The sequence below is a fragment of the Helianthus annuus genome, chromosome 5 (genome assembly GCF_002127325.2).
Source record: "Helianthus annuus cultivar XRQ/B chromosome 5, HanXRQr2.0-SUNRISE, whole genome shotgun sequence".
Taxonomy (NCBI): Eukaryota; Viridiplantae; Streptophyta; class Magnoliopsida; order Asterales; family Asteraceae; genus Helianthus; species Helianthus annuus.
Genome location: NC_035437.2, coordinates 118,831,889 through 118,976,067, shown reverse-complemented (window position 1 = coordinate 118,976,067; position 144,179 = coordinate 118,831,889). Strand labels below are relative to the sequence as shown.

General features: G+C 38.2%; 5 protein-coding genes and 3 long non-coding RNA genes across 15 annotated transcripts in view; 4 read left to right on the top strand and 4 right to left on the bottom strand.

Moving 5' to 3' along the window:
- Window positions 1-54,591: 54,591 nt before the first annotated feature.
- Window positions 54,592-56,218, bottom strand: LOC110943539 (serpin-ZX). Its single transcript, XM_022185281.1, has 2 exons — window positions 55,832-56,218; window positions 54,592-55,438 (listed from the first exon to the last, which is right to left on the bottom strand). The coding sequence occupies exons 1-2, from the start codon at window positions 56,216-56,218 to the stop codon at window positions 54,650-54,652; spliced, it is 1,176 nt and encodes a 391-aa protein (XP_022040973.1). The 3' UTR covers window positions 54,592-54,649.
- A 2,147-nt stretch (window positions 56,219-58,365) lies between these two features.
- LOC110939102 lies at window positions 58,366-78,491 on the top strand. 3 transcript variants are annotated; one of them, XR_002591968.2, is made up of 4 exons: window positions 58,366-58,454; window positions 58,998-59,051; window positions 78,019-78,072; window positions 78,380-78,491. It is a non-coding gene; the product is annotated as an uncharacterized LOC110939102 (long non-coding RNA). The 3 variants fall into 3 exon arrangements; XR_002591967.2 differs by lacking the exons at window positions 78,019-78,072; window positions 78,380-78,491 and adding an exon at window positions 59,358-59,507; XR_002591969.2 differs by lacking the exons at window positions 58,366-58,454; window positions 58,998-59,051 and adding an exon at window positions 77,350-77,475.
- A 2,107-nt stretch (window positions 78,492-80,598) lies between these two features.
- LOC110941157 lies at window positions 80,599-85,625 on the top strand. Of its 2 annotated transcripts, none has more exons than XR_002593874.2 (6): window positions 80,599-80,829; window positions 81,281-81,362; window positions 81,737-81,859; window positions 81,952-82,468; window positions 82,562-82,764; window positions 85,332-85,625. It is a non-coding gene; the product is annotated as an uncharacterized LOC110941157 (long non-coding RNA). The 2 variants fall into 2 exon arrangements; XR_002593873.2 differs by having other exon boundaries at window positions 80,600-80,829; window positions 81,733-81,859.
- A 7,036-nt stretch (window positions 85,626-92,661) lies between these two features.
- Window positions 92,662-98,062, top strand: LOC110941156 (dihydrolipoyl dehydrogenase 1, chloroplastic). 2 transcript variants are annotated; one of them, XM_022182775.2, is made up of 14 exons: window positions 92,662-93,058; window positions 94,612-94,758; window positions 94,877-95,011; window positions 95,076-95,181; window positions 95,261-95,385; window positions 95,523-95,648; window positions 95,728-95,808; window positions 95,973-96,035; window positions 96,136-96,210; window positions 96,299-96,377; window positions 97,050-97,150; window positions 97,287-97,400; window positions 97,535-97,648; window positions 97,775-98,062. In XM_022182775.2, the coding sequence occupies exons 1-14, from the start codon at window positions 92,762-92,764 to the stop codon at window positions 97,880-97,882; spliced, it is 1,671 nt and encodes a 556-aa protein (XP_022038467.1). In that variant the 5' UTR covers window positions 92,662-92,761; the 3' UTR covers window positions 97,883-98,062. The 2 variants fall into 2 exon arrangements, with proteins under 2 accessions (XP_022038467.1, XP_022038468.1); XM_022182776.2 differs by having other exon boundaries at window positions 92,785-93,058; window positions 94,869-95,011.
- A 2,443-nt stretch (window positions 98,063-100,505) lies between these two features.
- LOC110941155 (60S ribosomal protein L29-1) lies at window positions 100,506-102,215 on the bottom strand. The gene is made up of 3 exons (XM_022182774.2): window positions 102,082-102,215; window positions 101,869-101,989; window positions 100,506-100,761 (listed from the first exon to the last, which is right to left on the bottom strand). The coding sequence occupies exons 2-3, from the start codon at window positions 101,968-101,970 to the stop codon at window positions 100,681-100,683; spliced, it is 183 nt and encodes a 60-aa protein (XP_022038466.1). The 5' UTR covers window positions 101,971-101,989; window positions 102,082-102,215; the 3' UTR covers window positions 100,506-100,680.
- A 3,410-nt stretch (window positions 102,216-105,625) lies between these two features.
- On the bottom strand, window positions 105,626-114,426 carry LOC110941154 (calmodulin-binding transcription activator 5). 2 transcript variants are annotated; one of them, XM_035990149.1, is made up of 15 exons: window positions 114,365-114,426; window positions 114,101-114,273; window positions 111,939-112,064; window positions 111,611-111,726; window positions 111,235-111,323; window positions 111,037-111,082; window positions 110,837-110,942; window positions 110,062-110,175; window positions 109,935-109,984; window positions 109,610-109,849; window positions 108,836-109,533; window positions 108,168-108,732; window positions 107,375-107,680; window positions 106,547-106,672; window positions 105,626-106,060 (listed from the first exon to the last, which is right to left on the bottom strand). In XM_035990149.1, exons 2-14 carry the CDS (start codon window positions 114,162-114,164, stop codon window positions 106,625-106,627), a joined length of 2,568 nt encoding a protein of 855 aa, XP_035846042.1. In that variant the 5' UTR covers window positions 114,165-114,273; window positions 114,365-114,426; the 3' UTR covers window positions 105,626-106,060; window positions 106,547-106,624. The 2 variants fall into 2 exon arrangements, with proteins under 2 accessions (XP_035846042.1, XP_035846041.1); XM_035990148.1 differs by having other exon boundaries at window positions 114,368-114,426.
- Window positions 114,427-130,368: 15,942 nt separating this feature from the next.
- Window positions 130,369-133,233, bottom strand: LOC110939101. 3 transcript variants are annotated; one of them, XR_004892801.1, is made up of 4 exons: window positions 133,098-133,233; window positions 132,221-132,305; window positions 130,863-130,919; window positions 130,369-130,540 (listed from the first exon to the last, which is right to left on the bottom strand). It is a non-coding gene; the product is annotated as an uncharacterized LOC110939101 (long non-coding RNA). The 3 variants fall into 3 exon arrangements; XR_004892802.1 differs by having other exon boundaries at window positions 130,863-130,905; XR_002591966.2 differs by lacking the exon at window positions 130,863-130,919.
- A 10,701-nt stretch (window positions 133,234-143,934) lies between these two features.
- Window positions 143,935-144,179, top strand: part of LOC110943538 — a 5,901-nt gene continuing 5,656 nt past the window's right edge. Inside the window, exon 1 of the mRNA XM_022185280.2 lies at window positions 143,935-144,019. Within this exon, the coding sequence (XP_022040972.2) occupies window positions 143,935-144,019 (85 nt within the window). The remainder of the gene's footprint in view (window positions 144,020-144,179) is intronic.

The window sequence follows — 144,179 nt, the reverse complement described above, 5'->3', positions numbered from 1 at the left end:
CCGGCTCAGCAGCAGATGCACCACCAACCAGCTCTAGTGACCAATGCACCGCCAGCAAAGCGTGCATACACAGGTCCCACCCGCTCTACCCGACATGCTCGTATCATCATCCGGTGGGACTCCCCTGCAGTTTATGCGCTCACTGCAACCTCTACGGTCATTTCACTGCGAACTGTCGCTATGGTCTACGTCAAGCCCCAGTTCAAGCCACTGCTCATCAAGCTCTACTTCCATCCCCTCAAGGCCAACCCGCAGCTCAAGCACCCGTGGTCAATGCTCGAGTCTGCTTTGCGTGTGGTGATCCTAATCATTTTGCAAACATGTGCCTGAACAGGGTGGTGAAGCAAGAGCCCCAGGAGCAGCAGCAGCAGCCTCAGCAGCAGCAACAAGCAGCCCGTGCCAGAACCTTCAACATCAATGCTCGTCAGGCCCAGCTTGATAACAACGTGGTTAATGGTACATTCCTTGTGAATGGTATTTATGCCGTGTTTGTTTGATACTGGAGCCGATAACTGCTTTGTGTCGTTTGAATTCAAGAAGCTCCTTAGTCGTAAGCGCTCTTATCTCCCCTCGTCATTCGAAGTCGAAGTCGCTACTGGAAGAACTGTCGCTGTTAACTCTGTTCTCCATGATTGTACCCTCGAGCTCAACAATCACATCTTTCCAATCGACCTTATTCCGATGTAGCTCGGAAGTTTCATCGTCATAGTAGGCATGGACTTTCTTCGTGAAAACCATGCCGAAGTTGTGTGCTTTGATAAAATGATTCGATTCTCGCTCGCGAACGGTGATCTATTATGTGTGTACGGTGAAACAGCTTCGATAAGTCTCAAGCTCATGTCATGTGTTCAAGCTAGCAAGTACCACCGCAAGGAATACAGGGCTTTCTTGGCCAACATTGTAGTAGCGGAGAAGGAAAAGAAAAAGAAAGCCGAAGTTAAAGACGTTCCAGTGGTCCGTGAGTTTCCTCAGGTGTTCCCTAACGATCTTCCTGGACTACCGCCAAGTCGTGATATCGACTTTCGTATTGACCTCATTCCGGGAGCTAACCCTGTTGCCAAAGCTCCTTATCTACTCGCTCCATCCGAAATGCGGGAACTCTCAAACCAACTCCAGGAATTGCTTGAAAAAGGCTTTATTCGCCCGAGCAGCTCTCCTTGGGGCGCGCCAGTCCTCTTCGTTAAAAATAAGGATGGGTCGTTCAGGATGTGCATCGATTACCGGGAGTTGAATAAGCTAACCATCAAGAACCGATACCCTCTGCCCCGAATCGATGATTTATTTGATCAGCTGCAAGGTGCTACGTGTTTTTCAAAGATTGATCTACGTTCAGGTTATCATCAGTTGCGCATTCAAGAAGACGACATCCCCAAAACCGCTTTTCGAACCCGTTATGGCCATTATGAATTCGTTGTTATGCCTTTTGGTTTAACCAACGCACCCGCGGTTTTCATGGATCTGATGAATCGCATGTGTAAGCCATTTCTAGACCATTTCGTCATTGTGTTCATCGACGATGTCTTGATCTATTCCAAGTCGAAAGCCGAACACGCGCAACATCTATGTTTGGTTCTCGAGCTACTCCAGGGGAACCAACTCTATGCCAAGTTCTCCAAGTGCGAATTCTGTTTGGAGGAGGTTCAGTTTCTGGGTCACATCGTTAATAGTCAAGGTATTCATGTCGATCCCGCAAAGATTGAAGCAGTTAAGAGTTGGATTACGCCTAAGAACCCATCTGAAATTCGTTCTTTTCTCGGATTAGCGGGCTATTATCGACGATTTATCGAAGGATTCTCTAAGATCGCTGTGCCGCTTACCGCTCTTACCCATAAAGATAAGCCTTTTGTTTGGGGAACTGAACAAGAGTCAGCCTTTCAAACCCTCAAGCATATGCTTTGCAATGCTCCAGTTCTCACACTGCCCGACGGAAACAACGACTTCATTGTCTATTGTGATGCTTCCAACCTTGGTCTTGGTTGCATCCTCATGCAACGAGATAAAGTTATAGCTTACGCATCTCGTCAGCTCAAAATCCACGAGAAGAACTATACAACCCATGACCTCGAGCTAGGCACGGTTGTCTTTGCATTGAAGATTTGGCGACACTACCTGTATGGTACCAAGTGTACGATCTCCACCGATCACAGTATCTATAACACATCTTTAATCAGAGGGAACTTAACATGCGTCAACGCCGATGGGTAGAACTTCTTAACGATTACGACTGCAAGATCCGTTATCACCCAGGCAAAGCAAATGTTGTTGCCGACCCACTCAGCAGACGAGTTATATGCTCAGTATTCGCAATACCCAAGCCCAGCATGACCTCGAAACCCTTATTCGCGAAGCCCAGCATGCTTGTTTTAATGAACGCACTCTAAGAAAGAGAGAATCTATCACGATGGAACCCAGCTTGTGAGCAAATCAAATGGGATCTTCTATTATCTAGACCGAATTTGGATCCCTAAGCGGACCGATTTGCGAAAGATTCTAATGGATGAAGCCCACAAATCCCAATATTCTATTCACCCCGGTGCCGATAAAATGTACCAAGATCTTCGCTACAAGTACTGGTGGCCAGGCATGAAAAGGGATATCGCCCTTTATGTTGGAAGTTGCTTGACTTGTGCAAGAGTTAAGGCTGAACACCAAAGCCCTTCTGGCTTACTCGAACAACCGCCGATTCCTATATGGAAGTGGGCGAGTATAGCTATGGATTTCATAACCAAACTTCTGCCTACGCCATCAGGTCACGACAGTATTTGGGTTATAGTCAATCGTCTGACCAAATCAGCCCATTTCTTGCCAATACGGGAAGACTACAAGGTAGAACGATTAGCCCGAATCTACACCGACGAGATCATCTGTAATCATGGTACGCCTCACGACATCATCTCTGACCGTGATGCTCGGTTTACTTCACGATTGTGGGAAACGTTTCAAGCGGCTCTTGGTACGTCACTAAACTTAAGTACCGCATTCCATCCACAAACCGACGGACAGACTTAGAGAACGATCCGTACTCATGAAGACATGCTCCGTGCGTGTGTCATAGACTTCGGTGGAAATTGGAATAAATACCTGTCACTAGTTGAATTCTCGTACAACAACAGTTATCATGCCAGCATCCAAATGGCACCATTCGAGGCCCTATATGGAAGAAGATGTCGTTCGCCTATTGTGTGGCACGAGATTGGTCACACGCAACTAACCGGTCCCGAGTTACTACAAGAAACGACTGACAAAATCCTCCAGATTCGTGACAACTTGTCGAAAGCCCGGGATAGACAGAAAAGTTACGCCGATAGAAGACGCAAGCCCCTTGAATTTGACGTTGGCGACTACGTACTCCTAAAGGTATCACCTTGGAAGGGTGTGGTCAGATTCGGTAAGAAAGGGAAGCTAGCGCCTCGATATGTTGGACCTTTTAAGATTCTGGAAAGGATCGGAAAAGTCGCCTACAGACTCGAACTAACAGAGGAGCTTAGTAACGTCCACCTGCCTTTCCACGTGTCAAACCTCCGAAAATGCCTAGCTTATCATGATCTGATTGTGCCGCTCGACGATCTTCAAATAAACAAAACGCTACACTTCGTGGAAAAGCCTATCGAAATCATGGATCGCCAAACCAAGCAACTCAGACGCTCACGCATCCCTATCGTGAAATTCCGATGGGAAGGCAAATGAGGCGCGGAGTTCACTTGGGAACTCGAGAGCGACATGAAGGCCAAATACCCACAGCTGTTTAAATAAAGATCTGAAGCGTCGAATTGGTAAAATAATTCACGGTGCTATGCAGCTTTCAGCCTAATTTCGGGACGAAATTCCCTAAACAAGGGGAGGCTGTAACACCCCGTGTTTTCAAATGTCAAAGTCAAAGTCCAAGTTAAGATTGACTTCTTTGACTAGATTTAGATATTTTGTGTTTATTTTAGTTGTATTATGTGGAGTAAGTGCTGTGAATCAGAAATCGAAGTAATCGAATGTTTAATCAATGCGAACCGCTTAACGACCTTGAATAGTAGGAAGTAACAATGCGTTAAAGTCAATTAATCAGTAATCAAGCTAATCAAATCATCATCGAACTCGAAACTCTAATTATGCGAACTTTGGTGTTGTTATCCGTGTGTGTGTGCCTTATGTGTTACCTGTGCGTGTTTACTTTAGGTTATGTGTGTGGTGATCAATCGAATCAAATCAGAACTCGAAAAACAATCGAACTCAATCACGTCAAATCAAACTCAAAGTCGGACACGAAGTGTAGATGCTTATATATTAGATATAGTGGTTGGGACTAAAAATAATTTGAATAGGAAACTCTATCGTATTCGTATCATCCTCAATCGAAATCGAAATCGAAATATCAGAAATCGTCATGCCGAACACTCGAAACAGGTTGTGGATCGATCAGGCTTCGGCCGATCGAACACCCCAGCCGATCGGACAGACCGTCCGATCGAGTAGGTTGTCCGATCGGGATGCCTGGCCGATCTGCCAGCCATTTCCTCTTTCGGAAGCCTATAAATAGGCCGGTCATTATCATTCTTTCCACTTTTGGAAACTCTATGACCAACCAGCTCGTGTTCTTCACCTTTTCTCAGATTTCTCTTAAACCCGGTAAGATTTCGTCCTAAATCTTGTACGTTTTTTATCTATGCACACTCCTACACCTTTCTATCTTTCAAATCTTGAGTTTTAACCGTGAAATCATCAAGATCTAAGTGTTCTAGGATGATGTCATCATGATGTTCTTGAGGAACTTCATGTTTTGGCTTCAATCCACCAAGAATCACTTGGATCTAGCCGATTTCCATATAAACAAACAAAGATCTATTACAGATCTAAACATATTCACGGTGGAAAAGATTGAAAGATGGTTTTCCAACTTTCTTTCAACTCTTTTACACTCAATGCCTTCAAAACTGGTAGAAATGGAGCTTGTACCAACTCACTAATCATACTAGTAGTTGTGTGGTTCAAGATTCGAGTTCTATCTACGAAGTTCACTGATTTCGGGTTAAACATTAAACTATCGTTCCGAACAGTTCATAGACCGGGTTGGGTGATTCCTATCCGAGCAGGTGAAGCCAGTAAGAATGAAGATTCTGTGGTTCAACTCGTTATCAAAATACTTCGATATAATGTCAAAACATCAGAACAGCCAAGTTTTAGACGAACAGGCCAACCAGGTCAGGATGCTGACCGATCAGACAGGATGCTCGAACGAACAGCCTGACCGATCGGACATGCCAGCCACTCGACCAGGCCAGCCGATCGGCTAGCATATGGCCCACACTTTAATATGATTCATGAATTCTAGTATTGAACGAAGTGTTATTCGATCGAACTACAGTTTGCTCTGAATTACTCTTCGGATCATGAGATACTATGCTTCAACACTTAATCAATTTTCAACTCGTCAAAGCATTAGAGTGCCACCCGATCGAACATTGACCAGGCGACACCCTGCTAAGAAGCCATTGCCGAAGTACTTAACCGATCGGTTGAGCTAGCCGATCGAACGACTCGTTCAATCGATCGACCTGAAAGGTAAGGATACTTCAATGTTTTCAAATACTGCAACAAAAACTTCAAAAGTTCAAACCATCATACACAAACACATCCTACACAAGGGAACAAACAATCCACTCGAACAGTCCAACCGATCGAGCCTGCCGGCCGACCGAATAGACTGTCCGAACAGACTGTCAAACCGAACGAACAACCCGTCCGATCGAGCCTACCGTTCGATCGACCAGGCAGTTCGACCCATCAATCCTTGTTTCCATTTTACGCATTACTCATCGTTACACTATCGAACTATTCAGGCTAACCCTACTCTCAAGCGCTCCCTTCAAATCCATCCATCGCTGCGAGTATACTCGAACCCTTTTTGCTTTAGCACTTTTGGGTGTTACATACATTACTTATCTAAACCACGATCGAACACACTACTCTATTATTTAAACGCTAACCGTTCTGCATGTATTACGTGACTAAATGAATGCTTGTTGTTATGTTTACACGTGGAATGTTGTCTACCTGCCTTAACGACGTAGTACTATAGTTTGGACTCAGCACCCGTTCACACGGGGGTTGTTAAGGACAATTACTTGCATGGATTACGTTGGTAATCATGTATTGCAAACTGTCTCGGACAGTCAACCCGCAGTCATTGGTATCGATAGATCCATGTCGATAATTAACGTGCTTCGTTTTCCTCTGTGTACGTGCTGGTTATGCGTAAACTATTTCGAACTCTATATGTTGTTATCAAACATGTATGCTCACCTTTACATTATGTGTATTGACTTTATTTTAACGTATGTGACAGGTGTTTAAGATGCATTCTTGCTAGGGAAGCGAGGCTAGAATAAAGCGTCTAGAGCCCCCAACAAATAGTTGTCTGTAGCAGTCACACTAGGGGTCTTTAGAAGCAGAAACAATATTTATTTTATCATGTTTAAATCTGAGTTGTCGGAAGAGTGTACTTGACTAGTTGCTATCTGTAATAATTTGTTTTATTATTTGGGATACGGTATGGGACGTATCATTTAAACTAAATAGTAATGATAGTTGTTGTGGATACTTCTGGACAATCTGTTTCGCTCAGTGCCATGGCCCGATGATTCCGCCATCGGTTGGGGTGTGACACAGGTCTTGGCTGATTTTATTGTAGAAGTCCCAAAGCAAAAAATCACTGAAGTGAACACAGCTGCCACTGAACCCTCAGACTTTGAAGCCTGGAAGCTTTTTACCGATGGGGCTTCAAGCGTTGAAGGGTCAGGGACTGGGCTCATTCTGATCAACCTAGAGGGGTTAGAATTCACATATGCTCTTCGCTTTGATTTTCAGACCACCAACAACAAAGCTAAATACGAAGCAATGATAGCCGGCTTAAGACTGGCTAAAGAAATGAATGTCCAGAAGCTTGAAGTACTCACAGACTCGTTGTTGGTATCAAGCCAAGTGAATGATAGCTACATTGCAAAGCAGCCCAACATGAAGAGGTACAAAGAAAAATCCAAAGAATTGATGAACACCTTCCAAACATGTACCATCAAGCAAATTCCCAGGTCTCAAAACAAGAAAGCAGATGCCTTGAGTAAACTCGCATCTCTCACTTTTGCCCACCTTACCAAGAAGGTATTGGTAGAAGTGTTAAAAGCTCCGTCAATCGATGAGTTGGAAGTTCAAGACGTAATCACCGAAGAAGACCCAAATTGGATGACTCCAATCAAGAAATTCCTTAAAAATGGTGAATTGCCTGCTGATCAAACAGAGGCTGAAAGGGTTAAGATCAAGGCAAGGCAGTACATACTGCAAGGTGAAATCCTCTACAAGAAGGGTTACCTTGCACCCTTGCTAAGATGTGTTGGTCCCGAGCAAAGCTAGTATTTGGTCAAAGAGGTTCATGAAGGTATATGCGGAGCTCATTTTGGAGCTAGATCGGTGCTTGCTAAACTAGCTCATTTTGGAGCTAGATCGGTGCTTGCTAAACTAATGGACCTTGGGTATTTTTGGCCCTCCATGCACCGAGATACCACTGAGCAATTAAGGAAGTGTGATGCCTACCAAATTCATGCACCAGTCCCGAAGAATCCCAAGCATGACCTTGTCCCAATAACCTCAGCATGGCCATTTTATAAATGGGGAATGGATATCGTTGGTCCCATTCCCACCGGCCAAAGGTTGAGTAAAATTCTTTTTGGTGGCAATATAATATTTCACCAAGTGGCATGAGGTTAAACCACTTGCAAAAACCATGGGCAAACAGGTCATTGAATTCATTTGGGAAAACATTATTTGCCGTTATGGATTACCCGGAGTACTTGTCACCGACAATGGAAAGCAATTTTCCGAGAAGCCTTTCACCGTTTGGTCAAAGAATTCAGAATCACTCAGGTTTTCAGCTCAGTGGCATATCCACAATCAAACGGTCAAGTTGAGAGGATGAATCGAAGCATAGTTGAAGGAATCAAAGCCAGATTGGGAAGGTATGAAAACAATTGGCTTGAAGAATTGCCAAGTGTTCTATGGGCCATAAGAACAACCGAAAAAACAAGCCACAAAAGAACACCCTATAGCTTGGTATTTGGGTCTGAAGCCGTGATTCCAGCTGAAGTAGGAGTTGTAACACAACGAACTGTCAACATGGATCCCGAAACAAACCAAAAAGAGACCATGTTGAACTTACAACTCCTAGAGGAAGCACGAGACCAAGCTGCAATTCAAGAGGCCAAGTACAAACAACGAATGAAAGCCTATTATAACAAAAGAGTCAAGAATGAACGTTTCAAGCCAGGAGACCTGGTGCTTAGAAACAATGAAGCTAGTAAAAAAGAGAGCCAAGGAAAGCTCAGCCCAAAATGGGAGGGGCCGTATACCATCCTTGAAGCACATAAAGGTGGATCTTACAAGCTAGCAGACACAGAGGGTAAAAATCTTCCAAGACACTAGAATGGAAAAAACTTGAAAAGGTTCCATGTCTAATCAAGAAAGATTGGTTTATATATCATAAAGTTGTATTTCAAGAGTTGACCACTATTTTGGTCAAAAATTACCTAAGCAATTTAATGATCGAATTAGTTAAGTGAGGTAGTGTGCTAGAAAGTGTTGTTGAAAATGTGCTTGTTAAGTTGTTTATAAAAACAGTATTCGGGATACGGCTCAGGATATCGAGCTGTATTATTGATCAAACAATGAGCAAAAAGTAAAGTAAATGACACGAGATGTACAAGGAAAGCCCTTGATCAATCTAGATCGCTGGCATAAAACCTCGGGAGCTGACAATCGCAGCTGCCTTGTTCTTCTATTGCTTCAAATATCAGGATACAGTGCAGGATGTGGTGCGGATCAACTAAGTGTTACAATGAGATCTGAATACAAGTGTTTGTGTGTAGTGGTTGCTAGAGCAAAAGTGTACGGAAGTGTTGGTGAAAGAGTGTGTGCCTTAAACTGATCCGCCACATCTATTTATAGTAAAGATAAACCAATAAACTATCCTAAACTTGCGGGATCTACCGGATATTCCCTCATTGAACGTTGTAGACCTGGTCTTTCGGGCTCAACGTCTCTTCTTCAACAAATTCGTCCGAGTCTTGAGGAGAAGAAGTCCTCTCGACCGTTGGAAAGTCTTAGTCTTCAACCTGCACGTGGTTAATTAACAAATCTCAGGATATTACCCAAGATGTCAGTAATATCCTCTTCCAGCATCCTGGTCATAAGCGAACAAACAAAGGCAGGATATTGGTCAGGATATGTATGCTTAGAAAATGACCCATAACAATTGTCCCCAAATATATCTGTTGGTGTACCAATCCAACGGATATATTTCGAAAATCTTATCCCATAACTCATGGCATTTAAAATAAAGCGACGGTCAAGATCACATCGTAACTTCCAACGCGTTTTTTACTCAATGAAGGTTTACGATGCCCCTATATCTTCTCTCTTCTTGTTTGAAAAACAGATATCTCCAACAGAACCTTCAGGTAATTTCTTCACTTCAAATTTTCTTCCTGTCAATTTACTTCATTTCGCTTGCAATGGACACCATGATCTTCACTCAGCAGAATCTCCTTAAAAATCCCGAAAAGGAGGTCTGCGCTTTTGACAATGCCGACATCGCAGCTTTAAGAGCTTCCGGCGCTTTTTCCGGCGGCACAAACTTCAGACCATTCGATCGGTCAGTCCGATCGGATGTTTCTTCTACCGAATGGATTTGTTTTCCGGCATATCCCTTTTCACTAGATCTTCGGTACCCTTTTCCTGAATTCATGATGCAATTCTTTCGAACCACCGGCATCTCCTTTGCCCACACCATGCCCATGGTTTGGAGAGTACTGATTGTACTCAATCAAATAAAAAATCTCCACTGTTCCGACCTTCGCATCGAGGACTTGCCTATCGCTTATCGTCTCCGATCCCACGGCTCTAGCCGATTCTTTCTTTTCTCGACATCCAGCAAACCCTTGATTCTCAAAGCCACCAAAGACGAAGACGGATGGCAACGCAAATTTTTCTTTGTCAAACGAGATTCCATTGCCGAGGGTGCCAACCTTCCGATGGAGTGGTTAACCACCGGTAGGATCATAAATATCCTCATAGACCATTTAACTGCTGTCCTCTACTAATACCCTTCTTTTTGATCTTTATGCAGTGAACTTTAAGGAAGTGGCTCCCCCTGGCGCTGATTCAGAAGAGAGAATTAATACCATTTACCGGTTACCTGCAATAGATAGAACTTTCACCACACATGTCCCGAGTTCCAGCCAATACTCATCATCCGAGATGTCTGGTAAGAATTTCTTTCAGAATAATTAGTCACAATAGTATAATGATAAAAATAAAGATTAAAACTTTTCCCTTTTCTGCAGCACCAGCTAAGATCCCTGAAGTCTTTGACCTTGACGAACTGGACAGCTATTCTGATCAGATCCAGGTCAAGAAAGAGCCTAACCCCAAAACTACAGCTACATCCAAACCCAGCAGCTCCAAAGCCATCGTCATACCTAAACCTTCACCGGCCACCAAACCCCGGAGTTCAAGCTCCCGCAAAAGGAAAGAACCTGATTCCCCTGTCATTTCTGACACATTTCCTTACGAGAAGCACGGGTTCATTGAAGCTAGCGGGTTTATGACTTCTTTTCTTAATCAAGTCAGTATCCTCATACCGTATCCTGCGATTTACACTATCATCCAAGGTTTATCAGTATTAATACCTATCTTTTTATCTTTGCAGGGTCTCGAGCGTTTGGTTAACCTATATCAAGAATCCTGCAAGCTTAACAAGACACTCGAATCTAAATTAAAGGAAGCAAAAGCCACGATCTCCGACCAAGGTATGATTGCGGCCGCCAAATCTCGTCATTACGAGGAGAAATACAAAGCTATGACCCAAGAACACCAAGCTGCTCTCAACCAAGCCACTCTTCAAGCCCAGGCCGATCTAGAAGCCGCCCATGCGCAGTACGAGAGGGATATGGTTAGCTACCGGGAGAGCCTCAAAAGTTCCGTTGTCATTTCTCTCCTTCAAGCCAGGTTGAAGATGGCTCACGAAGCCGAAACATTAGGCTTCGACTGTCCTTCCTGGGATGTTGGTGCTTGGGAGACCAAGCTAAAGAACCTCGGCGGTACCTTTTCCAAATCAAACGTCGACGAGTCTTCCAAAGCGTCCGAAAAAGCAACCGATGTTGAGAAGGATGCTGAGGCGGATCCCAAGATGGATGCTGCTGAAACCACAATGGACCAAGAAGCCGCTACCCCCTAGAACTTATTTCTTTTGAATTTTTCGAACAATTTTATGTTTCTAAGAACAATTTGCATTTCCGTATTTAAACAATTCGATAGCCGAAGGTGGATGGGTCCTGGGTTTCAGGATGAAACCTTCGGTTATGAAAGAATAATTTTATCTCTTTATATTTCCAAGTATAAATTTTAGCTTTTCAAAAATTCCATACTGTTATCTCATAAAATATCCTGATTAGCATCCTCAGCAATATACTGTAAACTTTTTATTAGATAGAACTTACAAACACCACTTCAGCTTCGTAGAAAGTTTTTGATTAATAACCACTTTTAAATGATCAAAATCCCAAACTATTACTAGTTTCAAATATTCTAATCAAATATTCTGAAAAAGACTTTGAGAATATATCAGGATATTTGTCCTTTTTATAAAACATAATGTCATTAAAACTTAAACGATGTTTACAAAGGAAAGATCATACCAGAAATAGGATATAAACCTATTATCAAACTTCAATCCCTTTACAATTCTTCCCATAAAGATGTCCCCTGTGCAAGATACTTAGTGCATTAGTTCCAAATCCTATCTTTTCAGCTTTTGCACCACCACCTTAATGGGAATGTCCCCTGTATACAATGCCTTCAAATACTTTAGAAATCTTCTGAATGTCAGTTTCCATTGTTTAGGCATTTTTTTATGTCCAAGGGCAAAACCCAAGGACGTACTGGAGATAAATCCCTTGTATCCTGGGGAAAATCCCAAATTTTCATGCGCTACAGGCGGGAGTGTATAAACTCCAAGACTTAGAAAGGTGAAAACCTTTAAACCTTAGAGAGTATGAAAATACCCTTTCGTGAGAGAGGGTGATCAATCCTCATATACCTTTAGGATTCAGGATATAGCCAACAGTAACGAAATTGTCAGCCACTTTTACATGGACTGGTCCCGCTACCTTGAACTATCCCTGAATAACTTGCGCTCCAGGCGGGGTGTTTAAATCCAATTCGGAAGAAAGGTGAATACCTTTAAACCTGTGAAGGGATCAGTATCCCTTAAACGTGAGAGAGGGGGCCAATCCTCTAATCTTTCGAGTTATCCTGAGCACATATCCTGGAGCTACATCCTGAAACATATCCTGCAAAACAATTGTAAACTAAGGTGGGTGTTAGCTTGGCTAACACCCCTCCGATGCTTAAGTCAGTATTGGGTTATAATAAATTAAACCAAACATATTTAAAAAAGGTAGAATTCATACCATCCTGAGTTAGAAATTAAATTCTAAACTCACTTGAAATAGAGCTTGAGGTGTATAGCATTCCAGGACCTTGGTATCATATCCCCCTCCATATTCTTGAGTCTGTATGCTCCTTTTCCTGCTTCTGATTCAACCTCGTATGGTCCTTCCCATTTTGGGGCTAGCTTGCCATCGGCAGGATTAATAGTATTTTGAAAAGCCTTTCTTAGCACCCAATCTCCAACCTTAAACCTTCTGGTCCTAATGTTCTTGTTATATGCCCTGGATATTCTCTGTTGATATGCTGCCATCCTTAGCCTTGCCGCATCTCTTTTTTCATCTATTGTGTCTAAATCTTGACACAAGGCTTCAGGATTCTGCTCAGGATCACTTAGGGTAGATCTTACAGTGGGCATTGTTATTTCTGTCGGGATTACTGCCTCTGCTCCAAATACTAAGGAAAATGGAGTTTGCCCAGTAGCATTCTTCACAGTTGTCCTGTCAGCCCATAGGACAAATGGTAATTCTTCTGCCCATCTTCCCTTCTTAGCCCCAAGTCTCTTTTTCAAATTGTTGACAATTATCTTGTTTGGGGATTCTGCCTGCCCATTCGCTTGAGGGTGTACTGGAGTGGACGTTATCATTTTGATCCCCCAACTCTTGCAGAAATCAGTGGTCCTCTTGCTTATAAACTGGGACCCATTATCACAGATGATTTCAGCTGGTACCCCAAACCTGGTCAGGATATTCCTTTTTATGAAGGATACTACTTCTTGGTCTCTAACTTGGACAAAGGCTTCAGCTTCAACCCACTTAGAGAAATAATCCGTCATTGCTAGCATAAAGACTTTTCCTCCCGGGGCCTTTGGTAATTTTCCTACTATATCCATCCCCCACTTCATAAATGGCCAAGGGGAAACAATAGGATATAACGGTTCAGCGGGCTGATACAATATGTTACTATGTCTTTGGCACGCATCACATCTTCGAGCATACTCTGCGGCATCTTTTCTCATTGTTGGCCAATAATATCCTGTCCTTAATACTTTCGAATATAATGACCTGCCCCCAGTATGGTTACCACAATCCCCTTCATGTATATCCCGAAGTACTTCTTTGGCTTCAGTATCCTCCAAGCATCTCAAGTATGGTCCTGCAAGAGATTTCTTATATAAAATATTATTTATAATAGTGAATCGTGATACCTTCATCCTAAATGCCTTAGGATTTTCATCTTCGGGGATATGTCCTTCCTTGAGATATCTCATAATTGGAGTTGTCCAGGATCTAGGATCCTCTTCAGGATACACCACTCCAGGATTTTGAATACTTGCTACTTCCTTATGCTGAGGATCCGTTGCAGGATACATGATATGTAATATCGGTATCGGGGTCCCTTCTTGTGACACCCCAGGATAACCGGGAAAGCCATACAACTTAACTAGCTTCCTCAGTGAGTGCCATCAAATTTCGGGACGAAATTTCTTTCAACTTGGGGATGATGTGACAACTCGAAATTTAGAACCTTTCATTTCGTTTGATGTAACATGCTTGTACGTTATGTGACTAGTTAACTGATTAAACTTAATGATAAACGTGAACCTTTATGTGATATGTACCTTGTTATGTGTGCACTTGTATGTATATATGTATGTGTTATACGTGAGCCGAGAACCCGACTCGAGACCATGAGGTCTCGAGTGAACAGTAACCGGTTTGGGCCTTTGGCCGGTTGGGCCATTTGGGCCGTAAACCCCTTAACCGATTTATAAACCCATTAGGGTGCACCTTGGGGGAACTAGTATTTATACCACACCTCTAGCCAACCTTGTCACTCTTTGGGCAACCACACTCACACTCCTACACACACACTCTCACTAAAACCCAAAGAACACAAACACACATCATTTTCGGATCCAATCGGTTGGCACTAGGACTTTCGGTTCAAGCTTGGAATCGACACTTGGAGTTCACCTTTCCCATCCCTTAACCGGTTAGTGATTCTCATTATGTTTAGTGTTTGAGTTTGATTGTTAAGTTATTTATACATGAGATGATTGTTTATCAAGATGTTTGTTGATAAAAGAGCTATTTGTTGTCAAAAGATGAAACTATATGCATGATTGTGACAAATCGGTTGATATGTCTTGATTTCGGATACATTGCATGATGGGTTATGATATCTTGTGTTAAATGGAGTTCAAAACTACTAGTTGTTGATGTTCATGAAACCGGTTTACATGTGTCATAGAATCGGCTTAGTATAGAACCGAGTTTGTAGTGTTTGGTTAAATATGTTGATTTGTTATTCATGACTATGTTGGTGATTGATGCAAAATGTGTTAGAATAAGGGTTGTTTGTGATTTGAATATTTGAAGAACTTGTTGAATGTTTGAAGAACATGAAGAACTACTTGAATATGCTTTGGATGTGGTTTGAATATTTGAAACCTGCATTGTTTGATCCATTTTGGGTAAATTTTAGACAACAAAACATGTTTAGTGGCTGGTACATATTTCTGCATGAATTCTATTGGATAGTACGATCTGCGCAGAATCAGCAACTGTTGGGGAGTCGGAATCCCTGGTTACGACTCGGAACCTCCACGTTGCGACACCAGTTGCGAGTCGAGAACACCTGGTTACGACTCGCAACCATAACATGACAAGCCGAGACCACAGGTTACGAGTCCCGTTGCGACTCGAGACCTCAGCATGACGAGCCGAAACCATGGTTGCGACACAGGTTGCGACTCGCAACCACCTATGATCAACACAAACAGCATGACTCGAGACCATGCTTGCGAGTCCGGTTGCGACTCGAGACCACACTTATGGGCCTAAGTTAGTGGGCCGGACTCATGGACTTCTGTGTTACTGTTGACGTGTTGTTTGGGCCTGTTATCACGAGCCCAACTGTTTGGGCCTCATACTTGGACTTTGGGTTGTGTTTGACTGTTAACTGTGAACTGCTAATGTTAAACGTGTTGCCATGATTATTACCTGTGTACAATACGTGATGAACATACGTGCACTACTTGGCTTGAATCTGATGCGAATAATATCTGTGATAGGACCTAATTGATTACCTGCAATTTGATTGACTTTTCTGTGTTACTACCGAGCAAACCAAGGTGAGTTCACACCCTCTACAAAGCATGGGATTCCCTGGGTTGGGAACGGGGTTAAGGAACATGGGTTCCTCGTCCTCCTTGGGTAGGACGGTAATGGTTCAGGAATGTAATTCCTCGTCCTGATGGACGGATAACACGTACTAGACTAAAACTCTATCACGAAGTCCCTCCTTCTTGTATCGACTTAATCGTCGGGCCAATGGCGAGCGGGTCATTAGTTAGATAGCGCTATTTAGGTCTGACAAACCTTACACCGTGCCGCAGAGGGCGGGCGTGAACTAATGGATCTGGGGCACGTCAATGATGATAGACATTGATGGTTTTCAGGGCACATAAACATGACTTCAGTCAGCAGTCGATACGGTAATGAGTCTAGTGTACGCATGGGGTAGCCCCCACGGCCGAAATGCCTGATAACTACATGGGGTAGCCCCCACGGCTGGAGTGCCGGAGTAACTGGGAATGAACAAGTCACGTTTTTAAACTATGGGGTAACCCCCACGGCAGGATGCCAGATAAAGGAAACTGTTTTCGAAACAACTAAAACGAACACCCAACTGTGAACTCACTCAACTAGTTGTTGACTCGTTACTACATGCTTTGCAGGACCATAGGTACTCAGCCGGAGCTTGCATGGAGGAGAGTCGTTGTGGGACACGGATTGCTGCGTACTATGTTAAACTTGAAATCATTGAACTTATGTTTTAACTTTAAGACTTATGCTTCCGCTTGCAACTTAAACTGTTTTGTTTGAACACCAATCGTGATGGTTAGACTTTTATAACTACTTATATGCTTGTTCAGTATGATTGGTGGCTGGATCCTGGTCAGTCACGCCTCCAAAGCGGTAGTACTCCGCAGGTGGATTTTGGGGGTGTGACACTTCTGGTATCCTGATTGATGATCCCAAGTTTGCCAATGCGTCTGCTTCGGCGTTATCCTCTCTTGGTACCAGTTCAAGTGTAAAAATATCGAAATATCCTGCTAATTTTTTAAGAATACCGAGGTATTCAATTAGTTTCTCACCCTTGACTGCATAGGATCCATTAAAATGATTAGTAATTAACAAGGAATCAACATATACTTGCAAATTCTTGATATTCATCTTCTGTCACACCCCGACCACGTAAAACATCAAATCGTGGCGGAAACGTCGGGGAGTGTTGTAACAGAATTATTGTTTCACAACCATGGCATTTAAAGTTATATTTTATTTATCAATAAAAGAGGTACATTGTCTTGAAACAACTGAAACATAGAGTACATAACATGTTTTAATTAGACTAGCTTCATTTTAAAGTCACTAAGGCCCAAGTCCACCCTAGCGTATCACGATCAAGCTATGCATTAGCTCCTGAAACACATGTGAAAATAAAGTACGTTAGCATAAAAATGCCAGTGAGTAACATAGGTTTTGTGAAAATAGGATTCATGACTTAGGTTTTAGAAAAGGGTTGTTTAACAAAGTCAGTCATGATCCTTGTAACATGTTTTGTTTTATAAATCATTTGAAAAACGATGATAAAGTAGATGATATGTGAAAAAGTAATGTAAGGTTAAATGAATAACTAAGTAAAATGAGTTTGTATATATATATCGAACAGTGTTGTAAAACAATGTCTTGTGAAAAATATGTTATATGTAAGAAAAATGAATAAGTCCAAGTTGAGTGACTTAAATAAACCACCCAATGAAAGTTGCCCATGTCTAAACCATTTGCCCAATGTTATTGTGAAAACCATGTCAAAATGTATATATCAATATCAACATTGTCTATGTCAAATATCAATCATGTAATGTGTAATCAAAATGTCAATGTATGGTTAGTGAAATATGTATCAACTAAACCATAGGGAAAATGCACAAAACAGTGTATTGAAGTAAAACATGGTTTAAATCAACGCTATGTTTTGTGGAAAATGCATGCTATAATGAATACAGACATTTATGCGGTATTGTGAAAATGCATACATCCAAGCCTTGCAACTGTGGTGATAAACCTTTAAACAAATTAAAGGTCTATCTGTCTAAATGTTTTAATCGAATTCGGTCATTCCTTCCAATCCAAACATACCCAGGATTTCAGGAACGGGAGTTGTCAATTCCTATGGTACCATTACCTACTAACGAGCGGCGTGATCAATGTTAATGAATGTATATTGTCCCATTAAACAAACCAAATGTCATACCCAAAATGTAAGCATGAAAATGTCAAGTAAAACAAATGCACTAAGTATGATGAACATACATAGCGTGAAAATGTCATGTAAAACAAATGCACTAAGTATGATGAACATACATAATGTGAAAATGTCAGGTAAAATAAATGTACTAAGTATGTGCTAAAAGAACATACGTAGCATAAAATGTCATGTAAATCGATGTATTTAATGAACATAGCAAGTGTATGACGAGAAAACATGAAAGCACGAAAGTAACAAGTAGGCACATGTGTTTCACCCCAAAATGTTTAGAAAACAGTAAAAGAGGGGACTATGTACTCACTTGAGATTGCTTAGAAGTCGTAGGATAACCACCAAGCAATGCTAGAAGATCACGGAATCAAACGGCACCTATAAAGGCATCTACATTAATAACCGGACCTAACGGAGGATCGGGTAGTACGAGGGTTCGTAAACCAAATAAGTGTGGGAACTTATGTAATATGGTTTAACAAAGCCTACATACTAAAACGAAACCTATCCTAAGTGCTTTTGACCCGTTACGACCCGCTTAGGTAGCTTATGCTACTTTAACGCATCGTTTGCGTAAAACGCGTTTGAAACGCCTAACTAGCCCTATGACAAGCAAGATATGCCTTAACATACTTAATATTGTTGCTAAATCAGTTTAGGTGTCAAAAATTATGTTACATAAGTTTAAAATGAATTTTAGTGTAAAAAGGGTATTTTGGTAATTTACCTAAGGCACATACATTACCTATCATACAACTATTTAAACGGCGTGACCATAAGGTATAACCTTGAAAGGTTATTCCCTATACACTATGGTCACCTAATGTGTTTGGTCGGATCCCAAAGATCGACCAAATGGGTCGGGTTCGTAAGCATAAGCGATTGATTAGATCGCCTACCTTTACGACCCTAAACAAGCACAAATCTAAAAGCGACGAGCTAAACATGCTAGAACATGTTTAGTAATGTTAGAAAACAGGTTTGGTATTAAAACAAACGGTTTTAATACCCTAGAGTAGTTTGGTTACAAAATACGCGAGAAAGCGCATTTTGGCCGAAACTACGACTCGTCACTGAGCCTAGATAACGTGGTAATCAGTAGGTATAGTCGCTAGGGACTATAACCATCGTGATTACGATCACGTTATGAAGTTCAAACGAACTTCGCATTGACCATAAACTGGTCAATGCAGAAAGTCAAACAAAGTTTGACTTTCGGACTCGAAAAGCAATAAAAGAACGAAAGAATACTTACAACGGGTCCCCGCAAGATTGAATTTCGAGTACTCTCAGGTATGAAGTGTCAAAGCACCCCAACTTAGAGAGCAACCTCAGAATTCAAGTGTGAGGGAGATGGGCAAGGCATGGAGGGGTATTTATAGATTCGGTAGAGCCGTTAAGATCGTTCCTCGTTATCCGAGATTCAATCCTAGCCGTACACATCAAGCCCATAGTTTTAGAAAACCATGGGGGCCCCTAAACCAGCCCACAAGAACCTTAAAACCATTTGCAAAACCAAGGAGCAACTGGTTTTTATTAAAAATGATTTCTGCTGAACTGGGACCTGCTTACGGACCGTATGGAGTAGGTCTTACGGTCCGTAAGGAGCTTGCAGGTCTGATATTTCCAGAAATTGCAAAATGGTCCCTGCACTTGAGAAACATGCATTTCGGCCTATTTTTCACATGTTTAAGCCGCGTTAACCCCATTTCAAAGCTCTAAAATGAAGTTAAAGTATAGGGAACTCAAAACATGCTCAAAAATATGCCGGATGTCGGTTCGTTTGGTCGTACGATCGCGTTGTTCGGTTAATTACGACGGAATGCGCATAAGCGCGAAAAATGATCCAAATTGCGCGACGAAAGGATTTTTCTCATGCCAAACATTAAAACATAATATTTTAATGCTTACATAAATTTTCGGATGTCCGGAAGTATTCAGAACGTAAGATATGCGCGAAAGTGCAAACTTATGCACTTTTTGACACTTTTAGTCCCTGAATGAGCATAAAGTTTATTTTAGCACACCAAACCCCTCAAAGCCTATTTCTAAGCTATGTAAAGGATATTTAAGGTGTTTTTAACTTATGATCAAGTTCCAGAATGTTCGTTACAGTTCCGATTGGCATACTTTCGCAGTTTGTCAATTTTAGTCCTTGTAAGCGAATAAACTAGATTTTGCCATACCAAAGCCTTCAAAACTTATTTCTAAGTTATGTAAAGGTTATTTAAGGTATGTTAAGCATAAATTGATGTTCCATAGTATTTGTTGCATATAACTGATTACGTTTTCGTACCAGTTTGCGTAAAATTCTCCAGAAAGCGATATAGAGTTTGAAATCGAATAAAAGCCAAAACATGAAAAACATCAAACATGAATAAACAAACATTGGGATCAAATAACTTTATTTCATTGATAACCGAACTGTTCACAATGATTACAAGCACAAATGTCACAGTCTCCCCTACTTGTGGGAATTTCGTCCCGAAATTCGTTTAGAGGAAACTCGTGGGAATAGATGTGGATACTTCGCCTTCATTTGATCTTCACGTTCCCAAGTAAACCCAGGTCCGCGTTTAGATTCCCAACGAACTCTAACCAACGGAATGCGCTTGCGTTTAAGCCATTTGACTTCACGATCCATAATTTCCATAGGTTTCTCAACAAAATGGAGTGTTTTATCAACACTAATCTCGTCGAGAGGTATGTGGAGGTTCTCATCAGCTAAGCACTTCTTGAGATTGGATACGTGGAAAGTTGGATGAACATTTCCAAGTTCAGGAGGCAATTGAAGTCTGTAGGCTACCTTACCGATTCTTTCGACGATCTTGAATGGTCCAACGTATCTAGGTGCAAGTTTTCCTTTCTTTCCAAATCTGATCACACCTTTCCAAGGTGAGACTTTAAGTAATACACGATCACCGATTTGGAATTCCATGGGCTTGCGTCCTTGGTCCGCGTAACTCTTTTGACGGCTTCGAGCTGTCTGTAAGTTATCACGAACTTTCTTTACCTTTTCAGTTGTCTCCAGAATGAGGTCAGGTCCAGTAAGCTGAGCCTCACCTATCTCATTCCAGCAGACTGGTGAACGACATTTTCGACCATAGAGAGCCTCGAAAGGAGCCATGTTGATGCTGGAGTGATAACTGTTGTTGTAGGAGAATTCAATCAAAGGAAGATGTGAATCCCAACTACCACCAAAGTCTATCACACAAGCTCTCAGCATATCCTCCAAAGTCTGGATTGTTCTTTCAGTTTGGCCATCAGTTTGTGGATGATAAGCTGTGCTCAGATTGAGTTGGGTCCCCATAGCAGATTGCAGGGTTCTCCAAAAGCGAGAAGAGAAACGAGCATCTCTATCAGAAATAATGTTCAAGGGAACACCATGCCGAGATACGATTTCATCCACATAGATTTTAGCCAACTTCTCAGCAGAAAAATCCTCACGGATTGGCAAGAAATGCGCCGATTTAGTAAGATGGTCCACAATTACCCAGATGGCATTATGACCTTTCTTAGTGCGCGAAAGTTTAGTAATGAGATCCATAGCAATGTTTTCCCATTTCCAAACTGGGATCTCAGGTTGCTCCAAAAGACCATAAGGATGCTGGTGCTCAGCCTTAACCTTAAGACAAGTAAGGCATTTTGAAACGTATAAGGCAATGTCTTTCTTCATACCAGGCCACCAATACCGAGTACGAAGATCCTTATACATCTTGTCTGAGCCAGGATGAATAGAATAACGAGACTTATGGGCCTCATCCATAAGCAAGGCGCGAAGATCATCTTGGCTTGGGACCCACAAACGGTCCATGAAATAATACGATCCATCTTCCTTCAGAACAAGATCAGGCTTAATGTGATAGGGTAATTCCTTACCCATCAAGTCTTGTGAAACACAAGCATGCTGAGCCTGAGAAATGCGGGCTTGAATATCGGATCGAGCTTGGATAGCAGATTGATCACGAATACAATGAAGCATAGTACGTTCCTTACGACTTAATGCGTCAGCCACGACATTCGCTTTACCAGGATGGTAGCGAATTTCGCAATCATAGTCGTTTAGGAGTTCGACCCAACGTCTTTGCCTCATGTTGAGATCCTTCTGGTTGAAGATATGCTGGAGACTTTTGTGGTCAGTGAAAACCACGCATTTTGTACCGTACAAATAGTGTCTCCATATTTTGAGAGCAAAGACAACTGCACCCAACTCAAGATCATGAGTGGTGTAGTTTCTCTCATGTACCTTCAATTGTCTAGATGCGTAGGCTATGACTTTGTTCCTTTGCATCAGAACACAGCCAAGACCCAATTTCGATGCATCACAGTAGACAACAAAATCATCGTTGCCTTCAGGCAAAGTTAGAATAGGTGTATTACAAAGCTTCTGCTTCAAGGTCTGAAACGCTTCTACTTGCTTAGAACCCCATTCAAAGGGTTTGTTCTTCTGAGTTAGAGCAGTTAGGGGAACTGCAATCTTCGAGAAGTTTTTAATGAAGCGGCGGTAATAACCCGCAAGACCAAGAAAAGAACGAACCTCAGTAGGAGTAGTTGGCGTATCCCATTCCTTAATCGTGCTGATCTTGGAGGGATCTACATGAATACCTTGTTTGTTGACAATATGCCCCAAAAATTGAACTTCCTTTAGCCAAAATTCGCACTTGGAGAACTTGGCAAAAAGTTGCTCTTTCTTTAGGAGTTCCAGAGTAAGACGAAGATGTTGCTCGTGATCAGCTTGCGTCTTAGAGTAAATCAAGATATCATCAATAAAAACGATGATGAACTTATCCAAATAAGGCTTGCAGACCCTATTCATCAAGTCCATGAAAACAGCAGGAGCATTGGTCAAACCGAAGGGCATGACTGTGAACTCATAATGCCCATATCGAGTGCGAAATGCTGTTTTGGGAATATCCTCTTCATGCACACGAAGTTGATGATACCCAGAACGAAGATCAATCTTCGAAAAGCAAGTAGCACCCTGTAACTGGTCAAAGAGATCATCAATGCGAGGTAGGGGATATCGATTCTTGATGGTAAGCTTATTCAGCTCACGATAATCGATACACATTCTGAAGGATCCATCCTTCTTCTTGACAAAAAGAACGGGAGCACCCCAAGGAGAAAAGCTAGGACGGATAAAACCTTTGTCAGAAAGCTCTTGAAGCTGCTTAGATAGCTCTTGCATCTCAGATGGTGCAAGGCGATACGGAGCTCTGGCAATAGGATTTGCACCAGGTACGAGATCGATATGGAACTCGACTTGGCGTGCTGGGGGTAGACCAGGTAATTCTTCAGGAAACAGCTCCGGATAATCCCGAACAACAGGGATATCTTGAATAGACTTACCTTGGTCTTTATCTGCCGTAACATGTGCCAAGAAGGCCACATAGTTCTTTCGCAGATACTTTCGAGCTTGAGAACAAGACATAAGCTTGAGGCTACTAACAGGTTTCTCACCACGAACCTGTAGGATCTCACCTGACGGGAGCGGCACACGAACGATCTTCTCGAAACAAACTACCTCTGCGCGATGCTTGGCTAACCAATCCATACCCACAATAATGTCGAAACTTCCAAGACGCATAGGCGTGAGGTCGATAGGAAAAAGATGGTTGCTAAGGTTTAATTGACAGTTGCGAAGAATGGAATTAAGAACAATGGGTTCACCATTCGCAACTTCAACAGTCAAAGGTTTACCTAGTTTTGTTCTAGACACGCGAAGCAATGGTTCGAAAGATAAAGACACAAAACTTTTATCGGTCCCTGAATCAAAAAGAACAGACGCAGGTTGATTATTAACTAAGAACGTACCGTTCACCACCTCGTTGTCTGCCTGCGCCTCAACAGCATTCATATTGGAAGCTCGTCCACGAGCCTGAGCCTGAACTGGATTTGCATTAACCAGCCTTGGACACTGGTTTCGATAATGAGTCAGGTCTCCGCAATTAAAGCATGAGCCAGGAGGGTAGTGAGGTCGTGCAGCTTGCGGTTGAACAGGTGGTTGAGCTACCTGATTTCGAGCAGAACGACAAACTTCTGCAAGATGACCCGACTTCCCATAGTTAGTACAGAAATGACATGGGAGTTGTTGCTGATGATGACTATTGCACCTATTGCACAAAGGTGCATTCCCTTCATACCGCTTCTTCGCGGGAGGCTGCGCTGGCTGATTGGGAGCTGCCTGGTTCTGTTGGGCAGTGATGGCAAAATTTTGGGAAGCCTTTCGCTTCCTAGAGCCCCTTGATGAGCCAGAATCCTTCCCCTTCTTACCTTTCTTGCTATCCCCTTTGTCAGAATCCTGCTTCTTACCCTTGTCACCCTTCCTATGCAATTTACCCTTTCTGACCTGCGATTCTGTCAATGTCGCAGCTAACTCAATTGCCTGACGGACAGTGGTAGGTTTACTACCAGTAACGATGTCTTGCACAGAATCAGGTAGACCATCGATGTATCTTTCGATAGCCTTGTCAAGTGGGGTGACCATTGTTGGGCATAGCAAACTCAACTCTTCATATCTATCAGTATACGCCCGGTGCTCACCACTAATCTGTTTCAGATCGCCAAACTCCCTTTCCAACTTTCGTAGCTCATGACGAGGACAGAACTCACTCATCATGAGAGTCCTTAGCTCAGCCCATGATTGTGCTAAAGCGACTTCAGCACCTCGATCTCTCATAACCCCGTTCCACCATGTCAACGCCCTCTTTTGAAAGACACTTGAAGCAAACTCGACCTTGCGATTATCAGGACACTGAACATGACGAAAAGTATTCTCAATGCTCTCAAACCATTGAAGAAGCCCAGTTGCTCCTTCGGTACCACTGAACTTGAGTGGTTTAGCCGAATTGAAACTCTTAAAGTTACAAGGAGCGTTCTGATTGACGTTTGCTTGGTTAAACTGAGCAATAAGATTCGGGAACGCCGCAGCCATATGCTGTGCCATGATTTCCGCCAGTTCGGCATTGGGTAGCTGATTTTCGCGTCGAGGAGGCATGCTAAAAAGAGGAAAAACACGAGGGAATGAGTGAGAAGATTAGATGAAAAGAACGAGATGAAACAAAATCAACAAAGCAAGGATGGTGGTCATTTGTCTGTATCACAAAGCAAACAAATGACGCACAGTGACTAATCAAAGTAAATGGGTCCATAAACAATGCTTAACGAAGACATGCTCGCCTATAAGTGAACACTCACCCCAAGAGTTCCCAGGTAAGAGTGACTGGTCCGATTATGTGGATTTGTACGAACACTCTAGCCTTAGACAGAAAACTCAGGGTACAGGCATTCACTCTTCCAGTTTGCACGTGTTCACATCATTTAGACCCAGATTTGACGGGATTTTGAAAACTCGAAAGGCACTAAGCCAAATATGAGTTAAACTGGAAGGGTTCAAAATAATAAAATAAATCATTTGAAAAATAGAGGATTGTTTTTCAAAAATCGTTTTAGAAATCAGGGTTCTTGTTTTGATGATCACCTAAGGATAGGTGAAGTGCATGTTTTAAAATCTAAACACAAGACAACTTGTGTTGGGGTCCTAGAAAGGTTATAGTCTAGGTCAAAGCATTACTAATAACCTAATTCCCTATAACCATTGGCTCTGATACCAACTCTTCTGTCACACCCCGACCACGTAAAACATCAAATCGTGGCGGAAACGTCGGGGAGTGTTGTAACAGAATTATTGTTTCACAACCATGGCATTTAAAGTTATATTTATTTATCAATAAAAGAGGTACACTGTCTTGAAACAACTGAAACATAGAGTACATAACATGTTTTAATTAGACTAGCTTCATTTTAAAGTCACTAAGGCCCAAGTCCACCCTAGCGTATCACGATCAAGCTATGCATTAGCTCCTGAAACACATGTGAAAATAAAGTACGTTAGCATAAAAATGCCAGTGAGTAACATAGGTTTTGTGAAAATAGGATTCATGACTTAGGTTTTAGAAAAGGGTTGTTTAACAAAGTCAGTCATGATCCTTGTAACATGTTTTGTTTTATAAATCATTTGAAAAACGATGATAAAGTAGATGATATGTGAAAAAGTAATGTAAGGTTAAATGAATAACTAAGTAAAATGAGTTTGTATATATATATCGAACAGTGTTGTAAAACAATGTCTTGTGAAAAATATGTTATATGTAAGAAAAATGAATAAGTCCAAGTTGAGTGACTTAAATAAACCACCCAATGAAAGTTGCCCATGTCTAAACCATTTGCCCAATGTTATTGTGAAAACCATGTCAAAATGTATATATCAATATCAACATTGTCTATGTCAAATATCAATCATGTAATGTGTAATCAAAATGTCAATGTATGGTTAGTGAAATATGTATCAACTAAACCATAGGGAAAATGCACAAAACAGTGTATTGAAGTAAAACATGGTTTAAATCAACGCTATGTTTTGTGGAAAATGCATGCTATAATGAATACAGACATTTATGCGGTATTGTGAAAATGCATACATCCAAGCCTTGCAACTGTGGTGATAAACCTTTAAACAAATTAAAGGTCTATCTGTCTAAATGTTTTAATCGAATTCGGTCATTCCTTCCAATCCAAACATACCCAGGATTTCAGGAACGGGAGTTGTCAATTCCTATGGTACCATTACCTACTAACGAGCGGCGTGATCAATGTTAATGAATGTATATTGTCCCACTTAAACAAACCAAATGTCATACCCAAAATGTAAGCATGAAAATGTCAAGTAAAACAAATGCACTAAGTATGATGAACATACATAGCGTGAAAATGTCATGTAAAACAAATGCACTAAGTATGATGAACATACATAATGTGAAAATGTCAGGTAAAATAAATGTACTAAGTATGTGCTAAAAGAACATACGTAGCATAAAATGTCATGTAAATCGATGTATTTAATGAACATAGCAAGTGTATGACGAGAAAACATGAAAGCACGAAAGTAACAAGTAGGCACATGTGTTTCACCCCAAAATGTTTAGAAAACAGTAAAAGAGGGGACTATGTACTCACTTGAGATTGCTTAGAAGTCGTAGGATAACCACCAAGCAATGCTAGAAGATCACGGAATCAAACGGCACCTATAAAGGCATCTACATTAATAACCGGACCTAACGGAGGATCGGGTAATACGAGGGTTCGTAAACCAAATAAGTGTGGGAACTTATGTAATATGGTTTAACAAAGCCTACATACTAAAACGAAACCTATCCTAAGTGCTTTTGACCCGTTACGACCCGCTTAGGTAGCTTATGCTACTTTAACGCATCGTTTGCGTAAAACGCGTTTGAAACGCCTAACTAGCCCTACGACAAGCAAGATATGCCTTAACATACTTAATATTGTTGCTAAATCAGTTTAGGTGTCAAAAATTATGTTACATAAGTTTAAAATGAATTTTAGTATAAAAAGGGTATTTTGGTAATTTACCTAAGGCACATACATTACCTATCATACAACTATTTAAACGGCGTGACCATAAGGTATAACCTTGAAAGGTTATTCCCTATACACTATGGTCACCTAATGTGTTTGGTCGGATCCCAAAGATCGACCAAATGGGTCGGGTTCGTAAGCATAAGCGATTGATTAGATCGCCTACCTTTACGACCCTAAACAAGCACAAATCTAAAAGCGACGAGCTAAACATGCTAGAACATGTTTAGTAATGTTAGAAAACAGGTTTGGTATTAAAACAAACGGTTTTAATACCCTAGAGTAGTTTGGTTACAAAATACGCGAGAAAGCACATTTTGGCCGAAACTACGACTCGTCACTGAGCCTAGATAACGTGGTAATCAGTAGGTATAGTCGCTAGGGACTATAACCATCGTGATTACGCTCACGTTATGAAGTTCAAACGAACTTCGCATTGACCATAAACTGGTCAATGTAGAAAGTCAAACAAAGTTTGACTTTCGGACTCGAAAAGCAATAAAAGAACGAAAGAATACTTACAACGGGTCCCCGCAAGATTGAATTCCGAGTACTCTCAGGTATGAAGTGTCAAAGCACCCCAACTTAGAGAGCAACCTCAGAATTCAAGTGTGAGGGAGATGGGCAAGGCATGGAGGGGTATTTATAGATTCGGTAGAGCCGTTAAGATCGTTCCTCGTTATCCAAGATTCAATCCTAGGCGTACACATCAAGCCCATAGTTTTAGAAAACCATGGGGGCCCCTAAACCAGCCCACAAGAACCATAAAACCATTTGCAAAACCAAGGAGCAGCTGGTTTTTATTAAAAATGATTTCTGCTGAACTGGGACCTGCTTACGGACTGTATGGAGTAGGTCTTACGGTCCGTAAGGAGCTTGCAGGTCTGATATTTCCAGAAATTGCAAAATGGTCCCTGCACTTGAGAAACATGCATTTCGGCCTATTTTTCACATGTTTAAGCCCCGTTAACCCCATTTCAAAGCTCTAAAATGAAGTTAAAGTATAGGGAACTCAAAACATGCTCAAAAATATGCCGGATGTCGGTTCGTTTGGTCGTACGATCGCGTTGTTCGGTTAATTACGACGGAATGCGCATAAGCGCGAAAAATGATCCAAATTGCGCGACGAAAGGATTTTTCTCATGCCAAACATTAAAACATAATATTTTAATGCTTACATAAATTTTTGGATGTCTGGAAGTATTCAGAACGTAAGATATGCGCGAAAGTGCAAACTTATGCACTTTTTGACACTTTTAGTCCCTGAATGAGCATAAAGTTTATTTTAGCACACCAAACCCCTCAAAGCCTATTTCTAAGCTATGTAAAGGATATTTAAGGTGTGTTTAACTTATGATCAAGTTCCGGAATGTTCGTTACAGTTCCGATTGGCATACTTTCGCAGTTTGTCAATTTTAGTCCCTGTAAGCGAATAAACTAGATTTTGCCATACCAAAGCCTTCAAAACTTATTTCTAAGTTATGTAAAGGTTATTTAAGGTATGTTAAGCATAAATTGATGTTCCATAGTATTTGTTGCATATAACTGATTACGTTTTCGTACCAGTTTGCGTAAAATTCTCCAGAAAGCGATATAGAGTTTGAAATCGAATAAAAGCCAAAACATGAAAAAAATCAAACATGAATAAACAAACATTGGGATCAAATAACTTTATTTCATTGATAACCGAACTGTTTACAATGATTACAAGCACAAATGTCACATATTCTTAGCCAATTCTAATCCTGCAATTAAAGCTTCATATTCTGCCTCATTGTTAGTAGCAGGGAATTCACATCTAACAGCCTGGGGTATTATGTCCCCCTGTGGCGATTTTAGTAGTATTCCTAAACCTACACCCCTTACATTAGATGCACCATCAGTATATAATGTCCAAGATTCTAAGTTCTCTCCTAATTGTTGCACTTCTAGGTCTACTTCATTTTGAATATCACTACTGAAATTAGCCACAAAGTCTGCTAGAGCCTGAGACTTTATTGCATTTCTAGGTTCATATATTAAATCATAGGCACTTAATTTTACCGACCACTTAGCCATTCTACCCGACATCTCCGGTTTCCTAAGCATATTCTTAACAGGATAATTAGTTTTAACATGAATCATATGTGTTTCAAAATAATGTCTAAGCTTTGTTGATGCCATTACTAGAGCCAATATTAGTTTTTCTAGGTGAGAATATCTAGTTTCAGCATTTAACAAACTTTTGCTAACATAATAAACAGGATACTGCTGACCTTCATGATCCTTTACGAGTACTGCACTTACTGCATTCCCTGATACTGCAAGATAAAGGGATAATGGTTCGCCATCTTCCGGCTTCATCAATAGAGGCGCGGTTGAGAGATACTGCTTCAAATCCTGTAGGGCCGCTTCATGCTTCTCGCCCCATTCAAATTTCTTATTCTTTTTCAGGATATCATAGAATTCTTTACACTTTTCCGAGGATCTTGAAATAAACCTATTCAAGGCTGCCACTCGTCCCGTTAGCCGCTGAACATCCTTCATATTCGAGGGTGACTTTATATTTAAGATAGCTTTAATCTGCTCCGGGCTCGCCTCTATCCCTCTTTTTGTCACCATGTATCCAAGAAACTTTCCTGCCCCCACTCCGAAATGGCATTTAGCAGGATTCAGCTTCATGTTGTATTGATCCAGGATATCAAATGCTCCCTTGATATCCTGGAGGTGATCCTCGGCCTTTTAAGATTTCACCACCATATCATCGATATACACTTCCATGGTGTCCCCGAGTTTGTCTTTGAACATCATGTTCACCAATCTCTGGTACGTGGCACCTGCATTTTTTAAACCAAAGGGCATAGCAGTATAACAGTAAATACCTGTTGGTGTCATGAAAGCAGTATCCTCCTGGTCTGAAGGTTCCATTTGAATCTGCTGGAATCCTGAGGATGCATCCATGAAGGTTAACATTTCATGGCCGGCAGTGGCATCCACCATCGAGTCTATATGAGGCAAAGGGAATGGATCTTTTGGACAAGCTTTGTTCAGGTCTGTGTAGTCTACACAAACTCTCCACTTCCCATTCTTCTTTTGAACCACTACCACATTTGCTAGCCATCTAGGGAATTTGACTTCTCTAATCATTCTAGACTTCAATAATCTTTCAACTTCCTCTTGGATAATTGCATTCCGTTCAGGGGCGAATTTCCTTCTCTTTTGTTGTATAGGCTTGTATGACCTGTCAATTCCAAGCTTGTGAGTAATAATGTCTTTTGATATACCTGTCATATCCTCATGCTTCCATGCGAATGTAGACATCCTGCATTTCAGAAAGTTAATTAATTGTTCTTCAATATCCTGAGGGATATTGGTTCCTACGAGCACCGAGATATCAGGATTATCCTGGTCCAGGATAACTTTTTTCACATCCTGCTCCGAAGTCTCCACGATATCCTGGGCCCGCACCTTTAATTGCTATGCTGGACTTGGTTTCGCCGAGGATTTCATTGAGGATGAGTAACATTCTTTCGCTTCTTGTTGATCACTATCGATTTTGACAACTCCCCAAGGGGTAGGAATCTTAATGCATTGGTGGTATGTTGATGGAACGGCCTTCATATCATGAATCCACGGTCTTCCGAGGATGATGTTATAGCAGGATAGAGAATCCATCACACAGAAACGTTGCATCTTGTTGACTCCTTCGACATATACGGGCAGCTTTATCTCTCCCACTGTGTTCCTAGCTTCTCCACTGAAACCAACGAGCACAGTAGACTTCGAAGTGATATCCATCGGGGACACATTCATTCTCTTCAGAATCTCCAGTTGGATTATGTTGACGGAACTGCCATTGTCAACCAGTATCCTGCGTACAAAATGGTTAGCCACATATAACGTTATTACGAGAGCATCATGGTGACAATCCTGGACAGTATCCCTGTCATCAGCGTCAAACGTGATCATTTTGTCGGTTGTGAGGGTAGTCATCTTGACAGGTTTGTCTCCCCTCTCAGCCTTAGCTTCTTTTGCATGTCTCTTCGCCGCCGAATATGAAGTCCCACAAATATCTGATCCTCCCGAAATAAAGTTGATTATTTTGGCATCCGGGGGAGGTGAGGCTGGTCGTTCAGGATCCTTTTCGGTATCCTGTCCTTTATTCTTTTTTCTTCCCAAGAGATCTTTTAGATATCCTTTGCTCAGAAGATAACTTATTTCCTTCCTCAAAGCAATGCAATCCTCCGTAATATGTCCGAAATCCTCATGGAAGGCACACCATTTGGATTTATCCTTCCAATCAGCTTTTTGTTGATTCTTCCGAGGCCACCTGGCTTTATCTCCCAGACCCTGCATAGCATAAATTAGTTCAGGTATATTAACAGAAAAACAATATTCAGATAATTCAGGATATTCTTCAGGATCCTCGTCTTCAACAGCATTCACTCTCTTGTTATCATTTCTGTCATATAGCTTGGAGCGATATGGCTTATATGAGGATTCTGATTTCCTGTTAGTCGATTCGTATGTTGAGGATGCATTCATCTTTTCTTGCATTTTCTTGTCATCCTCCAATCGAATATATCTCAGAGCCGTGTTACGAGCTTCATCAAGATTCCTGCAGGGATTCATTACAAGATCCTGATAAAACTGAGAGTCCTTTTGCAACCCCATCTTAAAGGCATGCACAGCTGTTGCAACATCAAGATGTGGGATATCTAAGGATTCTCGACTGAATTTGTTCACATAATCCCTCAAGGATTCCTGAGGTCCTTGAGTTATCCTATAAAGATCACTGGTTAGTTTTTCAAAACTCCGACTGCAAGAAAATTGACTATTAAATAAATTGACTAAGTGGGCAAATGATGTAATCGAATGCGGAGGAACATTTAACAGCCATTTTAAGGCTGATCCTGTCAGAGTAGAACCGAAACCCTTGCACAGGCAAGCTTCCTTGAGATCTGGAGGGATAGGGTTGATCTCCATCCTTTCCCTATACTGGGCAATATGCTCTTCAGGATCCGTGGTTCCGTCGTAAAGCTTCATGTTCGGAGTCTGAAATCTTTTTGGGATTTCAGCATCACATATAGGATGCACGAACTGAGATATCCTGTGGCTATCCTGGGATACTTTAGGAATTGGCTGCACCACCCCAGGTACACTGGATATCATATCCTTTAATTTCTGAAGCTCCCTGGATAATTCTGACGTTACAGTTGTATCCTGCAAAGATCCAACACTGTTAGTGGTAATAGCATTATTATTATTAGATACGTTACCAGTCGGAGGATTCTGCCCATATCCCGAAACATATCCTGAGCTCCTCACGGTAGACATCCTAACCGAGGAGGGTATCTCAGGAGTAGGATTCTGAGGGAGGCTGGGCACAATATTCCCCCTATTATCCTCAGTATACACGGCTGAACTAAAGTTCAAAGCTCTAGGTGGTAATGGAGTGACGATATCCTCAGCAGGTCTGCTCGAGCCGGACTTCAGGAGTTGTATCTCCCTCAACAGCATCTGGTTTGTTTCTTGTTGCTGCCTCATTTGTTCCTGCACACTCCCAAATAAGGTTAGGATTTCATCATTAGAAGCCAGAATCGGAGCAGATCCCTGAACAGTTCGGGTAGGGATAACGTCCTGAGGTTGCGAAGAAGATTGCATCCTTGGAGGAGGTGGTGGAAGCACTGGACCAGTAGTAGCAGAAGTCATAGCAGACACAGTAGAGGAACTCATGTTTGATCTTGAGGCCATTATGGACAATGTGGCAAAAAGTTTTGAAAACAGAAAACTGATTAGCGATTTGATAAAGATTTTTAGTAAAGAGAGCACCACTTGCCCCACGGTGGGCGCCAAATTGTTTTGGTCAAAAATTACCTAAGCAATTTAATGATCAAATTAGTTAAGTGAGGTAGTGTTCTAGAAAGTGTTGTTGAAAATGTGCTTGTTAAGTTGTTTATAAAAACAGTATTCGGGATACGGCTCAGGATATCGAGCTGTATTATTGATCAAACAATGAGCAGAAAGTAAAGTAAATGACACGAGATGTACGAGGAAAGCCCTTGATCAATCTAGATCGCCGGCATAAAACCTCGGGAGCTGACAATCACAACTGCCTTGTTCTTCTATTGCTTCAAATATCAGGATACAGTGCAGGATGTGGTGCGGATCAACTAAGTGTTACAATGAGATCTGAATACAAGTGTTTGTGTGTAGTGGTTGCTAGAGCAAAAGTGTACGGAAGTGTTGGTGAAAGAGTGTGTGCCTTAAACTGATCCGCCACATCTATTTATAGTAAAGATAAACCAACAAACTATCCTAAACTTGCGGGATCCACCGGATATTCCCTCATTGAACGTTGTAGACCTGGTCTTTCGGGCTCAACGTCTCTTCTTCAACAAATTCGTCCGAGTCTTGAGGAGAAGAAGTCCTCTCGACCGTTGGAAAGTCTTAGTCTTCAACCTGCACGTGGTTAATTAACAAATCTCAGGATATTACCCAAGATGTCAGTAATATCCTCTTCCAGCATCCTGGTCATAAGCGAACAAACAAAGGCAGGATATTGGTCAGGATATGTATGCTTAGAAAATGACCCATAACAACCACCTTTTGTAACACAATGTCTCTTGAATGAATGAAGTTGTTTATCAAATGTTCCTTTCTATCCTAAAACCAGGTTGAGAACCTAACAAAAAACTCCATGGCTGGGGCCATGTAAGAGGATGAGCCCTCAGGCCACATCGCTCAATAGGTTCAAGGGTTGAATGGACCTATATAAGGGGTGAGTTCCTAAATCAATACAACTCCATGAGACTTATTATTGAAAATAAAGTTGTCTCATAGACGGGTTTGAACAGCCTACACCAAATGTTCCTTAAGCCTTAGAAAAAATAATCAACAAACAGACTTACGAAATCAAAGGAAAACAACAAAAATAATGAATAGGATAGGTGCTATGTCTTCTTGTTAAAAATACCAAGGCTAGGTGACTGCAGCACTGAACCCTTTAAGGTATGAAAAACATAAAGACAACACCAACCCAACAAAGACAAAGCTACAAGAAAAGAAATAACCTAAGGAACAATACAACAACTTGAACAAAAAGTTACAAAACTCAAAGATACAAACCAAGTCATGAAACTAAAGACAAGTCACGAAACTAAGAAGCCTTGAAGGCTTTAAGCTACATACGTGACAACCAAAAGCCTCAAAGGCTTCAACCTACATACAGGATAGCTAGAAGGCTTAAAGGCTTGATGCCAACCAAACTGCCTTAACAAAATAGACACAAGCATAAAAAACACAACACAAGGCAAATAGTTAAACATAATAGCATAACAAAGAAAGTCTTAATAGACTTCCAAATATCCAAACAGAGTTAAAGGAAGCCTTAGTAGCTTGCAAGCCTAAGAAATTGTTCAAAAGGCCATCCAGGCCTAATCATAGCCACATAACAGGAACCTTAAGGGTTCCTGCAAAACCTAAAATTGTTTAAGTCAACATTATAAACCAGGAATTGTTTTAAAGAGTGCTAAGAAAGCTACGAATATCATGCATCGGTGGAAGGCTTAGAAGCCCCAGAACTGTTACCTTTGGCCTTTTTGGTCTTCTTGATCTTCTTAGCCTTCAAGCCACCATCACCACCGACTGCTGAACCCTCCAAGCTTGCATCTTTGGCAGCATCAAGTTCTCCCGAGAAGGTATCCTCGCTATCTCATGAATAGGAACGTTTCCTTGAAAGAGAACCAAGCACTTCGGTACATACCTTCTCATTAAGACCATCTGATTTTAGTTCCTGCAAGACGGAGAGGGGCTTACCAAAACAAGAAGCAACCTGGTTCACATACGGGTACATTAGCCTCTCCATCTGAGCAACGGAACCCTTGAAGACCTCAGAAGCTTCAGGATGGTACAAAGGAGATTTTTCCATAGAATGGCCAGACTCATGAAGCTTGTAACCTGTAATAAGACCTTGATGTTTCCCCAAGTTGAGCAGTTTAGTGTAAACTTCACCAAGACCAGAATTGAACTCTTTAGAGTGAAGGTAGGTAACAACTTGATGGAAACCTTGCTCAATATGCCACTGGTTATATTCAGTGGCTTGGGTAACCAAAGCCTTTAAGCTACCTTTTTCTTCATCAAAGGCCTTCTGTTGAACAACCAGGGCCTCCCTATCAGATTTTAGCTTCAACCGGTCAGCTTCGAAACCCTTTTTTCAGATCATTCATCTCAATTTCGTGTCTTCTCATCAACTCACCCACTTTCTTGACCCAAGCTAGCTCCTTCTCAGAAAAACTATCAATCTCTTTCTTCATAGCGGCCATTGAAGCTTTCATTCTCTATTTCTTCTTGGAGGCTTCCTCATATTCCTACATGCCCTTGGCAAAACGGGTAACATCTTCAGGCAACAAGGTTGAAAGGTTGCAGGAACTCAGCATCATCCTAGAAATAAGATGATCAGCCTCTATCTCAGACATAGCGCTTCGAAGGCCGGGAGGAGCAAAATGAGCCAGGGCATCAGCACAAACAACCGGATCTTTGAAGTTATCTCCAACTTTAACCCCCCCCCCCCAGTTGGGCACATAAACCTCTTCACCCTCTGAACCTTCGAAGCTCTCAACACTTTTGACAGATGAACCCTGAATGGCAGGAGTGCTACCTTTCTTAACCAACTTCTTCTTTTTACCAGAAACTGTCAACTCTTTCTCCTTACCCTTGCTGACATCAATAGCTTGATCTGCTGATACTTCAATATCATCACTAACATCGATGGGCTTCGAACCAGATGGTTGATCAGCACCTTTCAGATAACGTTTTGAACGACGAACGGAAGCCTTGGAACCTGTAGCCTTGGTAAAACCCTTGACATTGGGGACGCTTACATATCTAGAACCCTTGAACCAATAATCGGAACCCCTAACAACCGCATCCTCGCCCGGAGTAGCAGCAGCATCATCAAAGGCAACGTCAGAAGTGTCATCACTTTTGATAAAATCAAGTGCAGACATGACTGCAAAACAAACAAAAAAACATATCAGAAAGCAGGAAATGGGAACATAACAGCACAAAAAGAGTAAATGCATACCCTTCCCATCTCTCAAAAGCACCGGGTCTCAATCACGTTTTTCCCACAACTTACTGAGACCCAATAACACCAACAAATGCTCGGGAAAGGGACGAAGAAGCAGAAGGCTCAGGCTCATTCAAAACGGCATCCGGGTACCTCCAAACAAGTTTAAATGGAACAATTTCCTCGGACACCCAGAAAAACCGGTCTTTCCAAACACCAAGGGTAGAAACCATAGACGAAATCAAGTAAGTGTTAAGTTGAGTGGTCTCGAAGGTAAACCAGTCTCCATTCTTAGCCAATCGGAAAAAACGGCGGAACGATAAAAGAGTTGGGTCATACCCGGAAGCCCTACACAAAATTTCAAAGTGTAAAACCCTAGCCATGCCAAGAGGGTGAATCTGACCAAAAGATATGCGGTAATACTCCAAGATATTCAAAACAAAGATGGAAAATGGGCGACGAAGGTTAGAAAACTCGAAATGGTGACAGTATAGAGCAACGGAACCAGGGGGACATCTATCGATTGAAACGTCACAAGCCGGTGCCACCGGTTTAAACTTCGTCCCTATTCCCCACTCCATACAAAACAAATCGACTTCCTCTTGAGTCATTCGAGAAAACGATTTTGCTAAATCCTTACGGGCACCCATGATAATAGAAAATGAGAAGAAAATAAGCAATCGGAACTAACCTGATCTGAAAAAGGGAAAACTTGAAAGAGAGCAAATGATGTTCTTCTGTAAAAAGTATGTAAATTAATGTCACACCCCAACCGATGGCGGAATCATCGGGGCATGGCACTGAGCGAAACAGATTGTCCAGAAGTTTCCACAACAATTATCACTACAATTCAATTTATATAATACGTCCCATACCGTACCTCAAATAGCAAACAAATTATTACAGATAACAACTAGTCAAATATTCTATTCCGACAACTCAGATTTAAATAAAAATAGAAATATTGTTCTTGCTTCTAAAGACCCCTAGTTTGACTGCTACAGACAACTATTTGTTGGGGTCTCTAGACGCTTTATTCTAGCCTCGCTTCCCTAGAAAGAATGCATCTTAAACACCTGTCACATACGTTAAAATAAAGTCAATACATATAATGTAAAGGTGAGCATACAAGTTTGATATAGCATATAGAGTTCAAAATAGTTTACCCATAACCAGCACGTACACAGAGGAAAACGAAGCATGTTAATTATCGACATGGATCTATCGATACCAATGACTGCGGGTTGACTGTCCGAGACAGTTCTCAATACAGGACTACCACAATAATCCATGCAAGTAATTGTCCTTAACAACCCCTGTGTGAACGGATGCTGAGTCCAAACTATAGTACTACGTCGTTAAGGCAGGTAGACAGCATTCCACGTGTAAGCATAACAACAAGCATTCATTTAGTCACGTAATACATGCAGAACGGTTAGCGCATAAAGTAATTGAGTAGTGTGTTCAATTGTGATTTAGATAAGTAACGTATGTAACAGCCAAAAGTGCTAAAGCAAAAAGGGTTCGAGTATACTCATAGCGATTGATTGATGGATTGAAGGGAGCACTTGAGAGTAGGGTTAGCTTGAATAGTTCGATAGCATAACGACGAGTAATGCGAAAATGGAAACAAGTGTCAATGGGTCGAACAGCCTGGTCGATCGAACGGTAGGTTTGATCGGACGGCTGGTTCGTTCGGTTGGACAAACCGTTCGGGCAGCCTGTTCGATCGGCTGGTAGGCTCGATCGGTTAGACTGTTCAAGTGGATTGTTTCTTCCTTTGTGTAGGATGTGTTTGTGTACGATGGTTTGAACTTTTGAAGTTTTTGTTGCAGTATTTGAAAATATTGAAGTATTCCTACCTTTCAGGTCGAGCGATCGAGCGGTTCGTTCGATCAGCCAGCTCAACCGATCGGTCAGGTACTTCAGTGATAATCCTTACTTAGGTTGTCACCTGATCGGACAGCATGTTCGGTCGGGTGGCACCCAAGGTTTTGGATGAGCTGAAAATCGATTAAGTATTGAAGCATAGCATCTCATGATCCGAATAGTAATGTTATTAAACAATAGGTCGATCTAACATTACTTTGTTCAATACTAGACTTCATTAATTTGTAAAGTGTGAGGCCATGTGCTAGCCGATCGGCTGGCCTGGTCGATCGGCTGGCATGTCCGATCGGCTGGCCTGTCCGTTCGGACAGCCTGTCCAATCGGTCAGCTTTCTGCCTGGTTGGCCTGTTCGTCTAACACTTGGCTGTTTCGTTTGTATGTCGTTATATCGAGGTATTTTCACACCGTTTTGAACAATAGAACCCTCATTCTTACTTGTCCCTCCTGCTCGGATAAGAATCACCCAAATCCGGCCGGTGAACGGTTCGGAACGGAGTTACAGTTTAACCCGGAATCAATGAACCTCGTAGATAGAATCCGAATCTTGAACTACACAACTATTCGAATGATCAGTGAGTCGGTTCAAGCTTCGTTTCTCTTGGTTTGAGGGCATTGAGTGAAAAAGAGTTGAAAGAAAAGTTGGAAAATCCTTCTTTCAATCTGTTACACCGTGAAATGTTCAGATCTATATCAGATCTGTGTTTGTTTATGTGAAAATCAGCTAGATCCAAGTGATTCTTGGTGGATTGAAGCCAAAATATGAAGTTCTTCAGGAACACCATGATGACATCATCCTAGAACCCTTAGATCTTGATGATTTCACGGTTGGAAATCAAGACTCGAAAGATAGAAATGTGTAGGAGTGTGCATAGATCAAAATCGTACAAGATTTAGGACGAAATCTTACCGGGATTGAGAGAAATCTGAGAAAAGATGAAGAACACGAGCTGGTCGGTCAGAGAGTTTCCAAAAGTGGAAAGAATGATGTTGACAGGGCTATTTATAGGCTTCCCAAAGAGGAAAGGGCTGGCCGATCGGCCAGGCATCCCGATCGGACAGCCTATTCGATCGGACGATCTCTCTGATCGGTTGGGTTGTTCGGTCGGCTGAAAGCCTGATCGATCAACAGCCTTTTTCGAGCGTTTAGGTGACGATTTCTGATATTTCGATTTCGATACCGATATGATAGAGTTTCCTATTCAAATTACTTTCAGTCCCAACCACTATATCTACATATAAGCATCTATACTTCACACTTCGATTTCGAATGAGTTCGAAAGAGTTTCGGTTTCGATTCGATTCGATTGATCACCACACGCATAACATAAAGTAAACATGCACAAATAACACAACACACACGTATAATAACTCCTAAGTTCGCATAATTCGAGTTTCGAGTTCGATGATGATTTGATTAGCTTGATTATTGATTGTCAAACTTTATCGCATTGTTACTTCCTGCTATTCAAGGTCGTTAAACGGTTGCATTAATTAAACATTCGATCTTTGATTAGACAACACTTACTCCACATAATACAACCAAAATAAAAACAAGAAAATAGACTATATATAGTCAAAGAAATTCAACCTTTGACTTTGACTTTAACATTCGGAAAAACGAGGTGTTACAGCCTCCCCTGGTTTAGGGAATTTCGTCCCGAAATTAGGCTGAAAGCTGCACAACACCTTGTATTATTTTAGCAATTTGACACTTCAGATCTTCATTTAAACTACTGCGGGTACTTGGCCTTCATGTCTCTTTCGAGTTCCCAAGTGAACTCTACGCCCCGTTTGCCTTCCCATCGGACTTTCACGATAGGGATGCGCGAGCGTCTGAGTTTCTTGGTTTGGCGATCCATGATTTCGACAGGCTTTTCCACAAAGTGTAGCATTTCATTTACTTGAAGATCGTCGAGCGGTACGATTAAATCATGGTCAGCTAGGCATTTTCGGAGGTTAGACACGTGGAAGGTCGGGTAAACGTTACTAAGTTCCTCCGGCAGTTCGAGTTTGTAGGCGACTTTTCCGATCCTTTCCAGAATCTTAAAAGGTCCAACATGTCGAGGCGCTAGTTTCCCTTTCTTGCCGAATCTGACCACACCCTTCCAAGGTGATACCTTTAGGAGTATGTAGTCGCCAACGTCAAATTCAAGAGCCTTCGACAAGTTGTCTCGAATCTAGAGGATTTTGTTAGTCGTTTCTTGTAGTAGTTCGGGACCGGTAAGTTGCGAGTGACCGATCTCGTGCCACACAATTGGCGAACGACATCTTCTTCCATATAGGGCTTCGAATGGTGCCATTTGGATGCTGGCATGATAACTGTTGTTGTACGAGAATTCGACTAATGGCAGGTATTTGTTCCAACTACCACCGAAGTCTATAACACATGCATGGAGCATGTCTTCAAGAGTACGGATCGTTCTTTCAGTCTGTCCGTCGGTTTGAGGATGGAATGCGGTACTTAGATTAAGCGACGTACCAAGAGCTGCTTGAAATGTTTCCCACAATCACGAGGTAAACCGAGCATCACGGTCAGAGAGGATGTCGCGAGGCGTACCATGATTACAAATGATCTCGTCGGTGTAGATTCAGGCTAATCGTTCTACCTTGTAGTCTTCTCGTATTAGCAGGAAGTGGGCTGATTTGGTCAGACGGTCGACTATAACCCAAATACTGTCGTGACCTGATGGCGTGGGCGGAAGTTTGGTTATGAAATCCATAGGTATACTCTCCCACTTCCATATCAGAATCGGCGGTTGATCGAGTAAGCCAGAAGGTCTTTGGTGTTCAGCCTTAACTCTTGCACAAGTTAAACAACTTCCAACATAGAGCGCGATATCCCTTTTCATGCCCGGCCACCAGTACTTGTAGCGAAGGTCCTGGTACATTTTATCGGCACCGGGATGAATAGAATATCGAAATTTGTGGGCTTCATCCATTAGAATCTTTCGCAAATCAGTCCGCTTAGTGATCCAAATTCGGTCTAGATAATAGAAGATCCCATTTGATTTGCTCACTAGCTGAGCTCCATCATGATAGATCCTCTCTTTCTTCAATGTGCGCTCGTTAAAGCAATCATGCTGGGCTTCGCGGATGAGGGTTTCGAGGTCATGCTGGGCTTGGGTATTGCGAATGCTGAGCATATAACTCCGTCTGCTGAGCGCGTCGGCAACAACATTTGCTTTGCCTGGGTGATAACGAATCTCACAGTCGTAATCGCTAAGAAGTTCCACCCATCGGCGTTGGCGCATATTAAGTTCCTTCTGATTAAAGATGTGTTGTAAACTCTTGTGATCGGTAAAGATCGTACACTTGGTACCATACAGATAGTGTCGCCAAATCTTCAATACAAAAACAACTGCGCCTAGCTCGAGATCATGGGTTGTGGAGTTCTTCTCGTGGATTTTGAGCTGCCGAGATGCGTAAGCTATAACCTTGTCTCGTTGCATAAGAACACAACCAAGACCTAGGTTGGAAGCATCACAATAGACAATGAAGTCGTTGATTTCGTCGGGCAATGTGAGAACAGGAGCATTGCAAAGCATATGCTTTAGGGTTTGAAAGGCAGACTCTTGTTCGGTTCCCCAAACAAAAGACTTGTCTTTATGGGTGAGAGCGGTAAGCGACACAACGATATTAGAGAATCCTTCGATAAATCGTCGATAATAGCCCGCTAGTCCGAGAAAAGAACGAACTTCAGACGGGTTCTTTGGCGTAATCCAACTCTTAACTGCTTCAATCTTTGCGGGATCGATGTGAATACCTTGACTATTAACGATGTGACCCAGAAACTGAACCTCCTCCAGCCAGAATTCGCACTTGGAGAACTTGGCATAGAGTCGGTTCCCCTGGAGTAGCTCGAGAACCAAACGTAGATGTTGCGCGTGTTCGGCTTTCGACTTGGAATAGATCAAGACATCGTCGATGAACACAATGACGAAACGGTCTAGAAATGGCTTACACACGCGATTCACCAGATCCATGAAAACCACGGGTGCGTTAGTTAATCCAAAAGGCATAACAACGAATTCATAATGGCCATAACGAGTTTGAAAAGCGGTTTTGGGGACGTCTTCCTCTTGAATCCGCAATTGATGATAGCCTGAACGTAGATCGATCTTCGAGAAACACGTAGCACCTTGCAGCTGATCAAATAAGTCATCGATTCGAGGCAGAGGGTATCGGTTCTTGATGGTTAGCTTATTTAACTCCCGATAGTCGATGCACATCCTGAACGAACCATCCTTCTTTTTGACGAAAAGGACTGGTGCGCCCCAAGGAGGGGTGCTCGGGCGAATAAAGCCTTTTTCAAGCAATTCATGGAGTTGGTTTGAGAGTTCCTGGTGTGGGGTAAAATACACATATTTGTCCCATGTAAAGTGTATAATTATTGTATAGTTTTTATTTGTTTTATTTAGTTTTTAGTAGTATATTATATTATTTTGTGTTTTGGCAGGTCCTGGTGCAAATGGAGCGAAAAAGAGTAATATGGAAATAACCAGCCAATTGGGCATAGTGAGGTGCCAGGAACTGAATAAAAATTGCAGTCATTTTCCGTGATTGGACCGAACCCACTAATCTCTATATTATATCAATCATTGAAAAGCCTATATACTAATACTATATATATTGAAAAGTGGACGACAATAAGAAAGGGAAGCAACAGGTGACATATAGGCAGTTGAAGAGGCCTATTATTTTCGAGAGGCATAAGCACCTATTATTGTTTTAGAAATTCAAAAGCAATAGTGGGGGTGGCGTATTATATTCGACAACAGCAAAGAAAATGAGAGTGGGCCGCCAAAGGGCTCTAGCCCATCGATTATGTGAACTGTTGGGGGATTGGGCCATTAAAACTCAACCCTAAAGGAAGAGGCATGATATAGATCCATATATATTGACGTAAATTTAGGGAGATAGAGGGGTTCGACGATCAAGACAGGAGAGATATATACGAACACAAGAGGATCAGACGCAAACAGGAGGGGACGATCAACATTAGCTGCAACTAAAGGAGGAGAAGATTATTATTAGGAGTGGGGGTTCGATCAAGAGGGAAAAGAAGAAGGGTTCAAGATTCAAAGCCGCGATCAAGATTTAAGTCCGGGTTTGCAATTTATTAGTATTCAATTTTAAAGACTTTGTGTTCTTTTTAACTTGATACTATGATTTGTTATTTATTTGAGACTTATTTCTTTTTAGTGACTATGGTTTTTGGCTAATTTTCTTTAACTACCTAGATATGGTTGAATGATTGCTAGATGTTTTGATTATATATTGGATTTTTGAATGCTATGGATTGTTTATAAATTGTAAACGGCTTGTTCTATCGGTTAGGTGTGTTTGCGTGCTTGATGTTATTTAAATATTGATTATTGCTTCGCATGAATCTTGGTGACGGTCTTTATCACATAATAGAGTCATGCTAGGGTTTTAGGTTTTGGTGAGTGTCTATATCACATAATAAATCTTTAACTCTTTCAGGTGAAATTACGTAACTAACCTTAGAAGTAATAATTGGTATTTTTATAAAATCAAGTGCTCTACGAATCATCAATAGCTGTAAGGTGCGAGATTATTGCTAGGTCTAAGTGATTAAACCGCAAGGTGGGTCCTTCTTAGGAAGTTAACCTTTGGGCTGTTGTCTAGCAAGTCTAGCTGAGAAAACAAGCCTATCCTAGGTTTAGATCTCATAAGGGAGTGAGCCTTTTAGGATACTTTTATAAACCCATTAGATGTCTTGTAAAGGAGTCTAATAACCGGTAATTTAATAACCTTTAGGGGATCTTAGCGTGCTCTTGAGAAGGGTTAGAGGTCCTTAGATTTCACGAGAGGTGAGAATTTTGAGATCCCGGTTCCATAGCAGACAACTTCCAAATATAATCATAACTAAAAGCAATCAGGAGTCCTGTCTAGGTAGTTCCTTCACCATCCTTGAGTTCAACCTTCGTGTGAGTTCGTGTCTCGTTCGTCTAGTTCGTTCAGTTAATCTAGTTAATCTTTAATTATAATTTTAGAATATTTAGAAACCCCCCCCCCCCAATCAATAAACAATTAGTTAAAGTCCGTGTCAGTCTAGGTCTAGATAGAGTCATTAGCGTAATCAGTAGAGTCTCTTGGGTTCGATACTCGGACTTCCTTAGGCTTTACTACACCGATCGGTACACTTGCCGGTCGTGTGGTTTAGGGTTTAGAGAGTCTTAGTTTTATAAATTTAAAACTTAGAGAGTCTAGTTTAGGGTTTAATTTAGTTAGTTTAGTTAAACCACTTTTAGCACATCAGTTCCCGCATTTCGGATGGCGCGAGTCGATAAGGAGCTTTGGCAACAGGATTAGCTCCAGGAATGAGGTTAATACGAAAGTCGATATCACGACTTGGCGGTAGTCCAGGAAGATCATCAGGGAACACCTGAGGAAATTCACGGACCACTGAGACGTCTTTAACTTCCGCCTTCTTTTTCTTTTCCTTTTCCGCTACTACAATGTTGGCCAAGAAAGCTCTGTATTCCTTGCGGAGATACTTACTAGCTTGGATACATGACATGAGCTTGAGACCTTTCGAAGCTGTTTCACTGTACACACATAATTGATCACTATTTGCGAGCGAGAATCGAATCATCTTATCAAAGCACACAACTTCAGCATGGTTTTCGCGAAGAAAGTCCATGCCTACTATGACATCAAAACTTCCGAGCTGCATCGGAATAAAGTCGATTGGAAAGATGTGATTGTTGAGCTCAAGAGTACAATCACGGAGAAGAGAGTTAACGGCGACAGTTCTTCCAGTAGCGACTTCGACTTCGAATGACGAGGGGAGATAAGAGCGCTTACGACTAAGGAGCTTCTCGAATTCAAATGACACAAAGCAGTTATCGGCTCCAGTATCAAACAAACACGATGCATAAATACCATTCACAAGGAACGTACCATTAACCACATTGTTGTCAGCCTGGGCCTGACAGGCATTGATATTGAAAGTTCGGGCACGGGCTACTTGTTGCTGCTGTTGAGGCTGCTGCTGCTGCTGTTGGGGCTCTTGCTTCACCACCCTGTTTGGGCACATGTTGGCAAAGTGACTAGGATCACCACATGCAAAGCAGACTCGAGCATTGACCGCGGGTGCTTGAGCTGCTTGTTGGCCTTGAGGGGCTGGGAGTAGAGCTTGATAATCATCGTCTTGAACTGGGGCTTGACGAGGACCATAGCGGTAGTTTGCCGTGAAGTGACCATAGAGGTTGCAATGAGCGCAAAAACGACAAGCGAGACCCACCAGATGATGATACAAGCATGTCGGGCAGAGCGGGTGGGGACCTGTGAAAGCACGCTTTGCTGGCGGTGCTTGAGTAGTTGGTGCTGGTCGGTGATGCAACTACTGTTGAGCTGGTATGGTTTGCAGAGGGGCAGCAGTGGTTGTAACATCACAGTTCTTGTTGCTGGAGCTGCTGTTGTTGTGCTTCTTTTTGCGGCGTGAGGACTTGGAGGGCTGAGCAGTGGTGGTGTCGGTGGTTGCTGCTGTGGTAGCTTGAGGCAGAGACTTTGATGGCTCATCCCAAAAACCAGACTTTACAAGCTTGTCATTGAGCTCGGCGGCAAGCAAGTAGGTCTCCTCGATTGATGATGTCTTGGCGGCGTAAACAAAGTCGGCTACACAATCTGGCAGAGCTCGAATATACTTCTTGATGGCCATATCTGGCGTCTTGACTTGGTCGGGACAGATAATGTTAAGCTGCTTGAAGCCAGCAGTTAAAGCAGCGTTGTCTTTGTCCTTCTGCTTGATATTCCAAAACTCGTCCTCCAGCTTTTGGCGTTCATGGGGAGGGCAGAATTCGTCCATCATAATGGCCTTTAGCTCTTCCCAAGTCAGCTCATAAGCTGCATCATTTCCGCGTTTGTTTCGCTCGGTCGTCCACCAGTCGAGAGCTCAGGACTACTGGAAGACGCCGGTTGCATTGAGGGTACGGAGATTTTCCGGACAGCCGCTTTGGCGCAGAGTGACTTCGATCGAATCAAACTAGTGGAACATGGCGGTAGGGCCATCTTCTTCAGTAAATTTTCTTGGGCTGCATGCTTTAAACTGTTTGAAGCTGAAAGCAGTCTTGCTAGCATCTTTAGGAGCGTCGGTTCGTGATTCCTCCGATGATTTGCTGACATTCTCATACACCTCGCTCACAGCTTTCGCCACATGCTTGGCGATGATGGCAGCGAGACGCTTTTCTCTCTTTTCTTGGCGAGTAAGAGGGGTTCGGTGTCCAGATAACGACATGGTCTGCAATAGACATCGTCGTAGGTCTCAGACACAATAAATCGAATCTCAACTCACACGTCTACTACTTACTAAATCTCAGGAACACGATAAAGCATGAATCACATAAACACATAGACACGAAAATCACATAATCACAGAAGCACATAAGCAGGTAGGGCACAGAAGCGCAGTAGCACATATACACATACACATTTAATCACAGATGCAGTTAGAATACAGAAACCTATCCTTCCAAGTTCGCGTGTCGTTCGAAATATAGTGATCGCGATTAGCATATCGAGTAGCATAACATAGCCGTATGGTATGTCAAGAATAGCACAAATGTATATTATATCATAGTATCGTCTAGGTTGCAGCGACTTGTTAGCGTATTGAGATAGAAGAGCAATGCGAGTCGTGTGTGTCGATCGAAGTGATAGCAAAAAGTTAACAATTCCCCAAAATTAAAACACGTAAACAGGTAAATACACACAAGCACATAAAATCGACAAATCATCAGAGTCAGCAGCTGCGGGCTCAGAATCGAAACACTCAAAATCGAGAGATAGATTGTCTGTGGCTACTAGACATTGACTACCCAAAGCGATTCGACTATTCACAATAGACTTATCTTCACTTTTCGACTTTGGGGATTCGCGTGTCTGCCTCGATTCATGGGCATTCCGCACGCATCCCTAGGTCATACTCGTGAGTTCAGGTCATTGGAGTCCGTCGAGGCTTTGGTGGGATGAAGTAAAGTTCGGAATAAGTTGTCAAGGTTAGGGTTTCACCCCTGGCTTAGCAACTTCTTCCTTGTTTTAGTAAAATTGAGGAGATTATTCATCAAAATATGGATTTCACTCCTGAGATGGTATAATTCTCCTCGTTTGTTATCGAAAATAATGAGGAAATCATTGATAATTTTGATAAAATCAGCATTGATCAAGCAATCCCGTCGGGAGTGTGCGGTTTTCACACCTAATCGAGACTAAGTCGCTTGACTTTATTTGAAAATTCGAGTGCGGTGATAGCGAAGAATAGCAGAATATAGCACATAAGCTTGGTCTGATGGTTCTTAACTATAGTCTAGGTCTCTAAGACAACGACCTGGACTAGGTCGTGTCTATCCTAATTCCCTATAGTTATGGCTCTAATACCAATCTGTCACACCCCAACCGATGGCGGAATCATCGTGGCATGGCACTGAGCGAAACAGATTGTCCAGAAGTTTCCACAACAATTATCATTACTATTCAATTTATATAATACGTCCCATACCGTAAAGCATGTAGACAGCATTCCACGTGTAAGCATAACAACAAGCATTCATTTAGTCACGTAATACATGCAGAACGGTTAGCGCATAAAGTAATTGAGTAGTGTGTTCGATTTTGATTTAGATAAGTAACGTATGTAACACCCAAAAGTGCTAAAGCAAAAAGGGTTCGAGTATACTCACAACAATTGATTGATGGATTGAAGGGAGCGCTTGAGAGTAGGGTTAGCCTGAATAGTTCGATAGCATAACGAGGAGTAATGCGAAAATGGAAACAAGTGTCAATGGGTCAAACAGCCTGGTCGATCGAACGGTAGGTTCGATCGGACGACTGGTTCGTTCAGTTGGACAAACTGTTCGGGCAGCCTGTTCGATCGGCCGGTAGGCTCGATCGGTTAGACTGTTCAAGTGGATTGTTTCTTCCTTTGTGTAGGATGTTTTTGTGTACGATGGTTTGAACTTTTGAAGTTTTTGTTGCAGTATTTGAAAATATTGAAGTATTCCTACCTTTCAGGTCGAGCGATCGAGCGGTTCGTTCGATCGGCCGGCTCAACCGATCGGTCAGGTACTTCAATGATAGTCCTTAGTTAGGTTGTCACCTGATCAGACAGCATGTTCGGTCGGGTGGCACCCAAGGTTTTGGACGAGTTGAAAATCGATTAAGTATTGAAGCATAGTATCTCACGATCCGAATAGTAATGTTATTAAACAATGGGTCGATCGAACATTACTTCGTTCAATACAAGACTTCATTAATTTGTAAAGTGTGAGGCCATGTGCTAGCCGATTGGATGGCCTGGTCGATCAGCTGGCATGTCCGATCGGCTGGCCTGTCCGTTCGGACAGCCTGTCCGATCGGTCAGCTTTCTGACCTGGTTGGCCTGTTCGTCTAACACTTGGCTGTTTCGTTTGTATGTCGTTATATAGAGGTATTTTGACACCGTTTTGAACTATAGAACCCTCGTTCTTACTTGTCCCTCCTGCTCGGATAGGAATCACCCAAATCCGGCCGGTGAACATTTCGGAATGGAGTTACAGTTTAACCCGGAATCGATGAACCTCGTAGATAGAATCCGAATCTTGAACCACACAACAATTAGAATGATCAGTGAGTTGGTTCAAGCTTCGTTTCTCTTGGTTTGAGGGCATTGAGTGTAAAAGAGTTGAAAGAAAAGTTGGAAAATCCTTCTTTCAGTCAGTTACACCGTGAAATGTTCAGATCTATATCAGATCTGTGTTTGTTTATGTGGAAATCGGCTAGATCCAAGTGATTCTTGGTGGATTGAAGCCAAAACATGAAGTTCTTCAAGAACATCATGATGACATCATCCTAGAACCCTTAGATCTTGATGATTTGTCAATTGGAAATCGAGATTCGAAAGATAGAAATGTGTAAGAGTGTGCATAGATCAAAATCGTACAAGATTTAGGATGAAATCTTACCGGGATTAAGAGAAATCTGTGAAAAGATGAAGAACATGAGCTGGTCCGTCAGAGAGTTTCCAAAAGTGGAAAGAATGATGTTGACAAGGCTATTTATAGCTTCCCAAAGAGGAAAGGGCTGGCCGATCGGCCAGGCATCCCGATCGGACAGCCTGTTCGATCGGACGGTCTGTCCGATCGGTTGGGCTGTTCGATCGGCTGAAAGCCTGATCGATCAACAGCCTTTTTCGAGCGTTTGGGCGACGATTTCTGATATTTCGATTTCGATACGGATACGATAGAGTTTCCTATTCAAATTACTTTCAGTCCCAACCACTATATCTACATATAAGCATCTATACTTCACACTTCGATTTTGATTGAGTTTGATGGAGTTTCGGTTTCGATTTGATTCGATTGATCACCACACACAGAACATAAAGTAAACATGCACAAATAACACATAAGGCACACACACACGTATAATAACTCCCAAGTTTGCATAATTCGAGTTTCGAGTTCGATGATGATTTGATTAGTTTGACATTGTTAATTCATGCTATTCAAGGTCGTTAAACGGTTGCATTGATTAAACATTCGATCTTTGATTAGACAACACTTACTCCACATAATACAACCAAAATAAAAACATGAAAATAGATTATCTACAGTCAAAGAAAGTCAACCTTTGACTTTGACATTCGGAAACACGGGGTGTTACAATTAATGAGTTAAAAAATAATACAGTTAAACGGAAGAATTAAAACCGCCGCCTGACACAAAGAAAAACTGCCACAAGTCATATCAACTGTCTTGTCAAAATTCAAAATTCAAAAGGCACAACCGTTTTCAACCCTTCAAGCCTCGAAACCTTGAAGCCTTTAAGCAAAACAAATACATGTGTAAAAGTCAGAAGTCTTTGAGCTCATTTCCCAAAAACCTCTGACTTGGGGGGCTGATGACAAGGGTAGCCCAAGACCAAATAAAATGACTTAAATACATAAATGCTCAAAAGGTTAAAAGGTTCAAAGGTTGAAAATCCGGGAGACAAGATAAAGCAAGACGCAAATAGTAAGTAGTCACATCTCTGATTGCTTCACCAACCTCTCCAGCCGAAAAAGTAAGGCGGATGCACAGAGCTCAGTCTTTTACCCGTAGTTCAAAAGGCTTCCACCCCAAAAAAGGGTAAGTCCCCCACTGCAAGCATATTCACTAGTCAACAGCTTCCTCTTTGAGCTGATGCTTTCCCTATAAATGGGACACTTCTTTAAGTGTGGAGGACCTTCTAAGATCAGCTCTGATTCTTGAAATCTCTGATCACTGTTCTCGAATACTTGCTTCATGCAAGTCACTTTCTTTCACATTCAACACACACATTCCTCTTGCTCATACATCCGAAACTGAACACACTTCAGTGGAGGATCTCGAGCAAGCAACAAGATTAAACTAGTGAACCTCTCTCCACGTCTTGTAAACGTGGGGGGACCCCACGACCTGCGTTAGGCAAAGTTGAACCCTTCAACCCTTTTGCCTAACCAGCCCAGCTACTATCCTTGGTCTTTTATTTGTTGCATCAACAACCACCATCCGTCACTGGAGCATCTTCTTATTTACCGGAGCACATTCTTCATCACCGTAGCATCTTCTCCGTCAACCAACACCCGTAATGGTCCACCTTCTTGGTCAAGCACCGACCAGTTTTGTAGTTTTATGTTGAAAATTTGTAGTGTAATTTTATATAAATGCTTTATTTGAGTTTATGGATATATGAGATTTGAATGAAAATATAACCTTATTTGTCTTCAGTTGTTTGAGTTTTGGATAACCAGTTTATTAGTTCTGTCAAGTTTGTAACATGAAAATCCAACTCATGTGAGCTTTCCAACAATTCTCCGGCAGATGCATTAGTGGCAACAATTGTATTAGCGACGACATTTTGCTCATTAGTGGCCAAGTACTAGGAGGACGTCCCGCTAATACCTTTATGTGTCCCGCTATGTAATTCTTGTAGTGTTTTCTATTTGGTATTCACAATTAGGGGAACTGGGTAAGGGTTATTGGGTAATAACTGAAGTGGGCTATCGATTGGTTAAGGTGGGTTGTATTTTAAATTGGAAATAAGAAATTGGGCTTAGTTACTAAGTTATAATAATATTTATATGTAAAATCTGTTTATATAAAACACAACATGATAATCAACACAATATCAAAACCCTAACAGTCTTTAAATAAGAAATTGGGCTTAATAACTAAAGTCTATTTTTCTACAAAGTGTACAAAGTCATAAAATACCACAATTTCAGCCATAAAACACAATAAAACCCCACAACATAATGAAGACACTAAAACACAATATCAAAACCCTAATTGTCTTTGAAAACTTCAAACACACCATTGTATAACAATGAATATAAAACACAACATGATAATCAACATAAAACACACTAATGTTAGTCATTCAAAGATCAAAGCCTTATCATCCAAAACACAACACAAAACCCACAAATATGGTGTTTTATTAATCTTCACTATGTTATTTGTGGGTTTTAAGTGTGTTTTATGGTTGACATTATAGTGTTTTATGACTTTGTACACTTTGTATGAAAAATGGACTTTGTAGCCAACTCCAACCCTAGTAATTATATATATTTTTTTCATAAAAGCAATGAGAATGGGGTTAGTTTTTTTTTTTTTTTTTCATCAACAGGGCCGAGGTCGTGCGTAGTTTTCTTATTCTAAGTTCTACACGAAATAAGAAAAAGAATGATGTCGGGTAAGCCGAGCTCATGTACATTAGGGGTGTGCAAAAAACCGAATTAACCGAGCTGTAACCGAATTAACCGATAAAACCAAACCAAATAAAAAACCGGTGGGTTGGTTAATGACTTTTATGAAAACCAAAAGTAGCGGGTCGGTTATGATTATCATTTTTTCCATACCCACCATAACCGAAACGAACCGACATGTAATAAATCTTTGTAGGATTAAGGATTTTTCACCATATTTTTAATATTTGATGTTTTTAACTGAAGATTTTTAGTACTTATAGGTTTTTTCATATCATTTTGTGGTTGAATGTTTATTTGAATTTATGGAAGGTATTATATCACTTTATTTGAATATTCGATAATAATGGTATTAATATTATAGATTATATAGATTCTTTAATACTATGTAATATAATAATATATATACAAATATGCAATAACAATTTATTCCATGTTAAAAAATAAGCTATTTTTAGCTAAGCTAAGTACATGGTTAACCACTCTTAACCGACCACCTATAACCAACAAAACCAAATAACCATAATCACCATAACCGATCGGTTAGGATTATGGTTATCTAATAACCGACATCGAGGTTATAGTTATGCTTTTTAGTTAAAACCGACCTAAACCGACCCATGCACACCCCTAATGTACATAGCATTGCCGTGTACGGTGTATCCAAGGTAATTGGATCAATCATACCTTTATTTTTTTTTTGAACAGCAAATTGGATCACTGGGAAAACCCCCTTTGTGGGAATCGAACTCATGACCTAATGGTCATAAGTCTTATCCCACCCCAAAAATACCACTAGGCTTACATCACCTTTATGAAGTTAATTATGTGGGTGATCCCGTTGTTTCTAGCTTCTAAATATTTTAGTACAAATATTTATATATCTATATACTACTAATTAGTAACATATGTAGGCTTTACTTACTTTGTACTTCGTGCTTGTGATGTGTTGTAATCTGTGTTAGTTTGTAATGGGTGTTTACGGTTTTGTACCTTTAGTGGGTATATAACCCACTTTTTGTTTGTTCGTCTGCTTCATTTGGAAGCTTCGCTCTTCCACCACCGAAAAAAACACTTCTTCGCCGTATACTATGGCGAGGGTGTACCGACAATGTTTTTTCTGCACCAGCGCTGCCTTTTTATCCTTATTTAAAGTAAATTGGTACCTTGTTTGAGGTTTCAGTCACTGATTTCAAGGGCTTTGGCCCTATTTTGAAATCAGTAACTCTCATCGTCTTTCATTTGATGTTTATCGGCTGCTTTTTAGACGCCTTCGTCTATTTTTGGTTGCGTGTGGTTATTTAGCTAGGAAATTGAACATTGATTAGTTGTTTTTATGTTTTGAGTTTGAATTTTGGTTGTTTTGATCTTCATGTTTGGGATTTCGTTTTTTACAGCAAGGTCTTGATGTGTCGCCGATGTGGATGAGTATGACACTGTGAAGGGCTTTTATTTTTATAGTTTCTTTGTGTTCTTTGTGTTTTGGTTCCCATGAAGACGAACTATTATTGTCTGTTCGAGATGGTATTAAGGAGAAAACCATATCCTATATACCCGAGTAGGGTATAGTCTGGTTGGGATAATGGGTCCAGGTATTAATACCTGATTTTTAAAAAATAAACCTTTTTTATTATTTTAGAGAAAAATAAATTCATTTAAAATTTAAATTTCCTTTGTAATTTGATAAAAATAAATTACAATGAAATAAATTCACTCAAATACAAATTATTTTCTTTATAATATATATATTTAAAAAAAATCAAACACAAAAGTTGCAAGGTAAAACTAAAAATATACTTCAAAAATTTGGGTATTAAAAAAACCGGTATCAGGTATAGGGTATGACCGGTTTATGCATTTATGGGTAAAGGTTTTGAGCTCAAAATGTATACCCTATCCATACCCTACGGATAGGGTCAGGGGCGGATGTATACCCATACAAGGGGGAGCGCCCGCTACCGCTTGTTCGGAAAATTTTTGACGTTTTTAGTGTAAATTTTGGAAAATTTGACGTTTTTTCGATTTCGTTACCGCCTATTTATAAAACGTTCCCGCTTGGTCGGAATCCTAGATCCGTCACTGGATAGGATTGGGTTCGGTCACAGATATAAAATACCTGGGTACAAAAAATAACCGGTTCAGGTTTTTTTTTCTTGGCTCTCTTTTAAGGTTTAGATACGGGTAGCGTTTAATAAGTTGGTTCCATGGACCACACTATACACATTCTTGTGTTCCCACTTATGACGACGATCTGCCTCGTTTCTTCTTGTTAATTTGTGAATATAATGAATATTTGTCAAGAGGAATACATGACGGTTTAAAAACAGCAATCATCAAAGATGATGGTATAGGCGGAACATGTGTAAACAATGGTTGCTCATCAGTTGAAACCAAACTAAAGTCGGATCATGGTAACTCGGATCACCCACAGGTGACGTAGAGGTGTCAAAACTGCCGCCCTTGACAAGATCACGCATGGCAGAAATTTAGATCCAGAGTAGAATGGGATGAAGACGAACCTGTTACATTATGATCTTCATGAATAATATTAGGCTTACCTCACCTTGAGACTCATTCCCACTCACGTTTACATATCTTTTATCTCAAATTGGTATTTTACTTCCCACTCAAACATATATTTTCCTTTAAAGGATAAGTTATGCCATTTTATTTTATTTGTAGTAAAAAGAGGAATGATCAACACAAAACAAAGCAAAAAGGTAAGGACACTAGATACTTAAGCTAGGGTCACTTACCTGTCCCATAAACAACACAATCCTGGTCACATCTTCTCTAATCACAAACAAAAACGGGTGATCCGCCACAAAATCAACAACTTTAGGTACCGTTGCTGCACATCCAAATGACATCACTCCAAAACTGACCGCTGCAGCTTCTGTACCTTCTTCATTCACCTCCACAACGGATTTTTGGTGGATTTCCGGTACATAAAGGCCTGTACCAACAGGTGAGTCAACCATTTCGGTGACATGATGTCCAACGCCAAAAGGCAATACAAGCCCTAATTCCTTCAACATATCAGAAGCTTCAAACCCGAATTCAATCTTAAATTTTGGTATAAAAAACTCCCTGACCATTGCTTTAAAAGGTGGAATGTGATGTTCAATAAAGTTGGATGTGGAACCGATCTTCTTTATCAAGGACGGAAGCCCGTCTTTTGCATCACTGAGGTAAAAGTACATTGAAAACTTCCGGTTATCCTGGCCTTGGTAATATGGAAGACCCAATACTTTAAAACCATCATATTCACGCACGAACTGATTTTTGGAGCTGGTCATGAAGGGGACTTTAACTTTGCTGCCATTGAGGAGGTGAAAGTAACGTTCTATAGTCCATGACTTGTTAAACTTCTGAGTCCATGTTCCCTTGAAGTAGATAGCATTTGCAAGGATGAGCATTATGCCATTTTTAACTTGTTCAGCACTAATGACTTGATTGATGAGGCCATTTGTTTGCTTTTGACCCCATAAATTCACTTCACTGGCTACCTCTACAGCCTTCGTTAATCAAAAAATAATATATTAACTACATATGAAAAACAAGGTTCTACAACTTTAATTAAGATTCCTAAGTTTGTGAAGAAAATAACCAAAATTCGTATCAAAATAATTGCAAGAATCATCCACAGAATATTTAATGATCAATCTAAATAAAAAAGAAAAAAAGTCATTTAAAAAGAGGCCTGCTAAATGTATATGTAAGGTAAGGGGCTAGCTATGACGCAACCCTATGTACACTTTGCCATTTGACAAATCCTCAAACGAAGTATCGGGCTTTCATGCAAACCCTAACCTTCAAACGGCGATTCTATGAATCCTCAAACAGCGCTTTAAAAGTAGGTCTATGACGCAAGTCCTAACCCCTTGGAAAAAAATATATTAGAAACTGACCTTCTCGAAATCGGCTTGCTCGCAAGTCCCTTTATAAACGGTGTCAACAACCTGTTTGAAAGAAGGTTTGAGAGGAAGGGTTTTGTGAACCCAAACCGCGTTTGCAAAAGACAATCTAGGTCCGCCAACTGGGCTACCATCGGCCAATATCAAGGACACAAGTTCCGAATAAAGAGAGTTGAGGTCATCCTTCGTATCCACTTTAAGGAAAGCGAGAAGTTGGTCGAGTGTTTGATCTTTGGAACCGGCGGCTAGTAAGCTCAGGAGGGTCTGGATGGAAAGGGGCGAGAAGACAACGTTGGAGTGTTGATTATTGGTGAGAAGTAGGGTTCCGAGTGCGGTTGAGACATTGGTTTGGTTGCTGATCAGGGAAGAAGAGGAAGCCATTGAGTACGTGATCAACAGGGAAGAAGAATAGATTTATGTAAATGTTTTTAAATCCCTATTTATTCAAAGATTATTTTGTTATTATTATTTAAGATTTCGTTCACATTTTCGAAATCACCTTACTCAATCAATACAAATCAAACAGTATTTTAGTTTCTATATTTTATCGCAGTTCGATATATGCAAATCACGTTTAATCATCTTTTTTTATTTATTTCGTAAAACTAGGTTCTTTACTCAATCAACAAAACCGATTTAGAAAAAGGTCAGTTTTTTTATTTTTTTAGAAAAAAGGTAAGTTTTTTTTATTTTTTTAGAAAAAGGTAAGTTTTTTTTATTTTTTTTAATCTTAATTATTACTATGGTATGTCATATATTGTTTGAAACTATGTAAAGAGATAAACTTGGTAAATGAATAATCAAATCGCTTAGATGCTGATACGATGCTTCAATCAACCGGTAGGTCCTTTACGTGGTCATCCTCGGGCGTGAGGATAAATACTTGTACGAAGGATATTTGTCGGAAATGTGTCACAAGTTGTGACACAATTCTGACGGACAGTTTATGTTAATTAATAAATAAATATTTTGTTAGAATTGTTTAGGATTTTCTCTTATTTATTTTGCATATATTAATATTTATTCGGTAAACAATAATAATTAACCTTTGGTAGATTATTTGTAACAGATTTTTGACGCAACTATCAATTAATTACGGTTTTCATATTTTTTGTTGGAAACTTGTCACAAATTGTGACGGAATTCCGACGAATGGTTTAAGTTAATTAAAAAATAAATATTTCGTCATAAATGTGTAGGAAATGATATTATTTCCCTTTTTTGGCTTAAATAAATATTTATTCAGTAAAGAATAATAATTAACCTTTTATAGATTATTTCCGACAGATTTGTGACGCAACTGTCAATTAATTAGGGTTTTTTTATTTTTCGTCATAAATGTGTAGGAAACGATATAATTTCTCTTATTTTTTTGGCTTATATAAATATTTATTCGTTAAAGAATAATAATTAACCTTTTGTAGGTTATTTCAGACAGATTTGTGAAGCAGCTGTCAATTAATTAGGGTTTTCTTATTTTTTGTCGTGGATGCATCGAAAATTTGTAACAAAATCTTGAAATTTTTTTTGTAGGATTTTCATCATAAAAGTGTTGTAATCTGTGACGAAAAAAATTGCGTAGGAAATTTCTGTAGAAAATTGTCCCCTTTTCTAGTAATGAGTTGAGAGACAGGACTTCCCTTCTAATCTTGGGATCTCCTTCTATTTATAGTAGTCATGGTTAAACGTCGCTTTCCCCGGGTGGGGTGGTCCCTGCTCCTCTTAACGGTTTAGGTGACACCTGTCACCACTTGATTGGAGTGTGATATCCCGTGTGGTGTTATGCATAAGTTTGCTAGCATCACCCTTGCCCGGATTGGTGGAGAGAGCATCTATATTAAAGTGAGGATGAAACTCGGATTGCCTACATGTGGTCTCACCGTAAGGTGTTACATGATCGAATCCCTTACCGCCATGTGGACTGGACGATGTAGAGTTTTACTACATTCCTCTACAAGCCCCCCTAGTCTTAGCTTGTGTGTGCAGATTAATTATATTGTCCACTTATTATTTTATTCGAGAGGAACACTAGTGTTAATGATAATGCTAATAAAAGCTTTTGCGCTAAGTGTGACGCCATATCATACAACAATACGCTTTTGGAAATTATCTTTCGCAACTGTAAAATTCCATGATCATATAAGGGGCATTATGGGTTCTGGTGATAATTAGGGGTGTGCAGAATTTGTTTCGAATTCGAAAAATTTGAAATTCGTTTAAATTCTATTATCAAGAATTCGTTTCGACTATAAAATTCGAATTCGAATTCTGTAACACCCCAAAATATGCAATTTATTTATGTTACTTAAAATGTCTAGTCATGATATATTTAACCTAGTTAAGTATATATGTTAGTAACTTGAGTAGAGGGAAGGTTAAATGACAAATAACAATTTAAGTAAATAGGGGGATTAAACTTGTTAAAAGATGGAAGTTTTATAAGTACTAGTAAATAAAAGAAAAACACACACACTGGTGTTTGTGTGGATCGACCAGAGCAAGGACCAGGAAGACTAAAACCCTAACTTCATGAACTTCTCAAAATCAAAAGGGAATTAAGAGCCCAATTGGATGCATGAACTCAAATTTCGAATAATCTGAGCTTGTTCAACGATTTGTAAGGGGTAATTTTTTATTTGAATGATTTGTAGAAAGTGGGTTTTAACCCAATCATGAACTTATGTGGAAATCTTGTGTAATTGTGAGTTAGGAATTCACAATAGATTGAGGATTTTGTTTAATTTTGATTGTTGGGTGATTAGGGTTCATACCCACTTGTTGTAGGGATATGATGAACATAATGAATTATGATAATATGCTTATAGAGGTGAATTGATACACAATATGTATGTGATAGAGAAATTAGATAAGTTAAGGTAGGATGAAAGAAAGTTGTGAATTTGATTGCTTCTTGTTAGACTAGAAAGGGAACATGTAGGATTATGCTATGAACACTTGTACCTTGTGCTTTGTTGATATTGTGCACACCAAGTGTTTGACAAAATGCCTTAATGAAAAATGTTAGTCGATCTAGTAAGCCATAAACTTTATGCGGATTGAATATGTTTATGAAGCATTAGTAAATTGTATGATGTTTTATCGATCGGTATGTGTAATTTAGTATGAATCATAAATTAAAAGAATGAATGGTTATGTGTAGGCGTTAAGGAAGAAAGTTCGAGTCAAGTGAAGCAACAAGGGAATCAAGACCGAGGTACGCTACTTGTACAATTTTTGGTTTTCACTATAGATATGTGTCTATCAATAAATGTGTTAATTCGAATCAAGTATGGAAAAAGATCTATGTATAGACCCTTCTCTTGAACGGGTCGAATGATGTTATTGTAAGACTAGAAGGAATGGCATGGAGTTCCGTTGGAACCCATTACCGTGCAAGAATGAAAGAACGTAGTAAAGCGCAAGTTGTGAATGTCACATTTGTTTCAAGTCCGTAAGTTAGATTCTTGAGTTAAAGAAAGAACTTTTGTTCTAATGAGTTTTCGATGTTGTGGTCATGTAGGTAAATCTCATGTCTAGCTATCAAGCTTTGCCCGGTTCGAACACGCCTCAAGCCCGTCAAGCGTTCCGCATTTTGTAAAAGTCAATGTTTAATACTTTGTCACTTATGTCTACGCTTAGTAGTTAAACCTAGTTTCTATTATGTTTGTCTTTTGGAAAACTTGTCGTAAGTACGTACATAAACTTAGTGGTTTTGTAAGTAAAAACATGGTATGTTTTGATGTATATTTTGTGTCTTTTGAATGGTTGCGTATTTTCGAATGATATTTGATTATGAAAAACAGGGGACCGTTCGTTTTGCAAACGGGTCATGCCCAAATTTCGTTAGAAAAATACGTTGTTATTTAATAAATTTAAAAAGAAAATTTTGGACGTTACAAGTTGGTATCAGAGCCTAGGTTTGAGGGATTCAAGCATCAAGTGCTCGAACTCAAACTGAAAGCTCATGCGAAGTGGGTGTTCGATCCACGGCGCGAAACAAGTAAGTAACTTTAAAATTTTAAGTTTTTGCATAATGAATAAACTGGTCGAGGATGTGATGAAATATTACGGGACTGTTTCGGGAGGGCTAGGGGTTAATCCGGGTCATGGTGGATCGATTTGGGGATAGTTCGGGTTAGAACGAAACCTGGAAACGGTCAAACATGCGAAAAATAAACAAATCAACGCCAGTAACACAAAAGGGGCGTCGGCGACGGCCCCTGGCCCGTCGCCGACGGCCCCTGAGATTCCGACGGGTTAATCAACTGTCGACGGGCTATTTCAGTCGACGCAACTTTACAAGGGGCGTCGCCGACGGCCCCATGTCCGTCGCCGACGGCCTGCACAAAACCAGAAACGCTGATTCAAGTGTTTTGTCTCATGAGACGACCCGAACCTCCCGAAACCTGTTCGCTGACCCTTGGTTAGTCCCGATAGACGACTAAAACTAATAAATGAAGTATGTGCGTATAAATTAACCTAGCAAAACGTATTGGGAGTGAAACCTTCCGAAAGTATGAACGAGAATGAGTGAAAGAACAATGGTGTAAGTTGTGATTAACATATGAATGTTCTTTGAACATCTTAGAATGTGATATAAGAATGCATGAGAATGTGATTTTTTTCTACAGCTGATGAATGTTAATAAAAGAAAGAAATGTTTGTGTAGATGGCGGATAATAGAGACACGAATGACAACGAGGATGTCACACCCCGACCACGTAAAACATCAAATCGTGGCGGAAACATCGGGGAGTGTTGTAACAGAATTATTGTTCCACAACCAAGGTAATTAAAATATTATTTTATTCATCACCCGAGGGTGGAATTCATTGTTCAAACAAGAACCAACAAGCCACATTGTCTTAAAACTACAGAAATAAAGAGCACATGACGAAATTAAACTATGTCTAGCTTCATTTTATAGTCACTAAGGCCCAAGTCCACCCTAGCGTGTCACGATCATCCTACGCATTTGCTCCTGAAACACATGTGAAAATAAAGTACGTCAGCATAAAAATGCCTGTGAGTAACATAGGTTTTTGTGAAAATAGGATTCATGACTTAGGTTTTAGAAAAGGGTTGTTTAACAAAGTCAGTCATGATCCTTGTAACATGTTTTGTTTTATAAATCATTTGAAAAGCGATGAATAAGTAGATGATATGTGAAAAAGTAATGTAAGGTTAAATGAATAACTAAGTAAAATGAGTTTGTATATATATATCGAACAGTGTTGTAAAACAATGTCTTGTGAAAAATGTGTTATTTGTAAGAAAAATGTATAAGTCCAAGTTAAATGACTTAAATAAACCACCCAATGAAAGTTGCCCATGTCTAAACCATTTGTCCAATGTTATTGTGAAAACCATGTCAAAATGTATATATCAACATCAACATTATCTATGTCAAATATCAATCATGTAATGTGTACTCAAAATGTCAATGTATGGTTAGTGAAATATGTATCAACTAAACCATAGGAAAAATGCACAAAACAGTGTATTGAAGTAAAACATGGTTTAAATCAACGTTATGTTTTGTGGAAAATGCATGCTATAATGAATACAGACATTTATGCGGTATTGTAAAAATGCATACATCCAAGCCTTGCAACTGTGGTGATAAACCTTTAAACAAATTAAAGGTCTATCTGTCTAAATGTTTTAATCGAATTCGGTCATTCCTTCCAATCCAAACATACCCAGGATTTCAGGAACGGGAGTTGTCAATTCCTATGGTACCATTACCTACTAACGAGCGGCGTGATCAATGTTAATGAATGTATATTGTCCCACTTAAACAAACCATATGTCATACCCAAAATGTAAGCATGAAAATGTCATGTAAAACAAATGCACTAAGTATGATGAACATACATAGCGTGAAAATGTCATGTAAAACAAATGTATTAATGAACATAGCAAGTGTATGATATGAAAGCATGAAATCATGAAAGTAACAAGTAGGCACATGTGTTTCACCCCAAAATGTTTGGAAAACAGTAAAAGAGGGGACTATGTACTCACTTGAGATTGCTTAGAAGTCGTAGGATAACCACCAAGCAATGCTAGAAGATCACGGAATCAAACGGCACCTATAAAGGCATCTATATTAATAAACGGACCTATCGGAGGATCGGGTAGTACGAGGGTTCGCAAACCAAATAAGTGTGGGAACTTATGTAATATGGTTTGACAAAGCCTACATACTAAAACGAAACTTATCCTAAGTGCTTTTGACCCGTTACGACCCGCTTAGGTAGCTTATGCTACTTTAACGCGTCGTTTGCGTAAAACGCGCTTGAAACGCCTAACTAGCCCTATGACAAGCAAGATATGCCTTAACACACTTAATATTGTTGCTAAATCAGTTTAGGTGTCAAAAATTATGTTACATAAGTTTAAAATGAATTTTAGTGTAAAAAGGGCATTTTGGTAATTTACCTAAGGCATAAGAACCACTTGTCATACAACTACTTAAATGGCGTGACCATAAGGTATAACCTTGAAAGGTTATTCCCTATACACTATGGTCACCTAATGTGTTTGGTCGGATCCTAATGATCGACCAAGTGGGTCGGGTTCGTAAGCATAAGCGATCGATTAGATCGCTTACCCTTACGACCCTAAACAAGCACAAATCTAAAAGCGACGAGCTAAACATGCTAGAACATGTTTAGTAATGTTAGAAAACAGGTTTGGTATTAAAACAAACGGTTTTAATAACCTAAAGTAGTTTGGTTACAAAATGCGCAAGAAAACGCATTTTGACCGAAACTACGACTCGTCACTAAGCCTAGATAACGTGGTAATCAGTAGGTATAGTCGCTAGGGACTATAACCAACGTGATTACGCTCACGTTATGAAGTTCAAACGAACTTCGCATTGACCATAAACTGGTCAATGCAGAAAGTCAAACAAAGTTTGACTTTCGGACTCGAAAAGCAATAAAAGAACGAAAGAATACTTACAACGGGTCCCCGCAAGATTGAATTCCGAGTACTCTCAGGTATGAAGTGTCAAAGCACCCCAACTTAGAGAGCAACCTCAGAATTCAAGTGTGAGGGAAATGGGCAAGACATGGAGGGGTATATATAGGATTTGGTGAACCGTTAAGATCGTTCCTCGCAAAGCGTGCTTCGATCTTGGCCATACAACTCACACCCACTGAAAATATAACCCATGGGAGCCCCTAGTATTGATAAAACCCATTTGCAAGTGGTTTGGAGGTGCAAGACAGCTGCAACCAGCTGTTAAAAACAATTTTGCAGATCTGGGGACCTCACGCGCCCCGCGTGAGAATTACCAAATATGTAGGCGGGCCGCCTGGCCATGTCAGATCAGCAGAAACTTTATAAAATGACAGTTTTGGTCCCTGCATGTGTTTAAGGCCATTTTTGACACGTTTAAAGCCCGTTAACCTCATTTCAAGCCTCTAAAATGAAGTTAAAGTATAGGGAACTCAAAACATGCTCAAAAATATCTCGGATGTCGGTTCGTTTGGTCGTACGATCGCGATGTTTGCTTAATTACGACGGAATGCACATAAGCGCGAAAAACGATCCAAATTGCGCGACGAATGGACTTTTCTCATGCCAAACATTAAAATATAATATTTTAATGCTTACATAAATTTTTGGATGTCCGGAAGTATTCAGAACGTAAGATATGCGCGAAAGTGCAAACTTATGCACTTTTTGACACTTTTAGTCCCTGAATGAGCATTAAGTTTATTTTAGCACACCAAACCCCTCAAAGCCTATTTCTAAGCTATGTAAAGGATATTTAAGGTGTGTTTAACTTATGATCATGTTCCGGAATGTTCGTTACAGTTCAGATTGGCATACTTTCGCAGTTTGTCAATTTTAGTCCCTGTAAGCGAATAAACTAGATTTTGCCATATCAAAGCCTTCAAAACTTATTTCTAAGTTATGTAAAGGTTATTTAAGGTATGTTAAGCGTAAATTGATGTTCCGGAGTATTTGTTGCATATAACTGATTACGTTTTCGTACCAGTTTGCGTATAATTCTCCAGAAAGCGATATAGAGTTTGAAATCGAATAAAAGCCAAAACATAAAAACATTAAACATAATAAACAAACATTGGGATCAAATAACTTTATTTCATTGATAACCGAACAGTTTACAATGACTACAAGCACAAATGTCACAGTCTCCCCTACTTGTGGGAATTTCGTCCCGAAATTCGTTTAGAGGAAACTCGTGGGAATAGATGTGGATACTTCGCCTTCATTTGATCTTCACGTTCCCAAGTAAACTCGGGTCCACGTTTAGATTCCCAGCAAACTTTAACCAACAGAATGCGCTTGCGTTTAAGCCATTTGACTTCACGATCCATAATTTCCACAGGTTTCTCAACAAAATGTAGTGTTTTATCAACACGAATTTCGTCAAATGGTATGTGGAGGTTCTCATCAGCTAAGCACCTTTTGAGGTTGGATACGTGGAAGGTTGGATGAACATTTCCAAGTTCAGGAGGCAATTGAAGTATGTAGGCTACCTTACCGATTCTTTCGACGATCTGGAATGGTCCAACGTATCTAAGTGCAAGTTTTCCTTTCTTTCCAAATCTGATCACACCTTTCCAAGGTGAGACCTTAAGTAATACACGATCACCGACTTGAAAATCCAAGGGCTTGCGTTTTAGGTCCGCGTAACTCTTTTGACGGCTTCGAGCTGCCTGTAAGTTATCACGAACTTTCTTAACCTTGTCAGTTGTCTCCAGAATGAGGTCAGGTCCAGTAATCTGAGCCTCACCTATCTCATTCCAGCAGACTGGTGAACGACATTTTCGACCATAGAGAGCCTCGAAAGGAGCCATGTTGATGCTGGAGTGATAACTGTTGTTGTAGGAGAATTCGATCAATGGAAGATGTGAATCCCAACTACCACCAAAGTCGATCACACAAGCTCTAAGCATATCCTCCAAAGTCTGGATTGTTCTTTCAGTTTGGCCATCAGTTTGTGGATGATAGGCTGTGCTCAGATTGAGTTGGGTCCCCATAGCAGATTGCATGGTTCTCCAAAATCGAGAAGAGAAACGAGCATCCCTATCCGAAATAATGTTCAAAGGAACACCATGTCGAGATACAATTTCATCCACATAGATTTTAGCCAAATCTTCAGCAGAAAAATCCTCACGGATTGGCAAGAAATGCGCTGATTTAGTAAGACGGTCCACGATTACCCAGATGGCATCATGACCTTTCTTAGTGCGCGGAAGTTTAGTAATGAGATCCATAGTGATGTTTTCCCATTTCCAAACTGGAATCTCTGGTTGCTCTAAAAGACCAGCAGGATGTTGGTGTTCAGCCTTAACCTTGAGACAAGTAAGGCACTTTGAAACGTATAAGGCAATGTCTTTCTTCATACCAGGCCACCAATACCGAGTACGAAGATCCTTATACATTTTGTCTGAGCCAGGATGGATAGAATAACGAGACTTATGGGCCTCATCCATAAGCAAAGTACGAAGATCATCTTGGCTCGGGACCAACAAACGGTCCATGAAATAATACGATCCATCTTCCTTCAGAACAAGATCAGGCTTAATGTGATAGGGTAATTCCTTACCCATCAAATCTTGCGAAACACAAGCATGTTGAGCCTGAGAGATGCGGGCTTGAATATCGGATCGAGCTTGGATAGCAGATTGATCATGAACACAATGAAGCATAGTACGTTCCTTACGACTTAATGCGTCAGCCACAACATTCGCTTTACCAGGATGGTAGCGAATTTCGCAATCATAGTCGTTTAGGAGTTCGACCCAACGTCTTTGCCTCATGTTGAGTTCCTTCTGGTTGAAGATGTGCTGGAGACTTTTGTGGTCAGTGAAAACCACGCATTTTGTACCGTACAAATAATGTCTCCAGATTTTGAGAGCGAAAACAACTACACCTAACTCAAGATCATGAGTGGTGTAGTTTCTCTCATGTACCTTCAATTGTCTAGATGCGTAGGCTATGACTTTGTTCCTTTGCATCAGAACATAGCCAAGACCCAATTTCGATGCATCGCAGTAGACGACAAAATCATCATTGCCCTCAGGTAAAGTTAGAATAGGTGCATCACAAAGCTTCTGCTTTAAGGTCTGAAACGCTTCTTCTTGCTTATAACCCCATTCAAAGGGTTTGTTCTTCTGAGTTAGAGCAGTTAGGGGAACTGCAATCTTCGAGAAGTTTTTAATGAAGCGGCGGTAGTAACCCGCAAGACCAAGAAAAGAACGAACCTCAGTAGGAGTAGTTGGCGTATCCCAATCCTTAATCGCACTGATCTTGGAGGGATCTACATGAATACCTTGTTCGTTGACAATATGTCCCAAAAATTGAACTTCCTTTAGCCAAAATTCACACTTGGAGAATTTGGCAAAAAGTTGCTCTTTCTTTAGGAGTTCCAGAGTAAGACGAAGATGTTGCTCGTGATCAGCTTGCGTCTTAGAATAAATCAAGATATCATCAATAAAGACTATGATGAACTTATCCAGATAGGGCTTGCAGACCCTATTCATCAAGTCCATGAAAACAGCAGGAGCATTGGTCAAACCGAATGGCATGACTATGAACTCATAATGCCCATATCGAGTGCGAAATGCTGTTTTGGGAATATCCTCTTCATGCACACGAAGTTGATGATACCCAGAACGAAGATCAATCTTCGAAAAGCAAGTAGCACCCTATAACTGGTCAAAGAGGTCATCAATGCGAGGCAGGGGATATCGATTCTTGATGGTAAGCTTATTCAGCTCACGATAATCGATACACATTCTGAAGGATCCATCCTTCTTCTTGACAAAAAGAACGGGAGCACCCCAAGGAGAAAAGCTAGGACGGATAAAACCTTTGTCAGAAAGCTCTTGAAGTTGCTTAGATAGTTCTTGCATCTCAGACGGTGCAAGGCGATACGGAGCTCTAGCAATAGGATTTGCACCAGGTACGAGATCGATATGGAACTCGACTTGGCGTGCTGGGGGTAGACCAGGTAATTCTTCAGGAAACAGCTCCGAATAATCCCGAACAACAGGGATATCTTGAATAGACTTACCTTGGTCTTTATCTGCCGTAACATGTGCCAAGAAGGCCACATAGTTCTTTCGCAGATACTTTCGAGCTTGAGAACAAGACATAAGCTTGAGGCTACTAACAGGTTTGTCACCACGAACCTGTAGGATCTCACCTGACGGGAGCGGCACACGAACGATCTTCTCGAAACAAACTACCTCTGCGCGATGCTTGGCTAACCAATCCATACCCACAATAATGTCGAAACTTCCAAGACGCATAGGCGTGAGGTCGATAGGAAAAAGATGGTTGCTAAGGTTTAATTGACAGTTGCGAAGAATGGAATTAAGAACAATGGGTTCACCATTCGCAACTTCAACAGTCAAAGGTTTACCTAGTTTTGTTCTAGACACGCGAAGCAATGGTCCGAAAGATAAAGACACAAAACTTTTATCGGCCCCTGAATCAAAAAGAACAGACGCAGGTTGATTATTAACTAAGAACGTATCGTTCACCACCTCGTTGTCTGCCTGCGCCTCAACAGCATTCATATTGAAAGCTCGTCCACGAGCCTGAGCCTGAACTGGATTTGCATTAACCAGCCTTGGACACTGGTTTTGATAATGAGTCAGGTCTCCGCAATTAAAGCATGAGCTGGGAGGGTAGTGAGGTCGTGCAGCTTGCTGTTGAACAGGTGGTTGAGCTACCTGATTTCGAGCAAAACGACAAACTTCTGCAAGATGACCCGACTTCCCACAGTTGGTACAGAAACGACACGGGAGTTGTTGCTGATGATGACTATTGCACCTATTGCACAAAGGTGCATTCCCTTCATAGCGTTTCTTCGCGGGAGGCTGCGCTGGCTGATTGGGAGCTGCCTGGTTTTGTTGGGCAGTGATGGCAAAATTTTGGGAAGCCTTTCGCTTCCTAGAGCCCCTTGATGAGCCAGAATCCTTCCCCTTCTTACCTTTCTTGTTATCCCCTTTGTTAGAATCCTGCTTCTTACCCTTGTCACCCTTCCTATGCAATTTACCCTTTCTGACCTGCGATTCTGTCAATGTCGCAGCTAACTCAATGGCCTGACGGACAGTGGTAGGTTTACTACCAGTAATGATGTCTTGCACAGAATCAGGTAGACCATCGATGTATCTTTCGATAGCTTTGTCAAGTGGGGTGACCATTGTTGGGCATAGCAAACTCAACTCTTCATATCTATCAGTATACGCCCGGTGCTCACCACTAACCTGTTTCAGATCGTCAAACTCCCTTTCCAACTTTCGCAATTCATGACGAGGACAGAACTCACTCATCATGAGAGTCCTTAACTCAGCCCACGTTTGTGCTAAAGCGACTTCAGCACCACGATCTCTCATAACCCCGTTCCACCATGTCAACGCCCTCTTTTGAAAGACACTTGAAGCAAACTCGACCTTGCGATTATCAGGACACTGAACATGACGAAAAGTATTCTCAATGCTCTCAAACCATTGAAGAAGCCCAGTTGCTCCTTCGGTACCACTGAACTTGAGTGGTTTAGCCGAATTGAAACTCTTAAAGTTACAAGGAGCGTTCTGATTAACGTTTGCTTGGTTAAACTGAGCAATAAGATTCGGGAACGCCGCAGCCATATGCTGTGCGATGATTTCCGCCAGTTCGGCATTCGGTAGCTGATTTTCGCGTCGAGGAGGCATGCTAAAAACAGGAAAAACACGAGAGGAAACGAGTGAGAAGATTAGATGAAAGGACGAGATGAAACAAAATCAACAAAGCAAGGATGGTGGTCATTCGTCCGTATCACAAAGCAAACAAATGACGCACAGTGACTAATCAAAGTAAATGGGTCCATAAACAATGCTTAACGAAGACATGCTCGCCTATAAGTGAACACTCACCCCAAGAGTTCCCAGGTAAGAGTGACTGGTCCGATTATGTGGATTTGTACGAACACTCTAGCCTTAGACAGAAAACCCAGGGTACAGGCATTCACTCTTCCAGTTTGCACGTGTTCACATCATTTAGACCCAAACTTTGACGGGATTTTGAAAACTCGAAAGGCACAAGGCCAAAAGAATCATTAAAGCAAATGATAGATTTCCAAAATCAATTTGAAAAGTCAAAAGGGTTCAAAACAATAAAATAAATCATTTGAAAAATAGAGAATTGTTTTTCAAAAATCGTCTTAGAAATCTGGGTTCTTGTTTTGATGATCACCTAAGGATAGCATGTTTTAAAATCTAAACACAAGACAACTTGCGTTGGGGTCCTAGAAAGGTTATAGTCTAGGTCAAAGCATTACTAATAACCTAATTCCCTATAACCATTGGCTCTGATACCAACTCTTCTGTCACACCCCGACCACGTAAAACATCAAATCGTGGCGGAAACATCGGGGAGTGTTGTAACAGAATTATTGTTCCACAACCAAGGTAATTAAAATATTATTTTATTCATCACCTGAGGGTGGAATTCATTGTTCAAACAAGAACCAACAAGCCACATTGTCTTAAAACTACAGAAATAAAGAGCACATGACGAAATTAAACTATGTCTAGCTTCATTTTATAGTCACTAAGGCCCAAGTCCACCCTAGCGTGTCACGATCATCCTACGCATTTGCTCCTGAAACACATGTGAAAATAAAGTACGTCAGCATAAAAATGCCTGTGAGTAACATAGGTTTTTGTGAAAATAGGATTCATGACTTAGGTTTTAGAAAAGGGTTGTTTAACAAAGTCAGTCATGATCCTTGTAACATGTTTTGTTTTATAAATCATTTGAAAAGCGATGAATAAGTAGATGATATGTGAAAAAGTAATGTAAGGTTAAATGAATAACTAAGTAAAATGAGTTTGTATATATATATCGAACAGTGTTGTAAAACAATGTCTTGTGAAAAATGTGTTATTTGTAAGAAAAATGTATAAGTCCAAGTTAAATGACTTAAATAAACCACCCAATGAAAGTTGCCCATGTCTAAACCATTTGTCCAATGTTATTGTGAAAACCATGTCAAAATGTATATATCAACATCAACATTATCTATGTCAAATATCAATCATGTAATGTGTACTCAAAATGTCAATGTATGGTTAGTGAAATATGTATCAACTAAACCATAGGAAAAATGCACAAAACAGTGTATTGAAGTAAAACATGGTTTAAATCAACGTTATGTTTTGTGGAAAATGCATGCTATAATGAATACAGACATTTATGCGGTATTGTAAAAATGCATACATCCAAGCCTTGCAACTGTGGTGATAAACCTTTAAACAAATTAAAGGTCTATCTGTCTAAATGTTTTAATCGAATTCGGTCATTCCTTCCAATCCAAACATACCCAGGATTTCAGGAACGGGAGTTGTCAATTCCTATGGTACCATTACCTACTAACGAGCGGCGTGATCAATGTTAATGAATGTATATTGTCCCACTTAAACAAACCAAATGTCATACCCAAAATGTAAGCATGAAAATGTCATGTAAAACAAATGCACTAAGTATGATGAACATACATAGCGTGAAAATGTCATGTAAAACAAATGTATTAATGAACATAGCAAGTGTATGATATGAAAGCATGAAATCATGAAAGTAACAAGTAGGCACATGTGTTTCACCCCAAAATGTTTGGAAAACAGTAAAAGAGGGGACTATGTACTCACTTGAGATTGCTTAGAAGTCGTAGGATAACCACCAAGCAATGCTAGAAGATCACGGAATCAAACGGCACCTATAAAGGCATCTATATTAATAAACGGACCTATCGGAGGATCGGGTAGTACGAGGGTTCGCAAACCAAATAAGTGTGGGAACTTATGTAATATGGTTTGACAAAGCCTACATACTAAAACGAAACTTATCCTAAGTGCTTTTGACCCGTTACGACCCGCTTAGGTAGCTTATGCTACTTTAACGCGTCGTTTGCGTAAAACGCGCTTGAAACGCCTAACTAGCCCTATGACAAGCAAGATATGCCTTAACACACTTAATATTGTTGCTAAATCAGTTTAGGTGTCAAAAATTATGTTACATAAGTTTAAAATGAATTTTAGTGTAAAAAGGGCATTTTGGTAATTTACCTAAGGCATAAGAACCACTTGTCATACAACTACTTAAATGGCGTGACCATAAGGTATAACCTTGAAAGGTTATTCCCTATACACTATGGTCACCTAATGTGTTTGGTCGGATCCTAATGATCGACCAAGTGGGTCGGGTTCGTAAGCATAAGCGATCGATTAGATCGCTTACCCTTACGACCCTAAACAAGCACAAATCTAAAAGCGACGAGCTAAACATGCTAGAACATGTTTAGTAATGTTAGAAAACAGGTTTGGTATTAAAACAAACGGTTTTAATACCCTAAAGTAGTTTGGTTACAAAATGCGCAAGAAAACGCATTTTGACCGAAACTACGACTCGTCACTAAGCCTAGATAACGTGGTAATCAGTAGGTATAGTCGCTAGGGACTATAACCAACGTGATTACGCTCACGTTATGAAGTTCAAACGAACTTCGCATTGACCATAAACTGGTCAATGCAGAAAGTCAAACAAAGTTTGACTTTTGGACTCGAAAAGCAATAAAAGAACGAAAGAATACTTACAACGGGTCCCCGCAAGATTGAATTCCGAGTACTCTCAGGTATGAAGTGTCAAAGCACCCCAACTTAGAGAGCAACCTCAGAATTCAAGTGTGAGGGAAATGGGCAAGACATGGAGGGGTATATATAGGATTTGGTGAACCGTCAAGATCGTTCCTCGCAAAGCGTGCTTCGATCTTGGCCATACAACTCACACCCACTGAAAATATAACCCATGGGAGCCCCTAGTATTGATAAAACCCATTTGCAAGTGGTTTGGAGGTGCAAGACAGCTGCAACCAGCTGTTAAAAACAATTTTGCAGATCTGAGGACCTCACGCGGCCCGCGTGAGAATTACCAAATATGTAGCCGGGCCGCCTGGCCATGTCAGATCAGCAGAAACTTTATAAAATGACAGTTTTGGTCCCTGCATGTGTTTAAGGCCATTTTTGACACGTTTAAAGCCCGTTAACCTCATTTCAAGCCTCTAAAATGAAGTTAAAGTATAGGGAACTCAAAACATGCTCAAAAATATCTCGGATGTCGGTTCGTTTGGTCGTACGATCGCGATGTTTGCTTAATTACGACGGAATGCGCATAAGCGCGAAAAACGATCCAAATTGCGCGACGAATGGATTTTTCTCATGCCAAACATTAAAACATAATATTTTAATGCTTACATAAATTTTTGGATGTCCGGAAGTATTCAGAACGTAAGATATGCGCGAAAGTGCAAACTTATGCACTTTTTGACACTTTTAGTCCCTGAATGAGCATAAAGTTTATTTTAGCACACCAAACCCCTCAAAGCCTATTTCTAAGCTATGTAAAGGATATTTAAGGTGTGTTTAACTTATGATCATGTTCCGGAATGTTCGTTACAGTTCAGATTGGCATACTTTCGCAGTTTGTCAATTTTAGTCCCTGTAAGCGAATAAACTAGATTTTGCCATACCAAAGCCTTCAAAACTTATTTCTAAGTTATGTAAAGGTTATTTAAGGTATGTTAAGTGTAAATTGATGTTCCGGAGTATTTGTTGCATATAACTGATTACGTTTTCGTACCAGTTTGCGTATAATTCTCCAGAAAGCGATATAGAGTTTGAAATCGAATAAAAGCCAAAACATAAAAACATTAAACATAATAAACAAACATTGGGATCAAATAACTTTATTTCATTGATAACCGAACAGTTTACAATGACTACAAGCACAAATGTCACAGAGGAGGTGCAACAAGATCAATTAAAAAAATGATTTCAGAAGAGGTTGGAAGGGCAATCGGGTCAAGTATTCCTCGGTTAGCCCAAGAAGTAGAAAGTCATGTGTTGGAAGTGGTGGAAACAATGATGACGAGTAAGATGGACGAGTTGAAGGGAATGATTGGAGAAATGCAAGGAAAGAAAGGAACTCACAAATGTACTTACAAAGAATTCATGGCGTGTAACCCACTACCTTTCAAGGGGGAAATTGATCCTATAGGATGTCAAAGGTGGATTGCAAGTACCGAAGCGGTGTTTGTAAGAAGTCATTGTGAAAAAGAGGATCAAGTGATGTTTGCCACCGGTTTGTTACAACTCCAAGCTAAAGATTGGTGGGATGCTTATAGTAAAGAGATCGGGGAAGACACGGTTCAAGTCTTGACATGGCAAGAGTTCAAGGAACCATTCCTAAAGTACCACTGTCCGCAATCCGCCATTGACCGGATTCAAGAAGTTTTTTTACACCTTCGGCAGAAGGACGAAACCATTGATGAAGTCACCAACATTTTTCTTGACAAGCTGAAATTCTGTAAAGAAATAGCGGGGACGGAAAGGATGAAGATAAACCGCTATTATGGTATACTGAAGGCAGAATATCGGGAGTTTATAATTCCTGCCAAATGTGAAACCTTGAATGAGCTCATTAACTTGGCCCGAGATAGGGAGATCGAACTAAGAAGACAGGCTGAAAGAGGTGAGAAGAGAGTGTCTGAGAATGTTTCCAGCTCAAGCCCGTCAAAGAAACAGAAATCTCAAGATCATGGCAGGAAGGATAAGGCGAAGGGTAACATCCCGAAATGCAAAACTTGTGGAAAGTTACACACGGGGGAGTGTTTGAAAGGAAAGAAAGGTTGTTACAACTGTGGTCAAGAGGGACATACTATAGATGTCCTAATCCTACCCGAACGTGCTATAACTGTTTCCAACCGGGTCATGTTAAGGCTAAATGTCCCAAGCTTCAACGAAAATTTGACAAGGAAACAAGAAAGGATGAGGCCCCAAAAGCAAAGGGAAGGATGTTTCAGATAACGACTGAAGAAGCAAAGGACCACCCGAATGTTGTGTCAGGTATATTCTTGTTGAACTTGATGCCTACATATGTGTTATTTGATATGGAGCTAGTAGATCATTTGTATCAAGTGAATTAGTTTCGTATCCCTCTTTTACAACCGAAAGAATGCATGTGCCCTTAGAAGTAGGATAGCGGATAGTAAGAGTTACTTGTTACATGAGGTTTGTAAAAATTGTGAAACTATTATTGAAGACGAGAAGTTTGCCATTGACCTTATTCCCATGGTATTGGGGGAATTTAAGGTTATTGTTGGCATGGATTGGCTAGCTAAACATCATGCCGAAATTCAATGTGAGAAGAAGGTGATTCATGTGTTAACACCGGGAGGAAAACGAGTAAGCATTCAAGGGGAAAGGAATATTAATTCGAAACTTTGTTCTATAGTCCAAGCATACAAATATGTACGGAATGGAAGCAAGGCATTTCTAGCCTACGTGGTGGATACCAAGCAGAATACCCCTAAGATAGAAGAGGTTGAAGTCGTGAACGAGTTTCTTGATGTCTTTCCAGAAGATTAGCCGGGGCTTCCACCAGAACGCAAAGTGGATTTTAAGATTGAATTGTATCCCGATGCCAAACCCGTAGCCAAGGCTCCTTATAGGTTGGCCCCAACTGAATTGAGGGAGTTAATGGTACAAATACAAGAATTGCTCGACAAGGGATTTATACGCCCGAGTGAATCGCCATGGGGAGCGCCTGTTCTTTTTGTCAAAAAGAAAGATGGATCGATGCGTATGTGCATCGATTACCGAGAGTTGAATAAGCTGACGGTGAAAAACCGATACCCATTGCCCCGAATCGATGATCTCTTTGATCAGTTACAAGGGGCAAGTTGGTTTTCAAAAATCGATTTGCGGTCCGGGTACCATCAGCTAAGGGTGCGGGATGAGGATGTGGCAAAGACGGCCTTTAGAACGCGATACGGGCATTACGAGTTCTTGGTAATGTCCTTTGGATTAACGAACGCGCCTGCCACGTTCATGGATCTTATGAATCGAGTTTGTCGGACCATGCTAGACAAATTCGTTATAGTTTTTATTGATGATATCTTGGTTTATTCCCGAAGTAAAGCCGAACATGCATGCCATTTGCGTGAAATTCTTGAAGTACTCCGTAAGGAGAAATTGTACACGAAATACTCTAAGTGTGCTTTCTGGCTTAGAGAAGTACAATTTCTCGGTCATGTGATAAATGCGGATGGTATCTTGGTGGATCCGTCAAAAGTGGAGGCTGTTTTGAAATGGGTACCTCCAAGGAACCCAAGTGAAGTGAGAAGCTTTTTGGGTTTAGCAGGCTATTATAGGAGGTTTATACAAGAGTTTTCTAAATTGGCCCTGCCGCTGACCAAGTTAACCAAGAAGAATGAGAAATTTACATGGGGCACAGATCAAGAAAAGGCGTTTCAAATTTTGAAAGAAAAGTTGTCAAGCTCCCCGGTACTAACCTTACCGGATGGAACAGAGGATTTGGTGGTGTTCACTGATGCATCACACCAAGGGTTGGGATGTGTTTTAATGCAAAGGGGTAGAGTCATTGCTTATGCTTCAAGGCAGTTGAAAACACATGAAAGTAATTATCGAACCCATGACTTAGAATTAGCAGCAGTAGTATTCGCTTTGAAGATATGGAGACATTATTTATACGGTACGAAAAGCACAATTTATTCTGACCACAAAAGCCTTAAGTACTTTTTCGAGCAGAGAGATTTAAATATGAGGCAACGAAGGTGGTTAGAGCTGCTTAAAGATTATGATTGTGAAATCCTCTACCATCCGGGCAAGGCAAATGTAGTGGCCGATGACCTGAGCCAAAAGGATTATCCACCTCCAATTCAAGTGAAATCCATGAAAATGGTAGTTACACCTCGATTTCTCGAAAAGATTAAGGAATCCCAAGTCAAGTCGCTGAGTGAAGTGGATTCAAGAAAGGAAAGAACAAAGGGGTTTGTTGATAAATTAGAAGAAGGACCCAGTGGAATTAAATCAATGTATGGCAGAATATGGATACCCTGGTTTAGTGAAGCAAAAGATGTACTACTCGAAGAAGCACACAAATCCCGGTATTCGATTCATCCAGGAGCTACAAAAATGTATTTGGATTTGAAGAAAAGTTATTGGTGGCCCGGAATGAAACGTGATATCGTCAAGTATGTTGCAAAATGTTTGACCTGTTTACAGGTAAAAGCAGAACATCAGAAACCATATGGAAAGTTGCAACCGTTAGAGATTCCGGTTTGGAAATGGGAAGAAGTGACAATGGACCTAGTGACCAAGCTTCCTAAGACAAGGAAAGGTCACGATGCTATATGGGTGATCGTAGACCGCCTCACCAAAAGCGTGCACTTCTTACCCATTCGGGAGACTTTCCATTCCGAAAAGATGGCAGAGATTTATGTTAACGAAATAATATCTCGACACGGAGTCCCGGTATCTATTGTGTCGGATCGAGATACCCGATTCACGTCCCGTTATTGGCGAGGTTTTCATGAGAGTATGGGTACAAAGCTATATTTCAGCACCGCCTATCACCCCCAAACGGATGGTCAGTCGGAGCAAACCATTCAAACGCTTATTGACATGCTACAAGCGTGTGCTATAGATTTTGGGGGGAGCTGGGAAGATCACTTGCCATTGGTGGAATTTTCGTACAACAATAGCTACCACAATAGCATTCAAATGGCGACGTATGAAATGTTATACGGGAGGAAGTGTAGAACTCCCATTTTTTGGGGAGAAGTTGGGCAAAGAGAAATTGCGCCCAATGATGTAGTAGCTAAAACCAACGAAAAGATCGATCTTGTGCGAGCCCGTTTAAAAGCGGCTCAAGATCGACAAAAGGCTTACGCAGATCACAGAAGGCAACCTATCGAGTTTCAGGAAGGTGATCATGTGCTATTAACGGTTTCTCCATGGAAAGGTATAGTCCGTTTTCGAAAGCGAGGGAAGCTAGGCCCCCGCTACATAGGGCCTTTCAAGATTTTAGCCCGGGTTGGGAAAGTAGCATATCGGTTGGAATTACCGCCAACCTTAGATGGAATACACGACACATTCCATGTGTCACAATTGAGAAAGTGCTTAGCGGATGAGACGACTTACGTGCCCCTTGACGATATTGAACTGGACGAAAGATTGAATTATGTTGAAAGACCGATAGCTATCAAGGATTCCAAGGTAACGCACCCTCGGAAAAAAACTATCAAGCAAGTCTTGGTGCAATGGCAACATCGGAAAGGATCGGATCTTATATGGGAGTTGGAAGATGAAATGAAGGAGCACTACCCGACATTATTTGGTACGTATTAAGGTTTCGGGGACGAAACCTCTTTAAGGGGGGTAGACTTGTAACACCCCAAAATATGCAATTTATTTATGTTACTTAAAATGTCTAGTCATGATATATTTAACCTAGTTAAGTATATATGTTAGTAACTTGAGTAGAGGGAAGGTTAAATGACAAATAACAATTTAAGTAAATAGGGGGACTAAACTTGTTAAAAGATGGAAGTTTTATAAGTACTAGTAAATAAAAGAAAAACACAAAAACACACACACTGGTGTTTGTGTGGATCGACCAGAGCAAGGACCAGGAAGACTAAAACCCTAACTTCATGAACTTCTCAAAATCAAAAGGGAATTAAGAGCCCAAATGGATGCATGAACTCAAATTTCAAATAATCTGAGCTTGTTCAACGATTTGTAAGTGGTAATTTTTTATTTGAATGATTTGTAGAAAGTGGGTTTTAACCCAATCATGAACTTATGTGGAAATCTTGTGTAATTGTGAGTTAGGAATTCACAATAGATTGAGGATTTTGTTTAATTTTGATTGTTGGGTGGTTAGGGTTCATACCCACTTGTTGTAGGGATATGATGAACATAATGAATTATGATAATATGCTTATAGAGGTGAATTGATACACAATCTGTATGTGATAGAGAAATTAGATAATTTAAGGTAGGATGAAAGAAAGTTGTGAATTTGATTGCTTCTTGTTAGACTAGAAAGGGAACATGTAGGATTATGCTATGAACACTTGTACCTTGTGCTTTGTTGATATTGTGCACACCAAGTGTTTGACAAAATGCCTTAATGAAAAATGTTAGTCGATCTAGTAAGCCATAAACTTTATGCGGATTGAATATGTTTATGAAGCATTAGTAAATTGTATGATGTTTTATCGATCGGTGTGTGTAATTTAGTATGAATCATAAATTAAAAGAATGAATGGTTATGTGTAGGCGTTAAGGAAGAAAGTTCGAGTCAAGTGAAGCAACAAGGGAATCAAGACCGAGGTACGCTACTTGTACAATTTTTGGTTTTCACTATAGATATGTGTCTATCAATAAATGTGTTAATTCGAATCAAGTATGGAAAAAGATCTATGTATAGACCCTTCTCTTGAACGGGTCGAATGATGTTATTGTAAGACTAGAAGGAATGGCATGGAGTTCCGTTGGAACCCATTACCGTGCAAGAATGAAAGAACGTAGTAAAGCGCAAGTTGTGAATGTCACATTTGTTTCAAGTCCGTAAGTTAGATTCTTGAGTTAAAGAAAGAAATTTTTGTTCTAATGAGTTTTCGATGTTGTGGTCATGTAGGTAAATCTCATGTCTAGCTATCAAGCTTTGCCCGGTTCGAACACGCCTCAAGCCCGTCAAGCGTTCCGCATTTTGTAAAAGTCAATGTTTAATACTTTGTCACTTATGTCTACGCTTAGTAGGTAAACCTAGTTTCTATTATGTTTGTCTTTTGGAAAACTTGTCGTAAGTACGTACATAAACTTAATGGTTTTGTAAGTACAAATGTAACAACCCTCACTAAAATTAATATTTAGTATGATAATTATGCAATAAGAAAACCCTAATTAAGTTTAGTATGATTAATTAATCAGTTAATCAATATTAATTAAGCTAACAAGATTAATTAAGCTAAGTAAGGTTTATTAGAAATAGATATATATGGGGTCGTATAAGAACGTTTAATATTAATAATAAAATATATTATTTTTTTCCTTACTCCGTTTTTAATGAAACTTAGGTTAAAACGTAGATAAAAATATGCTCGTTCTAAAGACATATTCGTCGTTTTATAAAAAGTTATATTTTAAAAGTTATGCAAGAAAAACGAGTGAAGCAGCTGAATTAATATATATAAGCAAGCTAGCTAGCATGTCAAGCAGGTAGGTAGGCACGTCAACTTATCCCACATCGACCCAGAAGTATGAATTGAGGTGCTTGCCTGCTTGCTATAAATAAGAAGCTTAGGATTCATTTTTCTTTGCTCATTTCTTTTCTTCTTCTCTCTATACGTTGGTGTTCTAACCAGTAATCACTCAATCGCTATTACGATTCATTTTCTGAGCGATCAATATATCCAATGGATGTTTAAGTGCCGCCCATATTAGGGTGATACTTTGTCGTTCGTCGTTAATTCGATGAATGTTTAAGTATCGCACTTTGTCGTTCGTTGTGAGAATTTGATCTCGTGAGTTATCGTAAAAGCTGTATTGATCATTAACCCGGTTTTTGTGAAATTCGTTAAGGTTCGAATCTCATGACTACCGTTAAGGTTTGATTTGGGTTTTACACCAATACGTATTCCATTCTGTTAACTATGTATTTAATTACCAAAAATACTCCCAACTACACCCTTACAATCAAACAAACTATTAAATCATCAGAAGATCCAGAATAATAAAGTGCATGCTTAATTATCGGAAGAAATAGAATCAAGAAGTTTGTTAACTCAATCCTGCATGCTGATTTGTGAGTCATTCTCTTTTTATCAAATGTTTTACAATACTCCAAATTATTTTCAGAATTATAATTACAGTGATTAAGTTGATGTAATCACCAAATTACAGCCAGTATGTGGGGTATTGTGCACATTACTACAGTTTAAATCATTTTAGGTGGGCGAACCTAATTTTAATTGATTTACGTCATTCATTGGGGCAGCCAATGGTGATATGACCACTGTGACAGATCCGGTCGAGTGATAAATACTGTGGGTAGTTGGTTGATATCAGAAACATGCGTAAAAGATCTTAACACTGTGAATTACAATAAAATGTGTCGTTTTCAGTAAAATGAATGAACTCACTCAGTATTTCCCGCTGACAAAACCTTTTTAAAATGCGTTTCAGGTAATTACAGTAGATTGGAGTAAGGAGTGGATCCGACACTGAAAGACTTCAAGAAGTGGCTTATTTTATTAATTAAATCAACTTAAGAAATATTGTTTTGGGTTTATCCCGTATTAAAAGCTACCTTTGTAAAACTTGGAATTTATTCCATCCATTTAAATAAAATTCGGTGTTTCTAAACTCTGATATTTTTCCTAACTCACGGTCTTGATGAAATTTCCGCTGCAATGTTTTTCAAAATAATCACCGGTACCACTGGACTGCTCGCGGCTTCCGATTCCGGCCAGGATGGGATCGGGGGTCGTGACAAAAAACATGGTATGTTTTGACGTATATTTTGTGTCTTTTGAATGGTTGCGTATTTTCGAATGATATTTGATTATGAAAAACAGGGGACCGTTCGTTTTGCAAACGGGTCATGCCCAAATTTCGTTAGAAAAATACGTTGTTATTTAATAAATTTAAAAAGAAAATTTTGGACGTTACAAATTCGATTCAATTCGAGTCAAGTAAATCGAATACGAATTTGAAATTTCAAATTCGATTCGATTTGAAATTCTAATAAAAATTATACATTTTTATTTATTATCTATCTATTCTAATATAATAAAGTGATTTTGACTTATGTGTCATTTATACATAAAACCACCCCATTATTTTGACAAGTGGCTTTTTTTTCTTTCATTATATATAAAGTTTACATCTGACACGTGTCTTTCTTAACCTTGCGAGATTTTCATCAGGATCCCCACGGTTCTTTCCAAACCCTATTCACTTCTACGCCTTCATACGTTCCTAATATATCCATTTATTCATGCCTAATCATCTTCGCAAGATCTTATAATCTTCTCCATCGTCGTCCAAGAAGTTCCTGATTCTCGATTTTTAGTCAAGATACCACAGGTAAAGCTTCTTTAGTTTTTGATGTTGCATGCTTTTTGAGGATTGATTTTAAGATTCTATGATCGTTTGTTGGGTTTTGTTTGAATTTATCTGAAACATTCGTTTAGAATTTGATTTTTATATGATTTAGGGTTCGATTTTCTGGTTGTTATTATTATTATTTTAATTTTGTATGAATATGTTACGATCTGATTGTGGGATTGTGGATTTGGATTTTGGGTTTTGAATCATTAGTGGGATGTATGTATGATCTGATTTTTTTTTCTTTTTTTTTGGGGGGGGGGGGTGATTTTAGTGCAAATTATTATTCAGGTTAAGGTACAATTTTGCAGTTTTTCTTTAATAATGTATAATTAGGTTACGAACTGATTGTGGGTTTGGATTTTAGGTTTTGAATCTTAGTGTGATGCATATATGATCAGTTTTTTTTATAATGCATATTATTGTTCAGGTTAAGACTACGAATCCGAAGAAGTATTGTGTCCGTCCCAACACCGAAGTTGTTTTACCTAAATCAACATGTGAAATTATAGGTGACATTTTTTTTTGTAATTTAGCTTTTCTATTTGATCTGTGGTTGCTGGAAATTGCTAATTTTAATCCATATGCCTCTAAAAGTTGAGTGAAATCACCATTAATGCTATTAGTTGGTGCCACTAGAGATGGATTTTAGCATGATTGGCTTGCTATGAGCAATAATTTGCATTCAAGCATTCTGTATAGGCATGATCAGTATGTTGACATGTTGAGTTATCAGATTGACTAGTCATTCAAGTCAGTCTTAAACGCATTGAATTCCAAATACTTATAAAACCGACTGTTTGTAATGTGATGGCAAGATATATACTAGTCTTCATTCAATCATGTTGAATAGAAAGTTTTCGTAACAAACTGAATCTACAGTCAGAGTGATCAAAATCTTGTGATGGCTTCAAAGAGGATATCACAAGGAGTTTGTGGCAGCGTGGAGTCTGGGAAATCGAGCTTTATTTCTTGTATTCTTGGTGAAATCCCGAAAATATCCGGTGAAGTAAGTCGTAACTAATACGTGTAATTAACTTTTTTAAGTCTTTAATTTATTAATTGTTAACGTCATTTCTTTTGGTTTTAATTACGGTTCAGGTTCAAATTTGTGGGTCAAAAGCTTATGTATCGCAGTCCGCATGGATACAGTCCGGAAACATTGAAGAAAATATTTTATTCGGTAATCCAATGGTGTCTACATACAAAAGAACACTTCAAGCATGTTCGTTGAAAAAAGATTTGGAGCTTTTTTCACATGGAGATCAAATGATTATCGACGATCGTGGTATAAACTTGAGTGGGGGCCAAAAACAAAGGGTGCAGTTAGCAATGGCACTTTATCAAGATGCTGACATATATCTACTTAATGATCCGTTTAGTGTTGTAGATGCACACTCTGGATCAGAACTCTTTAAGTTGCAGATGTAGTTATTTGTCGTTTACTCTGGATCAAAACTCTTTAAGCTGCAGATATAGTTATTTGTCGTTTACTGAAAGTTCAAAATCTTGTGATGGCTTCAAAGAGGATTCAAAAGGAGTTTGTGGCAGCGTGGGGTCCGGGAAATCGAGCTTTATTTCTTGTATTCTTCGTGAAATCCTGAAAATATCCGGTGAAGTAAGTCGTAACTTCATACGTGTAATTAACTTTTTTAAGTCTTTAATTTATTAATTGTTAATGTCATTTCTTTTGGTTTTAATTACGGTTCAGGTTCGAATTTGAGTCATGATCTACATCAAGATTTAAGACCCCTATTAATCGTCTCTATAAATATACGTACAGCTTCAATTCGTTCCAAACCATTCATCAGCCTTATGCTCTCACCATTGTTTTCAACCTCCGAAACCAACCTTCTTGGCAACCTGCGACAACGTCACCACTAAGTTTGAAACGCACGTGAACCGTTGTACCAGGTAAACGTTGTGTTCCCTAAGTTTATACCTCATACATGCTATTCTTACATGATAACTCAAATCCCTTTAATGACATCTTATATCTCACTAACTAAACTTGCAAGCTGTGAGCTTAAAGTAAGCTATAAAAAATGATAATATTTTTATTTTTAATTAAACTAACAGGGTAGGGAGAGATTTATGAACTTCATATAAGTTGTGTTTAACAAAAGGAACAACCATTTTTGTGATAAGAGACTATGATCCACCTACTCGATTGGTTCAACAGCAAGCATCGTATCATTTAACTTCAAATTTTCATCTTGAATCCAACCAAAATCCAATATAATCCAAGTTATTGATTGATTAGTAATGATATGATTTAGTGGTTTTAAACTATTCTAGCCCATGTATTTGAAGTTGTCATAATTTGTTGGGAATTTGAGTTATGGGTTATCGGGTAAATCATTGAGCTTTTACCTGAATCACATGGGCTTTATATTTGAATTTGAATTAAGAAAATCTTCTTTTTTACTAAACTTCTTTTTTTACTTGATACAACATTCGCTTTATATAAACTTTTTTTTACTAAAAGGAGTTTGTGCCAGCGTGGGGACCGGGAAATCGAGCTTTATTCATTATTATTTTTATTTTTGAAGATTTATTAATCTTACATTTGTTGATTTTATTTTAAAAATTTTTAGTAAGAAAAAGAGTTAATATAAAAAAATACATCATATGTTCGTAACTTTCACGAAAATTTAGAAGTGTTAACGTCACAACCCCCGATCCCTAATTCCCGGGAACGGGCGGCCGCGAGCCAGTTGCGGTGGTATCACGTTATTAATTTATTTGGCAGCGGAAATTTTCATCAGGGCCGTAGTTAGGAAATATTAAATCAGAGTAAACCACCTTATTTTATAATATCAAACACATGGGTAAAACCCAAGTTTTTATTACAAACTGAATTACAGGGATAACTCCCACTTTATTGAAATAAACGCTTTCTTTTATTTAGGTAACTTTTATAGCCACTTTTCCAAGCCTCCAGTGCTCTCCAGCTGGCTTCTATTTGGCTTTCACATTTTGTTACCAGAAACGCGTTTTAAAAAGGTTTTGTCAGTGGAAAATACTGGTGAATGAATCTCAGTTTAATTTAAACAGTATTGAGGGCGATTACAATGTTTACATCTACCCAATTACTCATTCAGTAGTGTCAAGTCTGACTGAGGGTCATATTACACATTGGCTAACTCGTCGTCCAATGGTAACGTTACTCCAATTTTGTATACAAAACCCCAACATACCGGCAGTAATTGTAGAATTACAAAGACTCAATCACTGATAACTTGCATTGCAAAAAGGTTAAGGTTTTGTAAAAACTGTTAACAAAAAGGAGATTACTCACATTGCTATTTTAGGTTATCCTTTATGGTTTCCTGGTGAATATCTATAATTTACACAAATGCACGTGTGTTAGTATAATAACCCATTTTAACATTAGTAATACCCTCCCCGAGACGGCATTCCAACGACTACGTCGGGCAGAACCACGACAGCCGCTACGGAACCCTAGATCAATCGGGCAGCGTATCTAATATGTCTCCAGGGGTTATAATACTTACATCGTAGCAGAACCTCGCTATTTTAGGGGGTATAACGCCCGGGTATAATAACGCCACTACAGAATTTAAGAGAGAAAGAAAGGAAATGAACGGTTGAACTGAAGGCCCGTTGCCTTCTCTTTATAGTGCTGAAAACGCACTTTCTCGCGGCCCGCGTGGGGTTTGGGTCGGGCTCACGCGGCCCGCGTCAACCTCAGTCAATGGTGTAGCTTGGTCCGGTCATCATATAGGCTCGACACGCTTTGGACACGTGGCCGCACCGGGCTGTGCCACAATTCTAGGCACTCGCGGCCCGCGTTAACTTAACCAAACATGTACGCGGCCCGCCTGGACTTATGATTTAAGAGAAGTCTGGTTTCATCTTCGCGCGACCCGCATGAACTTGAGGTGAGGCCCTACGCGGCCCGCCTCAGCATAAAAATTATTGTTTTTATTTATTTAATATGTTATAATCTACTTTGGGGCTCGGTTTTCACATACGGGGTGCATATAAGACAAATTGATATATTTAAAGATATATTAGGGTGTCGGAATTATTATGAGAGGTGTCGGTTTTACCGAGGGTTGTTATAGTTAAAAGCCACAAGTGTTGTTCCTTTTATGATAGAAAGTTTCATAAATTGCAACAAACACCCAAACTTTAGTGGCTTTGCCAATATGGCTCAAAACTTGATTAAAAATAAGGAACAGTCGTGGATATTCGATTGTGGAGCTACCGATACCATGACCTACGAGATATCAGATTTTGTCACATCAACCAAACCTACAAAATCCTATATACATACGGCAAATGGAGAAACAATGAGTGTAAAAAACGGAGGAACTATTGAAATTTCTCCAACACTCAAAATCTCAAACTGTCTCTACGTTCCATCTTTGTCACACAAACTCCTTTCAATAAGCCATGTAACAAAGGAATTAAATTGTTCGGTACTCATGCAACCCACATTTTGTATCTTGCAGGATATCAGGACGGGAGCTATCATTGGGCGTGGCACTGAAAGACGAGGGTTATACTATGTGGATGAGGTGACTCAAAGTGGTATTGTATTGCTTTCTCATGGAACAATAGAACGAGAAGCTTGGCTATGGCATAGGAGATTGGGGCATCCATCTATGGGTTATTTGCATATTTTATTTCCTAAGTTATTTCCTTCTAATTACAAGACACATTGTGAAACTTGTATGTTGGCCAAGAGTCATCGAAAAACTTTTAAACCAAATAACACAAAGGTCGATGAACCTTTTTCATTGATTCACTCGGATGTATGGGGCCCAGCTCCAGTCATTGGGGGACAAAACCTTCGTTTTTTCGTTATATTCGTGGATGATTGTACACGAATGACATGGGTTTACCTACTAAAAAATAAGTCTGAAGTTCTTGATAAATTCACCATTTTTTATACCATGATCCAAACCCAATTCCAAAAAAAACATTCAAGTTTTCCGATCAGATAATGGTGGTGAATTCGTAAACACTAGTATGAAACACTTTTTTCGAACCAAAGGCATCATTCATCAAACTACTTGTCCCCATCCTCCAGAACAGAATGGTGTCGCGGAACGAAAGAACCGCATTCTGTTAGAAATAACCCGGGCTCTCCTAATAGAATCACAAGTTCCAAAGGTCTTTTGGCCAGAAGCCCTTGTTACTGCTACTTGTCTTATTAATCGTCTTCCAACCCAAATTCTAAAACTAAAAACCCCATTACAAGTCCTTTCAGAATTCAAAAAACCTCCCTCCAATCTCACACTTGAACCATGCATCTTTGGATGCACTGCCTTTGTCCACATACCAAAAACAAATAGAACCAAACTCGATCCACGCGCCGAAAAATGTGTCTTTGTTGGGTATGGAATGAATCAAAAAGGGTATCGATGCTACAATCCAAAAACCCGACACATGTTCACCACTATGAACTGTGATTTTCTTGAAACCAAGTATTACTATGCCTCCCAACACAGTGGTTAGGGGGAGAGAGAATGTCAAGACACACTGAGTTGGTTAAAGTATGTCCCATATGAGGAAGCGGTGAGCCACAGTACCAACGATGTGGCTCCTCTCTCCACAGAAAACCCAAATATCAGTGTCGCCCAAGAAGTTGCTCGTAACCTGATACCCGAGGTAAGTAATACTCACCCTTGTTCTGTTCCCAACTCTACTGAAATTCCTGAAAATACAATTAATGAAACAGTAGAGCAAATGAGTTCTTCCACACAGGGAGACACTTCACCAATGGAGCAAAGTGAACATGAACAAGAACAAGAGGACCATTCTCCACAAGAAGACACACAAGGAGGATATGTCTTACCACCAAGATCCAACCGGGGAGTTCCACCGAAAAGATATTCTCCAGAAAAGAAATCTCAGGGATGCAGATATCATGTGGCTAACATAGCCAAAGGAAATCTATCAGAGGAAGCCAAGGCCTTCTCTTCGTCTTTATATTCAGAAGAAATTCCGACCAATACAGAACAAGCCCTGAAATCAAGACACTGGAAAAAGGCAATGGAAGAAGAGATGAAAGCCTTAACAAAGAACAACACATGGGAGAAATGTGTCCTGCCGGTGGGAAAGAAAACAGTGGGTGTCGTTGGGTTTTTACGATTAAGTACAAACCTGATGGTACAATTGAGAGGTATAAAGCCAGGTTAGTAGCTAAAGGCTACACTCAAACATACGGGATTGACCACTCTGAAACCTTCTCTCCAGTTGCAAAGATTAACACCATCAGAGTTCTATTCTCTGTAGCAGCAAATAAAGGGTGGCCACTTCACCAATTTGATGTAAAGAATGCTTTCTTACACGGAGAATTAAAAGAAGAAGTTTATATGGAAGCTCCACATGGATTCACAGTTAATTTTGGAGAAAGAGAAGTATGTCATCTGAAGAAATCCCCGTATGGCCTAAAACAGTCTCCTAGAGCATGGTTTGGTAGGTTCACCTTGGCCATGAAGAACTACGGCTTTAGACAAAGTAACTCAGACAATACATTGTTTCTCAAACAGAGAAACAACCTCATAACCTGTCTAATAATCTATGTCGATGACATGATCATTACAGGTAATGACAAAGAAGAGATAACCAAGCTAAAGAAAAACTTGTTCACAGAATTTGAAATGAAGGACCAGGGAGACTTAAATACTTCCTTGGCATTGAAGTTCTGAGGTCAAAACAAGGGATCTTCATGTGCCAGAAGAAGTATGTTCTCGACCTGCTAGCAGAAACCAGTTTTATCGATTGCAAACCGGCAGATATGCCTATGATTGTAAATCAGAAGCTCTACATAGAAGAAAAAGCAGAGCCAGCTGACAGAGAAAGGTACCAGCGAATTGTGGGGAACTGATATACCTCTCTCACACTCGACCTGATATAGCATACGTTGTAGGAGTAATAAGTCAGTTTATGCATCAACCTCAAAGCGCTCACATGGATGCAGTCTTCAGAATCTTAAGATATCTAAAGGGAACGGTTGGTCACGGAGTCCTTTTCAAACCAAATGGACATCTAGGGACTCAATTATACATCGATGCAGACTGGGCAGGAGATAAAGGGAACCGAAGATCAACCTCAGGTTACTTTACCTTAGTTGGTGGAAACCTCGTCACTTGGAGAAGTAAAAAACAGAAGGTGGTGGCCCTGTCAAGCGCTGAACCTGAATTTAGAGGAATAGCAAAGGGGATAACTGAAGTACTATGGGTACGGAGGCTCCTTACTGAGATAGGATTTCCACCTCAAGAAACTAGCAAGATTACAACTGATAATAAAGCAGCTATTCAAATATCTGAGAACCCAGTTCAACATGATCGAACGAAGCATATAGAGGTAGATCGACACTTCATTAAAGAAAAGTTGGAAGCAGAGATTGTTACATTGTCATTTGTCCCATCAGAAGAACAACTGGCTGACATCTTAACAAAAGCTGTAAATGAAAGGATACTACACAATTGTTTGGACAAGTTGAATTTCAGAAATCCCACAATTCAACTTGAGGGTGAGTGTTGAAAGAAAGGAAGACATTTTAGGGGATCAGCAAGATTGTCTGTCAATCACATCATATCCCAAAATTAGTGGAGCAAAATATACGGTTTCTTTTCCTTTGCAATGACAGCCAATCAACAGTTATTTTTTTCCTTTTAGGATCTTTGTAAAAGTAGTATAAATAGAGGCTCTCATCCCCTATTGTAATCATCCATTACAAGAATACAAAAATCCTTTTACTCATTCTCATTTCGTAAGAGTAAGTCGGTTTGTGTTTTAGCTACTCCTACCAATGTTTTAAATATTGGTATGTAGCACCTGGTAATACCGGATATTGGACATGAGCCAGGTATGGAAAGACGGTAATACTATAATATAGTATTTGTTGTATATCCACGGTAAAGCTTGTTCTACCGGTTCGAACCGTTGAACCAGTTTGCAAAATCTTCAAATTTGATTATTGTATTTTATTAAAATCAGATATTAAGGTAATAACTGACCTTCCATATTTTCGATAATTAACTTAGCATTCCTAGTTTCTGTGTACGCTACTCACGAGCTTCCAATCTTCTATATTCCATGGTGAACTTGATAATGCCATAAACATATTATACACTTTTATTTAAAAAAAAAACCTTTGTTGAAAAATTGAGTATTTTTTATTATTTTTTTATTATAGAACTAGGTTATAACCAGTGTATTACACGGTTTAAATAAATAAATTTTATATACTAAATAATAAAACAATATATCTTTAAAAACCTCCTTTATTGCACGGGTTGAATAAATATAATTTTATATATTAAATAATAAAAAGTTATATCTATAAGAACCATATTGTACGTGTTGAATAAATGTAATTTTATATACCAAAAAAAAGTTATATCTTTAAAATCACGTGTATTACATGGGTTGAATAAATATGATTTTATATACCAAATAATAAAAAAAAATTACATCTTTAAAAATATGCGTATTACACGGTTTGAATAAATGTAATTTTCTGTACTAAATAATAAAAAATATACATCCTTAAAAAACCACGTGTATTGTACGAATTGAATAAACCCAATTTTATATATCAAATAATAAAAAGTTATATCTTAAAACACCTCATCTATTACATGGGTCAAGTAAATGTAATATAGTGAAAATAAAAATATTTAATATATTAATACAAAGTTTGGTTTTCGTGATAAAAAGAGATTATTCTATTATTGCAAAATTTGTTAACGAAGTCTCAATAAATGTAACTCTTTATTTAAAACTCCGTAAATATATAAATGATAAATAATATTAGTTAATTTTATTTCAAGTTTCGTAAAATCTATTTGATACCAAACTAAACAAAACGTTCAAATATATAGTTAAGATCAAATTAGATAACTAAGTTTGAATTTGAAGTAAATAGATAAATATAAAAGTAATAATTAATTGAGTTAATTAATTTTTCGTCCCCGTGGTTTGTCAAAAATCACTATTTCAGTCAATTAGTTTAAAAAATACGATTTCAGTCCCTGTGGTTCACTTTCGTAACCATTTTTGTCCCTATGGTCTCAATTTCGTAACAATTTCAATCCATTATTCTGTTAATTACAGGGACTGAAATGGTTACGACGTGTACTGAAATAGTTACGAAAATGAAACCTTAGGGGCTGAAATCACAATTTTTAAACTAATTGACTGAATAGTGATTTTTGACAAATCATATGGACGAAAACAGTAATTAACTCTAACTAATTCAAATAAATATTACTAGGTTATAACCCCGTGTGTTACACGGGGTTGAATAAATAAATTTTATAAATAAAAAAACAATATATCTTTAAAAACCTCATTTATTATACGGATTGAATAAATATAATTTTATATATTAAATAATAAAAAAATTTATATACCAAATAAAAAAAGTTATATCTTTAAAACCACGTGTATTACACGGGTTGAATAAATGTAATATTGTTTACCAAATAATAAAATGATACATCTTTAAAAAACCTCATTTATTACACGGGTTGAATAAATGTAATTTTATATACCAAATAATAAAAAAATATCTCTTTAAAAATATGTGCATTATACATTTTGAATAAATGTAATTTTCTGTACTAAATAATAAAAAACATATATCTTTAAAAAACCTCGTGTATTGTACGAATTGAATAAATCTAATTTTATATTTCAAATAATAAAAAGTTACATCTTAAAAAACCTCATGTATTACATGGGTTAATATATAAAATTATATTTATTCAACCCGTGTAATATACGGTGTTCTAACCTAGTAATTTTTTAAAAGAAAGGAATATGCCACAGAATAATAATGAAGTTTTATCAGTGTTCCAATTAAGTCACTAATAAAATTTATTGTTCCAGTTAGATCATTTTACTTTATTTTGGTGTTAATATTTTACCTGAATAACAGGTCATAATCCTACATGACATTTATTTAACTTTTTTTTTTAAAAAAACATGATGACATGGAATCAAATAAAAGAAATATAATAAATCAAAACCCAAAACCCAAAACGATCAACTATTACAACTCATAAAACAAACAATTAGGTACTATGCCCACCATATCCCTATTTCTAAAGTGATGTTTTATGAATCGGTATTATTAGTAGTATGAAGGGTTTGGTAAAAAGCAATTGAATTTTTGGCTCATTTTAATTTTTTAATAAAACTTTCATAATTTTTAGTAATTTAAACGAAATGATTTAGGAGGTTTTATTAATTTATTTATTAAAAATAGGGTAAATCACTTTTTTTTTAATTTTTTTGCATTTTTTTAACTTTTCTACAATTAAAAAAATCGCATTTTGTTAACTTTTCCACAATTTTTTTAAGCTTTTTTAAACTTTTAAACCTATTTCTCATATTTTTTTACCAATCCAGATGGCATTTTATGTGCCATGTCAACAATTTATTTTTTTTTATAAATAAAACCTAATTAAATGTAATGTAGCATGGATGACCTTCTATTTAGGTAAAATATCTATGATTGAAACATCAAATGAAACTTGAATGACCTAATTAGAACAAAAAAAAATTATGAATGATCTAATTAGAATACTCTTGAAACTTGGTTACAATTGTACAAAGTTAACCATTAAAAGAAAGACCGGAAGAAAGAAGAAATAGAAAATGTAAAACAAAAGGGGAATGAATAATGGAGAAGCTTTGAAGAAAGCTACAAACAGCAAATCTCAACATATGAGACGTAATGGTAAGTTCAAGGTCAACAAATATAAATAATATTATAAATGAGAAGTATTATAACCTAAATAATAATTATCTATAAAATATTAAATTAATAATATTTAATAGGAGGGTTATTTATAATATAAGATATTAAATTAAATAATATTTAGTAGGAGGGTTATCTTTAATTAATTAGAAAAAATTAAACTAAAATAATAATTATCTATAAAAGATGGTCTAATGTGATGACAAGTGTCCCTAAAGTGGTTTCTTTTATTATATAGTATAGATTATAAATAAGAAGGAGATTAAACTAATAATTATCTATAAGTTATTAAACTAAATAATAGTAGTTAATAGGAGGATTATCTATAATTTAATTAGAAGAGATTAAATTAAAATAATAATTATCTATAAGAGATGGCTAATATGATGACAAGTGTCCCTAAAGTGGTTTTTTTTATTATATAGTATAGATATTGATATAGATAGATTATGTAGAGTATTATGTACTTTTGAATTATTTTTTTAATAATAAAGAACTCCATTTTATCCATTATATATATATTATATTATATATATATTATATATATATTGTTTGATGAATAGTAACTTTATTTTTATAATAATATATAGCTTTTGTTATTATTTTATTTAACATATTATAATAGTTTATTATTATATTTAATTTTAATAACATATTTTTTATTTTATTTCTTTTCTAAAACCATGTATTTCTTTCATCATCTTTAATATTTTTTTTTTCTTTTTTTAGAACATACATTAATTTATCGGTTAATTCGATACTTTTATCGGTTAATTTGATACTTTTTTAATAACTTACGTTTATAACTTTTTTTTATAAAAACTTAAGTACGTAGTTGTGCTTGATTTTTTCCTTGACATTCTGTTATAAGTTTTGTTAAAAACGAAGTTGTACTCAAAATAAAGTATTTATTTGGTATTACAAAACGATACGATGATAAACTAAAGCGTTCTAATGGTTTGCCTTTCTAAACAACATGCTTTATTTTCAAATCACGTTTGTTTTACATTATTATTTGCTCGATTTCGCCGCAACGCGACACTTCAAAAAATCTAGTTATTATTGCAGACAAGTGAGTCACTAAAATATCCCCCACCCTCGCTCACTCTATCCAAATAAGTTTTCCTCCATTGTCTTGTCTCTCGAAATTTGTAAGACAGAATGCAATCATTGATCTCTACATCACCAATTTCTTCATCAAGTCTGCAACCACTCGAGTCCTATGCTTCGTTAACGGCGTCTTTCAACCTCCGTTTCTGCAGTCTCCGGCGAGAAGTTGTACCATTATCGCACCATAAACACAGAGTTATCGGTGCTGCATCAAAGAGGACTAGGAAATGTGTATCGGCAGCTTCTCCGGACAGCAATGGAAGTCCTCCGACCAAGTTTGATTATGATCTGGTGATAATTGGAGCTGGTGTTGGTGGTCATGGTGCTGCATTGCATGCTGTTGAAAAGGTTAGAACAACAAGTTGTTAATTAGATCATACTAGAGCCGTTGTTTAATTACTTGATTTTGTCATATTAGGTTTACTTGAGAATATGAATTATGATGATTTATGTTTTATTTTTATTTTTATTTTTTAATGCGGCATGAAAACTGTGAAGTACATTGTTTGACCGTTGACGGTTTGTTGAACACAAAGTAAAAAATCAGAGTAAATTACTTTTCTTTGAGAGATAGTGTTTTAGTGGTTTTAAGACCATGTGCAATGGAAAAGGCACAAATAATGTACTTCAGCAATAGGGCATTATGGAGAGTTTTTCTAAAATGGGTGTAGTGAGGACGTGAGCATTGTGGGGTGCATTATGTTAAAAGAAGTGTAATAGAATTAAATAAAAAAAACCATCAAAAAATTTAATTGGACAAACCCCAGCGTGGAAACCGGTGATTGGCCAAAACCATTGAAGCAAGGCGTGGAAAAGAACACGCCAAGAGCATTTTTTTCGAAAAAAAACGCCCAAGGGTGGTCTAGGAGCGTTTTTTTGGGGAAAAACGCCAAAAAACCCTCCACTACGGGTGGTCTAACACTATCCAAAATCAAAAAGTTTAAAACTCTGACTCCCTAACCGCTCATTTTATAATGTTTTGAGTCCAATTTTTTAATACTTGTACTTTGATTTTGGACTCAAGCGGTTAAAACAAATAAAACACAGGGACTCAAAACGTTATAAAATGAGCGGTTAGAGACTCATAACTTTAAACTTTTTGATTTTGGACTCAAGTGGTTAAATCCACTAAAACATAGGGACTCAAAAAGTAATTTACTCAAAAGTTATGTATTGTTAGAACTCTAATAACTGGTTTGATATTGAGTAGGTTACATGTTTTATTATTCAGGGGCGGATCTACCTCTTAACAAGGGGTAACCCACGTTGCCCCTTGATGCTCCGACGGTAGTGTAAATTTAGTGTGAATTTTGGAAAAATTTGACGTTTTTTCGATTTTGTTACCCCTTTTCTTTGAAACGTTGCCCCTATAAAGATTTTCTAGATCCGACACTGTTATTATTAGGTTATTTAACATATTGAATGATCAAACATCTATGAATTGATCTAATGAGATTAAAAGGTGGTGCTAAACAAACACCAATGACACACTATCAAAGAGCACTGACGTGTCATAGGGTCATATAAAAGAGCGAAAATGGTCATATGGGGGTCATGATAAAAAGAACATGGTCATATGGTGGGGCCGCAGGGGCCAAATCATAGTGTCAAAGAAATGACTGTTGTGACCAATGACAAAGTCATAAGTCCCATATGACCAGTTTTTCGCCCTATCATATAAACCCATATGATGTGACAGACTATAGTGTGGAGACTTGATTGACATTATACGGCTTGTGTCACGTCATACGGGTCGTATGACAAGCTGATTTACACTATTGGGAGTGTGTTTGTATAGCATCATGACATTATCGGTTTAAAATGGTAGTTACTATGATCAGTGGATTTTGTTAGTCGGTATCAATGGCGGAGCTTAGTAATACATGAGTAATACATGACAGGGTCTAAAAACAGCTATCATCGAAGGTGATGTTATAGGCGGAACATGTGTAAACAGAGGTTGTGTTCCTTCGAAAGCTCTTCTCGCTGTTAGTGGCCGCATGAGAGAACTCCAAGATGAACATCACATGAAAGCTTTAGGAATACAGGTGATACAACAACTTCTTTAAATCCCTTTTCTCTCCGATACTTTAAGTTGTTCAAATGTAACAACTCGTGAGAGCCCGTTTCAACTTATATACTTTGGTCCTTTTCCAAGTTTATCAGGTTTCAGGTGCTGGCTATAACAGACAGGCAGTAGCTGATCATGCAAGTAATCTTGCTTCAAAAATACGTAACAATTTAACGAACTCAATGAAGGCACTCGGTGTGGACATATTGACAGGTTTTGGTTCAATAATGGTAAGTCATTTTCTCCTTTAAAATCTTTCATTACGTATTATAACGTCAATAAACTTGTTATCAGGGTCCTCAAAAGGTGAAATACGGACTGGATAACTTCATAACGGCAAAGGATATTATAATCGCTACTGGATCAGTCCCTTTCGTCCCTAAAGGCATTGAAGTTGATGGTATATAAAAGCTTCACATTTATTTACTAATCACCAAATTATCTGTATAGATTTGCAATGATAATAGTATGATGTTCAGGGAAGACCGTTGTTACCAGCGATCACGCTTTAAAATTGGAGTTTGTTCCTGAATGGATAGCCATTGTAGGAAGTGGGTATATCGGCCTTGAATTCAGTGATGTGTACACAGCACTTGGTAGTGAGGTGGGCCCTCCTATTTTATAAACTTAAGTATAAAAATTTGCACACAATCGGTTATTTTACAAAATATATATATATATATATATATATACATATGTGTGGATTTGATCAATATCTTACAAGCGGGCAACATGATACAGGTGACATTTATTGAAGCTCTTGATCAACTTATGCCCGGATTTGATCCCGAGATTGGCAAGTTAGCTCAAAGGGTTCTTATAAATCCTAGAAAAATTGACTATCATACTGGAGTATTTGCTACCAAGGTAATTAGCTGTTTATTATTTTTCTTATTAAGTTTAAAAATACGTAAGTGAGATCGAGTTTCTCTCATTATTTCAACAGATCACCCCAGCAAAGGATGGAAAACCAGTCATTATTGAACTTACTGATGCTAAGACAAAAGAACCGAAAGAGACACTAGAGGTATCGTTTGGCAGATTCAAGAAAATTCAGTTAATTTTTGGAAAAAAAAAATGGTATTGTCGGAAATAGGCATCTAGCCTGTGTATCTTGATAAGGAAAAACTGAATTTAAGTAGAAACAATTCAGAAAGTTTTTAACCATTCTGTCGTATTTTACGTATGCAGGTGGACGCAGCACTAATTGCCACTGGAAGAGCTCCATTTACAAAAGGTCTCGGTTTGGAAAATGTATGCTAAGAAGTATTAAAGAATTAAACATTGAATATAATATATTAATATATTATATTATAAGATGTATGATTCTAATGGTTTAATGGATTTTCTCCAGATAAATGTTGAGACTCAACGTGGTTTTGTTCCTGTTGATGAGCGTATGCGAGTAATCGATGCAAAGGGAAATACGGTTGGTTGCAAATGAAACTACTAGCTTATATAAAGAAATAATATTATTTATCAGTTTTTGACAAGGAATTTTAATTGTTATTTGTTAGGTTCCTCACTTATATTGCATTGGTGATGCAAATGGCAAGTTGATGCTGGCTCATGCTGCAAGTGCACAGGGAATATCAGGTAAGTGACGATAATGTTTATTTTACATTTTTAGTATACTGAATCAGTGGCGGAGCCAGAAATTTTTTCTTATGGTGTCATTTTTTATGGATACCCCAGTTTATATTAACCCAGACTCAAACTTTTTGGATCGGTTCGGATCTAGTCCGGTCAAATCACATAATAAAAGCAAATATCACAGTAAAAGTACAATGTCATTGAATAAAAACACATAATAAAATTACAAAGTCATTGAATAAAAACACATAATAAAACTACAAAGTCATTATAAATATATAAAAAAAAATGCATTTAATAGTTGCTCTGTACGCATTTTCATGTTTTGAAAACAATTCACGATGTTTTCAATGGCAATTTGCAAAAAAAAAAAACCTCTTTTTTAGTATAACAAACAAGTGCACGCATCATTCAAATGATCATCAAACATTCTGTTAGGTTAAACAATTGAAACAAAACCGATTAGAAATGGGGCTATAATGCTTACTGGATTAGAAAAAATAAAAATAAAGCAAAACAATGGTGTCGTTTGTAAAATACAATGGTACTGCTCGAATTTTTCCTATTATACGTTGTATTTGTTACACAAAATTCAATGGTGTCGGACGACACCGTTGTTCAAAGTGTAGCTCCGTCACTGTACTGAATTATTCCTTAATGTTTCTTTTGAAATAGTTGTTGAACAACTCAGTGGAAAAGATCATGTTCTCAACCATATGAGTGTCCCAGCAGCGTGCTTCACCCATCCTGAAATCAGTATGGTGGGATTGACTGAGGTAAATGGGGTCGGCTGGATTTGGTAATGAGTCAAAATGGGTAATTTGGTTATGGGTTGGGTTTTTGTCCAATTTTTTAAGATTTAATTATTGAATTTGGGATGTTGGCCGATCTTATCATCATTGAACGGTTCAGCCTCAAGCAAAGGAGAAAGCCAAGAAAGAAAAGTTCAAGATAAGTGTTGCAAAGACGAGTTTCAAGGCGAACACAAAAGCATTGGCCGAGAATGAAGGGGAGGGTCTTGCCAAGGTCTCTTCCCTCAACTTCTTCTTTATTAATAAGAATACTGTTGTGTTGGGTCACAATGGATTCATTTTTTGTATATTTGCTTCAACTGCAAATAGAGAATGTTAATGGGGTTTTGGTTTTGTATGATGATGCAGTTGATATATAGGCCTGATACCGGTGAGATTCTTGGAGTACATATATTGGGGATGCATGCTGCTGATCTTATCCATGAAGCATCAAATGCCATTGCATTAGGAACTCGTGTTCAGGCACGTTTTCACCCCTACTCATTCAATTAGGAAAACATAAACTTGAACCATGAATATAATGGGTAGTCATAATTTGAAGTCAATGAATAGAATGTTAATATAACAAAACTAAATATACTTTTGCAGGACATTAAGTTTGCAGTTCATGCACATCCCACCCTATCAGAAGTCCTTGACGAGCTTTTTAAAGCAGCACATGTCAATGTAGATGAACCCAAGCCGGTAGCAGTGTAAGTGAGGTGGTTTGATCAGTTATATGTATTCGGATTATGTTTGATGATGGTTTGTACATCTTATTGCTTGTTAGCAAAAGTTTACAGTTATAAGACGATGTGTTTTCCGCACATAAAGGGTGGCAAGTAAATATCGCCAACCAGTTATGTGCGGATGATTTAACCCGTATTTTTAAACGTTTTTTTTCTTTTTTAAAACAATATATTTTTTTAATAATTCTTGGCTAAATTGCACTTTTCGTCCTTTATGTTTCAGGGTTTCTGCAAGCGCTGTCCTTTAAGTTTAAAAATTACACTCTATGTCCTTTATGTTTGCAACCTATAACGGACGGTGTCCTTTCTCATAAACCCAGTTAACTTTTTATGTTAAAACCCCTTTTTGTAAAGCTCCTTAACAACAAGGACCATATGTGTAATTTTACCGTCTTCCCCAACCCTAACTCTACTGATCTCTTCAAATCATTCATCTAAATCTCTGTACTCTATATCTATATATTACAATACACACACATCATTCAACTTCACCAACAATAACTGCCTCAATCATTCAACATCCACACCTCTATTCAGATCTCTTCCTCAAATGGACGATTTCGGATTCAAACCACAAGGGAAAGCCGCTCCGATGAAAGCCATCTTCGTCTTTGAGTCATTTCAACCCATTTCTTTTGTGACAAATCCCTCTATTACACGCGATTTGTCACAAGAAAAACGGGTTGAAACGACTCAAAGACGAAGTACGGGGTTCGCCGGAATTGGTAGTGCTTACCGAATTACCATCGAAGTAACGAGATACATGCTGAAACTTCGTTGTTAAGTTGTTATAAGAAGGAGATGCTGTTTATTGCGAAAGAAACGGACCGAAAAGGCGTAGAAATGGGGTTCCGGAGTTGCCGGAATCCGGCGAAATTGCCGACCGGATAAACATAGAAGATGGCGGCTGATGCTTTTGTTTTATTTTTGAATGTTTCACTTTTTTACATAAAAGGTCCCTCATGTTTGAAGTTGCCTCATGTTTGAAGTTGAGAGAGACAAGAGGTTTTAGCATAAAAAGTTAACTGGGTTTATGAGAAAGGACACCGCCCGTTACAGGTTGCAAACATAAAGGACATAGAGTGTAATTTTTAAACTTAAAAGACAGAGTCTGCAGAAACCCTGAAACATAAAGGACGAAAAGTGCAATTTAGCCATAGTTCTTTTTTTATTTTTAGAACATATATTAATTTATCAATTAATTTAATATTTCTTTAATAATTTACGTTTATACCTTTTTTTCTAAAAACTTAAGTACGTAGATGTGCTTGATTTTTTCTCTAACATTCCGTTATAAGTTTTGTTAAAAACGAAGGTGTACTAATAATTTGGCTTTCTAAACAACATACTTTATTTTCAAATCACGTTTGCTTACATTATCATTTAGCACGACATAAAAAAAACTAGTATATACCTAAATTTAGGATATTAAGCCTCTGATAGCTTTCGTATTCTTATTTAAAATAATCATTTTTGTATGTAAGAGCAAAAGATAAAAGAGAAAAAATGTGTGCTTTTAAGAACAAGGAATAATGGATTTTAATAATCCAAACTTTTATTCGTTGGCCGGCAACGGTTCCAACTTAAAAAATAACTGCTGGTGGTCCCAACTTTTCACATATTGTAAACAAATGGACTTTTACTAAAAAAAAACCTTAATTTCTTTTTGTCTCTTTATCTTTTTCGGTTTAGTAAAGGTCCATTGGTTTACATTATACGAAAAGTTGCCGAAAAGGATAAGAAGACAAAAAGAAATTAAGGTTTTTTTAGTAAAAGTCCATTGGTTTACAATATACGAAAAAGGTGGGACTACCACCGGTTATTTTTTAAGTTGGTACCGTTTCCGGCCAACGACTAAAAGTTTAGATTATTAAAATCCATTATTCCTAAGAACAATTAGTAGGGTAAAAAAGGTGGAAGAGATGTAACGTGTTTCAAAAAAATTTATATGAAAACTACTTATTTATATGTTAAAGGGGAATTGGCCTGTAATAATCTCACCTAGACCTTATTGGTCATTAATAATCCCACCTCAGAATATTCCCCCCACCAGTCCCACCTTTCACCTATTTTTCCTACAATGGTCTCCCGTTAAAAAAACTTAACGGAGCTAAGTTTTTTTCCAAATTACAAACAGATTTTTTAGAGCTTTTGATCAGAACGACGATACGAGTCCATTGATGTAAAACTTGCCTCGAAGCGGTGCTCCAAGTGACTTGATTTTGGTTAATTGAAAATTTAAACACCCGAATTAAAGCGTCGTTTTCATCGTTTGGAGCATCGTTTCGAGGCAAGTTTTACATCAATGGACTCGTATCGTCGTTCTAATCAAAAGCCCTAAAAAATCTGTTTGTAATTTAGAAAAAAGCTTAACTCCGTTAAGTTTTTTTAACGGGAGACCATTGTAGGAAAAATAGGTGAAAGGTGGGACTCGTGGGGGGAATATTCTGAGGTGGAATTATTAATGGCCAATAAGGTCTAGATGGGATTATTACAGGTCAATTTCCCTATGTTAAATTGACATCTCATATCTTATACAAACACATTAACATTTTTAAAACATATACAGCAAGCATTTGAATAAATATATGTTTAGATTGAGAGCTGGAAATTTATTTAGATTTTAGTACGGCAGCATACTTAACTAAATTGCGGAAAAATAATTAATCCAAAGACACAAAAATCAGAAATAAAGCAGTAGCATGACATCATTTGAAACAAAACCAAAACCTAGAGTTGACAACTTTTTGTGTTTCTATCAAACATCTACTCTTCTTGAGTAGATTCACCACTCTGCTTGTTGTGCTTCCTTGCATACCTCTGGTTCCTCAAGAACTTAGGGTCCATCTGCACATAAAAACAATCAAAATCAAACATAAATCATTTCATATTTTAAACCAAATCACTTGCTTAGCCTAAAGGTGTTCATATAAACTGTTAAAACCGATGAAATCATCAAAACCAAAGCATAACAAAGGGTTTGACCAGATGAGATACAGTTTGGTTTTACCACAAAAATGATCAGGTTTTGGGTTATGGCAATAATCAGGCTATGTTTGGATTGACCTATGTAACCAAAACAGTCATGTTTGGCCCACTAACCCATTTAACCCATCCAACTCGATTGACATGCTTATGACTTGATTACGACTCACAAACCCACCAACCATGCTTAACACATTCAGATTTAGACACAAAAAGATATATGGTTTATGTTAGTTAAACAATTTATCCAACCAACCCAACATGATTGGCACATCAAGGTTAATGGTTAGACCAAAGTTTGAAACTTGAAACCAGCCAGTTAAGCTCTATTATTTTATGATGAAAAACAAAATATATAGTCACAACCATATGCTCAAGATATTTTTATCAAGCATACAGCTTAACAAACATGCTTGAAACAGTCTAAACAACCAATTCCAATACAGATTTAGCATTCTAACCTTCTAATTATTAAAAAACAAATTAATCAGATCAGCATTGTATAAATGTGGACTAGTCGGCAATTAATCGCTTGTCGGCCAGACACTGAGTAAATTTTAATTACTAATCAGTAGTCGGACCAAACCGGCGAAAAATCGACAACTGCAGCCAAGACAAGATACCAACCAAATCATTTAGATTCCAGCAATTAATCTTGTATACTTATAAAAATGGGTTGAGGGGCGGTTAAAACCTGTCTACTTAAAATACTTACATGTAAAAACATGTATATATATAAAACTGAAACTGTTGCTATAACTAATCAGTAATCACACATTTAATTTTACAATTCTAATTAAAATTGCACTTCATTAAATCACAAAAAACACAGCTAAAAACACCTAAACTATTCTATAATTGAAGGGTACTGATTTCAGATAGATCAAACTAAAAAAACATTCTAAAACTGGATAAACTGAATAACAAATAAAGTAATTAGCTCATATCGACAGATTAAACGAAACTGACCCCTTTGGTGGAAGTGTGACGGTGTTTGCGTGGTTTCTTGATGCCATTCCGGTGAGCCTTGTACGACTGGTTGTGCGCCGTATGGTTCTTCGATTTCGCCATCTCTCGAGATCGATTTGTTCTATATAAACAATAATATTATCAGTTTCGAATCAAAAACATGTTTTTGAACAGAAATGATGTTCGAATTGGAAAAAGAATTGAGAGAGGAACCTGTTGAGGTGGTGGTTGACGGACCGGATTAGGGTTTGGGGAGATGAAAACCCTAGTTTTAACCTTTTGTGAATGGGCTTGAGAAAGGTTATTTAATGGTCCAATAACAAAGCCTTTTTTAGAAAATTGTTGGCCCAATCAATGCATATTTAGGTTTTTTAATTGTGTTTGAAAATTACCGATGCAGTGGTGGTCCATTCGCAAAAGCAAATAATTTAAACACATTGTTTGAAATGACGAGGTCTTGGGTTCAAGTGTTGCAGACGACATACATTAAAAGAAGTTTGTTGTTTTAAAAAAAAATATTGTGTTTGAAAATTACAGATAAAACTAGTTAGGGCCGATGATCTTCTGGTGCTTTGGCAGCATCATGACCTTTCAAAGTAGAGGTTATGCATTCGTGGGTGGGAAGTAGGTAACTTGCCGCTGACCTAGTTCCCCTAACGAGGGAATATGATTGAGGTTTACTATGAGTTCTGGTGTTCTTATGGACAAATCATTGAATATGAGATTTAGTTGTTTCATATTCTTTTAGGTATGAATGCATTTTTCCTTGCAACAAGAAAAGAGTTCTTCTGAACAATCAATTTTCTTAGTCACCTACAGAAGCGAGCATTTTTAGACTCCAGAAAAGAGAGAAACTCGGTATGACCAGAATCTAGTGTGAGTATCACTATTGTTATCCAGAGAAAAAAATGAGAGGGGTAAGTGATGTTGAATGAATATGCATTTCCTCTCTACATGAGAGGTATTTAAGACGAGTGGTATTTAATGCATAAGGTCGCATGGATTGTTATGTTATCAATGATCATTTTATCCTCACAGACTGTCATAGCAACGGATTTGGACACCATGCGACTTGTTTGCCAGTCCGAGGTAGTAACCAGGTTGTTCAGCCTACATAATAGCAAATGATTCTTATGTTGGTTTGGTATTGTCGACCAATATGTTTGGACAGCTGCTTACTTCTTTTTTTAACAACAAAGGCCCGGACACCCAGGATCACCTTGAAAAGTGGATCACCTTTCCGCCTGAAGAACAAAACGTCGTGACTTGGCCCACCATCCCAGTAAGAAAACCACAACTGGAAAAATCCCCTACTCAACCCAGAACAAAATTTTTCTCAGACGAGACTCCAACCCATAACTTCTCATTTAAAAAATCACAAGGCTACCAAGTAACCAAATGGCTCAGTGGTGGACGTCTCCTTTACTACCACCATAAATGTATTTATTGCAATGTACTTCATCAGGAATTCCACCAAATGAGAACCTAGTGTTATGTGTATTTTTTTTCCATATTATCTGACTAGATTATTAGACCCGTGTACTACACGGGTTTAAGGATATAAATTTATAAATTATTTAAATTTATTTTCTCTTCAAAAATTTACACAAGTGAATTTTTTACCATAGATGACGCAATAATTGGTCATGTGTATAAAAACCGATTCTTTGAGAAACTCACCAACTTTACTTAGAAATTGTTCTATACTTTTATTTATCGTCATGACAAAACATAAAGCGAGAGAAAACTGTCTTCTTTTCAATTTAAATGGAATTCTTCTATTTCGCGGTATTAAACGAAATCTAGGGATAAACATTCAAGTGCAAGTATTAGTTCCAGATAATATGAGTGTCTCAATAACCTGGTCACCAAGTGATAGAACCTGTAGTCGAGTTCCATTACATAAACCATTTTTTCGATCAATATTTCTTGATAACGTCACTGGAACACTGAACTTTGGTAATTATCAATGGTTTGGCAAGCCTAAAAATATAACTCCATTTAGGACATCCGGTGAGTATAAACTTGCTTCAAAATTATTATGAAGATATTCTATCCTTAAACCCGTTTATTACACGAGTCTAATAACATTAAAAGTGTTTTCAAAGCACGGAAGTAAACCGGTTTTCAAATATCGGATTAACCCATTCTTTACCATTTTTATTATTATAATATAAAATTATAATTTATTTAATAGATGTTTTAAACATATAGTAAAAAAATCATTTTAAAGAATAAGAAGATGTTATCACATTGACATTATTTGAAATTGTTTATTATAAATAGAGTTACTAATAATTAACTATATATTTTAGATAAGTCAAGAGTAAATAATCATTATCTAAGTATGTGTTAGTATTAAGTTGTTAAGGATTTTTTTATTGTTTTGTATTAATTAATTAATTAATAATAATAGTGGTAGTAAATTGAATGAAAGAATGCCATGTGGCATTAAGTTGCTCTTGTTTTAGTATAACAATGACATGTGGCATTAATCATACTTTTTTATTAGTATTAGATTAGATGTATATAATAAAGGAGTTCATTTGAAGTACATTCCAAAGGTCAAAGAGCATGGAAGTTGCTCCTCGTCATTTATAGCTTTGATTCCAAAGGTCAAAGACCCGTTAAGCCCTTTGGAGTTCCGCCCCATTAGTCTTATCGGGTGTATAAGCAAAGTCATCTCTAAAGTCATGGTAAAGCGGCTGAAATGTGTGATGGGAAACCTTATTTCCGAGGAGCAAATGACGTTTTGGCGGGGAGAAACATCACGGAGGATGGGCCTTTGATGTTGAATGAAATCGTGGCTTGGATGAAACATTCTAAGAAAGTGAGCATGATCTTTGATGTTGATATACATAAGGCATACGATTCCCTTAGTTGAACTTTCCTAAACTCTATTATGGAGCAAATGGGTGGAATTCCAGCAATTAAATGATCTTCCGCAACATCTTTCGGTGTCGTCAGGGCCCGACCGATGGGTTTGGAACCTAGACCCATCGGGTCAGTTTAACGTTGGAAGCATAAAGAAGTCGATTAATGTTATGAACCGTGTAAGGCCTGATTACATTGCCGAAAAAAGTCGGTATGGTAGCTTGGCGAGCACAAGTAGAGCGTCTCCGGACCCGAGTAGAGCTGTCCAGAAGAGGATTTTTGGTTCAGTCTGTGGATTGTGTGCTGTGTGGGGAACATAATGAGACTAGTGACCACATTCTAGCTTCATGTGGTTTCGCACAAACGAACTGGCATATAGTGTTTCAATGGCACAAAGCTCCGCCTTTCTTTGCCTTAGCATAAAAGATATCCTTGATTCCCATGAGTTGTTGATGGTTCAGTAAAGAAAAGGAAAGCCTTCCATGCTGTTTGTTTGGTGACCATTTGGAGCATCCGCCATCCGGACTATTCGCAAATGAGCTTATGTTCTCGGGGAGGGCCATATCCGTCACTGCCACTGTGGAAGACATAAAGGCCAAGAGCTTCTTATGGGTTAAGCACCAGTCAAAGGAGGTTTCCATGACGTGGGATCAAGGGCTCAGCTTCAATGTATTCTAATTTTCTGGTGGGCTTGGCTTGAGTTTAGCCGAGTTTGTACATTGTGGCGTTTGTAAGTTTGGTGTTGGCCGCTAGCTAGTTTTTAATAAATTTCTTTTGTTGGCCGTTCAAAAAATATAAATAAATAAATAAAGGAGTTCTCTTCCAAGTAATATCAAACAAAAACTTTACCAAATCAGATTTATTACATTTTACAAATAACAAATCATACAACAAAACATTCCAATGACATGTAATTATTTGTTTAGGCCTGACTATTGAAAGTTATACAGCCCTTATTATACATACCACAGTTAAGAACATAGTTACAGTGTTTACGTACGCATTTGAGCAAAACACTCGAACCGAAGCAAAACACATGACCTGTCCTAATTATCAACTTCTCGACCCCGATAACCTAAAACTACAGGACAATCACATTCCTAGTTTGACAATACATGGTACAAAAACCATAGTATTAGAATAAGGGACCCACCAAGATACAGATTTGAAATTCAAAGCCTATAAAACAAAACCTTAATCCAACAACAGTATGTTCTCCCAGATGAGACCTTAGTGTGCACGCGACTTACTCCTAAAGGTCTATAGCATCTTCAAGAAACAATGCCGACGATCAACCTAATATAGATACCGGATACAACTGCCAAAAAACTTTTATTAATTCATGATCATTTCAAAACACTAAATTTTTGCAAGTAAACACAGAACAAAACTGAGTCATTTAATTTTTTTATTAATGGTTTGTATATTTCAAAATTTTTTATTGTTTACATACACATGTGTATGTAATGTACATAAAAAAGTATCAAACTAACATGTTCAAATCATCATATGTTGTCACAAACATGGGCGAAGGATAGTGGGAGCGGGAGGGGGTGGCCGATCCCCCGAACTTTTCGCTCGGTAGTGGAGAGTATGTAGTTTTCGTATAAAATTTTTGGGTATATACGTTTTCGACCGCCCGTTTTATAGAAACTTTTGGTATATACATTTTCGACCCCCCGGTCGGAAATCTCAAGCTTCGCCACTGGTCACAAATCATGCCGTCCACGTGTATGATTATGAGCACAATATATACGAAGCCCTCTCTGAGATGAAAATAATAATTAAAGATGAAAATACATACCTTAATTATGTCTAGTCATTTACAAGATATACGTACGTAGCTGTCTGAAGCACAATTATGTCACAAAACACACAACTATCATATTTTCATGTTCATAACTGGATTAAGAAGCTCTTCATACATCAACTGCAAGATGACAAGTTAACAAAAAGTATAAGTGTATTTTAATTTTGTAGTTGCATTATCCTGATTTTCACCGTTAACACAAGATTTTATCTGCAAAGGTCAAATTTTGTGTAAAAGTTGGGTTGACCCAAAACATTTTATTTAAAAAAAACGAGAGTTAATTGCCCGGATGGCCCCTGTGGTTTCACGTTTTTTCATGTTTAGTCCCCACATTTCAGAAATAGCAAGTATGCTCCCTATGGTTTGTCATTTTGTTACTCGGATAGTCCCCTGACATTTACTCAGGGGACTATCCGAGTAACAAAATGTAAACCATAGGGAGCATACCTGCTATTTCCTAACTAACTGACATCTACTCAGGGGACTATCCGAGTAACAAAATAACAAACCAGAGGGAGCATACCTGCTATTTTCAAAAGATGGGGACTAAACGTGAAAAAACATGAAACCACAGGGACCATCCAGGCAATTAACTCAAAAAAACGATTTTTTGATATATCATATATAATTACAAAAATCAGATTATTCTGACAGAAACGTGACTTTTGTAATAAAATGATTTAGCAGTTTCCATGCATTAGAAATACAGTTTGGGAGAAACCTGCCCGTTTCCATCACCTGTTTGACCCTTAAGGACAAACATAACCCGAAACGAACCATTGAAGGCTGCAAAAAATGAGAAAAAGTGTAATAAATACATACAGATGTTTGGTTATGTGCAAGCTTCATCTTTCTGTATTCTTCTTGAGCTTTCTTTGATCTAAACATGGCTTGCACCCGAACAACCGATCTTTCCACACGTTCTTCAGCTTGTTTCCTACTTGCGTTGAAGAAACTTTCCTCACAAACGCTCTCTTCCTTCTCATCTTCTTCTTCGTCTGGAGCAACTTGGAGACCTCTAAATCCTTTCCGTCTTAGACGCCAACGAAGAATTGCCTTCTCTAACACTCCTACTGACCATACTATCTTCTTATACTGCCTTCTTACTTGAAAACCACGGAAATAAGCCTGCACCAACAAATAGGGGTGTAAATGAGAAGAGCCGATCATACGCTACTTGAGGGTGGCTCCTAAAAGCTCGAATCGAGCCAACTCGAGCCTAAGTTGGAGGTCAGTTAATGAACGAGCTCGAGCCCTAGCTTCACATATTGAATCTAATGAGGCTCGCACGTCTAAACGAGCTAGCTATAAATAAACCAATTTTTGTAATAAATATATACTTAAATAAAATATATTATTATACATAAAACTATAATTAAAAAAATGTAAATACTATATTTGTTATAATTACAAATAATTATATACATGTATATGTAAAATAGCTAGATATTTGATAACTAATCAACGAGCGTAGCTTGAGCTGAGCTCGGGTTTGATTTTTATCAATGAACCGAGCTCGGTTTTTGAAATGTATTAGCGAGCCAGGCTCAAGCTTTAAACCAGCCGAGCTTAAGTTCTCTTAGATTTGACATTTGAGCAAAATGTAATATCTTACCTGAATTTTGATTGCTTGACGACGTTTATTGAGGAAATCTTTACGTATTTGCCAACTACGAAACCGGTATTGTATACGAGTAGCAGCTTTCATCTGTTTCTTGGTTTCATGCTTACGATAAGCATGTTGAATCCTCATAGCTGCAATTATACACCTGGCTTCATCTTCTGTGTTAGTAGACTCAACTGCTTTTGATTTCAATTTAAATGATTGCTCCCGGAATGCCGCCTGTATGCGGACGGCAGCATCAGCCGCCCTCCTATAAGCCGCCAGGGTATCCTTCAAATATTGCTCCTCTTCAGTGATGTTAGTCCCCGGGCCACTTGTGACATAATCATCATCAGTCGGGATTGTACTTTGTAGTGAGCCACTAACATTTCCAGCTAATGTCATCGCTTCAAAATGAGCTATTAATGCTTTTTCAGCAAGAAAAGCAGCCAAACCCTCATAACCACTCTTGGATGCCAGATCAGCAGGGGTGGATCCACCCGGGTTGTCCGGAGTGGGGTCCGTTACCAGATTCGGATTCGCCCCTGCAGATAGAAGAGATGCCACACATCTTTGCCTGGAAAAGGAGATTTAAACAAATCCACAATTATTCTATTTTCCTAACAGTAACTAGACGTAATTTTATAAACATAAAAAACAAGATCAAATAAGATTCTTACCTCCCATAGTGAGCAGCCCAATGAAGAGCGGTCCATCCAAATTTGTCACGAAAATCAATCGATAAACCTGACCATGAGTACGGGAATATGGCCCAAGTGTAATCCAATATAGCACACAAATGTATAACTCCTTGACCTTCATCATCGCGTTCGGGGACCTTACTTCCTTCTAATATACTTTCCAAAAGCCATTCAAGCATCCTGTTCTGTACAACGAGCTCCAATAAACCGTTTTTGGCTTGTGAGAAAGATACTCTTTTTCCGGTCATCGAACTTATCAGCTGCTCCCAACTATCAACAATAGATCGGGTTTTATGGGCAAATATTTTGGCTTGTGTCAGGGTCTTCTGTGGTACTTTGTTAGATAAGATGTTAAGGCTCTTGGATGTTGAAAACAGCAAATGGGCCAATCTCATTTTAACTCGGAAAACTTCCCAGTCAGACGTTTCTTCTGATGAGATTGTTATATTGTGTGTAGGTGGGGCCCGGTATTCAAACGCGATTACTTGACTTATGGGTTTGTGTCCATCATAACTGATGAAAAGGTTGACTATTCCCGGGCTGTGAGGAGAGACAAAACACCGAAATACGCCAGGTTGAACGACTTCAACAGGAATGCAATTATCTCCACACACGCAAAGTAGATTCGAGTTCGCTAAATGTAGATGCTTTTCGTTAAATAACCCAACGATTAACACCTGCAGAAAACAGACTAAACGTCAATATCTCACAACAACAAAGTGGTACATCTTTATAGGGTTATATAGACGGAACCTTTGTTTCTTCGGTTGATGAAGCCCATGCGGGCGAGACTTCAGTTATACTGAATATTTGTTGATTATAACCGGTTGAAACCGCGGTTTGTGTTGTCAGAATAGGGTCATCTATCACAGGAGATTCGGTCATGGTGTAGTTCATCCATCTTCCGAAACTATCTTGATCTTTCAGTCCATCGTTCACCATAGTGTCTAAAACATCTAGAGTCACGCTAGTGTTTACGTCTTTGGGGCCCACCTGTAAGCAGAATAAACAGGATGGCATCAATATCACATACTTACGACTTATAAAGGTCTATCGGTCTTCTCCAAACACTACTTACAGTATCTACAAATCCATTTAGTCCATCTTGATCAAAGTATGATATGTTTCCTGCAATTAAAACGTTCAATAAAAATCAACTGTCTAGTGTCTAATGAACTAATTTGTAACTAAACCAAGTTAATTACCTCCTACGGGTGCCGTTAACTTGTTGGAGCCATCTGGGACCACAAGCTCATCCCATTCAAGTGTGTTGATTTCATGAAGTCTCATCTCATGGTTTATTATTGTCTCATTAGGCTCTGCAGAATCGCAGTAAACGATAATATTGAAAAAACATTAATTACTATAAAAGTAGGCAAATTGGAAAATAATAATCTCATCTTTCTGAAATTGGCCGATAATAATCTCAAGTCAGTTATTAGCCAATAATAATCCGACCTCGTCCAATTTTTTTGTAAAATAGTCCGCCGTTAAAATAGCTTAACGGAGTTAAGTGTTTTTCCGAATTACAAACCGATGTTTTAGGGCTTTTGATCAGAACGAGGATATGAGTCGATTGATGTGAAACTTACCTCGAAATACTGCCCCCAACCCACGAAAACGGTGCTTCAATTCGGGTGTTTAACTTCCAATTAACAAAATTCAAGCCATTTCGAACACAATTTCGAGGTAAGTTTTACATCAATCGACTCGTATTCTCGTTCTGATCAAAAGCCCTAAAACTTCGGTTTGTAATTCGGAAAAGCACTTAACTCCGTTAAGCTTATTTTAACGGCAGACTATTTTACAAAAAAAATTGGACGAGGTTGGATTATTATTGGCTAATAACTGACTTGGGATTATTATCGGCCAATTTCAGAAAGATGAGATTATTATTTTCCAATTTGCCATAAAAGTAAGTATATATTTTTTTAGATTAAACTTTTGGAGATCTTAATATCAGTGAATAAACATACTTACCGGCATAATATGCTTGGTCAACAACCTCATTTTCTTCCGACAGATTCCATGAAGTAGGCGGGTCTGAACTAGAATTCGATTCGACAGTCGGGGGAGAGCCTTGCAACTGCATAATGAGTTCATGATAACTATATTAGCAAGTGAGGTTTGCTAATCTGAAGAACTGAATATATACAAAAAGTCTACAATAGTGGATCAACCTCCTGAGTGTCACGATAATGAACGAGAACAATATGTTCCAGGCTCCTGTAACACGCAAATAAAAAATAGAAAATGTTACAATATCTGTTAATTTGGGCAGACAAACGAAGTATATTTATTGCGCGTATATAAATCATTAAATATATAAAAGATGGGTTCATAAGTCATAACCAATGCAAATATCAATTGATGCATACTTATCAAGAAGCCAGTAACATCTGCGTACAAAGGTAGACTGGTCTTCACCATGAGCATAATACACATGAATCCTTTCATCATTACCAACCTATATTAACAACGTAGAAATGTTGTATCAAATAACCGAATATACCAATATTTGCATATGAAGTTAAGCAGTTGCATAGTTATTAAAGCTAGCGCCCAGGGGCGCCTAGGCGCAAATAAGGCCCCGGGCCCAACAAATCGCCCTGAGTGCGCCTTGTGACTTTAATAACTATGTTAATACCATAGTTATTAAAGCGAGCGCCTAGGCGCAAATAAGGCCCCGGGCGCAACAAATCGCCCTGAGTGCGCCTCGCACCTTTAATAACTATGAGCAGTTGTAAGGCTTACTTTCAAGTGTTCATGAGCTTCTTTGACTGTTTTTCCATCTTTTTTCTTTTTCCAATTGTGCCCATCCCTCCGGAAATTTCTGAGCATTTTTCGGTCAAATAGGACGATTGTGCCACCTATTTTATGTAAAATGACAAATTTTAGGGAATAAAATTTTAACACTTCAACAAAAATATGATAATGAACTTTAAACATTTGCTGATACAAGTTTTTTCAAGAATTAACGGAGGCTATAAAGTACATGCCACGGGACGTTGAAGTTTGCGCCCGATTTAACTGAAAAACATAACCTTAAAAAGTCCAAAACAGAGGTTGAAATTAGAATTACTTTTTGGCAAATTCACAGGCTTCACATAAATGTTGAAATGCTTGTGGTTACAAAGAATTGCATGTATCTCATTTGGTCTGAGCCATCTTGTCTTAGCTTCTTCAAACATGACAGGCACATCTAAATCTGTTCATAGGGAAAAAAAAAGAAAAAAAAAATAATATTCTTAGAGGAGAAGAAGAGGTTAAGAGTTAATTAAGCGTTAGATGAACATCAAGAGGGATACGAAAAAAAAGTTATGTCACCAAAATAATGCACATAAAGATATTGTGTGTACTTGACTAGTAAACTTTAGCTATGATTAATATATACATATATATAGATTATTCCAATATATTTAAATGCAGTTTGACTTACGTTAATTTTATGGGATAAGGTTAATGAAATAATTGTAATTAATATTTCCTTTTTTATATATATTATAACTTGTTTTTCATAGAAGTAACAGTTTGACATGCTGAAGGGGCAAAATAAACATTCCAACATGTATAAGAGTCTACTCTTCAAACACTCTTACTGGTTCTGCATTCAGATTTCACACAAAACCTCTTAACGGTCGGACTTGGTCTTATATTGCCGACCTTAAGCTCTAAATAAACAAATGTAACCTATCTAAGGAGAAAGGGTGCATTGAACATTAGTACTAAAACCATACAGAGAGCCTTTCTTACATCTTTGTGAGTGATACACAAGGTTCGGAATCTAATACATTATATGTGTCACCTTAGGCAAAGCTCACATTATTACCACCAATGTGTTTTAGGCGTTTTGGCTGAGAACTCCACAATTAAGTGTGGGTGGGTTGGATGTTACAAATGGTATCAGAGCCACTCCTGTTTTGTTTACGATGATGGGGCGAACCTAATTGAGGATGATGAATCCCGAAGGGGGTGTTTATGACAGCATAGTCAAATCCCACTTCCTTCAAGAGAGATACTGGGTCATAAAGAATAGATTGCCTTAATACCACCAACGTGTTTTGGATGAGAGAACTTCAAAGTTACGTGTACATGGGTAGGGGTAATTCGGGCAACCAAAAACAAAAGTGAGCTACATGCCTACATATGGGCAATGGCAACAATATTTGTTTGTATGGTAGGCTGGGTGTTACACTATCGATAAGCATGCGACAAGAAGACCAATGGATTCATTGTTTTTAACTACCAAAATCAGATACACTAGGTAGCTTATTTCCAATTTCTTGATTAGTTTTCAGCTTCAGTTTCAATATGGATACATAATATTAAAAAACTTTGCCTTTGAAACTGAACAATCTTTAACATTTAAAAGTAGATCACTATCTTTTTAATAAATTAATAGTGCATCATAAGCAATCCCAAACAAACAAAACACACTACTGAGAAAATAACCAACAACAGTACACTCAATTCCAGGTAAAAAAACTAAAAATTACCATTAATAGCAAGACACTTTATACTTCTTCCCATTTAAGAAAACTACAATCATGGAGCTTTAGAAAACCATTAAAAAAATCATCCACCTTTAAAGAAAGATTTTTTTTAAACTAGGAGCTAGCATATCTAGCATCTTTCGGGCCCAACCCGACCAGTGGCGGACCTAGGAATTATTTGCTGGAGGTGCGAACCAGGTGTTCAAGCATATTTTCAAGGGGTGTGGTCGGGTTTTTTCTCTAAAATATACACAAAAATTTTTTTCAAAGGGTGCGGCCGCCCACCTTGGCCAAAGGGTGGGTCCGCCCCTGAACCCGACCCAAGGCTGCCCAACATACACTTATTCAGTTCGGGCCTCGGTACTAGATAATATATATTGTAATCGGGTTCGGTTTGGTCCAAACCCTCCAAACTTTTCAGCATGTTATCCTTTTTTGGTCCAGATGACCCTAAATAATCAACACAAACCAAGACTACCCTAAATAATCAATACAGGCCAAGATGGGTTTGTTGCTATAGTCTCCAGCTTTCCAGGACACCCTATGAAAGCAACTTAACTTCCAAAAACTGTTGCAAAACCCTTTCAAATTTCCCAAAATCATCAATTTAAAGTCCACCACCAAAATCCTTTTAAATTGCCCAAAAATTACTTTTTTTTTATTTGGAGTTGGCTTAAATAAAAGTAATGGCAGGTAAACGGTCAACAAATATCCGTACACAAATCTAACAAAACACACAAATTAAACGCACCTTGCATAGTTTTAAACCCATGAATCTCTGACCCAACAAGCTGTGATGACACAGCATACTCCATGGCTACAAACAACACCAATATTTGTATGTAATCTAGCAGAATCCAGCTAAAAAAACACCCGAAAAGTGAAAGAAAGCAAGAAGATTCAACTAAAACTTTGATCACTTCACTGCAATAACCGATGACAAAATGAAAGGTCAGTAACGATTGGTTTGTAATTTTGTACAGAAATTATAGAAGAAAAATGGAAAAGAGGGTACGACTGAGGAAAACCAATAATGGGTGTTTAAAGTAGGGATGGGGTCAGTAAGTTGTAGACTCTGTTCTGGCTTTTTTTTCGTACCTTTTGGTGTGAAATCATTTTTTGCAATGTCTTTTTCAGTGTGAAAAATCTTTCAGTGTGAAAATTGTTAATATTATTATGATACTTTGAATCTGTGTTTAGAGGTTGTAATCTGTGTTTTAAATGGGGGGATTGTGAAATTAGATGAAAAGCGGACTGTCGGTTAAGTGTATTGGATTATAATTAGTTTAAGCTTTTTAAAAATATAAATAATTATTATGAAACTAGTCTAATAGCAAAAAAAATTAATAATAATAGAGAGAAGAAATCTAATATTTCAATTTATTGAGGTGTATAAAGGAGGAAGATGAAGAACAAAGGAAACTGAAATAAAAGAGAAAGGCAGAGAAGTATACCTGATAACTTCGGAGTAATGAGCAAAAAGAAACGAATACAAAGGAGTTAGACTGTGGGGTATGGTGGGGTTTGGGTTGGGGGCATGAGTTGACACGTGGAGTTCGAGCCCCCCCCCCCCCCCCCCCCCCCCCCCCCGTGAGTGACGTGTCCGTGGGGTATGGCGGGGCTTGGGTTGGGGCGTGGCTTGGCAGTTTATTAGAAAAATGAATAGGACATGGCCAACAAAGCGAATAGGAGCCCTCCACATAGGATCACTAGCCCGCCCCACGCCCGGCTTCAAACTCCCGCCCCTTGGGCCACGCCCCAACCCAAGCCCCCCGGGGTGGTGACTTGAGCATTTTCAGCCAACCCACGCCCCAACCCAAGCCCCATACCCCATAGTCTTATAGGAAGGGTCTAGATAATAATGAGTGAAAATCGCATGAGAAGTTGCACCAAGTCACATCATATCTCTATTGGAAATCTTGAAGAATTAAAAATAGAATCGTTGGATTGGGGATATCCAACAGCCATATTTTTTGAGACAATTGTTATAGGTGGAATTCTGAGCCCATATTCTGACAATATATCTTGATTTTATGTTTCTTATCTATAATTAGGATACTGAATCAGGATATTGGTAACATCCTGCGGAAGTATCTTGCTCATTACTAACGATTTGCTTGTAGACTTCAGCTGCAGGTAGTTAACGTTCACAGGGACCAAGTCACCCTGAAGACTCGCTCAAATTAGTTGAAAGAGAGACGTTGAAGCCGGAAGAAGTGGCCTACAACGGTCACAAAGGAATATTCAGAGTATTACGGATTTGTAGGATAGTTGGTTGATTTATAAAACTATATAAATGGGATGCTGGATCAGTAAAACACACACAATTTCAAGCACACATTCTCGTACACTCTCTGATCACTTGCTACATAACACTCAAACACTCACATTTCATAATCATTGTAACACTTAGAGCTGATCCGAGCATTATCCTGAAGTTGTATCCTTGTTATTCAATCAATAAGAAAAACAAGGCAGCTGGCAATTGTCAACTCCCGAGGTTTTGTGCCGGTGATCTAGATTGATCAAGGGATTTCCTCGTACATCTCGTGTCAACCTTTACTTTTATCGCTCATTGTTTGATAATTGTAATTGATACAGTTTGATATCCTCGAACTGTATCCTGAAACTGTTTTCATTTTCAATCAAGTTAACATATTATTTGCAAATCACAATAGCACGCTACCTCACAAATTAAATTTAATCACTTAATTGCTTCGGTATTTTTTGCCAAAATAATTAGCAAAATTTTTAAACACTTGGGTTTGAGAGGGAGACAACAGAGATTAAAAGAAATTTGTTGTTAAAAAAGTATAATTTAAAAAATATAATAGAATATCTTTTTAAAATTGTAACTTTAAAATATTGAAGTATAGATTACAATATTAATTTATTTTAAGGTATTCGACATTTCTACCAAACTTGTTAAAAACTTTAAATATTATTTTTTTAAGTATTCGATGTTTCTACTCTCAAGTTGGTTTTATGTGAGTTTGTATTCAAGTTGCAAATAATATATTACAACTTGCTAATATTTAGCCATATAAATTTAATGATCTCTTATCCCGTAGAGAAACCTAAAGAGTAATGGATAATCGGATAGCTAACAAGTATACGATTGAGTATGACAATAGTTTAAGTTCTCGTTTGTTATACGGATTTATACGGATGACCTCATAATAAAATATATTATCTAACAATGTTGATATAATTTTTTAATAAAAAAAATGTTCAATTACTAAGGTAAATATTAAATTACACTAAATTGAAAGAAATAACTCCATCTCTAGTTTTTACTCTTAATAAAGCGATGTACAATGTTCATGAGTGAAAACGGGTTATTCAAGTACAAATCAACCCTAGACAGTGATCATCCTTGGCTTTTGTTGACTGTCATCACGAAACATATAGCTAATGAAAATTGCCTCATTTGAAATGCGAAAGAAATCATCTTATCCGAATGTGTCAAATCAATTCTAGGTATAAATAATTACATGCTAACAAACATACTGACTTCATAGACGATTCGAAACAAATTGTTTGTGCAATTAATTTTGCGTAAATTATGTTTCCTTTATATCCTGTGAAGCCATGTGGATAATAACCAATTTATTTATTAAACATAGACTAAAAAGGTATTCAAATAAGCAAAACACCAAACTCTTAAGGAGCACCATATTTATTGAAAAAGCAGTACACTTGGTTAGTCACAAATGAACAATCAATCATAGAAATGTCAATATATATTTTAGTGTTTTGGTCAAAAATTACCGAATCAATTAAGTGATCAGATTAGTTTGTAAAGTAGTGTGCTATCGATGTTTGCAAAAAAATATGTTAAGTTGGTTGTTTAAGAAAACAGTTTCAAGATATAGCTTGAGGATATCAAACTATACCGATAATCAAACAATGAGCAGAAAATGTAAAGGTTGACACGAGATGTACGAGGAAAGCACTTGATCAATCTAGATCTCTGGCATAAAACCTCGGGAGCTGACAATCGTCGGCTGCCTTGTTCTTCTTATTGCTTCAGATAACAGGATACAACTTCGGAATAATGCTTGGATCAGCTCTAAGTGTTACAACGATTATGTAGTGTAAGTGGGTGTTAATTGCAGAAATAGCAAGTGAATGATGAGTGTACGAGAATGAATGTTCAAATGTGTGTGTTTAACTACTGATCCGACACCCCCTTTTATAGTTATGAAAATCAACTAACTATCCTATAATCTTGGGATTCTATCGGATATTCCCCCTTGACCGTTGTGGACTCCTTCCACAGCTCCTAACGTTCGTCTCTCAATCGTCTTGAGCGAGTCTTCAGGAGGACCAAGCCCACACGTCCATTGATACCTTGCAACCAAAGAAAACCGTTAGTTGGCGAGTAGGATACCCCCGCATGATGTTACCAAAATCCTGGTTTAGTATCCTGGTCGCAGTATTGTAACACCTCGCAAAAATCATGTCCAATATAGTGATGACACGTGTCATAAACCCTAATCATGTAAAAAGTTAACTTTGAGGGACTAAAGTTGACAAACAGTGAAAAGATGTATGTAGGAGGACTAAAAGTGTCAACATGCCAAACTTGTGCCTCTGATTGACCTCACACGATGTTCGTATTCTTTAATGAGTAAATTGTCGGACGCAAGAAGCCGTTTGTGATTAAAATCAAAAGTTTATAAAACATAGGGGTTAAAAGTGTCAACATGTTAATTATTACCTCTGAGTGACCTTTTAACGATCCCGAGGCTTTGTAATGTCTTATTATACTCTCACGGATGTCGGATAATGATTTCATGAAGTTTTGGTACAATTATATGATTTAATTTGCAATTTCCAATAAGAAGGGTTGAAAGTGTGAATGTGATAATTCTACTCCCGGGAGACCATTCTATCGAATCTGGAACTTAACAATACTTGGTTTTATTCCCAAAAACATGTGAAACCTGGAATTAAGGCCCCTAATGTTGAAAACGAAAGATATACGAGTTTAGAAAGTACAGGGACTGATCTTGCAACAAAACAAACAAGTTTTGAAACTTGTTGCCTCGCGTGGTGCACCAGGATCTGCCTTACCTGGCGCGTGGCGCGACGGAGGACCATTTTCAGCAAATGACTGGCAGCTGCTAGCATGCAAACCTGCAATCTTCAAAGATCCTCTGCAACCTGTAAGCGAAAAACAGCAGCATGCATACGGTTTTGTAAAACCTCTAGGACACATGGAGGCATCATAAAACATCTGGGGACACTTGGATTGATCCTAATTCATCCTCGTTCTCTATAAATAGGTGCTTCATTTCACAATTCAGACTTGTACATTCAAATTTCTCAAACATCTCTCTCTAGCTGCATTCTCTGGGATTCCTGGTCTTAAAGGAAGCCCTCCTAAGTTCAAACTTCGTGCTAGGACCTTGTGTAAGTGTTCTTAGCTTCTATAGTTCAGTTTTTATATGTATATGGACCGAAAGTCAAAGTTATCGTAATTCTGCTTTGACTTTTAGTTTAATCATTAACGGTCCAGCCATGATTCTAAACGAATATGGCTATGTATTTGTAGTTAAGTAGGTGTTAATCCCTCAAAAGGGCACCTCCTAATTATCACGTTTACTTAGTTAATTGTCGGGTCAAAGTAATTAGCATAAAAAGTCAAACGAGTCAGTTTTTAAATAAATTCATAACTGATAATGTAGAAGCTATAAAATATGTTTTATCACTTTAATAACTTGTTAAATATTATTAGAACATGTCTAGACATGTTCAACCCGACAATTCTGAGTTTAGGCTCGGTTCGCAACCGAATGTCGCAAAAGTTTACTTTTGCTTTGACTTTCAGTTCTGCCCCAAATTAGCTTAGTTTCTTTATACCTTAAGGTTCCTTTGTGACCATATTATATGTTAGTATAACCCTCTGAGGTTATACTACACGGCCCCTTAGTAATCTGAGTTAATTGCATGTTTCCGTTATTATGCTTAATTTTGACTATTATGCCCCTATAGCTTAAACATGAGATTTTTGAATATATGGTCATATAGATAACTTAGTTACTGATATATAAACATGTCAGAATTACTTTGACATTATTTTCTGGTCTCAAAACAATGTTATGCAAGATATCGTAAAACTTAACTTTTTATAATTAAAATACGCTTTTGTGCATAAATCATGTTTAAACCTAAATTTTGGCACCAAACTCATTACCTACTATAATGATATATTTTTTAGGGATTTTTGGAATGTTGGGTCAGATTATATACTGACCATAACTTAGAGTTCTTGTATAAATTCGATAATTGACGATAATGCCCTTTTTGTTAATAAAATGAGATTAACATATGATTAACGTGCCAAACCTTTTCCTACTGATTTTATATGAAAAATAAATATTTTAAACATTCAAGGCTGATAAAAATATCAGGATTTCATAAACATCGCATATATCGTCACTTGTCGACTTTTACGCTAATTAGTTGCATAGTATGCTTTAAAACCATATTTAGCACCCAAGACTTGTTACCTACTGAATTTATAAATAAAATTTAATACTTTTACAGTAGGTATAAGCCATGAACTCAGACTTCCAATTTTGTCCTTAAAAACATATGTGAAATGACCAAAATGCCCTTACGGTGCATAGTTTGGCCATAAATGGTAAACAACACATATGTATGATATCTTACTGATTTAACATCATAAAATAAATGTTTTTACATAATGTTTTTAACCAGAACATCAGTTTATGTTTAAACCTCTTTTATAAATCTCAAAATGACCAAAATGCCCTTACAGGACTTAATTTGGTTTTAAAATCTTATTGGGCATAATTGTTGATATCCTAGTGATATCATAACATATTTAAAGCATAATAACTTATGGAACTTGTACATGACTCATCCGGCTACCCGTTATGCATATACGCGTTCGGTACGGTTTATGTAACTAGTTTGCATAAATTAGCCGAAACGGGTAAATTCTTATCATTTTTACTTCAAAATCCAAAATGCATTTAGTTTACCCATTTTATACAAGTCTCCATACTTGTCGGGTCTAAATCACATTCCAATCCGGTCATCGCTTAATCTAACGTTTAGTACCGTAAACCTTTCTTTAAAACTAACTAGTCTAAGTTTACAACTTAAATAAGACCCGTTAGAAATCTAATAGGTTAATAAAACTTTCGTTCCAGATTAGGAGCCCCGGTAGAAGCTATTTGCACTTGTTTGAGTAGATTATACGGCTGAGTATACAAAAATTTGCATTTTAAGCTCAGGTAAATACTTTTAACTTATTTTCCCTTATACGGGCTTGGGATACGGTAAAATATTACGCTTGGTCGTGTGTAAAAACACTTAATCGAAAATGGTTAAATGGCATAATCCCGTTTTAATCAGTGTTGCTTGATAACAAATAAACATTGAGGGTTAACGACCGTGTCCTAGATATCCTCAGCTCATTTAAGGCCATAAATGGCCACGACTTAAGCACGGGGTGTAGGCATACACCTGTCAGTTGCGTATGTAAAGATATACCCACTTGTCGAGGATTACTCGCCGTGGGATTTATATTAGTGGTGTGTCGATTAGTCTTGTTCGGCTTTTATCCCGGCCTTAAATTTTTGACAAACATGTGAATCTGATACAAGATTATCATTATATAATTGTCCCAAGTTATAAAAGAATATTTATGCCTTGTGCATATAAATCAATTTTCATAAATGCTTTCAAAAGAGTCGGTTAATTGTATTTACCAGTGTAAACTGGCGTATTTTTCAAAAAGACTAAGTGACAGGTGCTATTCGTAATTGGCTGGGAGCTCTGGGCGTTAGTTAAAGAATCTTGCAAGTTCTTAATGCTTAAAGTCTGTTGAACAAGCTTTTGTATTATATTTTAGATCCGCCTGTGGATCCTATCTTACAACCGTCTGTATTATATTTTATTCGTACTTTACATTTCGGTTTGTAATAGTATTTTCTACCAAGACTTCCGTTGTGCAATAAACTGTGTATATTTGACTATGATGATATCAACTACGTCGTGATACTCCCCGCCGGGCCCACCGGTAATATGTGGAAATATCGGGGTGTGACAAGTATCAAGTATATACATAATATCAGGATATGTCTTCGGGATATAGGTTCGAAATTCCACCCATAACATTTAGTCAAACCTAATTGCTTAATGGTATGTTAATTATAAAGTTGTAATTACAGTCTATAGAAAAGTTGTGGTATACAATCTATCGAAAAGTTGTAGTATACAGTCTATTGGAAGGCATGTATGAACAAACATCATTTATTTTTTAGGAAGCAATACATAGCACTCAGCTCGCCAAGTGGTTTCGAATGAATTGGCAGGTCCAACATTTCCAGTGTGACAACTGGCACCCAACCGGTAATTTTCGTACTCTTTAATTATTATTTAATGACTGCAATTATGTGCTTAAATGTCAACAATGTCTGATTACATACTATACAAGTGAATTCGTGCACGTTTTATACTACAAGATATTGCTTTATGCATTAATGAACAGCGTTGCGTTAGAAATACTAGTAAACTCACCGGTAAGACACAATGTGTCAACAATGCTGCAGAAAGCAGTTAGACAATAGAATTGGAGCCTAGGTGTAGGTCCAACGACAAGAATACATTAAAACCCAAGAGTACACACAAGGGTTAATATATAGACATTCCGGAAGCTAAAATACGCACTAAAAAGCACCTGAAGCACACTTTAAATGCTGAATATTACATATTTCAGCAAAATTCAGCATTGTAACAAGATTGTACCATGCAAAAACATGACCAAATTGATCCAGAACACTTTCCTAAGTGTCGGGAATTGAAAGTATCACAAAAGGATACTTAAAAGACACTAAACGGTGCAATTTAGCACTTTAACGAACCGGTATTTAACCAAACAAACGGACATTACCCGAAAAACTAAAATATTACTAGAAGCATTGTTTTAATATTTTTGAACTAGTTATGGTCCCCGAACACCATAACACCCCTTATAACATAACAACACATTAAATCCCTAACCAAGACACTTGAAACTTAACTTATTATTGTAATTAGGGATTGAAATTTTCACTTAACCCCCCCCCCCATAACATGTGGACGGTCACATGGTGGTCCCCACCTAAGATCACCTTAATCTTCTCACAATCTTAATTGATATTACTTGGATCTTGATAAGATCTTGTTAGTACTATAAGAAACACAAGGTCCATTGGATAAAACTCAAGACTTGTTATAAGTAACCATCATCTTCCACATTTCTCACCACTCCATCTTTCTCTCCCTTGCTCTCGGCCGAACATAGTCCCACACACCACCACCATTTTCATTTTTAGTTCACCCATCCCAAGCTCCTCACAAGGTGTAAGAAGCAAGGTTAGAAGGCTTGGAACTCTCGGATCTTGAAGGACCTCCTTTGTTAACTTTTATCCACTCGATTTCTTCATTGTTTCTTCCCTAGCTTGAAGCTAGTAGTAAGCTTCTTGTAACTCTTGTTACTTCATATTTTTAGTGGATAAAAGATATACTATGTTGTGAATAACAAGAACACTAAAAGACATAAACTTGAATCTTGAAACATAAGATGAAATATGATGAAGTCGTGATTGAAATGATGTTGTTTGATGCATGAATGATATTTGCTTGTTGATTACTAGAGATATTGGTGTTGATCACTACATGGAGCTTGCTAGATTGTGATTGAACACATGATCTAGCAAGTTAGAGGATGATTATGTGTTAACACAAGAAGATCATCCTTGTACATAGACATGAACTTGAAAACAAAATGATTTCTTGAAAAGTAATAAATAAAATGAGCTAGTAAACTTATAAATCCAAGATTTATGAATGATTTTCCAAGAAAACCAAGTTTAAAATATGATTTTTAGAAGATCTTGGTTCTTTACTTAAACCTACACTATTTTTATTAGAAAAACAAGTGTATAAACACTTATGAAACAAGAAAAATACAAAAGGAATATTTTTAGAAAAATCATCTTACAAGTTGTAAATGATTAAATCCTTCAAGAATGGGATTTACAAACAAACAACCATGTTTTTAAGGGTAACTAAACCTACTAAATAACATGGTAAGTTACTACAAGTTTTTACAAGAACTTCAAGTTCATGATGTAGTGTGATTTACATGATCTAGGCTTATGGTAAGCCTTGATTGTGTTGTTGATGTTGATGATGATTTAAAAGAAAATAAACACATGTTTTGAAAACATGGGAAACCTTCATTTTTAGGGGAAACTATGTCAAAATTTTTATAAATTGACACTTAGAAAAATATAAGTTTTTGAGAAACTTATTCCCTAAAAATGTATCTAAAAATATTTACCAAGGTTTCCCTAAGTTTTGTGTTAAGAAATGATGATTTCTTCAAGATTAAAATTGATATTAAGTATGTATATTTTTTGAGAAAAATATATATATTTATTGATCATCAAATTTTGTGCTAAGTGTATGTAGTATGTATTAAATGTAATAGTGTATTAGGACTTGGAAATACACTAAATACTCCTAAGGAGTGAAAATACAAAAATACACATACAACATGCTTAGACAAATACAAGAGAATATATTTATGAAAATATATTTCTTCATAGAATAAATAACTTGGACAAGTTATGATCATGAAATGAAGTTTTGAACAAAAATACATAACTCGGGTGAAAAATACAAGATACTTATATTTATTTCTGAGAAAATAATATGAGTAAGATACATAGTTAAAAATATAAATTATTTTTAACACAAGAACAAATACATAAAAGATGGTGACTTGTACTCGTGCGACACAAGTCCAGTGACTAACGTTAATAAAACACGTTTAGGTCACGACGCTAGATAAGTAAAAACCGGTGAAGTTTACGGCGCAAGGAACGCAAAGTTGTGAATTCGTGCTCCCCCTTTTCTTTTAACTGTTTTCAGTTTTATAACTTCGGGGGTGAAGTACATGTTACTAAATGTTTACAGAAAAGTCCCCACTTTTAATCTTTTACATACTTTTAAACTTGGGGAAAATACATGAGTTATGGTATGATGGATACAAGAATTGAGGAATGATACGAGAAATCATGTCACGAATAGGGTACCATAAGCATCATTAATCGTGTACATACTAAGATCGCAGAACAAAAGGTTAGATCTAATGGGTTTTCGGGCAGCCACACTCTTGGTGATAACTAGTACCAAGTAGTGCTTTTGTGTCTCAGTCGTGAATCGACAACTAGAAAAATGCCTGTGGTTTGGATGCTTCCTATGTCGTGTCACATGTTAATGGCCTTGCAACCCATTAACAACCTAGATACATACAGAAATAATTGATTTATACAAGATACATACCATGTTTTTCATACAAAGTATACAAACGTTCAATACAAGAACTGCATGAATTCACACCAACATTATGTTGACGTTTTTCCAAAAACTCACATGTATTCAGGTAACTAAAGTGGATGTGCGCGCGGTCATACTTTTGCTCTTGGATGTCGTTTATGTTTATCGTTGAATAAAGTTGTAAACTTTTCAGACAATATGTTGTCTCGTGATGTAAACACTTAAACTATGATTTCAGTTATGTAATGTTTGACATTTGAAGTTATTTTTATGAGCATGTAGTATGTTTACCAATCGTATGCAATGAAAACCTTTCATGATCACACCTCGTGCTTCCGCCTTAGAAAGGGGTGTGACATCCAGATTGTGCTAAAGCAATAGATACCGATTGATCAATTAGAGCAACCAATAATACAATTTAAGTGGGACCCCATACGGAGCAGATGTCCGGTATGCTTCAAATGATTGCTAGACCCTTTCCTACAATGATCGAAACTACTCATTTTCGATCAAGGAACAACTTATGTCCGTTGTCGCACCTTAATACCCATGGTGATCACTGTTTTGGTTCCATTATCAGTAAAACTACATTGATCATTCCACTAAAACTCCATTTTGTTGCTAAAACAAAAATCATCCGGAACTGCCAATATTCAGATCAAGTACTTTAATTAGTTTTTTCGTTCATTTATATGACTTTTTTCCAATATAGAACTTAGTGTGTTTCAGACTTAGAAGCAGCGTTTGTAAAATAATATAAAACACATTTTTTCACTCGAGTTACAGGAGCATGGCGGTCGAGATCACCTTCTTCAAGAGTCGGGTGTATCAAAATTTATAGGATATGTAGAACATTTGTTGAAATTTGCAGCCTCCAATTTTCTACCATCAGGTAATCTAATGTTAGTTGCTTATGTGACAATTATAATATTTGTTTTATGATAATTGACATATTTAAAAAAGAAACAATATGTATACGTGATTAAATTTTCTTTGTTACCTTGGAAGCCATCTTATTGATAAAACTAGAGCAATAGTCACTGCAATAATCAATAAAAGTCTATATGCCAAAATCGCGATCCGAAAATAGTGTGCTTGTTTATTAAACTATAGAGTGGAATATTAAAAAATCTCATATTTTCATAAGGGGAATAATTAATAAGTATATTCAACTCCAATTATAAGTTTTTCCATCAATATCATATCTCGCAGATATCTTTTAAACGGTATAGTAATCTGAAGACACAATAAATAAGAAAGGTCATTAAGTAAATAAGGAATGCCATTAAGATAAAGAAGGGAATTAAAGTAAAATAGTTTTCCCTTCTAAATTAAAAAGAGGTGCAGTAACGGATTGTCACATAACAATAATAAGCTTAAATTTATGTCATGTGACATAAGATTGTTTTCTAGTTAATCCATTTAAATAAACAATATTCAATAATTTATTTGTTAACTCAAAAGACATAAAGTGTAAGGTCCCATTTTCTTTAATTGGCTGTCAGATTCGTAGTCAGTCATATGCATTTGATGACATTTTGGTAGGTGGAAAGTCGATGACAATGCATACTTTATGTTATCATGAATAACGAGAAAACAATGTAATACTATTCTAACAACTTTTAACATAAAACACAAAGCTATGGAGAAGCACAATTCATTCTCTTTCTCTTGAATCATGATTATGTCTTATCTGGTGATTTCTAAACATGATGAAAACTTTTATTAAAAAAGACTAATAGGATTTCTAGTTTTAAGCCAACAAATAAGATACCAAATTTGACTTTCTTACTACTTTTTTTTTTTTAAATGTGTGAATTATTCGCGAATGTCGGGAGGTCTAGCATACGTTGTCTTAATCGGGTCCGCGCTAGAGAGCTCCCATGCATAATAGATCCCCAATTTAAACTCCTCAGTGAGAAACCCCTATCACCCAGACTCGAACTTGAAATCTGGAGGGGAAAACTCACCTGGGCCCACCATAGGTGAAACTTAAATACCCGTGGCCACCACTAAAGCATCAGTGATGCTTACTTTGTTACTACTGTTCATGGCAAATACAAACGAAGTAAGCGTAGTTTTTTTTCTAAATGCTATAATAATAATAATGTCTGACGTAGAAGTGTTGCGATTTGATTTTGACCGTTCTTTTGTCAAAGTGTCAAGCCATGAGCCAATCAATTATAGAAGTTTTCAATCTATGTAAGGCCACCTTTGGAGGAGGGCCGGGTGGGTATCAGTCTCAGTCTCTGGCCCGGATGTAATCTCAAGCCCAACTACTTTAAACAATTAATTCACATAAAAACTAGCTCAACTTCTGAAATGTTAAACTATTGTTACATAGGAACTAGGTTAAATTTTTATAAAATATAATTATCAAATATATAATAACGAGACTTTCGTTATTCGTAGTAAATATCATAGTACAATACCGATTGCAATAACTAAATAAAAAGAATATAAAATATAATTTTATATACCAATCTTGATTCAAGCCGCATCTCTGGTGGGTCATTCACGCGCATTTGATAGCATCCTATACTCGAGTGTTCATCATCTTGAGTCTTGAAAAATACTCCTTGACTGCAACAAAGAGCACACTAAAACGTTGACGATTTTGGTTGAGACACGTGTTCAACACGCTTCCCTTAAAACAGATTTCGCGCCTCTACTGTCTCCCAGGGTACAACAGCCGAAGCAGTATGTACTGCCGGAGATGGTCATGCGCCCGGGGTTATACCGGATAAAATTATAGTGTTAGAACTTGTGGGAAATAATGATATGAAGATGATGAAATCGAATAGAGAAAACATATCTCTCTAAGTACCCAACACATGGGTCTCCAAATATCTCCAAGAACTCTTCTATTTTTTTTTTCTTCTAAAAATTCCACTTTCAATTCTCCACTTGTAATTAGCTTCATCAAGTTACGCACATAACCTACTTTGCATACAAGAGATATGGGGTAGAGAAGAGTCTCACTTTATTGAAGATTTTATTAGAGAAATAAACTCTAATAAAAACTAATAAATTGACATAAAAACTCTACTAAAAGTCTCACTTTATTAGAAATTTTATTAGAGACATAAACTCTAATAAAAACTAATAAATTAACATAAAAACTCTACTTAAGAGTTTACCACCCATATGAAGAGTCTAGTAAATAATTATAATTTTACTAAATTATAATTTCACTAAATTAATATCCATTCACACCATCTAAATTTCCAACATGATATGCCCCGTACATTTTGCGTGTGTTAAATAGAATATATCTCAGTTTGATAACATGTATCTCTGTATTCCGGTTACTTGAACATACTACTCATAACACAATCTCAATAAAAATTACATTAATACATAGGTAAAAATATGCTCGTCATAGAGTAACTTTATTAAAGTCCAGGAGTAAAAGCGTTTGTCCACCAATAGCAAACAGTCACTGTTCCCCCAGGTTGATTTGTCACAGCAGCAACGGGAAAAGATTAAAAGATGAAATACTAAAAGAAATAAAAGTAGATGGACTAAACATGTACATAACCAAAGTTAAAGTAGAGGCACTAAACACGCATATGAACAAAGCTAATCAATAAAAAGGAAGTTTTTTTTTTTAAACAGATGAGCTAAAGACGTATATTAGCAAAGTTGAAGGTTTAAAAGCAAGATACAAAAAGTCACGATCAATCACTATAAAGGAATAAAAGTAGAATGATTACACATGTACACCACTAAAGTTATAGCAGAGGGACTAAACACGCATATAAACAATGTTAACCAATAACAGAAAAACTTTTTTAAAAGCATATGGGCTAAACATGTATTTTAGCGAAGTTAAAAGTTCAAAATAAAATACAAAAAGCTATGACCAATGAAGAGGTGCTAGACAGGTGCCAAAATGTTTCAACTATTTTTCAGGGACGACCCTAAACTTATTTACTAAAACAAACTTGTTAGAAAACTGAAATTGAACAAAGCCAAATTATTCGTTTACGAACGTTTTGTTTCATGGTTTAAGTTTAACGCCTAATCTAATCTATGTAACATAGTAGCATATTATTGGTTTTGTTATATTATAAAAACTAAAATTAAATAAATGATATGGTGCATGTCGATGTCGATTTCAAAAAGCTCTTAAAACTTATCCGTATATAAAAACTATGGGGATGGTTTAAATGAAAACCATTTTTATCGTGAAAACTAACTAAAAAAGCCTAAAAAACACACAATTTTTTTTTAAATTTTTTTATTAAAAATCGCAATTTTTTTATATATAAAAAAAACGTTTTTTCAAAAAAAAAATTTGTAGTGCACATATGTAATAATTCACATATGCAGTACACATACACATGTGCACTATTTTTTTTTTTTGAATTTTTTATATACCTAAAATAACGAAAATTGGTATGCAAAAAAAAATTGGTATGTTTTTTTGACATTTTAGTTATTTTTTGAGTTTTCGCAATAACTAGTGTTTTCATTTCAACATTCCCCTAAATTAATCACATATTTATAAAAGTAAAAGATTTTGTCAATAAACAATGACCACTTGATTGGTATCATCACTGGCCTACGGTATAGTGTCCCAAAAAGTTGTCGGAATGATAAATATACTTCACATACACCGATAACTTGACAAAGATAACGATCTCGTTTTTTTTTTTTTTTTAATTTTATCCAACTTATTTTAGTTATTTCGTAGATCTAATGGTTAGACATTTGGTTTTTCTCATCGAACTCCTAAATTCAACTCCTACTAGCATCAATTTAAAGAACATTGTGGTGGTAATTAAGTTTAGAACTAGGTCTCTCTGGAGGTCGACAGTTCGAAACTGGGCTGAACCGGGTTTTACAGTAATGGGCCTTTGGGCGGGCAGGTTTTCGACGGAGTTGGTGGCTTGGTGACTCGGGTATGCATCCAACTCCGACCGACGACCGTTATGGAGGAGTGGATTGTAACGCCCGCGTCCCTAGACTTTTAGCTTTTGTCACTTTTAGCCCCTAAACTATGTGATACTTGATATACTTGATGAAACTTATGCTATGAAACTATGATTCTATGATACTTATGGAAACTATGATACTATGATTCTTGATACTTGGAAACTAGATTCTTGACTCTTGATACTTTGGTGCTTGACTCTTGAGGCTCGTGAAACTTGAGACTTGGTTGAACGAGGGACTGGAGTCTTGTCATTGGCGGAAACTATGAAACTATGGAAACTTTTGTGTTAATGATATAATCTAGTTATGTGATACCATTACCCAATAATACGCAACGCAACGCTTAATCTAACTCGCAAAACGAATCAAAGACGGGAACGCGGAAAGGATAGGATTGACCGAATGGTAATCCAATCGGATGACCAACCGATCAGATAGCCATCCGATCGGATGACCAACCGATCGGATGGCCATTCGACCGAGCCGCCATCCGACCCGCTTCACACTGCCTTCACTCACTCTAACACTATAAATAGGCCTGTCACATCATCATTCACACTGATGTGACAGCCTCACTCGATCCAGACGTACGCACTCCTCTTTTCTTCCATTTCTCGGCGATTTCGGTACGTTTTTGTAAGACCCGTCTCTATTAATCAATGTTATAATATTAAACACGCATTTTATACGAAAATGCAAGCTTACAAAAACTTTTCCAAGTTAAACTTTTTACATAATTTAAAACATTCCAAAATATAATTTCAAGTGTTTACAATATCCACTTTTTAAACTAGAACAAAATAAGATCGTTGCGGAAGCTTCGAGACATGTGTTCGGTTCTCCTTTCTTGCTTGATCCTCATCCGGAGTTCCATAAGACATTCCTAAAATCAAAACCAACATAAAAGTTAGTTTCAACAGTTTCACAACAAGTTATAAACATATTTCCATCCAATTCATTCATCCATTATTTAAAATTCTTGTTTCCTTCGAATTCAAATTTCCGGTTCTTAAACCGAATTATTTGACTTGTTATGGGTATTTATGTCAAAACTATAATTTTATCAACTCTTATTAAAAAAAACTCTTATTTCCTCCAACCATAATCCATATTATGGTTGGTGCATGTACCCTTCACGAGAGTATCATTCCTTGTGCGTACTTGGCACGGGTCAACATTGACTCGTTTTTAATACATTGCATTACCTTTCGCCAACCTTGGCAAAACATGCTCATACTTTCCGCTTGCCTGTATTTGTAACACTTAACAATACATAATATTACCAATCATCATTTATATTATTATACAACTTCTGACCAAGTATTGTGTCAAAACTAAGTGTTTAAGACCCCGAAACAATTTATGCAAGTACGGACCTGCATGTTGTCAACAACTATTTTGTTGACAAAACGTCCGCGAAAACCACGTTAAACAACTTCCTAAAAATTTATAAAAATTACCAATTATCATTTATATTGTTATACCACTTCTGACCAAATATTGGGTCAAAACTAAGTGTTTAAGCCTTCGAAACAATTTCTGCAAATACGGACCTGCTTGCTGTCAACAACGATTTTGTTGACAAAACGTCCGCGAAAACCACGTTAAACAACTTCCGAAAAGTTTATAAAAATTACCAATCATCATTTATATTGTCATACCACTTCTGACCAAATATTGAGTCAAAACTAAGTGTTTAAAGCTTCGAAACAATTTCTGCAAATACGGACCTGCTTGCTGTCAACAACTATTTTGTTGACAAAACGTCCGCGAAAACCATGTTAAACAACTTCCGAAAAGTTTATAAAAATTACCAATCATCATTTACATTGTTATACCACTTCTGACCAAATATTGAGTCAAAACTAAGTGTTTAAGGCTTCGAAACAATTTCTGCAAATACGGATCTGCTTGCTGTCAACAACTATTTTGTTGACAAAACATCCGCGAAAACCACGTTAAAAAACTTCCGAAAAGTTTATAAAAATTACCAATAATCATTTATATTGTTATACCACTTCTGACCAAATATTGAGTCAAAACTAAGTGTTTAAGGCTTCGAAACAATTTCTGCAAATACGGACCTGCTTGCTGTCAACAACTATTTTGTTGACAAAACGTCCGCGAAAACCACGTTAAACAACTTCCGAAAAGTTTATAAAAATTACCAATAATCATTTATATTGTTATACCACTTCTGACCAAATATTGAGTCAAAACTAAGTGTTTAAGGCTTCGAAACAATTTCTGCAAATACGGACCTGCTTGCTGTCAACAACTAATTTGTTGACAAAACGTCCACGAAAACCGCGTTAAACAACTTCCGAAAAGTTTATAAAAATTATCAATCATCATTTATATTGTTATACCACTTCTGACCAAATATTGAGTCAAAACTAAGTGTTTAAGGCTTCGAAACAATTTCTGCAAATACGGACCTGCTTGCTGTCAACAACTATTTTGTTGACAAAACATCCGCGAAAACCACGTCCATTTTATTATTCACAATGCTATCCATTATACAAGTAAGTATTGTATTCTAGAAGGTGTAAGTTTTACTTACCTTGCATCTGGTTATTCTTTTCCGCGTGCTCCATCCGTTTGACCCGCTTCCTTCCCAAGCTTCCATCTAGCTTGTTAAGCGTCAACTATCATTATAATTCGTAAGACGGTTAGATTAGTCATTATCAGTTATGACTATTCCACCTTACGTATTTCATATAAAAATTATCATTCATCATATTGTTGGTCAGTTTGACTTTCTAAAAGTCAAACGACCATTAGTATATAAAATGCACATTCAAGTTCATTAACTAGTTTAGGCATTCTTTAATTACCCGGTTGGCGTTATCTTTAGGCCACCGTTTTAACCAAGGTTCTAACCGAGTTTATTACATTTCCCACACTTTATCTTATTCAAGTGATTATCAAGACTAATTTATTCATTCATTTCGCACGAACTATGGGTTTCTCATATACAAGTGAAACCCGTTTCGTCATATCACTAGCATTCATCCGAACGCCTAACGTAATCAAGTTCTACCTATCAATTAGTAGATAACATGATTTCATATACCTAGTTACATGAATATATTTACCGGATTTCATCATAACATTCAAAAACCCATTTCAAGTCGTGTATGGGTATTCACTCGAACCTATAAATTGTTCAAGTATCTCGGTTCAACTATCAATTATGATGATTTTTAGCACAAATATATCATCATCTTCACTATTTAATCAAAACCCACTTCCTAGTTTACTTGTTAATCACTTACAAGTAACTTTACATTAAATTCTTCATAATTTTATCATAACTAACGAAATTAAACACACAATAGCATTCAATTTCAACTTTGGATCCTACTCCAACAACCTTATTGCAAGTAACATACTTGTCTCACATTTCAACTTCAACCAATCTAGGATTTATGACATACCTTATGATCCCCTTGACTAGGTGATCATTTATACATGTTCATGCATTGATTTGGGTCTTGATTTGAGCTTCAATTTAATCTTTTAGTGTGAATTAGGGTTTGCTCCATGGGAGCCCTTCTCCTGGTCGTTCACGAACACACTGTGTATGTGTCTGTTTTTTTTTTGTTTTTAATAATTAATCTTTTAAGTTATCCCACCTTTGGCCCCTCAAGTTTTGTTAATTAGTAAGTAGGCTACAACCTACTTATTTTCAACAATATTTTGTCTTGTTAACTAGGTTAAACATTCCTAGTTAACTTAGTGAGTTCGGGGAGGTTATAACCCGTTTTATTTAAGTCCCGTTAACTCGGGCTTTTTATAACCTTTATTTCCTCGAAAGCTTTTATTCATTCATTTTTTTATATTAGGTTTGGTTTATTTATTTAAATCCTAATTAATTTTTTTACCGGGTTTACCTTTACCACTAACAGTATTTTACCCGTTTATTTTTTTTTGGTTAATTTAATATAATTAATAAACCCGTTTTTGGGGTGTTACAGTTTTACACTAAATTCTTGTACAACTTTAATCTACACGTTATTCTCTACATGATTCTCCTTTGAAACCTTACTTTTCACCGTGAAATCTCTAAGATTTGAGCTCTTGAAGGTGAAGTCATCATGGAGGTTTGTACCAAACTGTTGTGTGATGTCATTCTAGTCCAGATCTAGCTCAGATCTAAGGAATTTCATGTGATTTGCATTAAATCTTTCCTAAATCTAGACTTTTCAACTGAAACTTATGTTTATCTTCATTGGTTCTTAAACTTTTCACTTAAGTCGGTGGGATCCAGATCTGAACGGACTAAAGACTTGATGATTAGTCTTGAGTCGACTTGGAAATGGATTGTTACCGGAGAAGATGACCGGAGTACGTATTCCGACATAAACACCACCAAGAAGAGACGACTGGACGGACTAGGGGTGATTCCCAACCAATCAGAACAGCTGAACGTTGGTGTGTTTACCATTGTCTAAATACGTACCAAGTCGTCGCCGTTTAATCAGAAACTTAGAAACTTTACAAGTTTAGGAACGAGACAAGGACAACCCGATCGAGTGGCAATCCGATCGGATGGAACAACCATCCGATCAAGTGACACTTTCCTCGTAACCTTAAACACCTGGAAATCTTCTGGAAACTTTAGGAACAAGGTCACAACGATCGAATGGCAATCCGATTGGATAGCAATCCGATCGAACAACCATCCGATCGAAGTGACGTGTGCCTTGAAACCTTTCACACTTAGAATCTTTTTTTGAGACTTTGAATCTTTGGAAGACTTGGAACTTTGGATCGAATGGCAATCCGATCGGATAGCCATCCGATCGAACAACCATCCGATCGAACAACCATCCGATCAAGGTAACCTGAGTTGACACTTGACTTGACACTTTGAGAATCTCAACACTTGGATCGAATGGCCATCCGTACGGATGACCATCCGACCGGATGGCAATCCATCCCACACACTATGTCTCCTCGATCGAGTGGCAATCCAATCGGATAGCCATCCGATCGAACAGCCATCCGATCAAGATGACTGATCCGATACATGGTTGAATCTCGTTATTCTGCCCGACTCTTATCTGTTGTAATCTAACCAGGCTAAACCTAAAGAGCTCCCTTTGATCCAATAACAATTAATCTGTTAAGCAATCACTGTGAGTATACTCGATCCCTTTTTGTTTTAAACTTTGGGGTGCAACATATATTCTATTAAACTATGACACTTGAGACTTTTGGAAACTAAACTCTATCCTGTGTGTATGTGAAACTTGTGATTCTTGTATTCTATTTGTGCTATGTGGACGTTTAATCCAGGGTGTGTAGTTCCGCCTTAACAATAGTAGCGCTATAGGAGATGCACCTCCCCATTATTCAAGGGGGTATTGTTAGGAGGATACTAGTTTTCCTTGAGACTTGGGAAAACACTAAAGCATCGGGAGACTTGGGCTATCACTTGTTGGACTGCGAACACTAGCATGGCTGAAACTATTTTGTTAACATTTACATATGGATATGAGTCTTTTAATCTATTATGCCAAACTTGTATACTCACCAGTACGTTTTGTACTGACTTTATTTTAATACATGTTGCAGGCTGACAGGATGCTAGGATTCATGAAACAAGCTAGGACGAAGCTTAGACACTCCACTTAGCTAAATCTAGAAACTTTGAAACAATGATCATGTTTGTTTGATACTATGTTTTGTGATTTGACGTTGTTTTTAGACAATTGCATGAAATGAATCTAATTTATATTGAAACTATCTAGTGTTATGGAATCTCATGAGCAATCTGAACGCTTAGTGCCGCACCCCGATGTTTCCGCCATCGGTTGGGGTGTGACATGGATGCATTTGCTCGATTAAGGACATCCGATGATGCTTATTCGATGACTTAGTTAGCCGTTCAAAACAAGCACTTTATTTTAAAGTCAAGAACTTTGAATAATATCAATTGATATTTATATACTATCAATTAACAACATATTTATGCAATGATAGTTGTACCATATGCTTTGTTATTTATTTATGCATTTGTGGGTTGTATTTTAAGCCAATTTGGTTGTAAGTTGTTTTGGTATTCAACTTTTGATTTATATGGTTAGTGGCTTCATTTTGAAGTTTCACCTTCTCTCTCTTCCGTATGTTTCTCTCTCCCTTTTTCGACCACCTCAGTGTCGCCACCACTTCCATTTTTAACGGTCGTTCTCCTAACTAGTATGCGTTCGTTTGGTTTGATGAGCACGTTTTACTTTGGTTACTTTGAATGATGTTTGTGTTGTTTTGAGGGTTTGCGATGTTTGGTTTTTTTGTGGCTCATTGTTTCTCTGACCGCTGTCATTAGCTTATTTGGGCTTTGTCTTTGAGATTTGTTTTTCGGTTTTGTGTTTTGATGTGGTTGCATGTGGGTTTGTGTGGTCTTTGTTATTCTGGTGGGTGTTTATTTAAGCGGGTTTCTTTATCTGCAAGCCCTAATCAGTTTGTTTATGCTTTGTTGGTTGTGCATTTGAGGAGTGTTTTACTCCAACTGGGTTGGTTTTTGAGTCGGTGTTGATGGAGTTTGGCTGTGGATGTTTATTCCATACTTAATGTCCATTAAATCCATGCACCATACTTTTGATATACATTCGGTGATTAATTATCATATTTTGGGTAAACTTAGGATGAAGCTAGTGGACCCCACACGTGTTCGGTTACACTTTTATGTCCTCATGGTCTTTTGAGATGATTACCGTAACAACGTTAAAATAGTATATACTAGGTGATGAGAGCTCCAGATCAATATTTCCATAAGCAGATGAGATGATCACTTTAAATCAGATGATGAGAGTTTCAGGTCTATGTTTCCATAAGCAGAGAAGATGATCATCTGATTAGAGAGTATAGCTAATATATGTACGCACTTTGGCGTATCTTTTATTCCTATTGCATGACACTAACATCGCGTGTCTTTTTGCTCTTTTTGTATGACTGCACACATTGGTGTCGCTACTTTTAGTAGACCACACACTTAGTACCATAAAGGTAGTGTCGCCAAATCTTCAAGGCAAAAACAACTGTGCCAAGTTCAAGGTAGTGAGTAGTGTATTTCTTCTCATGTATCTTGAGCTGCCTTGACGCGTAAGCGATAACCTTGCCTTGTTGCATAAGGACACAACCAAGACCAAGGTTTGAAGCATCGCAATACACAACGAAGTCATTGTTACCATCGGGAAGAGCTAGGATAGGAGCATTACAAAGCATGTCCTCAAGAGTTTGAAAAGACTACTCTTGTTCAGGACCCCAAACGAAAGGTTTCTCTTTTTGGGTCAAGGAGGTTAAAGGAACGACGATTTTCGAAAAGTTGGAGATAAAACGACGATCGCAACCAGCAAGACCAAGGAAAGAACGAATTTCTGATGGAGACTTGGGTGCAATCCAATTCTTCACAGCTTCAATTTTAGCAAGGTCAACGTGAATACCAAGTTCGTTGACAGTGTGGCCAAGGAATTGAACCTCTTTTAACCAAAATTCGCACTTGGAGAATTTGGCGTATAAATGTTCAGTACGCAGAAGCTGAAGGATAAGGCGCAAGTGTCGCTCGTGCTCTTCTTGGATCTTGGAGAAAATGAGAATATCATCGATGAAGACGATCATGAAACGGTCCAAGTACGCTTTGCACACGCGGTTCATCAAATCCATGAAGACAGCAGGTGCGTTGGTCAAACCAATGGGCATGACCACGAACTCGTAATAGCCATAACGTGTACGAAATGAGGTTTTGGGTATATCTTCTTCGAGGACTAGAAGTTGATGATATCTAGAACGAAGATCGATCTTTGAAAAACATGTCGCGCCTTGCAATTGATCGAAGATATCGTCAATGCGAGGAAGAGGATATCGGTTCTTGACAGTAAGCATGTTGAGCTCACGATGGTCAATACACATTCTAAATGATCCATCTTTCTTTTTGATGAACAAAACAAGAGCGCCCCAAGGAGAAGTACTAGGGCGTATAAAGCCCTTGTCAAGAAGCTCTTGAATTTGGCTCGAGAGTTCTTGCATCTCAAAGGGTGCTAAACGATAGGGAGACTTAGCACCAGGCACTAAATCGATTCAAAAATCAACAGAACGAGCAGGAGGCGGACCAGGAAGATTATCGGGGAAAACATCAGGAAAATCATGTACAACAGGAATGTCACTCATGCTTTGGCCTTTGTCCTTCTTTTCCATAATGTGGGCGAGAAAGGCGAAGGTACCCTTGCGCAAACACTTGTTCGCTTGGATACACGACATAAGCTTGAGACCTTGAGAAGGTTTCTCACCATAGACGTGTAGAGAATCACCATTTGGAAGAAAAAGACGAATGAACTTCTCAGAACAAACCACTTCAGCATGAACTCACCTAAGCCAGTTCATACCCACTATGACGTCGAAACTACCCATTTGCATAGGTATGAGGTCAATGCGAAACGTATGATCGTTAAGAATCAAGGAACAATTAGAAAGAACGGAATCGACAACGAAGGATTTACCATTTGCGACTTCGACAACGAATGATCTTGGTAACTTAGAGCGTTTACACTTAAGCGAAGGTTCGAATTCTAAGGATATAAAACTTTTATCAGCGCCAGTATCAAATAAACACGAAGCATAAACATGGCTCACAAGGAATGTACCAGTAATAACATGGTTTGCGTTCTGAGCCTGAGCAGTGGTGAGAAGGAACGCTCTGCCTCGAGCTGGCTGTTGAGGCTGTTGCTGCTGCTGTTGTTGTTGCGGTGGTTCCTGCTGAGGCTGGTTTCGTTGAGGACAAACGTTTACAAGATGGTTAAGGTCCCCACATTTGAAACATGCTCGCACAGGAGCAACTTGAGCTTGGTTTGGAGCAGGATTCTGGGCTAGAATGGCTTGATCTTGGTTGCCTTGGGGTTGTGGGATGTTTCGGCATCGGTCAGCAAAATGCCCAAACCTATGACAGTTGGCACATTTGTGGCATGGTGCGGTGGGAGGATGATGGTATAAATAGGTAGTATACTGGGGATGAGACCCAGTGTAGGCTCATTTTGGTAGCTCGTTGGTTGCGGCAGGAACGGTTTGCAAAGGCTTAGGGTTTGGCGGAGTGATGACCACACAGTTTTGGCTTGAAGCCTTCCGCTTCTTGCCTCGATTTTTCTTGGTTGATTGAGATGGTGTGGGTTCAGCGGTGGTTTCAGTGGTGGTATCAGTGGTTGCTTGGTGCACACTCTTCGTTGAAACCTTGTCGTAGGTTCCATGAATAACGCAATTGTTGTTAAGCTAGGTGGATATACGAAAAGCATCCTCAATGATTTTGGGGCAAGCAGAAGCTACATGGTTTATCAAAAAGGGCGAGAGACAGCGGATGAATTTGGCTACAGCTTTGGGGACGGTGTCGACCTGTCCAGGGTAGAGGACACTAAGTTGTTTGAAGCGCGTAATCAGACCATCGATGTCACTCCCCTTTTGCGTTAAGTTCCAAAACTCGTTCTCCAACTTTTGGAGCTCGTGAGGAGGAAAAAATTGGTCCTTCATGAGCTGCTTAAGCTCGTCCCAAGGTAAAGTGTGGGCTACATCATTCCCCCTTTTGTTGCGCTCTGAGATCCACCATTCGAGTGCCCTCGAACGGAATACTCCAGTTGCATTTAGGGTTCGTAGTTCATCGGGACACCCACTTTGTAGGAATGTGATTTCAATCGCGTCGAACCAATTCATCATGGATGTGGCACCATCTTTGCCAGTAAACTCCAAGGGCTTACAGGCCATGAATTGCTTGAATTGGAACTTCGGTTTAGGTGTTTCCACCTTCGAGTCAACAGAGCCGTGAGGAGAGCCCGGGTTGATTTTGCTGACGATATCAGTTATGACCTTAGCCATCTGCTTGGCCATAAACTTCATGCAGTCCTTTTTCGATATGGTGCTCGAGCTACCCTTCTTGGTTTTCTTGGAAAGGCTTAGAGAAGACATCTAAGAAACGAAGAGAAGAAAAGGAAGAGACTTGATCATAAATTTAAAATATGTTTTGCATGTATAAGCATGTAGGAATGATGTATCACGTATGGTTCACATAATTAGCATGAATTCAACAAGCATAACAAGTATGAATGCGTAAAAAGAGTATAAATTTAGTTTGTTCACGAGAATTATTATTGTTTTTTTATTGCGAGAGACGTGCGAATTGTGTAACGGTTTTGAAATGAACGAGGTAACAAGTATAAAATCACACATAAATTGAGATAACATAAAAAAAGGCTCATAAAACATAGGATTGTTTCGGGTTGAGAAACGTCGACTATTCCAAAGTGAATCGAAAGTCCTTTCAGATTAGAGAAACGTGCTTTGGCCTAAAGGTAAGATACTCTCGTCGAGAAGAGATTAACGGTATCTTACCCTTCCAGGTACTACACGTCTCTAATCGATTGAAACAATTGAAACTTTGGCGAGATTGAAAATCAAGGAATGGGACTTAATCGACAAGATGCGGGTTTCACCCCTAGCTTGACGATTTCGTACCCTAATGTGGTTGGTACTTGTCGGGTCAAAATTTAATTTCGACACCTTGACGAGGGTCCACTAGAATTTGAATTGGAAATTTACCATTAAGATGTGGATTTCACTCCTCACTTAATGGCGAAATTTCGTGCAAAATAAAATTAAGCGGAATGAGAGTCGTTTACCAAATTTTGGGTTTCACGCCTATTTTGGTAAACTCATCTCGTTTGTAGTATGAGTGTCTTCAATTCTTCAAGTGTATTTGTGTAAACATGTCTTAGGAAAGATATTATGTAGGTATTAAGGCCAAAAAGAAAAGTAAGAAGCAAAGTACGAAGAATAACATTTTAAGCATGTAACAAGAATGGTCAAAAATAAGGTACCTACTATAGACTAGGTCGAACATGGAAATTCTACCTAATTCCCTATAGTTATGGCTCTGATACCAATCTGTCACACCCCAACCAATTGCGGAATCATCGGAGTGGGACGAAGATAGATTGCTCATCACACATAACACTATTGTGACAATATTTAAATTAAAATTGATTTCATAACATAAAAAATTGTTAAAGTACAACATGAAATTCAAATACAACATGGAAATAATACAACAAGTTCAACAATTAAAGTACAAAATCTTGTAATTTCAAGTGCGTTTCTAGTGTCGTCCCTACTAGATTTCGTCATATTCAACCTCATCAACCTGCAACATTTTACAAAATATAGTTCAACATAAAAATGCATTGGCGAGTACACAAGTTTATGTATAAGTATAAGTATAAAAGTTTAAAAAAGAATCCACATGGTAACTTAAGTTATTCAAGATCAACATATCATGGCATGCAATATTTCTAGCCAATCCTTTGTTTATGCAATAAAGAATGAAATTTAACATGACCTCTTGTTCACGGGTGGTGCGTTACTCCTATAGCTCTATACATGTTAAATGGAGGCTCGTATAAAGCTAATGACGATAGTATCACATAAGAATCACCCAAGTATATGCATCAAGTATAACAACATAGTATTCATGTATTTGGATTGTTTTTGTGCATTTGCGTAAAGTATAAAGTGTTTGTGATTTTGATAAGGTTAACATATTGCACCCAAAAAGTGTTAAATAAAAAATGGGTCAAGTGTACTCACGATTTTGCAAGCTTCCACTTGTTAATTCCGCGAGGAGTTGTTAGTTGTTGGATGGGGAAACACCAAGTCCTTCTACACGAGGAAACATAGGTGTATGAGTATTTGGAAGATAACGGGAGATTAGGAATTTGAAATGAAAAGTATAAGGAAAGTAAGCATATGAGAAAATAACCATCTAGCACTTAATACTCGCTTTTGACACTATGAAACCCATAAGGGTTTGAATGTTTTCATGGGTTAAAGTACCCATTAGAATCATAACGAGAAATAAGTTCTTAGATGATGTAACTTAATATTTTGACAAATAATCATAAGATTATCATCAAAGGTTCTGTTACTATAAGTATTATATATTTTATATAGTAATATATATATCATAAGTTTAGTCCATCATGAATAGCAAGGATTATCATAGAAGTCATGCATGAGGTAGGAGGATAAACTTTCCATTTAAGACCTCTTTGTATTTTCACTAATGAACAAGTTGTCAAAGACAACAAGGATGGTCATGAATGGGTAATAAGGAAATGAAATACACACTAACTAGGAAGGAAAACATCAAGTGAAGGGTGGATTTGTAAGTAGGATAGCCTAAGCTATCCAAATAATCACACATATACAAGTTTAAGACTTGTTCATCACTTGTGGGTTAAAACCCTTTTAAAACAGAAAGTTTTGAGGATTAAAACCACTGGATTTATATGTTACAACCTTGTTTTTAAGCACACATAATCATAGTCTTAATTAGTGGCATAAGGACATAGAAATGTATGACTTAAACATGAGTTTAAGCATGTCTAACAAAGTCTTAGTTCAAAACCGAAAGTTGGACCTAAAAAATGGGATGTTTCACCTTGGATTTCCATGGAAAACCTTGTGAGAACAATCCTAGAGGCATTCCACACTTTGTAGAAGAAGAAGAAGAAGTGAAAAGAATGAAAGAAAGGTGAGTTTTGACTTTTTTTTTTCAGGACCGGACCAGAGGTCGACCCGGTCGCCTTACGGGGTCAAAGGTCGGACCGGTTCGACCGGATTTAAGAACCGGATAGCATTATAAATAACATAAATATTTTATTAATAATAGATAGATTTGTTTTATAATAAACATTATAAAATATAACTTCTGAATAAACATTCAGTCGTTATAACCATTCAATAAATTAAAAAATAAAGAAAACAAACTTAAGATAATAATTTTAATATTTTAATTTAGTATTATACTTATTGATTATAATTATTTTAATATTTATATTGTTTAATAATCATAATTTTACTCAATGGATTCCACCTATACAACCTTGGAAACCTAAACCTGCAAAAAGGTGAATTTCTCTTAAAAGCTAAAAACTCAGTATTTCATAATTCCTATTTAAAAGCTAAAAACTCTGTAGTTCTAGACGCAATTTCTTCTCCGGCGGTGGCCACGACAAACTTGTCGTCGGTGGCACTTCTTCTGGTCCCGATGCTCACGACCGTAACGAAGCCATTGATAATTTCTTCAAATCTCGCGGCTATAATGGCCTGTTCTATCAGATCGGGATATTTTCTCTATCTTCTTCAATTCTCTCACTAGAAGATGTATTGGATAATTGGATGAAGAAGGGCTGATGAAGAAGATGTGCGTACAAAAGCTTTGACCGGCCCGACCATAGCCTCTGACCCGCCGGCCTGACCGCCCGGCTGCCGGCCCGACCATCGGCCCAATGTTGAAACGGCTCAAACAAGCGAACCGGCCCGCTCTAGACTTCGGGTCCCGACCGGACCGGTCCGACCAGCCGGTCCGGGTTTAAAAACATTGGTTTTGACTCACTTTTGCACTTGGAATTTTCTGCCTTGAAACTGACTTTAAACTGAGATTTAGCTACTGATTTGGAGTGTTTAGAGTGGGGATTAGTGAGTTTGTAATGTGGGAGAAGTGTGGAATTGAGTTGGGTTTTATAGGAGGTGATTAGGGTTAGTTAGCTGATAAATAAATGCAATAAACACAACAAGAAAACACAAAATTGACCAATAACCAAGCTGGTTAACTTTCTGACAGATTAGCATGGTAGCGCGATGCAACCATGAGGGGGGTCCCTGCGACGCGACGATGCAATATTCCGGATTCAAGTTTAAAGTTTGGTAATTTAGGTCCCTTATGTTTAACTTAATTAGATTTAGTTGTGTTTTAAGGTATTTTTATGAAATAAAAACATATAATGAGGGGTGTTTCAGTATCATAAACATAAAAACAGGTATGGACGTGTAGGATTAAGCATTTGTATGTCGTAAATAAGTATCGTATGCATCCAAATGACGTATGGTTCGCGTATATCACGTATTTGCAAGTATATCACATATTTTTCAAGAATTATGAATAAAGTATCACATGTATAATTATTCCAACGTATGAACATGTATGAAGTATGTAGAACACGAATTTAAAGAAATACGAATTTTATTTATGATCCAAGTCTCGGATTTTACAACGATTACAACGAAAAGACGATTACAAGAATACAAGATTTCCAGAAATAGAAATACAAGCAATGCTTTCTAATTATGGAAAGTACGAAGAAGCAGGGCGTTACAGCGGTGCCTTGTGTAGTGGTCGGAATTGGTAGAATTCATCGGTAGAAAAGGAGTTGGCCAATGATTTGTTTGAGTAGAATGGCCATGGGGTGTGGGGTAGGGGTGGGTGGTAGTTTGATGACGATGGTGGACATAATGGGTGGTGGAGGTGGTCGTCGTTTAGGTATGTGTGTGTGACGGTGAGAGTGTTGAAGATGGATGGAGTGGAGAGGGTGTGGAGCCGGGGAACTTCCGACTGGATTTGAGGAAGGTGAAAGTTGTGAAAGCATTGGTACTATTTTGCCAATTTTTAAACTAATGGAATGTAACAGTTATTTTCAACA

Bases quoted from the DNA above. Each gene is read 5' to 3' on its own strand.
- LOC110943539 (XM_022185281.1), bottom strand. From the start codon at position 56,218: ATGGCTTCCTCTTCTTCCCTGATCAGCAACCAAACCAATGTCTCAACC. The intron at 55,439-55,831 runs GTCAGTTTCTAA...TGATTAACGAAG, and splicing joins AGCAAGCCGATTTCGAGAAG to GCTGTAGAGGTAGCCAGTGA.
- LOC110941156 (XM_022182775.2), top strand. From the start codon at position 92,762: ATGCAATCATTGATCTCTACATCACCAATTTCTTCATCAAGTCTGCAA. The intron at 95,386-95,522 runs GTGGGCCCTCCT...AACATGATACAG, and splicing joins ACACAGCACTTGGTAGTGAG to GTGACATTTATTGAAGCTCT. The intron at 96,211-96,298 runs GTTGGTTGCAAA...GTTATTTGTTAG, and splicing joins TCGATGCAAAGGGAAATACG to GTTCCTCACTTATATTGCAT.
- LOC110941155 (XM_022182774.2), bottom strand. From the start codon at position 101,970: ATGGCGAAATCGAAGAACCATACGGCGCACAACCAGTCGTACAAGGCT. The intron at 100,762-101,868 runs GTCAGTTTCGTT...TTTTATGTGCAG, and splicing joins GTCACACTTCCACCAAAGGG to ATGGACCCTAAGTTCTTGAG.
- LOC110941154 (XM_035990149.1), bottom strand. From the start codon at position 114,164: ATGGAGTATGCTGTGTCATCACAGCTTGTTGGGTCAGAGATTCATGGG. The intron at 111,324-111,610 runs GTAAGCCTTACA...TTGTTAATATAG, and splicing joins AAGCTCATGAACACTTGAAA to GTTGGTAATGATGAAAGGAT. The intron at 107,681-108,167 runs GTAAGATATTAC...TTGTTGGTGCAG, and splicing joins GTCAAGCAATCAAAATTCAG to GCTTATTTCCGTGGTTTTCA.